The 129,253-nt window shown below is 45.9% G+C and overlaps 2 protein-coding genes and 3 non-coding genes across 6 annotated transcripts; 1 reads left to right on the top strand and 4 right to left on the bottom strand.

Annotated features, from left to right (window-relative positions):
• Window positions 1–26,536: 26,536 nt before the first annotated feature.
• On the bottom strand, window positions 26,537–38,279 carry LOC126531090 (uncharacterized). 2 transcript variants are annotated; one of them, XM_050178482.3, is made up of 3 exons: window positions 37,970–38,279; window positions 31,466–31,581; window positions 26,537–27,077 (listed from the first exon to the last, which is right to left on the bottom strand). In XM_050178482.3, the coding sequence occupies exons 1-3, from the start codon at window positions 37,998–38,000 to the stop codon at window positions 26,904–26,906; spliced, it is 321 nt and encodes a 106-aa protein (XP_050034439.1). In that variant the 5' UTR covers window positions 38,001–38,279; the 3' UTR covers window positions 26,537–26,903. The 2 variants fall into 2 exon arrangements, with proteins under 2 accessions (XP_050034439.1, XP_050034440.1); XM_050178483.3 differs by lacking the exon at window positions 37,970–38,279 and adding an exon at window positions 36,754–37,182.
• On the bottom strand, window positions 29,039–29,111 carry TRNAV-CAC (transfer RNA valine (anticodon CAC)). Its single transcript has one exon. It is a non-coding gene; the product is annotated as a tRNA-Val (tRNA).
• On the bottom strand, window positions 29,401–29,473 carry TRNAV-CAC (transfer RNA valine (anticodon CAC)). The gene has a single exon. It is a non-coding gene; the product is annotated as a tRNA-Val (tRNA).
• Window positions 30,227–30,299, bottom strand: TRNAV-CAC (transfer RNA valine (anticodon CAC)). The gene has a single exon. It is a non-coding gene; the product is annotated as a tRNA-Val (tRNA).
• Window positions 38,280–52,288: 14,009 nt separating the features above from the next.
• ics (ras suppressor protein 1) lies at window positions 52,289–106,069 on the top strand. The gene is made up of 9 exons (XM_050178479.3): window positions 52,289–52,482; window positions 53,613–53,663; window positions 62,470–62,537; window positions 65,218–65,270; window positions 74,643–74,761; window positions 79,889–79,971; window positions 93,056–93,170; window positions 98,595–98,727; window positions 100,295–106,069. The coding sequence occupies exons 1-9, from the start codon at window positions 52,326–52,328 to the stop codon at window positions 100,386–100,388; spliced, it is 873 nt and encodes a 290-aa protein (XP_050034436.1). The 5' UTR covers window positions 52,289–52,325; the 3' UTR covers window positions 100,389–106,069.
• The last annotated feature ends 23,184 nt before the right edge of the window (window positions 106,070–129,253 follow it).

Raw genomic sequence — 129,253 nt, 5'->3', positions numbered from 1 at the left:
GCTAAATTTTCATGATTTCGGCGTAATGAGAGGTCCTGGGCGGCTCCATAAAACAGTGGGAGGGCCCCGCGCGTCCATTTTGTGCACGCCCCTGGTCAGCGCGGCGATTTATTGCCCCGTCATTGTGGCGCTCCCCGAGCGCGTGCGTGCCGCGTGGATTTCGAGTCGTTGCCGCGCCGCCGTGGCTGTTGTTGTGGTTCGGACGCGGCGCACGCGCCAGGACTGCCCTCCGCACGAGGTTCGCATCTGCCACCGTTTTCTCTGGCCCTCCGAAGAGGCGAGAGTGCGCCGCAAGCTGTGCGGTCGGAGGGCACACCGTGTAAGCACGAGAAAAATGTCCTGGGTGTTGTCGTGAAACGGCACGCATGTATGCAGTGTCAGTTGCCGTGATTTTCGATGAACACGCGGCCAGCTGCACGAACCACGAACTCGTTCTATTTTTTCTTTTTCGTAACACCCACTTTTTGCCATGAAATTATATATTTTACTTTTGTGTTCAATTGCCAAAAGACGGTTGGAGCGGCAAAACCCGTGCTGCGCCAACGCTTCTTCGCGTACATTTGAAAACGAAGACCGTGGCGTGAACATCCAAAGCTCTCTTCATTCACGTGTTTCACGCAGTCCTCGAGAGTGTGAAAAGCAACATTTAGACCCTGAACTCATAGCACAGTGTGCAATAGCGCTGGGTAAGCTTAAAACGTGACGTGCGCATAAAGTTTGAGGCTGCAGAAACTTTATCTGGACTGGCAGTGCATGCCGCGTGCATGGTCACGCAAAGCTCCAAGGATCAAGAGGCACGTATCTTTGACATCAGAGAAGAGCGGGGACGATGCAGGAGAACGCAGGAAATGGAGGAGTCTACTGCATTTCTGTGACGTCCGTGTTCGTACATATCAGCCCAGGGTATATACCAAAACACGTGCACTGCACAGAGCAACTCAGAGTTGACGTGTACGCTTGACTGCAGCTCCATGCCGTTCCTCGATTTAGGCCCCAGAAGGGTTTCTAAACACTTAGGTTATGCTTGTGTCTGCTTCCTTCAGCGGGGAGACTAATCCTGCATATAAAAAGTATAGGAATAAGGGATACTAGACGAATACATTGTATAAGGTTGTTTATTTCCAGTATTCTGACAATAGACACTCAGAAAATTCTTCTTCAACGCTGTCCCAGCACTTTCATGAACAACTGGTTGACGGGCTTCCGAAGGCAGACTTTGGATGCAGTTCACAAGGGTCCGCGTGTGAGGTGAAAAAAGGTGCCTTCTTTGTTCGCGCGCAGTTCACAGCATTTGGTGAATTACACGTTCGTGAACTTTAAGATGCGGTAAGACTCTTGTAGCTTGCGGGGATTTGATGCAAAACAAAAATAACTTTTCAGCTTGACTCACACTTCTTCATTGAATAAATGTCTCTATCACTCCCCACACGTAGGATAAACAAATATATATATATATATATATATATATAAAGGAGCGCGAAAGGCTACAACAAAAGTCCCTCTGCGCACAATCATCACTTGCCGATGGCAGCGATTTAAGGCTTATATACACGTTCTCGGTATGAGCTGGTGACAAGTTCAGCCAGAAGAAATTTTCAAAAACACTCGGTCTGAAATTCATCACCTGCGCCTGCTGACGTCCCTTCGCGGGGATACGTTTACTGCCTTTTTATAAGCTACCCGCTCCACGAGCTCATCACAATGCAGAGGTTTTGCTCGCGGAAGCAGAGCGAGTCTCAGCTGCAAAGTTGCGCGCTGACTGCCGCTTCTCGAGCCGTGCGCGTTCCAAGCGCTGCCGAGTGTTCAATTCCCAATCAAAAAGGCATCCATCACGGCTGACCGGCTCAGCCGGGGGATTACACACTCGGGGTGCGAATGCAGGGGACGCGCACAGCAGCGCGGGGAGTGAGGCTTCTTTTTGGCAACTAAATCCCGCGATGCCGACCGGCTTGTTCCGCCCTCGCCTTGCCAGCCTCCCTCCCAGATTTCTGCGCATCTCGGAAGCTCCCGACGTCCCCCTGTGGGGAGCGAGCGTGTGTTTCAATGGCGAAAAGAAGTTGCAGGTGGCAAGAATTAGCGGGCGATGCCTTGCTGGCGGCCCCTCGGGTGTGATCAATTTGCTCGCTTTTCGCCGCAGATTCAAAGGAAGGGGAGTGGTGCAGGGAAGGCTGCCTGCCACGCTATACAGTGCGCATACGCGAGCAGCTGTCGACTGTGCTTCGCCGGTAGATTACTGAAGTTACGCGAGAGGCCCGCGCTTCAGGACGTATATTAAGCAAACTAATAAACAGTAGCTGAAGAGTGAGAAAAGTAAAAAAAGAAATGAAGCGCATTTTTATGTCGTGTACTCATTTCTCGAGCCTGAAAACGGAAATATGTACAAGAAAAGCTACGGGACCGCCATGCTCTCATCTCTCCCCGTGGCGCTAAATTGTAGGCTGCTCTGTCCGATATGGGCAGCAGCAATAAAAGTGACACAATTATATTATTTTAGAATAAACATAACACGTATATGCATCGCACTCATTTCGAATTGTAGCTGATGACATAACACGCTATTCGAAGAGCGTGTTTATGCTACCAACAGGTAGCATAAACAAGTCTTGGCTGTAGCAGAAGTACCGGCTGCAAAACCATCACGTGAAATTTTTTAGGTACAACTGGAGGTGCAATAGTCAACAGGAGCAATAGACAGTAGAAAATGTCTCGTGGGCAAGACCGTCAGGTGCAATGGTATCGTTACTGCTGAATGCGCAAAAAGTTTTGGTATTACTGAAAAGTGCGACTGTCTGGTGGGAAAGTCATAGGCTCAACACCGACAGGCGCGAATTGCTCGGCATCACTAAAGGCGCAATAGTCTCAAACGCAAGACCACTATGGCCAAAAGTCTCAGTACACCAATGAAGCGGAAGCTTACCCGCACTGGTGCAGCGTATTGTTGGGCGGTGCTTATATATTCATACAGAAATGCTTTTGGTTGTTCGTAGCGATGTCGAAGGCAAGTGCGCATCTCCGTTAACACAAGAGAGGATGGAAATTTGGGCCTGTTGGTGTTGCATCTTCACGTGTCGCCATTTTCGCGCCTTTTGCATGAAAGATACAAAACAATAACCGTGCATAAATACCTTGAATGCATATCATATTGACCGCAAATAAATACGCGGACAGTGGAAGAGAACACAAAAATGCACGGGCGGTGAAGACGTAGCAGCTTCAGTCATACTGAGCACTTTTTGTCCTAACTATGGGCATTATCGGTTAGTGTCGTTTAGACTGACGGTTCGTGGGCACGGAAGAATATGCGTAATTCCGGTGAAAAAAGTAAGCCCCTACGTTCCTCTTACATCATAATTTTAAAACAAGGAGGTCGGAAATCTCTTAACCATTACTATACCAATCGACACAAAGAAAAATATATGATCAGCACCTGCAAATTACGCAGCCATGCCTTTTCTTCAGCAACAAAAGCTTTTGAAAGCATCGTTAAATGAATTAAAAATTTGTACAAGCCAGACAAGTATTTGGAATCCCCATTTCCGTCATTTAAGGCAAAAGAACAGGAGGGAGCATTGGCCATGAAATTTGAAACGAGAAAAAAATATATGACGTACATTTTATAGGGTCTTTGAAGCAACAAAAACATAGACAGAATCTCATTGTGTCAGAGAAGAGTGTGTTGGAAAGTAATAACGTATGTCGAATATTACGCGCGTTATTTAATGAGGACGGCTAAGAAAAATATTGTTACAATTGAAGTCGGTTTACAAAGTTACCTGATAAGGTGGTCGCCAGACAAGTATTTGGAATCCCCATTTCCGTCATTTAAGGCGAAAGAACAGGAGGGAGCATTGGTCACGAAATTTGAAACGAGAAAAAAAGAAAATATGACGTACATTTTATAGGGTCTTTGAAGCAACAAAAACATAGAATCTCATTGTGTCAGAGAAGAGTGTGTTCGAAAGTAATAATGTATGTCGAATATTACGCGCGTTATTTAATAAGGACGGCTAAGAACAATATTGTTACAATTGAAGTCGGTTTACAAAGTTACCTGATAAGGTGGTCGTTTGATATATGCGCGATAAATGCGTAATTACGTGCAGATAAGGAAGTTTAATGACCACGTACTGGGTGTATAAAGATGCACGCGAGTGTGGCAGACCGCTATACGAAGACAAAACTTGGGGAAACATTTAGGTAACACGCTCGTAAGCACGATGTCGTGACCCATGATTCATATAAGCACTGCTTCCAATTAAATATCTACATGTTTTGCGCAGGCGTCCACATGTCGCTCAGGTGGAGTACATGCCGACGAGTGACGTCATTGCTCGCGCCTCACCGGTAGACTCACCAGCACCCCATGGGTACAGCATCAAGCGAGCGTCCTTATTAAACCATTATCTCACTTCATCGCGCCATGGTTGCTCGACGTTTCCACGAGAGCAGTGACGTCATTCACGGGCGTCCACTAAGGGCACGACAGTCGCGCACTTCGGCTGCTTAGTTTCGTTTTTTCTGCGGGAAATTGTCCGGAATCAGTTACGCGGTAAAAACTAGCAGCGTCAACACTTTTTGGAATTTTGTAAACGGTTATATGAGCTCCTCAGGCGGCGCTCTTCGAGTCTTCCATTGTAGCCCAGTTTCGTGGCTCTTTTGATTGAAAAGCTAACTATTCTAATTTGCATAATTAGTCCTCTACAAACAGTCATTTTCTAGTGTATGCCTCTGTGGTAAGAGCAATCCAAAGGAAATGATTTAAACATTTCATCTTTCCTATCTTTTAGATTTTATTTTCGAGAATCGGAATTCAAACGCACTTCAACACATGTACACCGGTAAGAGATTCGTATGAAAATTGTAGTTTATGTGCAGACCACCGTCGTACAGCTTAATTGGTAAAGCACTGCACATGTAAGGAGTAAGATTTGGACCTGCAGCTCCCATCTGCAACAATGTGTCTTCTCTTCCACTTCCCCTTTCATTTCCCTTTTCCCTCCTATTTCTACATTTCAATAAAACGTTACAATTAAAATTTCTTACGCCTTGTCTGGCTTCACTGTCTGTCAACTTCTTGCACCTATAACAAGAAGTCGAACCCCTCGAATCCCCATTATTCTTCTCGCTCATACGGAAATGAGTCCTTCGTCCCTTTAAGCGATATAAAAAATTTAAAACTAAATGAAAAGGAAGAGCTTGATCGCTGCTTCATTGGCATAAACTGGGTCCCTCTAATTCGGGCATTTTCACTTGTCATATGCGTTTCATTCAAAAGAGCCTCTGAATAACGCCCCTCGGGCTCAGGTGCACGAGGTGATGGATCACGGAGCCTGTCATAGAGGCAAAAAGAAAAGAAAAAAGAGGGAGGGGGAGAGAGAGTAGGAAACTAAGCATTATGAGGGATATATATACACGATGCACGCGCTAGTGAATAATTTCATCCCGGTCTCTTGGTCTCTTAACAGTGTATGTCAGCCCCGCAGATTTACGCGTACGTTCTCTCTCTCTCTCTCTCTCTCTCTCTCTCTCTCTCTATATATATATATATATATATATATATATATATATATATATATATATATATATATATAGTGGTGGCGCTGCCTAACACTCTAGTGATAAAACATAAATACCCAAGAAAGTGGATGGGAAAACGGCGCCTCCGTAGCTCAATTCGTAACGGCATCGCACGCGTAATGCGAAGACGTGGAATTGTTTCCCACCTGCGGCAAGTTTTTTCATCGGCTTTCGTTGCCATTAATTTACCATTCCTTTAATTTAATCAGTAAGTACAAGTAATTTCCCCTATGTAGCTCTTGGTGTCTTTGTTGGGTTCTTTTGATGCGAATCATAAAAATCAGGCCCCTCGGTTAACCCCCTTTGTTCTCGTTCACAAATATATATATATATATATATTAGCATCTGCTTAAGGTTCGAGAAAACGCGAAGGTTCGATTCTTAAGAAAAGGAACTTGCATTTCAATTAATGTTTTTCTTATTCATTTAAATCAGTGTAATATACCAGGAAAGGTGAAAATAAACATTATCTTCGAGCCATAATAGCATGTACAATAGGCAAATAAGAAAGCAAAGTTGATCACAACTAGATTTGTAACGTATATGTTTTATGCTTCGACACCGTGGCTTTTCGTTGCTTTAATTAGAAAAAAAAAAAAGAGGGGCACGCATGCTATGTCTTCTGAGTTCGCACTAAAGTACTCCGCAAAGCTCAAGAAAAAGAAATCATTGTTATCTTTTTTTTTAAAATCGTTTTCTTTTATCACTTTGTTCATCTCGATTTATTTATTTATTTATTTATTTATTTATTTATTTATTTATTTATTTATTTATTTATTGCATGCCCATAGCGCCACAAGGCATTGCAGTTGATAAAAATACACAGTGATAAGATCTCGCAGGTATACAGACTAGCGATAGTTAAGCACCATTGCATGCGTCCAATAGCGTCTTTCTTTCCTTCTTTCTTTCTTTCTTCCTTTCTTGTGTAAGTAATCTCTGTCCACTGCTGCGAAGTTCATTTTCTCTTATACACATAAAATTACTCCTCCATTCTTCCCTGCCCTCGTGGTGAAGTGGAATCTCAACAAGCTCCAGAACTTGTGGGCGCGAGCACTTCCGAGCCACTGAGCAGTCCGATAAAAGGCTTTGTGCATTTTCCAGCCCGCCAGCTAACTCCTGACACATCCGTGAAGTCTGCTATCTTCCCACCATGCTTCCGTCCTCTAAGGGCGCATGCTGGTGCGAACTGCGACTCGGAAGCACTCGCCCCGCTTCCTCACGTCTCGAGTGCTTAAAGCGAGTTTAAGCGAATATACTCGGGGTGAGTATCGCCTGAGATCTCGGAGATATTTTTATTGGCACTCAAAGACAACTCATAGCGTTCTATCAGTGAGCTTTCGGCGCTGGGCTCGGAGGACAGCTTCCGCCCCGCGGTCCACAAAATTTCCACGCAAAAAGGCATCCGCGAACGTATCAGCCGGGCAGAGAACGGCTCGGGAGAAATCATAAAGGCAAGCGGCGTTCCCACGGTGGCAGTGTGTAGGCTGCGCGCATCCTCTGTCAGGTATATATAGGATACATCCATAGAGAGGCGTCAGAACATCCACTACGCGTCCGATGGGGCCGCGCGACCCTCCTCCGGCGACACTTTGGTGCCAGCCGCAAGTGTGGGCGCGATGTGCACACCGGAGGGGCAGTGTCAGCGATTTCACTCGTGTGCAATGATCTGAAGGAACAAATTGTCTGAAATTCCTATGTCGGGTAATTAAATAATTAACGGGCACTATAAAGTAGATCTTGCTAACTTCGCATCTTTTTTCCTCAGGCTAAGACACAATACAACGCCACGATTTAACACCCTTTCGTATGCGCAAGAATTACCTTCGTTAGGTACTCGTTTCTTCTTATCTTTTTTATTTTCATGGACGGTCAGGGATTGGAACAAGTCGAGAAATGGCGCTGTTTTGCAAACGTCTCTCGAAATGTCTGACTTGCATCTCTAAGGCTCTAAAATATTTTGCACCCTTAAGGGTGTTTGCTTGTCCGATGGGTAACAGCCCTACCGTTTTATAGAGCACGTTAACGAGCTCTAACTAGACGTGCGATGATAAAAACCGTGGTTGAAAACTATCTACTGATGCTGGCAGCCTTCAGCACACAGAAATATCCAACATTAGACTTTGACCGCGATAGCTTTGAAAGTTCACCTATATTTAATTGTTTATCGGTGAAGGAAGACTAAACATGCATTGAAAAGGTACCAAAGGCTCAACATAGCATGTGTCACATTTTTTCTCTCTTTTTTTCTTGTTTTTGCTCCAGCGCTCTCCAAGTACGTAAACACTTTGATCTGTGACGTCACGCTGACACACCGGTGCTGAGGCTCGGGCGAGGAATAAAAGAAAAAGAAAGGAAAGCTTGGCTTTTTATTTCTTCTATTTATACCTGTTCTTTTTACGAATTAATGAATGGAACGAATGAAAATATAGTTTTGAAAGAATGTTTTACCAGTTTAAACTTGTTTTTTGTTGCTACTTAATCTCCCTTTAGGTGATGACTAATCACTCCTTTAACTTTAGTTCCTTTCAGCTAGTCTTCTCTGTTGTCCGGTGTGGTTTGTCGAAGTTTCATTCTTATCGACGGTAACGAAGACTCCCGGCAAGAATTTAAAACGCACAGGAAGAAAGAAAGCAAGAAACCTGGTTTTTTTAATGGTTTGTTTGTCAATGGCGTTCGCGAAGCAGTTGTTTTCTTGAAAAAAAAAGAACTTCAAAGCAGTTAAAATTTTAAATCACTCAAACTGACTTCTTCCTCCATGTTTCTCTGCTCTTCTTTTGATTAGAACGCTTGGAAATCTCAGACAAAAGCCGCAATGTCCCGACGTTTACTATAGCTGTTCCTGAAGAACTTCAAGGGCGCTTGGGAGTCAAGTGTCGCACTTCTCGCCTGAATTCAAAACAACGTTGTTTGATGGAAAAAATACAGCGACTGAAACACAATGGCACGGGCTAAAAAGCGATAAAAGCCCACCGCGATGCTGAACACTTAAAGAACGTCCATCTCACGCCCAAAACACAGCCCTCGAAGCTGTTGTTGACGTCGTAGATTCCCCAAAGGCCGAGTGACGGCCGCTCCATGCGCGCGTATAACACAGTAGTGTGCCCGAGATGTGACACCGCGGTGCGGCTTATCGGGCGCGTGGCGCGGAAACCAGAGTCCAGTGGCGCGACGCCAGGCGGCGCGGCGGTCCGGAAGTGGTGCGTGCTGTCGCGACACACTTTTTCCCCCCCGAGTCGACAGAGGCTTGCGCAGGGTCCCGCACCAGTGCGGTGGTATAAGCGTACACGCGGGCGGTAGCTGTAACTTCCAGTCGCAGTCCCGCTACCGGCGGCCGACCGCGGTTCCGGCCCCGGAAGCCATAAAGGGGGGCGCGCAAGCCACGCCGGCGGCGGCATAAAGATAGCCGCGCATCGGCGACCATGTGGCTAAGTAGTCACGGAGCAAGCGCTCACGAGATGGATGGCTGTCGACGGCGATCGTGCGTCAAGCAGCGGCGACCGGGACCAGCACCTTTTAGGCAGAGAGGAGCCTTTAAGAAGAGCGCTGCCTCCCCCCCTGCCGAGCCACCGCCGCTTCTGTAGCTGTTTTACACGAGGCGTCCCATCCTCCATCGCCCGTCGACGCCGTGTTTCCGGTCTGTTTACCTTCTGGTGCCAATGGGTGGCCCGCGCCACGCCTCCGTGGTATAGATGGACGAGAAGGCGGGGTGTAGTTAAGCCCGATGTTTCGAACACGCTTTGTCTAAGACTTAGCTGCGCTTACGTCTTTTTCTTTTCTTTTTTTTGAGTTCTTGATATAAATAACCCTACCCGTAGAATAGAACATTGGAAAGTGAGAAATATCAGATAATATATATATTATACCGACGATGTGTGTCTACGCATAATGCGCCTAATACCGCAGTTGAATGGTGTCAAAATGGCCAGCCACTTCCTCTATGTCATTAAGTATACGTATAGCGAGCTCACACAAGCACAAACAAGAGAAGAGCTTACCGGCCTCATTAACATTACGCTGCAGTATGTATTATATGGACGGGCAACAGCTAACAGGTCCCGGGGGGGCGGGGGGGGGGGGCGGTTAGGTGCTTCTTATACGCGTATACTATAACAACACGGACGCTGAGTACGTATGTATGCAATTAATGCTTATCTATTCAAGGAAGTAACGGGGCTCAGCGAGATCAATGAACTGCATACCTGCGTTTATTTTTGTGGCGTAGGACACAACGGAGCCATTCGTACTCAAATTCGAAAATTTCATAATTCACAGTAATACGCTGGAGGATTTGATCGCCACCTCCGTATATAGGCGCCTTCATCTTTGTCATTTACTGCTTCTTAAAATGCGTACTTATGCCCACAGGAACACTTGAAAAGGATGTTTCGGTTACTCTTGCATAGACGTCACATCGGTATAAAATAAAGATACGCGTCGCGGTGCTCACGTTTTGGCGTTATGCTGCAGCTCACGAGGTCGACAGTTCGATTCCCGCCCACGGCTGAAGCATTCCGGTGGGAGGAGGAATGCAAAAGACGGCCGTGCACCGTATTTGGGCTGCACGTTACAAAGAACCAAACGTGTCCAGAATGAATCCGGAGCCTCAGCACTACGGCGCCCTCCCACAAGGCACTGTGCATCTTTGTGGCGTTAGATACCGCAATTTAAGTAATTGTCAAGATGTGTGTTATTAAAAAAAAAAAACAATAAGTTCAGGGGTTTTACGTGCCAGAAACACGATCTGATTATTTATTAGACAAGCCCTGTAGTGGGGGACTCCGGATCAGTTTTGACCTCCTGGGGTTCTTTAACGTGAACCCAATGCGCGGTATACGCAGGGCGTTTTTTTTTTTTTTTTTTTTTTTTGCATTTCGCCCTCATCGAAATGCGGCCGCCTCCGGCCGGTATTTGGTCCCGCGAAGTGCTTAGCAGCGCCACGCCAGCCACCATGGCGGGTATGTTCGAAACAGTATAACAACTAAGAATGTATATGAAACGCTGATAGTTACTTTAGCTGCTGACGACTTCGGCAGTAACAGTACGTAACCGTATAATGAAATTGATTTTTCTATCGATGATCACGACAGCATGCAGTGAAAGTTCAACTCAATCTGTGAAGCCCGACACAGCAGCGATCATTCTATATATCTTCCTTGAATACGTTCGCCAAAGGGCACCACAAAGCACCTCCTAACGCCATATTCAGGTCTGCCTTTCTCCAACGAAGAAAGCAGGTCGCTCCGCAGAAAAGGAACGCCATGGACTACCCGAGGAGCTTGCCGGCGCATGCAGTGAAATGCACATACGGCATGCAGTGAAAGCGAAGGTGTGCTGCATGAGGTGTCAAAAGCGCGCACCGTAGGCAAAGAAGATGGACAGCGGGTGCCTTAGTTTGTCCTTTTGTAAGATTTCTTCGGTACAGTACTTCTTTTTTTTTTAGTTCGAGAAGCTTACGCAACCGGGCCAGCAATTCACGGACTCGCAAGAGGTCTCTTTCAGCAAAGCGAAAGGAAACGAAGGCGTCCGTGAAACGGTTGCGTCAACAGGGGGCGGCTGAACAATGGCCGAAGCCGTGTGCCGGAGTGTCCTGCAGTGCGCGCCAACAACCGGCTCCAATTACTTCGCGCACGCCCCGCCCCCCCCCTCCCTCCTCCCTCCTTCCCTCCCTCTTTCGGTGTATCAGCGAATTCTTCGAGCCCTCTTTGCCATCACGGTCGACTTCAAAGCGTTCGACGAAAGTCGTAAATGCAGCCGCGTTTGGGGGAAGGGCTTGCAAGGGCTACCCCGATATGCGACGGTTGTAGTAATGCCGGGAGAGACGGCCGAGGGAAAACGCCAGTCGGAAGCTGTGACGCGTCTTTCGTAGATCATATATACCGTTGTTGAGAAGGCTGTGTGAATTTTCTGGTTTCCATTTTTTCCCCTCTTCTTCGTCTTTCTCCTTTTATTCCCTTTACCCTTTTCTCAAGCACAGGGTAGCCAGCCGGTACTTACACTGGCTAACCCCCCTGTCTTTCCTCCCCTTTGTCTCCTCCTCCTGTTTTTTCTCGTGTGTGCCCGTTATTTTAGGAAGTGGAAAAACGATGTCGCTTTCCTCTTTTCTCGCGGATGGTAGTCGGCGTAATCAAGTCTAACGTGGTGATAGCTATAGGTCCCAAGTAGTTCGTAGGCCATCTTTATAATATGTGTCTTAGTGTCTGCTTTCCTCCTTTGTCGGCAGTGCTTCCTTGTTCCTGTTAAGTATTGGTCCCGCTTCTTTGTCCGTCAGCAAGAAAGCTTGTATAATACATTGCTACTTTATGCGCCTGACGTTAAATTATGCAGGTGTGCTCATTCAATATTCAAATTTCGATTGCAGCTAGGTTAGATTTTTATTTATTTATTGCAGCTCCCAAAGCGATCAACTTACTGATATTTGGCAGCATACGTCAAAAATCATCATCATCAGCCTGGTTATGCCCACTGCAGGGCAAAGGCCTCTCCCATACTGCTCCAACTACCCCGGTCAAAAATCGGTTACACACAACTTAAGAGACTGATGCAATGACTCGAACCAATCGAAAAATAACGAAATCGAAAAGTTAGGCAGCAAGGAAAACGAGAAAATTAGGGCTATTATATATGTACTGTAATAAGCCGCAGTCGACGGCTTTTCTTTGCAACTCACTGCTCAATTCGTGCACTGAAAGAACGAAAACGGTAAATAAAGTCTGGAAACGATAATAACAGCAGGACGGCGCTGCGGCCGCCCCAATGTTCAGCTTTTCCACTTCCCGCATTCTCTCCCTCTCGGGCAAGCTTTTGAAAACAAGATTGAGAAAAACAAAATCTGGGGCGCTGCTCACTTCTGTCGCCCACTGTCCCTATCGCTTTCCTTGTGGCGCTGATCATGCGCCGAAGTAGCTTTCTCCGGAGTCGCCCCGGTTCCACAGAAGCAGGCAGGTGGAAGGAGGTATAGCCACACGCGAGGCACACGACTGGCTTCTCCAGCTGCGGCTCCTGTTGCGCAAACCGTTCACACAACGCAAGATACCCGAAGAGAGGAGCCGATAAGAATGCAGTGTCTGGTGCGCGGTGAGGAGTAAGCAGGGGGTTGCGCTCCCGAAGACATGCAGGGAGAAGCCAGACGTATGTCGGAGGAAAGGAGAAGGTCTTTCACTAACGCGAGAAGCGAGCCGACCGGGAGCGCCGGAGAGCGCGCGCGGCAATGTAAAAGGCACCCGAACACTCGTGTGACGGAAAAACCTTCTCTCTGTCTGTAGTATAGAGGAAAGCAAACAAAACAAGCGTCTCGTTTTCAAACCAGCCTAAGGCGTTTTCAACCAGTAGCTAAGGCGTACTAATGTCGTTGTTTGCATTCAGCACACTCTCGATTTCTTCTTTAAGAATGCAAGAAGAAACGCAGATAGAAATGGAGAAAGAAAGAAAATCTAAAAACGAATCGCAGGGATTACGGCGTCGCGCGTCTGTGTACGGGGGCGCGAAAGCTGTTGAACTCCGAAGAATGCCGCGATGAATGCCTCTCCCTATACGGATATTAGCCGGCCCCGTTGAAGCAACGGTACACCAGTCTGCGGCGCCATCGGGTCTGTGTATAGTTACGTGCTCGTAAGCCGACCACGCGTCTCAATCGCGGCACCACTATAACTGTGGCAGCTGTCCGCGCGGCGTCGCTCACGCAAGCGTTACGACCAGGAGTGCGACCATTGTGCCTGCTGTAGGCACCATCGCGGTCAGCCCTTACGCCTTTATGCGGACAAAGGAAAGCCTGCTGGCGGTCGTATATGGGACCGTTCCCTGCACGTCGCGGGTGAAAAGGGTGCTCGGCCCCGCTTGCCGCAGTTATATCACCGTGCAGGCTTCTATGCCGCACGCTTCCTCGTCGGCTCGCGCCCGCCCCGTTCGCGGTTTGGGGCGTGCGCGCATGCTGCCCAGCCCACCGCAAGGAGAGGCCGCGCTGTTTTCTTCAATTGTGCCGGCGCGCGACTCGGCGCTTTTCGACGGTCAACAGCTGACGAAGGCCGAGTACGCGATTTCAACACCGTACAAGCGCGACCGGGGCATTCACAGCCTATAGGGGCTGTCGTCACTCCGTGCACCGACGCCTCACGCCTTGTGCTCCGAACCGCACGGGCCATTGATTCTGGCCCCGCGACGCAGCTGAGCACCTGCTGCGCCTTGGCTCTGCATCCTGGGCACCGTATCGGACAGCCAGTGACCGTGTTAAATGAGCCTTGAGCGACGCAAGCTTTCTCCACGCGACCTTGCTGTTGACGGCGTGCATTAAAGGTGTTTGTTCGGTAATTCCGTTCACACACAGGTTGCGTTTCTTGCACCACGGGATGCCGATGCTGAGCATGGCGTCATTGTTACAAGAACACACAAGCCCGCTCGCGCACGAGATAGATAGATAGATAGATAGATAGATAGATAGATAGATAGATAGATAGATAGATAGATAGATAGATAGATAGATAGATAGATAGATAGATAGATAGATAGATAGATAGATAGATAGATAGATAGATAGATAGAGAGTGCTGCCCCATGTGTGTGTGTGTTGTTCCACGTTGGCCCATCGTTATCACTAAATAAATTCCGCAGTTGTAGCTGCATGCCACACAGGTTAGCGTATACAGCGATCATACTCCGCAGTGCATTATGATAGGCAGACTGAATGAAGCGTTGCATCATCCTTAGCGAGCACTAGACATGCCGTCGAATCACGAAGTGCATTGAAATTATTTCTTTCATCCAAACAGAAGTAATATTTTTTTCGGATTTTTTAGAATCGATTTATTTGCGCTCGCTGCTGGACTGAGTTTTGTTTAAATGCACCAAGAAGAACCAGGGACGCTGTCTTGTACACGTTCGAAAAGCCGACGTTCGATTTCGCCTCGCGCGATTGTCCAGGCTGTGCCGATATCGCGGCCTAGGCCAATCTAGTCCAATCGCGTGAGGCGAAATCGAACGTCGGTTTTTCGAACGTGTACAAGATAGCGGCCCAGTTCTAATTACTGGGGAAGCCCGCACTTACAAAACGTTCTTGCGCTAGAAGCGTTGACAAGAGGAAATTTCAGCCAATCTTTATGTTGACATAATATTAACGAAGGCGGCTGGCCAACGGCAAAAAAAAAAAAAGTGCTTACGATAGAAAAGAGTTGTGGGATAAACCCCGTTGTTTCACTCTGGAACTGGATGGACTCAGATCCAGAGTGAAACAATATAACGAGCTTCACAGTAAAAGTTATTATATATACGCTAGAACTGTTCGTAAGAGCAGAGCCCAGTCAATCATGTGGACGGGTATAGTATTACCTAAGGTGGCCGGTCAACGGTAGGCAGATCATACGAACTAAAAGCTTTGTGAATTCGCCCCCTGAACCTCTCTCTCTTGAGCCGCAAGGGAAAAAATTATACGCGAGGTCTTATGCATTCGCTATTCACTTATGGCACAGAATTGGTGTTATAGTGCGAAAGTGTGCCTTACAGCATACCTGCCAACCTGTGCACTCTACAATTCGTAATGTCCCTCGGGAGCCGGATGTGGGGGAATGGTTTTCTTCTTTTTTTTTTTGAAGCTTGTCCTGAGCGCACGTCTTTTCAGGGATACATATACGCATTTGAGTAACAAGGATTTAACTTTAGACAGCACACCCAGCAGGAGCAAAATTGGAACGGCAAATATTGACAAGAAACAAACTTGTTTCTAGATCACAGTGACTTTTTCAGCGCCTTATTTGTTTCTAGTTTCGCCTGTTTTAAGTTTCCCTTTTGCATCCTTTTACCATGAAAACTTGCAATGGAAGGCACGGAGACCGACGTGCGATACATTTTTGCAAACTGATTGTTTTTTTTTCGGAAAGCTTGACGCAGGGGTATCCGTAAGATCGTAAAACGCGCCGAAAGTCGTAAATTTTACGAATAAATTGACTCGCCATCCGGGCCCTGCGAAAGTGGATGTCCTGTGAAGCTGTTGCAAAACCACCACTACAACTGCTGAAGGGGGCATGCAATGCTTTATTGATGCTTCGGATGCTTGTTTTGAGCTTGTTATTTATTGAAACGCACGCTGTTCTGTACGTTGTAAGCATGATTCCAATGAATGTATGCACTGTGCGCTTCACTTTGCTGAGTGCTTATAGCCTCTGCATTACGAGGGGTATGAGCCATTCCTGACTATGATAATTTTTGTTCATGGACGGACACGAAAAATGCCGACCACCGAGAGGATAACAGCTTTGCTGTTAAATTCGTGACTGTTGGCAGGTATGCCTACAGTGCATCACAAACCTGCACGCAACCACGCCGCACGGCGCCACGCCCGAAATATGTTGAAAGTATGCTCCAAGTGATGGACGCTTCCCAACTGCGATGGTATTATGATGGATTCGTACACGAATACAGGTTTCTTTTTTTATGCCTCATATTCCTTCTTGTAATTCACCACCACAGCGGCGAGCGAATGCGCCGTACTTTACATCGATGTAACGGGAAGCTGCATGGGACAGCACTTCACAAGTAATTCTACACAAAGGGTTCTCTTCGATCCATCATCGCGTGACCATGCATCGACTCAAAGAGAAAAAAAAACATATATATATGCATACATACAATAGCCGGGTGTATACCTAAAGCCAAGAAACAGTTCTCGCATTGCTGAAGAACGGTAACTTCCCCTCGAAAAAAAGAAAAAAAAAAGAAAACGCTTGGACACGGTGTGTACAATGATGCCCTCACCACGGGCATCTCAGCAGGAATGCAAGCAGGGCAACGCTCGCGACTACTTAGGAGCGAGATCTCTTTTCTTCGAGTCGGCCCCGGTCGACGTCCACCACAGCGTGAACGCACGTGCGGCGGCCCGCGCTTCTCCATAGACTTCGCTAACTGGAAACGGCCATTGCCGGTGGCACGCTCTTGGCGGCATCCCGCTAAGCTCTCGTACACCGGTGTGTGCGCCATGCATGCACAGCCACGGGAGTGAACGCGCACTCGCGTGGCGGAGCGTCTGGCAAGATGAGTGGGTGGTCGCGTGCTGGTACCTTTTTTTTTTCCTGTGACGCGAAAACAGTTAATTTCATTCTTTCTTTCTTGTTTCGTTACGAGCATGCGTCGGCAAAAAAAAGAAAACAGAAAGAAGCCGTGGCTGCCCACTTCTGACTCGTGACCGGAGAAAAGACGTCAACTCCGCGGGAGATCCGCGCCACGGCGACGAAGGGACACCCCTTGCGCGCGCATCGAAGGAAGAGCCATGTGCTGTCACGGAGCGGCCGGTTTACGCTTTTCTCACTTTCACGACGTTGGCGGTAAGAGGTGTCCTAAGACCTTAAAACGTCCTTGGGTGGAACATTCTCATGAAAGAGTAAACCGGCACCAAGGCTTAGGGAATGAGTGCAATGAGAAAAAAAAAAAAAAAGGTTTTGCAAACCTATAGTTGCGCGATACTCTTGGTCAATCTTTGGCTCCTGGTAACGAAGTCCTTGCTCGATTCTTGACATTCATTTAGCCCATCTTTATTTAATTTTTTTTGTCATACCTCGTTTTATATCAACAACGTCGTTCTGTCGTTCTACTTGAAGTAGAAGCCTCTACTGCCAGCCCCTTCGACTTTCATTAAAGTAACTCTGGCAGCCGCGAATGCAAGCATATTTGCTTGGGTTTCATTAGAAGAAATTTTGTGTCCTACGTTCAGACAGCGGGGGCTGGAACACGTCCAGATGGCGTTACGGCTGCTCTGTATCTGACTTAGTACAGTGCGGCTTTCTTTCTCCCGCTTAGCAAGACCATTGCACATTGACGTTATACAGTATCGATATGTCCGGACAGAAGACTCGTGGTGCGTTGGCGGCAATAATTTTTATGTACTCAAATTACCTTCCAGAGAACGGATTCCTTGAGAAATAGAAACATAATACGCCTGTTTAAGAGCTGAGAGTAATGCACCTTGATAATAATAGTGGCCGAAGGGTGGACTATCGAAGCAATATAAAAATTAATTAAATTAAATTAAATTACGGGGTTTTACTTGCGAAAACCGCGACCAGATTATGAGGCACGCCGTAGTGAGGGCTCCGGAGTAATTTGGACCACCTGGGGTTCTTCAGCGTGCCCCTAAATTAAAGTACCATGAGTGTTTTCGCATTTCACCGCCAACTAAGTGCGGCCGTCGAGGTCAGGATTCGATCTCGCGACCTCGTGCTTAGCAGCCTAATACCAGAGTCGCTAAGCAACCACGGCGGGTAACCATCGAAGCAAAAACAATACCTTGCATTTTATAGCATGCCAGGAATACTACCTCCCCCCCCCCCTCCCCCCGGCCAGCGAACTACTTAAGTTCCTATCTAACTTCAAATACGAAACCAATTGGCCAGGTACGTGTATTAAGACACCACCAAAAGAATGTTTGCTCAATAAAAGAAGCTGCTCAAAACAGACAAAGACAATAAGGGAGAGACAGCCTGTATCTCTCCCTTATAAACCAACTATACATGGACTTTATGAACCAACTTATGAACAGTATTGTGAACCAATAAGCCAAGCGACAAGATTTATTGAAAAGAGTGTTTATGACTGGTCTACATGACAAAAACTGCCGGTAAGAGAGAACACTCATGCTTCTCGCTACTGAAGCCTAATTTAGGAAGAAAAAGATCCCAGTAGTAAAGCCTTTCATCGTACTTACCATGCAGGTTATGATATCTCCCTTTACTAAGGGATAGCTTGGATCGAACGTACGTGTGTCTTATGCACGCTGTATGCAAATTATCCGCCTAGTACATTAATGCATATGAGACGGAAGCGGAAAAAGACGAGGCGCGGATACATAAATAATTCGCAGTTGACCAGTGGTCAGAGAAAAGAGTTCGCAGCAGGGAAAGTGTAGAACTTGAAGAGCAGAGCCTACCACAGTCAGAAACGTTTGGCTCTCATCTAACGCCGTTAATTGTTCACAAAGAGACAATTTGCATTAACATTACGTGACCGATGTATTTCTGGACTACGTTTAACCACGTCCAAAGTCTCCGCCAGCCGAGGCTTCGCCGAACACTGGACTTCGGGTGCCCCTTCGCACTGTGGCCACTCCGTTGTGGCCTCCTCTCAGTCCGCTGTGATGCACAGTAACGATGTTCCACGGCAAGCGGTCGTCTCGAACAGCTCCCCGTCGACAGGTATTCCGAGAGACGAGGAGCGTCACCTCTCTTGGGTGCCCGCCACCCTATACGTTCGGGGGCGGCGACATGGGTGGCGCTGAGGAAGTGCGTTCAGCCTCCCTTCGCTTGCCGAGCACGCTTTACCACGTGAAGCGTGGCCGAGTGTCTCTTTATTGCAAGTTCTTTCTCTGTATTTCTATTGTTCTTTCTTTCTTTCTTTCTTTCTTTCTTTCTTTCTTTCACCTCTTCGCACGCGTAATGGTTCGCGTTGTGTACTCACTGCTGGACAAGTTGGAAGAGCTCGCGGTGTAGTTAACAATGGATGCATGCAGGACTTAAAGCGTGCTCATCCCGCGCTACGAACGCACTTTCAACGTTCCTTCGTGACACTGCATGGTACCTATGAAATAGTCCGATTAGTTTTGCATGGGCCGAGGGTGCATGACGTGTAAATGTGGCGTGCACTGTGCATGTACGTTTCATTTGTTAATTGATTCATGTCGAGAGGCATGCCAGGCACGACGACAAGCAAGCGTATCCATTTTTTTATTAAAGAGGCTTTTCTCCGTCCTGCTGTAGCCAAACACCCACCCGGACATTTAAACACTTCTTGCTGTACGAGGGCCCGAGGTTCGCTAGGCTTCGGTAGTGGTACAAACACAAAAGGCGGGCTCCCTGTGACTAACAGCCATGGCCGGGATAACCCAAACTATTGCATCCTGTTTTCTTTTTTATTCCAAACCCTCCATTAGCCCTTCGTGATAAATCAAAATGGCTCCGATCATGCCCATATGCATCGGTGGGGGCAACCCATCATTTTTGACCTATCACGAAGGGCTAACGGCGGATTTGGGATAAAAACATATTGGAATAGACTTATGTTATCCCAGCCAGTACTGTTCTAGGCTTGTGAAACTTTGTTCCAGAGGTACGCCTGCATGGTTCTCAATAGAACGTATCAACTAACTTATATTCTTCCCATTGTTTCCTTCTCTCTAATCAAATGGCGAAATTACGAAGTTTTAAGCTCGTAAGTGCTCTTTGGCATTTGCCTTCGCTAATGGTACGTCCAGCGTCAAGATTGGCTGCAATTTTTATTTGACGAACAATATTAGCTTAGGAGATTTTCTCTGATTACAGGACCAGGTAATAATCCATAAAGTTTAGACATCATCGTAGTCATCATAACATTTACTCAACCATTACTTGTTCTCTATACGTGGTTCGGTCAAGCCAAACACAAGACGACACCGCAAAACCAGTGCATGCGCATATGTCTTAACGCAGTGATCCAAATGGTGTATCTCGTGTCTGGGTAGATACATTAGTAACGCATAAAAACCCACAGGTAAGCCTCTATTCGTGGAACGTGTCGCCACGCAGCTATGGCGGCATTTCAAAGATTGAAAGAAAAAATTCCGGCGGGTCGCATCTCATGCGATCAATGTTCACCTTAATGCGTTTACCATGGAAGCAATCTACCGATTATACTATCGCAAAGATCGACGCGTCATGTACGAAGTTAATACGGAGCCAGGTATCTCTCAATGCATTTGTTTCTGTACACGTTGCGCCACCTAGCGCCGCCGCCAAGAAGTCAGCGCATGACGTGTGTGTATATATTTTCAGACATAATTATCTGAACATATATCACGCGGGTGCGATTCAGCCCCGCACCGGATAAATTTTTAATGATCTTTTTAGTGGTTGAAGAGCGGCCCATACCCAGTGTCATACTCAAGTTGGCGTGAAAGAGATCGAAATATAGAGAAAGGGATATATATATATACATATATATATATGGTCCGGCGGTTGCTTTCCAGAGCTTACATGTACTCATGAACACATCATCCAATACAGTGACCCCGGCACCGCCCCTCTACCCGGGCTGACTGGGCGGAGGGCTTTGGTTCGGGCCAACGGTCCTTCCCGGACAAGGGAGCTGTTGTGGTGCAGCACAACTGAGCTACTGAACTCCACACACAAACAGCCATTTGTTCCCAGTATAGGCGCTTTGACACCGCTGCACGCTGACCACTCGATCGGCTCCAGAGACGCGGGACTAATTCAACTCTTTGGTTTTCAGCTCTCGAGCACTGCTTCGAGAGCTTATGCCTCCTGCGACTTGAAGAAATGCGTTCTATACGCTTACTTCACCCTGCACGGCTTGCCGGGCACATTCCCACGCCGCCTTGTAGCAAACACGCAGTGTCGGCGGTGACCTTTCAGTTGTTGCACGCGCCGTCTTTCGACATCTTCCCACAACTCGCGGATGCCATGAGAAAGCTCACTTATCTCCATACTTGACTCCACGGCGGGCAAAGACCTTGCCTTCTCCTCGTCGACGATTTGCAACGCCTGACATCTCGTTTATCCACGCCTCAGGGAAAGCCAGCAGACGTGTCGTGTGCCCGAGTTGAATCGGGGGCGCCACGACGCGGTGACTGCGCAAACCTTTCGTGAAATGCCTTTGGGTGATCATGATGAATTAGCCAGCTCCCGGTAAAGGGCTTGCAGAGAGACGAACGACGCGTGACCGGTCCTAAACGATTTGCGAGCGCACAATTGTGCGCGCCCGCAAAGCCCGGCTGGCTTAGCAGACCCAGGCATGCCAAGCATGAGGTGGGTGGTCGCCGCTGCACCAGCGAAGGCTGCTGCTTCCGCGGACTCGCGTGGCAGCTGGAAGCCGAGGAAGGCATTGTTGATAATCCGGCGCCTTCAACTTGTAAACTCGGGTCAAGGGGCTTATACAGTTTAGACAAATTTAGTTTCGCCGGCAACGCACAATTGGCTGAGCTATGATTGTAATGAGCGATGACGCCGGCTGCTCAGGCGCGGGTGGTGTGTGAAACATGCACAAGACAGCGTATGTCAACTAACGCCCATTAAAGTGTAAGTCGTACATAACAACATGAGCGTGCAGTGGGGGGTTGTCTATGCTGTGCGTGTAAGCTCGCATATAAAAAAAGAAGAAGAAAAGAAAGAATGAAATCAGCGGGAAAATTCACAAAATTTTTCGTTTGTATAAGTGTTCTTTGTCATTGGCTGGCCGCCTTCGCTAATAATATGGCCAGCATAAGGATTGGTTGACATTTGTTCTTACAAACAATTCTACCATGATAGCTTTTTGCGAACACAGGCGGCAGTTGTTGCAACTATACAAAGACGCCAGGGGTGCTATGCAGGATGCTCCGATCTTTTCGCTGACTTGATTTTGCGCGATGGCAGTCAGTGAACGAAGATTTGGGCCCTAATAAGCAAGCTGTATTGCAGGTAGATAAGCTAACGTTAGCTGAGACACAAGGTACATACTCGCGGTAGAGACCATATTACAAAAAAAGAAAGTGCACCCCGAGGGTGGCATTAGAAAATTTCCTCTTCCCGTTGGTGCGCCTGGCGCTCCGATATTGGCGTACGCGAATGATATTACTGTAGTCGTGCCAGATAACAACTGTGTCAGTTGAATTCTACTGCCAAGCAAGCGGAGTAAACCTCAACCGCGCTAATGAGCTTGCTTTCTGAACCAGGAGATGGAGGGGAGGGGGAAAGAAAAAGAGAGGGCAGGGATGTTAACCAGAAATGCGTCTCGTTGGCTACCCTACTCTGGGGGACGGAAAGGAGGGAATAGAAAGATGAGATAGAGAGAGGGAGGGGAAGGAAAGACCCGGTGGGCTCGCCCACACACGCGGAGGGCCTGAGCAAATCAAAGGCGTTCATATAGGCCAGTTGCCCTCATGTTCTGAGCCAGGAGCATCAGGATATTTCTGTGGCCTACCTTTCAAAAAAGAAATCGAAATGCTTGGCTATGTGTTTGATAGGCCAGCCCCATCCCCAACGAATCGGTCCCGGGCAGAAGAAACATTTCGGGGTAGAGTAAATGGCTATAGCGCGCTGAAATGTCCTATTACATTTCATGCTAATATTATTAGAGCTTTGTTAACATCGTTTCTTATGTGTATACCACGAGCATACTTCACATTCCTAAGGGAATAAAAGCGGAGCTACAGATCATATTTCGCTTCCTCTAGTAAGGAGGGCCAGATAAAGTTAAACGAATAATAGTCAAAACTCCTGCAATTTAGAGGAGCCCTAGGTGTTTCAGGCTTGAATGTAATGACACAATATTTGCATTTGCACACCAAATGAACCCAAATAGCTCTAGGTTCAGACATTCAGTTAACAAAGACTCCATGGTTTCGTTTTTTTCTCAGCACGAGAGTAGTTTCTTTTATAGGTCCCCCACTTCACCATTCCGCAAGCCGCTCAGAATTCCGTCTCCCGTTTTACAAAGAAGCCACAAACACGCGCTCTGCAAGTTAATACAGAACCCATCCCCGATTTAGATTTAAGAAACATTGCTCTCAAAGTTCCTGTTGAGCGCTTGTCCCTCAACCTGTCCAAAACCTTGTAGCACTACAGCAGACGGGCCGAAAAAAACGAGCTGCTATTTGATTTTGGCAGACTTTCTTGATGCTATGGAAGAGTATCATTCATGTGGCGTTTCGCAAGAGGGTGTCTGCCAATAAGAAAATGAGCCTTTGCATCTGCTCAGGCCTGTCTGAACCAATACTGCCAATTCTGCAAGGTAAAGAAACAACATAGCACATATTTTATGAGTGTCTGATCCCAGCAGCATAACTTGATTAAACATATCTTCAAGCTGCCAGGAGTGCGATACTATGACTGTTCGATTTTTGAACCCACTTCCAAAAGAAGGGGCGAACCAGTTTACTCTCTCGATGACTGGGTGTATAAGCTACCAAGAATGGCTTGCGAGATGCAAAGCAACGTACACGGGAAATCAGCCAGGCCTCCCCGAGGTACTGGCAAAAATAATGGAAAATAAGAAAGGAAGTTTGGTTCCACCTGCGAAGGGAGAGACGTCACTCGGGTACACTGTGATCCTCCCAAACATGTTGCCGATCGATGATTATTTCCTCCCCATGACAAGGAATGACCTGCAAAACGACTGAAAAAATCCTGTATTCTTTCTCGTGTTTCGTTTTTGGGGACGTTGTCTAAGAATGGACCGGGAAAGATCGCTGTGGAATTCTGAAGAACTTGATCGCCACTTACGAAGGCGCTGGGTGGCGGCTCACATGAGATGCTCTGGCGCCGCGCGAGCCGGAATAAGGTTGCTCGAACTCGTACGAAGAATGATCTCCGCCTCATATCATAAACCATATTCACCCTCGTTGTGTTGGAGGCCTTGCTTGGGGCGGTTGTGAGAATGATGATGGTCAGCTGAGATTTGAACCCTCATTAGGGGACAGCACTTTATGAGCTGTCCTCTCGATCTTCCAGCTGACAAAGAAAGCCCGGAATGCGCCATAGCAGCAAACAATAAAATTTCGAGATAAAGCAGCGCATCAAGCAGGCCCCCGCGCATGCCGATTCCTCGTTTGAAACACAAAAGGCTGGGGCAATGTTACGCGCCAACGCCGCTTATCGTTATCAACGCAATATCGCAGCACCGTGACTGCCCCGCTATATATCTGCACAATCGGCGCAAGCCGCTTGCGACGCCTTTCTGGGGCGCGTCACGGACGTGTCTCTTATATCTGTCTATCCACCTTTCGCGGTACAACTTAAACTGTAATAAATTGCAATTTATTTTAAAGCACATTCAGTGCACAACTTGCACATTTTGAAATGCTTATACATAAACTACCATGAAGTGCGCATTAAACCTACACCAGACAACAGTTTTTTTTCTATAACTTACTTGCGCATAGAGGAGGGAAGATAACCGATGGTCATTAAAGGTTACGGACTGGATTCCGAGGGAAGGGAAGCGTAGCAGGGGGCGACAGAAAGTTAGGTGGGCAGATGAGATTAGGAAGTTTGGAGGGTCAACATGGCCACAATTAGTACATGACCGGGGTGGTTGGGGAAGTATGGGAGAGGCCTTTGCCCTGCAGTGGGCGTAACCAGGCTGATGATGATGATGATGATTTGCGCAGATAATGAATGCACTGGGCGGAACGATAAACAAATGAAAGATGGCACCGACGGTTCGAGCACGTGACTAGCTTCTGAAGTAACGTGGGTGGTGATAACCCAAGAGCGAATATAGATAGATCGACAAAACTGGAGGCGTGCCGAAGGTTGCATTTTTATGTTTTGATACCATTAGTTCATTCATCTGAGGGCGTCGCCAGAGCTCGCGGAGATACCGAACTTTGCCGAACTCGGGCCTTCCGGCATAGCATCCTAGATGGTACAAATAAATAAGACTTCCGCACGCAATTTACGAATGCGGACACGGTAAATGACATTTTATGCTTATATGAGTGATCATGTTTGTTTTACGGAATTTTTAACGATCGCCTGTTGTAGATAACATAGTATTCAGACAGTATTTGTAGTATTTGAGCTAGATTATTCAAAGGCCAACGTTAATTGCACGAGAAGACGAAACACATATTCAACCAATTAACAAGAATTCACTAATTAACTTCTCATTAATAACTTTGCAGTTCATATGGAAATTGTAGCCGGTGAGGTTGCAAGGCGTATCCACTTGGAATGAATTTGCAGAAGGACACAAGTTCGGAGACATGCGCCAACAAAATCGTTGTAATAATGTGCTGTTGTTCATCTTACTTTTTAAAAAAACAAAATGCTCTTTTATGCATTGAAGCAAAAAGTAATTGGAACGTCTATGTATTTCGTCCCAAATTATGGGAAATATATTGAAACTAGTGCTACCCTGGAAATTAATTTCAAGTGAATACGTCTTGCAAGCTCACCGGTTCCTAAATTGCTATATGTGGCGTAAAGTAATTAAGAAACGATTAAGTCAATTTCCGTTAATTCGTTGAATATGTGTTTCAATTTCACGTGCTAGTAATGTCCGCCTCTTCCAATAATCCAGCTCAGGGACAAGAATTATGCTATCTGCGGCAGGTAATTTTTTAAAAATTCCGTAAAACTTATTAAAAATCACCCCGTATACGTGTTCGTTCCTGCATACAGTGCTACAAGTCTACAGCAACTATAACAATCGTATCTTGAGGTATTAACGCTGCAAGAATTTCCCTCTGTCGTAATCGCGCCCGTAAGTGCATCGTAAATGTTTTCTATTTGATAGCGTTCGGGGGTGCCCCCACACAAATTAGTTTCAAAGACAGTGCGACAACTATTTCTGTACATGCAAACCTTTCTCGTGTTTTGCTTGTTATTCTACTCCCGAACTGCCCTTGAGCTCGTGAATGTGGAGGAGGAGGAAAGAACTTTATTGTGTGCCCTGCGAGTTGGTGGGGAGGGCCAAAGGCCCCGCCTAGGTGACGGCCAGGAGTTCTTGGGTCCTGGCGGCATCCTCGGCCCGCTGGACGGCCCATAGTTGATCTTCGAGGGCGGGGCTGAGCAGCGCGGCTTCCCAGCGCGTGCGAAGGCTGCTGCTAGAGGCCGCGTTTTCTTTATTGTTATTTGTCCCTCGGCATTCCCATAATATATGCTCCAGAGTGGCTCTGGATTCACATGTTTTGCATTTGTCCGTAGGATATACATCCGGATATATGATGTGCGAGAGCGCAGGATTCGTGAATGTGGTAATATTTTTTCAGAGCTGCTATGGATTCGACATTTTTACTCTTTAATTGTCGTCTGAGAAGCTAATTAAGGGGCGTTCATAGGGAACGAGGAGCGAAAAAATTCAACAAGCAAACACAAAGCAAATCGATAGTGACACTGTTTTTCCATAGAAATATTTAATGTGGGAAAAAGAAGGAACGCGAAATAAAAGCGAAAGGGCATATAGGATCAGGATGATTCCAAACCTTCTTCTTCTGTTTCTTTTTCTATTTTAGCTCAAATATACGACGGTAGTTTCGTTCTCGATAAAGCACAGAATCAGAAGAGAGAGAAAAATAGCAGGAAGGGTTTCGATGCGAATTTGAGCTAATTAAATTGACACATGTATAGAAGTGCATGTCAACTCATTCGTGCGCCCGCACACGTACACGTAAGTTACTTCAAGGCAATCGCATATGCATCAAAAGATGTACCAGGCTACTTGGAAGAGCATTCAAACTCGGAAAACAGAGAAGCGATGATCCTGCATATGACGCATTGGAAGTGTGCATGGCTGGGAGGGCGGAGAAAATGGAGAGGGGGGGGGGGCGACCAACAGGTACATCGAGTCGGCACTGTGCTGGGCGTCGTACGAGTTCACGGCCTGAAGTTCACCGGGTAGATGGGCACGAACCGCTGGTAGTACCAGGGAGGCGGGAAATAGTTATCCTTCGGGTAGACGTAACCCTGACGGTCCTCCTTGCGGTTGATGCACCGCCCTTGCCAGCACACATAGCCTCCGCAGCAAGGGTAGCTGCGCTGGATGCCGCACTGCATAGCAAGAGAGAACGCCGAGGGCCCGGAACTTAAATTATCAACTTTACGTTGCCCAATCTCAACCTCTTCTAGCTAGTCGTCAGATTTTCGCACTATACAGTTGAAATCGAAAGCGAGAGAAAGCCGGATTGTGACGTCATATGTAGTTGTAAAAATTAGAACATATGCCGCCGTGCGTCACATTCGTCTTGCTTGGAAAACAACACTCACCAAATCAAAGCTAATCTATTCGTTGCTGTGAACGGAGTTTTTGACAAAGCTGAACACTGCAAGAAACTCGTGGGGCTGTATCCATTCATACATCATCCATTTATATATAGCTATAGTATCGCATTGGACAGGTCAAAGTGATAGAAGGAATGGACGAAGCGCTTGTCCACCCAGGCCGAATACGTCCTCGCTGCGACGCTGTTACAGTAAAAGCTCGTTCCTAAATTTGAACTTACAGTTAATTCGAACTGACGCCCTGGTAGCCCTGTGTATTTCAATGGGGGAAAGCTCCCGATAATTCGAACACGTCGGTACCCACAACGGTTAATTCGAACTGGGAGCACCTGGTTTACAGCGCCTGGTTTACATGGCTAGCGCCACCTCTGTGTCTGAGAGCGCAGCTTCATGGCCGCGGCGAACAGCTGTTTCCATGGCGCACGCCCGCTCTCTGTCTGGCACGTGACCGCGCCACTCGGGTAGCGCCGCTAGGGTGCTACCCTAGTGCACCCTAGCGAGGATTGTGACGTCATATGTAGTTGTAAAAATTAGAACATATGCCGCAGTGCGTCCCATTCGTCTTGCTTGGAAAACAACACTCAGCACATCAAAGCTTCTCTATTTTTTTTTCTTTTATGCCCGCTTTCCCTTTTTTTTTGTGCTGATGAGTGCCGTCGCAATTCCGGATGTTACTTAGACCTATTATTGTTAATAGACGGCCAAAATTTGATTAACTAATTAAATAATGCCTAACCTTGATTTACGTGCAGAATGCAGAGACAGAAAGAACCTTCGGTACGCCGGCACCAGTGTTCCGGCGCATCCTCGCGGAGTCGCCGCAAAAGAAACGCGAGCAAATGCATATTGCCGATTACTTTTAATTTTGATTGCTTTAACTCTGTAAATAAACGCGTTTTGGAGCATAAATAGCGTCACATATTTCGACATTAAGGCTCGCAGCTCACATAAGTGCATGTCAGTGCTTGTTTCTGGCGTATAACTGACTGATCAATTAATTTCGTTCGCTGTTCGAGCTCCATGAACTTAATCTACGAAATCACCTGTCGCAAACGTGTAGTAGGTCCTAATTCGCGATAACGAGTCCAGGGGTAGCTTCTTTGGGTTCTGCCCGCGCAGCGTGGCGCGATGGCCGTGCATTCTGGCACCCGCCCGCTAATTCGAATTCCGCTTAATTCGGACAATTTCATGGTCCCATTCGAGTCCGAATTAACGAGCTTTTACATTTACTTTATTCGGCTATATTATAACATGCACAAATTAACCAACCCGAGTTGTCATTCTTTTGCATTCCAATGCACGAATTGCGGTCATCTATATCCGCAATGCAAATTGCTCTCATCACTGATTTCTTGCGTCGCTCAAATAGTGCTACGTACATATACTGCGGCGGCCCTTCTATATTCTTCGCCGCGGTCATTCTTAATCAACTCGCGGAAGTAGAGGTGCCTCGGTACCGGAAACGTTTGGGAAACGTACCGAAGGTTCTTTCTAAGTTTGTGCATTCTGCACGTAAATGAAGGTTAGGCATTATTTAATTAGGTAAGCAAATTTTGGCCGTCTATTAACAATAATAGGTCTAAGTAACATCCGGAATTGCGACGGCACTCATCAGCACAAAAAAAGGAAAACGGGGATAAAAGAAAAAAAGGAAGACCTAGGTTAATCTACCCCCAAAAAAAGCAAGCATTGAAAAAAAAAAATACGAAAGCGAGAAAGAAAAAAAAGCGTGTTTCCGCCCGGGATCGAACCGGGGACCTTGCGCGTGTGAGGCGCACGTGATAACCACTACACCACGGAAACGGGGATGAAGGAAGTCTTCCATGGCTGGTTGCCAATCTTTCCAGCGAAAACGCTTCCTCTTCCGATGGACAAGTGTTTCGCTCGTTCCATGACTCACTACACACACTCCAAGCCTCCCTACCCCCCCCCCCCCCCCCCCGCTTTTTTTGTTTCTTGTCTCAGGTGAGCGACGGCCAGTTTGTTGTCACTAAAACACGGAATCAGAAGGAGAAAAATGATGTGCAATACGCATTTGCTTACATTGAAAAAAAAAAAGTTACGAAATAGAGAGCAATGAAAAAAAAAAGTGTGTTTCCGCCCGGGATCGAACCGGGGACCTTGCGCGTGTGAGGCGCACGTGATAACCACTACACCACGGAAACGGACATGAAGGAAGCCTTCCCTGGCTGGTTGCCAATCTTTCCAGCGAAAACGCTCGTTCCATGACACACAACACACACTTCTCTGGATTGTCCACAATTTTTTCATTGACACTTTTGCTCTGAATATAATGTCTAATGAAGCTAGTTGGTTAATGAACAATAACTAATTATGTAATTTGGCGATATACGAACGATAGTCTGACTTGCTCCAAGTGACCTTGGTTCTGTCCAGCTACGCGGCACTCGCATATATTTGAAATTTCGGAGCAAGTTACCTGGGACACCCTGTATATAATTCTATACTGCTACTACAGAGGAATCCTATGCGACGGCGGTTGCGTCGTGAAACTCCTTCCGAAATCGGTCTCTTAGCTTCAAGATTGGTAAAAATATAGTTGAACTGCATTTTTCTTTAAAACTTGCAAGATAGCAAAAGTCAAGAGTTCAGTTACTCCACGCCCTTGCCGCTCCTCGACATTGCCTGCGAGTACCGAGCCTGTTTTTTGTTTGTTTTTGTTTTGAATTCAAGAAACATGATGTCATTGCTTGGGCTGTAATCTTGTTTAATATTACCTCATTCACTGTGCTGATTACAGTATTCGAGCTTTTGAACAGGCTACATTTATTATTTTTATCTGTGATGAACCTTTACTTACTTATTTATTTTTTGTTCTGAAAAACAGGACGGGACGAAAAATGGACAGTTCAATAGCATGAAAAAAAATGAAAAAAAAAAGTGTTGAAAAAAAAAAATGTTTCTGCCCGGGATCGAACCGGGGACCTTGCGCGTGTGAGGCGCACGTGATAACCACTACACCACGGAAACGAGGATGGGTAGCGTTCTCCAGCGTTGGTTGCCATGCCATTGCACAACATCTCGTCACAAGGATTGCGTGTAGTGCTGCTGATTCTAGCGAAAATTTCCTATATCTATAAATCTTAAGCCTCGCTCAGGGAAAAAAGGCAAATTTGACCAAATCTAGAGAAATTTTTCGCTCAGACAGTGAAACAATGGAACGGCTGACGCGACTGCGTGTTTTCATTTCAGTCATCGCAAATAGCCTTTTGCGTAAACACGCGAAATATGAGTTCATTGCCCTGCAGCGCAGGAAACGAATCTTGCGAAGTAAACGACAGGGTGCGAAGCTCTTTAAGGAGGTGCCGCTACTGTGATTTTGCCGTTCAGACATGTAGCTGTGCTGTAGATGTCTGCGCACTCTGACTGCAACACTTATCTGTATTCGGTAAAAGAAACGTTTGCTGCAACACCAAACAAAGCAGCAACGGCGAATCTGGCCGCACCTGCCGACTATGCACCGGGAACCTACCATAGGCAGAGTGACCTTGGACAGAGTCTAGCGTGTATGGGCGAGGTTTGCTTTGGAAAAAAAAATGGCCGCGTATCTGCGTGCTTCATTCCATGCAAATGACGTGATGGCGCGTAAGTGGGGTGGTATATATATATATATATATATATATATATATATATATATATATATATATATATATATATATATATATATATATATATATATATATATATATAGGGCACTCCTGTTGGCATAGCAACTTGCACTGCGACATTACTGCAGCTTGAGCGCAGTGGCTTCATTATTTGAATATTTTGAAGCGAGCTCCGAAATAAATTCAATCCATGAAGTATGCAATAGATTTTCATAGTACGAACAAACATTTTTGCAGAAATCATTATGACAAACTCATGAACCACTACATTCTGCAACCATCTACGGAAATCTAGGAAACCTTCAAGATCCAAGTTGGGGCGAAAACTGCGCTTTGGAGGTTGGCAGCACCGATTTCGTGTGTCGATAATGTTCTAATTCACGATGCCTCACGCGTGGATCTTGAAACACAGAAACTCATTCTCAGATGGCGTCAGACCAACCAAGTAAATTTATTTATTTTCGCGCTGGAAAAGACCGCGTGTGAGCCCGGAAACCCGGGTGCTCTCTGACCTCCCTGTACGCGTACCTCTTGAAACCATGTCCTGCAGGCGGGTGGTCCGGGTGGGTACTGCCCTTCAGCGGTATCCCGCAGGATTACAAACAGGAAACAAACAGCTAGGAATGTCGTGCTCTTGGTCCGGTCTGCACACACAAAAAAGAAAGAGTTAAATAAGTAATTTTCAGCGCGAAATTTCATATTTCGTCTCGTGCACAAAGTGGCAGCAGTATTGAGCGACGTTGGGCTAGTTCGTATTGCATGCTTTTGAAGTGGGAAACAACGCCGCAAGACGAGGGCCGACAGGAAGTGGACAACACAGGCACTGACTAACAACGTTGTTTTCATTGCAACAGGGCAATATACAGAGTGTCTCACATAACTTGAGCCAAGAATTTAAAATGAAAGGCGCGTCGGAAGCGAATTGAACCGTATGCATAATGTTGGCACTGGCCTAGATTTACTCGCGCTATTTTTTATCTTCCCCTTAACTAAAGGCATAGCTATGTTTAATTAATCAACTTTTTAAGTATTGGCTGCAGACCCCAAGTGAGATTCGCAAAGTTGTAGAGCACATTCAGAAGCCACTGATCGAATTGTTTTCTTTACGATACGTCTCACGTAGTCCTTTTTTCCGGGTTGCAAAGAAAGCCCGCGAAATATGAAAAAAGACACGCGACGGAGCGTTTGCGAAGTGTTATCGTGCTGCTCTCAAGCGTGCGTTCGGTGAACAAGGTGGCTACCGTCGGATGACGGCGAAAATGCATGCTGCTGGCCCAGCGCTGCCGATGAGATAAAGAGCGCCCTGCCGCTTCCTAGTCGCCAGACACGATGCAGCCGGCCTTGTTCACTGAACGCACGCTTCAGAGCAGCACAATACCACTGCGCAAACGCTCCGTCACGTGGCTTTTTTCATATTTCGCGGACTTTCTTTGCAACCCGGAAAAAAGGACTACGTGAGACGTATCGTAAAGAAAACAATTCGATCGGTGGCTTCTCAAGGTCTGCGTATCATATTTGTGGTCCTCAGGCGATAATTAAAAAGTTGGATAATTGAACCTAATTAGTGAGTTATGGGGAAAACAAAAATTGTCTGAGTTACTATAGGTTATTGCGAATAGTATGCGTTTGGTTCAATTCGCTTCCGACGCGCCTTTCATTTTTAAATTCTTGACTCAAGTTATGTGGGACACCCTGTATGAAGCAAACCCAGCCTCTCCCCCAGCCCCCCCCCCCCCCCCCGCCCCATGCGCACACTCATCGTAAGTGAAAAAAAAAAAAATTAACGTGACGATTAAAGATCGCCAAAAAATGTGCCTAATAAAAAAAACATGAATCGCTTTATATATTGCTCGCTTTATATGTCGCCCTGTTGCAATAAAGACAACGTTGTTATAGTCTGCACCTGTGTTGTTTACCTCCTGTGAGTGCTCGTCTTGCCGCGTCATTTCTCACTTCAAAGGAAGCAGGAGCCATATAGCATATAGTGTAGAATTGAACCTCGATACAGCAAACTCCAAACCGGAACAGAGCTTCGCTGCTTCCGGTATTCGTTATGATGCAAAATCTCTCATACGGTGGCTCTTTCAATCAAAAGGTGGCGCGTAGAAGCGCTAGTTTCTCCGGCATTTAGTCTACATAGAACAAGGAGCTAAGCCTTTATTCCGAGGTAAGCTCTGTTTACTTTTCGCAGACGACGCAAGTACTCGACAACATGTTTTCTTTCTTTTTTGGACATCTCAAAGGAAACAGTGGATCCATGATTTACCTTTACAGATAATTCCGGTTGTTGCTTGGATATATCATGTTTTGGGCTGTGTTCGGAAAAAGGTTGCTTCTCTAAGACGGATGCCAAAAAGGGATTTGCATTTTCTGTTTCGTTGTGACAATAGAACACGCTCACTGTAATAGAAATGAACGTCATATTGTAAGCCGAATGTTATATTACGTGATTGTATGTAATAATTCCTTGTCAGAGTTCTTAGATTATGCGGTTTTACATGCCAAAACCACTTTCTGATTATGAGACACGCCGTAGCGGAGGACTCCGGAAATTTCGACCACCTGGGGTTCTTTAACGTGCACCTAAATCTAAATACACGGGTGTTTTCGCATTTCGCCCCCATCGCAATGCGGCCGCCGTGGCCGGGATTCGATCCCGCGACCTCGTGCTCAGCAGCCCAACACCATAGCCACTGAGCAACCACGGCGGGTTGTCAGAGTTCTTTACATTGAGGTCCTTCAACGTTAAGTTAGCGTTTTTACGATACATACTCCTGTCAACCGAATGGCTGAAAACGAATGAGAGTGCGCAGCATCTCATTAATAAAATCCTAATATCCATAATCCATATAATCCATAAAATATCCTAATCATCCGTGACGTTATAAGTTTTGGAAAACGTAGCGCCGAGGTTTATTAAATGCTTAATATTTCAAAAATAGTTACATGACACTATGAGGAAATAAATAAAAAAAAGAGTAGACCCCGTGAGCATTCGTCAGTTTTTCCTGCAGTACGAGAATTCAAATAGGAAATATTCCTTGGAAATCGTTGACAGCATCATGACGTCAGGGACATCTCTGTTTCGATGCGAAATGAAAAAAGATTTATGAATGTTGGCCTTCACTATTCCCTCTGCCGTAATAGGTAGCCCCTTCCGCAGAATGTGCCCGCTTTCTTGAAGCGTATATAATCTACCATCTTGATTTTTAGCTTAAGGTTTGCCTATATAGAGCTAGAAGTGGTATAAGTGGAAAGTAATGTCCCTTTAAATCACCACAGCGAACGGGCATGTGGCGCGTGCAGTGGGGAAACGTTACCAAGGATATAGCTGACGGAAAGACGAGCTAGAAGTCTGACTTATGTAAACTCCTTTGGCACAAAGCAGTCGAAGTACATAGGCCTTGATTACTTAGTGTGGGGCATCTTGTTATTAAGTTAGTATAGGGCCGTCCTCAAGCAGATCCGCTGGGCTGGAAGGCAACTAGTGATTGAAGATAGCGGCCCGTGGGGCGTGCGTAACCATGGCACAGAATGGTTTCGGGGCAGCCAGCGAGTCGGAAGTCTTTTCTTGGTTTGTCGATTCCTAAGAACTAAGGTGTTGGTCTGATGGGCGAGTTGCGAATAGTCTTCATTTTTTTTTTCGCTTGTCAATGCTTGATAAGGTGTTGACCTGTGCAGCGCTCTGTCCTATGTTCTGGTCATTTTGTGTTTCCGTGAGTACATATATGCTGCGCTGATATAACTGCCATGGACTGTCACTTACTCCTCGTCCATTTAACGTATCCAATTTAATAAGACAACCAGATCGAGCTGCAGTGCCTGACCCGCGCTCATTAGGCCTGCGAGTCTCGCGACACGACGACATCTTGAAAATTGCCGTATGTACGATCTCGTTGCTAACTTGCCATTTCGAAAAATTAACTATACTTGTAACGAAACAAATTCGATATAGAGTAAATTATACCGGGATCACACACACACACGACCTATTACGCAATCTACGTACACTCAACTTCAGTTTGTATCTATATACATACAGAACCGAAGTAATAAACGCTGGTTGTTAACGCGTAACATCTTTGTGTTCCTAAGCTCTGCAGCCCAATTTGGTGCTGTTGCTTTCCCGAGGCATACACTAAATAATCAACACGAATTACAGGTGAAAGCCAACGTTGTCACTCATAAACGTTCCCCTACAAACCTCGCGGAATTCAGCAAATTAAGATCTATGGAGGTGGAGGTTCAGCACCGTTGTTCGAGCATATTTACAAAGGCTTCATCTTAACACTATATAGAGATGGAAAGGAAGGATGCGGTATCAAGAACTTGAGCTGTGTCCTTCATCGACGGTAGCTGTGATTTAGTGCAAAACGCGAAACACAAGAGAAACCCGCAGACTAAAGACTATATAACGTTTTCTGTTCACTACTGTCCTGTGCTCATTTTATTATGTTGTCTATCGACCGCGTCACGCTGCATGAACACATGCATGAACGCCGGTTCTCGCCAGATCACAAAACCTAAGGAGTAAAGGGCTCAATGAGTCTTTACGGAGAGGGATTTATTGAACCATACTTCGGAAGGCCAACTGATGATGGCTCCTCTAGCCAAGCATAGTCAAGCGCCGAGCGTGTGCGTACCAAATGCCCGATGGCTTTTGTTGATATACCACCGGCCCTGCCCATCCCTTCACACTGCGGCGATCGCGCAGTGTCTGCCAACAGCAGGTTCTCATGAAAACATTTCTCTTTTCTCTTCCATGATCCTGCATCCCTCCGTTGATGTACTGCATTTGCCTCTGATTTTATCCATGGCCGCGGGAGAGTTCAGGTACTCGCAGTGATATACGAGGCATATAGTGCCTGTGGCCACCGCGTCTTTTATAAATTTCTCCCGCTATCATGACCCTATTTGTTGGTTTTTATATCAATCAATCAATCAATCAATCAATCAATCAATCAATCAATCAATCAATCAATCAATCAATCAATCAATCAATCAATCAATCAATCAATCAATCAATCAATCAATCAATCAATCCTTATTGAGATATAGTTACCTCCCATCTATATATGGCAGAAAGCGCCCCGGTATACCCATTCTCTCTTACCCACATATACAGGTGGCGTTCCAGTTACTTGTGTGCTTCAGTGCATGAAACGACGTTTTGTTAACAAATTAACTGGAACGCGCCAATGCATTTCTTCGCAAAGTTCGGGAATTCATAACTCGAAACTGGTGTCATCTTGAAAATTCGTTCCAAGTGGAATCGCCTTGCGAACTCCACGGCTATGTAATTTGTAAATTGCAATATGGGCCATATTGTAATTAGTTAGAAACTTAATTAGTGATTTTTCAATAATTAGTCGATTTTGCATCTCATTTTTTGTGCGAGTATTGTCCGCCGCTTCGAGTTAACCAGCTCATAACTAGAATTGTGATAGCTGCCACAGGCAACTCTTAAAGATTTTTGAAAGTGTTCGCTCAAACACCCTGCATAGTGACACAACTTAATTCTCTCTCTCTCTCTATCTCTCCCTTCTCTCCTAGTTGGCTAACATCGTGAGACATTCGTCGACTCCCTTTACTAAATACGCACGCAGCCCGTCACAGCTCGCATTCCACCTTCGCATGGACGGTGTACAAACAAAAGAGGCTCGTATTTCATGCCGCTGAACAAGAGCTCGCATGGGCCTCTACATGTATACCCGCGTCGGACGCGTTGGCGAAAGCCTCACTGCTTCGTGTCATATGAGCCGAAAACATGCATGCATGCACGTGCGCGGAGGCAACGCCAGGCAGGATCCACTTACGTCGCGGCATATTCAGCGCCCGCTCAACTTGGCAGGTGTATACACACCCCTGCGCTCGACCTCTTGCGTCGGGAACAGTTCGATCTCTGCTGTCGGGCTGTGGCTAATTGCGTCGCGGTGCGGAGACGACGACAACAGCACTCTCTCAAAGGCCCGAGGCGTCTTTCGTGTTCGAGGAGCGTCAGCCGGTGGAAACCGAGAAACAACTGTTCGCACTGCAACTACTATAGCAACTGGCCAGCAGTCGTCGCGTGCTGTTGTTCGATAACCACATGGGAAGATGCGTCGCCCACGACGCACGCGCTGTACACAGACGCAGGGAGTGATTGAAAAGCACGGTTGGCTACCACGTGCGTGAACACGGAGGAGTATGCATTTGCCGACGGAACAAAGTAAGCTTGTGGCAGAGGACGTGCGTCACCGAGAAACCCGCGTTTTCAATATAAGCTCCTTTCTCTCCCTCCACTCGCTCCCCCCCCCCCGCCCTCTGCTGTAACAGGTGAGCAGTTTCGCGTAACGCGTCCTTTCAAAGTCATGTGTCTGTGGAACTGTGATGGATGACTGGCAGTAGTTTGAGCAGCACACGCATGCTGCGTGCGCGAAAGCGAAAACCCCACCCCCATTAAAGGAGGAAAACAGCAATTATAGTTAGGTATATACACACAGGGAACGAGGACAAAAGCTGGCCGTATTATTTTCATGATGCCTTTCTTTTTCTTTCTTTTTCGTCCTTATAGTTTCTGTAGAGCACCTTTGGAGAACGGCGAAGGAAAACTGAAGAAAGTTTGCTATCAGAACGAAAATCTTACGGGACGAGATTAAAAAAAACTCGTGTGCATTTAGTCGATGCTGCGCACGATTTGGCGAAATGGCGCGTTCGAGAGAAACAATGTAGAATAATAAGAAAAGCTTGAAGAAGAAAATAAACTCTTCAAGGGTCATGAGGTCAGGAAATCTGACACACCCTTGTAATTATGTGGCGTAACCAACTCACGCTGAAGCAAAAAAAAGCAAGCGTCCACTGCAAACGTTCAAAGAAGGAAGTATATCGCGGCACTCTCGCATCTACGTGAATATCCAGCTAAAGCTAGACGAAAGAAAATATCGAGGAAATAAACAGACAACGAGAAAAAAGTACGAAGTTATGCAACCTAGGTATATTCAGCAAGCTCAGCGGAGTACTATATATAAGAGAAAGCCCACTTCTCTCACTCACCGTGGTCCGCTTCGCATTCCAGCGCCATCATAACATTCCGCCCTTACTGGCATGCCGATTTCTTCAAGGACGATGACATTCGCACGAACGCAGCATGACAAATCTAGACCGCAAATTTAGCTATATCCTTAAGCGCACGTACTCGAAATCAAGGGCTGTGGAATCGACGAGACGCATGCCGGGAGGCCGACATAATACGCTGCCCTCGCGTCGCGGCCTAATGGCTTCTGGCGGGCAGGAAAACGAACGCGACATAACGAGGGGACCCCATGCGGAAACACGGCCGTCGAAGCGCCGCGTCCTCGCTCGTCTTTCTTTGTGCGTGGGCTTACTGCGTCGAACGCGCGCTGCCAGGGAGGCGCATTGGCGGCGGTGCAGGCCGGCGAATGGCCTCTGTGACAGCTGACGGGACGCGCTTCTGCTTGGCGCGTGCGTGGCGGTCGCGCGGCGGATGCCGGCGCATTCCGGCACGCGTCTTGACGCACACGCAGTCTGAACCATGGGGATGTGAACCACCGAAAAGCACGTAGAAAAAAAATGGCTGTGGCTTAGCTAAGGTTAAGCCCAGGATGCGAAGCATACTAGCCTTTATTTTAGTTGTTGAACCACTGTTTAGCCTGGTGAACTGCTGTTGCTTGGCTATATTTGGTTCGGCTAGACGAAGAAACAACTCATGCGTTACTCTGCTTCGCCTTCAAGAGTGGAACGCGACAGCGTTCCCGTCGACCCGCCAAGGGGTGTAAGACAATGGGCTACGGCGCAGCGACTACGCGCCCCGCATTGGACGCGGTGAGCGTCGAGCAACGCAGCGTTCGGCGCGGCAACGAAATGTGCGCCTGAGCAAGCGACGCACGCCTGAGCCTTAGAAAGAGCTCGTTTCTAAGGCAACACCGCATTCACTAGAGGCGCTTTTGTACCGCTTTGAAGCATCGTACTCGTGGCTCAGTGGTAGCGTCTCCGTCTCGCACTCCGGAGACCCTGGTTCGATTCCCACCCAGCCCGTCTTGCAAGAGTTGAGCCAAAACCACCTGGAAACAAGCGCAGCTGCTTATATACCGCCGCGACGCCGCGAGCGACGGCGCGAGTTGGAGCCCCGTTTCTCCTCTGTCGTGACGTCACGGTGTCACGTGGTCAGCCTTGAAGGCGACGCCGCGAGCGACGGCGCGAGTTGGAGCCCCGTTTCTCCTCTGTCGTGACGTCACGGTGTCACGTGGTATTGAAGGCGACACCGCCGCGCCTGAGGAGCTGCGTTGAGCTCTAGTAATATGCTTCGCATAAAAGAAATTCCCAGTTCCACCCCGAAAGGCGAAGCACCGATTGCGATAACAAATTAGTTCACACATTCTATCATCTATTCAAACCAACTAGCCCGTCAACGTATTTTAACTAAATTAACCAGCACGGTGTCACGTGCGCACAGGTAAAAATGAACACATCTCGCTCGATGAGCGCAGAAACTCGCTGTGAAAATTCTGGAGTGAGGAATCGCGGCATCAGCAAGCGAATTGACTTTCATGCATCTCTCGTTTCAGCGCGAACGAAACGTCGAAAGCCCATCGCATACGAAGCTACCGGCACTACGCGCTCTCTGCAAACATCGCAGATCGCTTTGAAGATGAGGCCCGCGCGGGCGCGCACTTAGCCACGTCGCACACCACTCTCAAGACACTCGAATGCCGGCAACGCATCCATACGGCGTCCGCCAAAGGCGTCTACCACGGCGTCCGCGATTCGCGTGGCAACGCCGTAGTAGACGCCGCGGTTGTGTCCGCTCTGTACGGAGCGGCGGGTGAGGAGGACATCGAGGCACCGTAGCAGCCGCTGGAGAAGAACATCCCTCCTCCCTCGCCTCACCCCACTGCCTCGCCCGCCACTGGAGAGCACACGCATCCGGGCCACGTTCCTCGCTCGCGCACGCGAGATTGAACCACGTTCGCAGGCTCACCCTCACACGATTTCACTCATACGGAACCTCACTGCGACGGCGACGTCAGAAATTCGCCAGGAGTGTCGATATAATTGCTATCGCAATAAAACAAAGATGGAATTGATGTGATCTCCGCTCGTAATATATCGAAGCAACCTCACGAACCTTGCCGTGGACTACATTTGCCGATTCCCAGCTTCCAAGGCCTATTCGCGGATCGTATACCATGCTGTCTGCCGCGACAGACTGCGCCACTCCCATCTCCGGAACTTTCTAGCTCTCGTTCAGTGGCGCGCAACCAAAGAGGGGCTTACACACTCCCATGAAAACTGAGGCTATCAGCGGCATAGCGCCATGGTGCGCAGGAGACGGCGTGCTCCATCGCTGAGAGCGAATACGTTTAAATTGTTTACATCTTTGCAGCATACCGCATTTGTCTCGAAAAGAGCGCTTCATAATCGGGTCATTAGCAGGAGGAAGCAAGCGTAACATATGGACGGTGCACGCGGTATCCCATTAACAGACTGCATGTAAACTCCGCGTTTCAACAAGATGATGCGCGTGTCTAGTCGACAACAGTCACAGAAAAGTACACGTAAAGAGAAGGAGGTGCTGAATTTTTGGCTGAATATAAGCTAAATTGAGGCTAGCAGTCGTAAGACGTCAACATCTGCGGTATATTAGCGCACAGAAGCCATGTTGTATAATGAAATACGGACAGGTTAAAGCAATTCAGACGCCGGCTTGGGCAATCAACAAGAGCTAGCTGTCTTCTTCCCCACCCTATGAATAACAGTGCAGTGAAGTGGGAGATGCGGAGATTTCATTCGGCCTCATTCCAGCGGCCCCGCACAGAGAGGAAAACTACATTAGACGCCCTTGTGGAAAAGAGGGATTTCATTGCAGTATTGACTGTGCGAAGCAAATATACCGGTTGCTCCACGAAATGAGCCAAACATTAAAAATACGCAAATGCATCGTAGCCGGACAGAACCAAGTTAATGTTGTTGGCCACCGCTTGGAGATACTCAGATTATATTCCGCATTCCGCCTAATTACGCAAGTCGTCTTAATTAATTAATCAACTTGTCAAATATTATAATTAGATGAAAAGTGTCAATGAGAAAATTGTAGAGCAATATGAAAAACCGTCAATAGACCTGGTGAAGTATCGAGACTTCGAGAAGTATACCATGTATATAAGCACACGATAGGGAAAATTAAAATGATATGAAGTAAGAAGATAAAACAGAATACAGTTTTATATTTTGTGATACGGCAGTGTATAAGTGGCAGGAAGTGAAGTGCTGGAGCTGTGACACTGTCGTGCTTCTTTACCTCTAAGAGCACCTTTGCTGTAAAGTACAACGAAGCGACTTCGACGAGCTCTTCTACACTGTTTCGGAAGGCATTTCGCTTAACTGGAGGCAATATGATTGCTTTCTGAAGTTTTTGAGCCCACTATATGCGCGTTCGGCTCCGTGCGCCGAGCACTAAACGGACACTTGATTTACCAGTACAACTTTCAAACAACGTTTCGAGTGCACGCAGCTCTGAGACGGCGGTTCGTACCGCTTGTAGTAAAAACTGTCTTGTCCAATTTTTCATTAGGGCGTACTAGTTAATATGAAAAAAAAAAGAAAAGCGTAACCGAAATGCGGCAGTGATTCTGGTATTGGTGGAGCGTCGTTACGGTAGCGCACCTAGCCAATTGTTGTAGATTTCCGACCATTAATATGCTCTGTCTTTGCCTGATCGTTTCCAAAGACGATCGAGTTATAACAGAGAAATGCGGCAATATCATTTTATATAGTATTGCAGATGATAAAGCTATATACCAACAACACTGTATACTTTTAATGCGCTGACAAAGGCTATAGCTCCCGGCCACGCTATATATGTGGACACGTTGACCTGCTGTTGCTGCTGCTTGGACTCAAGTTTCTGATGCTGGACCACTCAGTGTGCCGCCGTGTCTTTGGCACGTCGAAATAAGGGGATTTGGCAGAATGAGGTGATTATACGTAGTAAGTATACGTCGACTGTGCATGGAGTCAGCCTTCATAAAGTACAGGCCTGGTTTTTCAAGGAGCAGGACGCGTACGTATGTATACGTTGCTTCACCAGCGCATGCACTATAGACAGCTTTCAAGCGAACAAGCACTTTGATCACGTAATAAAACGTTAACACCCTCTGAAAAAATTAATATGGAGAATGGTCAGCCACTGCGAGAAAATTGCGCCCGTCCACCACGCGTGCCAACGCTTATTATACAGTTATCCCTCAGTTTAGCACTACCGACTCAATCCTAAACCTTAGTATATAAGCTACCCACGCAGAATAAGTGAACCATGTCATATAGGATAAAATAAAATAGAGCATATGTTTCTTTTCCCTTCGTTGCTACGCGATCGAAACTAAAAATGTCGGTAGACTGGGCCCATGTATCACTTCCAGCCAGAGTTAAATGAAGGGACATTTAATGCTACCACTCACTACCTGCAATCAGCCATCAGTAAGTCGGTACAGGCCGAATTATCTTTTCTAAAGATGCCTTTCCGATTCCCACGGAACCAATAGACATTTCATGCTAAATTCAGTCAACCGATACTCCTATACACCTGTGTGACTCAGGAGAGATCATGAAAAGATGGTGCTCCGGCCACTTGCCTGCCATGTTCCTCCCGAAGAGTCGGTAACAGTGCCGGCGAATCACAGTGTCAGTATTTACAAGTGTAGATCAGGCAGCAGCAGCAGCACGAGAGACTCTCAGGCTCTCTGGCGTCCGCACGTTTGCTTGCTTATAGTGGCGATAAGCAGGTGTGTGCACGTGGATATCTGGCAGGCCTCGCGTTCCACTTTTCTTGGCATTGCATCCCGTGTCGATGGCCCGACTAGCCGATGTGGCACCGATATAAAACATTCAGCGGCCGCCTGCCGCGTGGGTCCACTTGCGACGGCGTCGTGTCATGCTTGCGCGACCGCGGCGGATGCACGCAGCAGGAAGCTGCGGGCTTTCCGCACCTTTGCCCGGCCGCTGTCCCGTTTGTCGCACGCAGGCTGAACGTAGTTTGTATCGACTCGACGCGGCTTAGTCATGCATAAAAACTATGGTGCCGATTAAAGTATTGCGCATTGTTATTACAGATCTGGCAGAACAGCGAGAGAGAGAGAGAGAGAGAGAGAGAGAGAGAGAGAGAGGAGGTGCGAGTAAAATGCTGCACGCGGAAGGCGTCGTTTGCAACGAGTTGTTCGGGCGTTCCCTGTCAAGAGCAGTGTAACGGTGATGATGTATACGGGGAATGTAAGATAATATATGAACGCTGCCACAGTGCCACAACTCTCACGTTCTGTTCACCCTCGTGTGGAAGCATACGTCCCATTCCGGGTGCAATACGCTTTCCACTACAAGAGATATATACGATGGATGCACTCGTGATATTGTTCGAGAGTTGCTTCCAGAAACTTGATAGACATTGAAGGAGGGGCAAGCAGGAAGAAAACAAAAAAAAAAAAAACAAGAAAGAAAGTGACAACAAGCGATGCGCGCGCACTCCACACATTAAAAGGCAGTCGCAGTCACGAAATGTTTAATATAGTATTATAGCCTCTAGAGTTTGTGAAGGAGTGCGTTTACCGAGGTCAATTACTCACAGGGGAACATGACCATGAGAAGGAAAATTACAGAATAAAAATGGGGTAGAAGGCATACGACATGCATTGCCAGATCCTGAGTGCGATCGAGTTTGCCACTATCATTGAAAAGGTAACGTGTACAATCACTGCATTCTACCAGTGCTAACATATGGGGCAGAAAATTGCAGGTTGACAAAAAAGCTCGAGAACAAGTTAAGGACCGCGTGCAAAGAGCGATGGAACGAAGAATATTTGGCGAAACGTTAAGAGACAGGAAGAGAGCGGTGTGGATAAGAGAAACGGGGATAGCCGATATTATAACTGACATTAAGGGAGCAAGAAATAGAACTGGGCAGTCCACGTAATGCGTAGGATAGTTAACCGGTGTACCATTACAGTTACAGACTGGGTGCCAAGGGAAGGGAAGCGCAGTCGAGGGCGGCCGGAAACTAGGTGGGCTGATGAAATTAGAAAATTCGCAGGCGCAAGTTGGAATCAATTGACGCAGGACAGGAGTAATTGGAGATCGCAGGGAGAGGCCTTCGCCATGTTGTGGACATAAAACAGGCTGCTGTTGCTGATGACGATCGAGGTTGGGGGGGGGGGGGGATAGGAAGTTCGGGGTCAGATGCATTCACTTGAGCGCACTGTTGTTTTATGCTTTTGTGGCGGTAAAGTTCGTGGGGTTATCTTTGTAAACCTTGACGCATGCAGACATCAATTAGCAGACAAAGCGAATTGGGGCGCTATATCGGGCGCTGTATATACGAGCTCGCCACGCGTCACTTAATACGTGGAACGGGCGTGCTGATTAAGTCGCTTGACGAGTGATCATGGACGTTTTGCTGCCTTGCAAGCTGGAGCATACACTGTATGGTTTCAGAAGCTTCGGATGCTTCCTGGGCCAGTCAAAAATATTGCGCCGCTCTTCCTTGACTGTTTACAACGTCCATGCTAATGTCATAAGATAGAAAAAAAAAGCTAACACCGCGCTGCAAAGGACTGGCCAGGAAAAGTTACAGAATAAGACAACCAGAACTGATAAATTTGGCCTAGTTACCTTAGATTCTTTCTTTACTTTATAAATCGCGTGAACTGGTTGTATACTTATATATACTCACACCTATACATCAAAGTGCTGAATGGAAACGGAGCAGGGCACTCCACACCAAGGAAGCACGCAGCCAGCTAGTAGACGTCTACCTTCTAGCTTGATGTAGCTAAGGCCACAGCTAGTAGCCGTCTTTTGTAAGCTGTACTGTAGAGCTGGACCCTACAAGTCAGCTGCTTGCTCAGCCAATCCTCCCTCCACTTACGGCTAGTAGTCATGCTGGGAAGCACTGCTGTAGCTGCGGTGTAGACATTCAATGTTGAGGCTTGTTTCAGCTTCGCATGTGCTGTAGTTCGCTCTACTTACTGTGTTTACGATCCTGCAAGGCCAAATTCTTATTTTAGATGTCACTACAAAAGCACAAGCGAGGCAACAACCACAGTAAAATTTTTACTTACCTGTGATCAGTGTATTTCTTGCGCCAAGTTAATTCCCAACCAGGTGAGCTGCTGTCAAGCCCTTGATTTCATGCTACTGTAATATCACGCAAGTACTAAACTGATAATCATTTAAAAAATAATAAATACAGTGCAACAAAATATATTTGTCAATACATAGCACCAGTACCGAAATAGTTAAGCCAACTTTCATAAAGAAACGTATTCGTACTGTATATATTGTTCTCCCACACCTTCATTTTAACCTGCAAGACAACAGTCTTTGCCTAAGCTCGTGCAAGCATAAGCATTTCTAGTGATCATATCGCATCAACACTCAATAACCTTAATGTGTACGATAAGTGGTAATGAAATATTATTGGGGGTTTTCATACTAAGTCTGATATTTGCCACTGCGCATGTATTGTATAAAAAGCAACTTTTCATTATGTCCCTTTGTGTTTAGAAATTTGAGATGCAGCTTAAACAAGTGTTGAAATTAAGTCTAAGCACACACTGAGTGCACATAAAACATTGCAGTCCACTCATATCGTTCAGCCATTCTCAATGTTCGAGCACTGTAAATTGTTCTAGATTTTCAGTCAGAGAGAACCATTGTTTTGTGACAGGAGTGGATCAGTATTAGCACGCTATATTGGGCATACTGGGCATGTAGCAGTGCACTTAATAAACATGTCTATCTGAAATATTGCAACAAATATACGATTCTCTTTCCTTCGTTCCTCAAGCCATGAGTATATTGCACGGCATTTGCACCTTATGTGCCAGTAGACTTTTACTGTTATGAAAATGCGCGGATCCATATGCAACAGCCCCACATGCCATTTCCACAAGCAAATACAGCCAATAAATAACACTATAACCCCAGTCAAATTGCATTGTAAACGGTTGCATGCAGAATTAATGGCAGCAGAACTTAGTGCAAGTGTGTAGAGTGTTCGCATAAAGCAAGATAAAGCAGCATGCAGAAAGGCTGGTTACTGTCTCTACATAGACACAACCTTCAGTAATGGCTCATAGATGCTTAAGGAGTAGGAAAAAAATTCAGTTTATTTCATAAATACAAATGGGCTCCTGTATGGTTGCTACAAATATGACTAATACAGTGGGTCCTTAGTAAATGCAACTTCTTTACAGAAAACTTGGAATTCTTGATTATCAATTGCAACAAAAATGAAATTGTCTTAGTTAAAATTGTAATTCAAATATTGCTTATTTTTCTTCTTCTTCTTCTTCTTCTTCTTCTTATTATTATTATTATTATTATCGTTGTTGTTGTTGTTGTTGTTGTTTTTAGGCGACATAATTCAGCCGGTATAGGCGGTTATCGGTATCTTTGCTCCAACGAAACTTCAACGCACTATCCTCCCTATTCTTCCGACATACTTAATGGATTCCTAGAGACAGCTACATTGCCGGCGGAATTGAAAATGGCCATTGTAATGCCATTACATAAAGGACAAAAGAAAGGTAATGTGGACAGTTACCGACCTATTACGATCTTGCCTATCATGTCACAAATAATAGAAAAATTTCTCTTAGAAATCATGACTTGGTTTATAGATAAGTTTTCAGTCATATCAAGCCGTCAGTTTGGTTTTGTCGGCACCATTGCTCTACTCGAGGAATTTTCAGACGAATTAAACACAGGTTTAGAGCAAAACATGTTTACATGTGCATTGTATTTTTATACTTCTAAAGCATTTGATGCTGCTAAACGCGAACTCCTGCTTAAAAAACTATACCTGCTTGGTTTGGGGGGGCCCTTTTACAGTTCCTGAAAAACTATTTGTAAGGCCGCTCGCACGTGATATCTTTAGACAACCAGTTATTATTCAATGACAAATTACCTCTGAAATCTGGAGTCGCCCAGAACTCTATTTCGTCTCCTCTTCTTTTTAACATGTTTATAAATGACTTTTAGTCAGCTACATCAAGGTGCATGATATTTCAGTATGCATACGACACTGTTCTTTTCATAAAACATGTCTGTTACTCAAAAGCAGTTGCATTACTTCAAGAGAGTCTGTACGATGCAATAACCTGGTTTACTAACAACTGTTTGACAATTAACAATAAAAAAAACGTTGTGTTTTAGAAATCCACTTAAACAACTGTTACAAGTTTAATACTGTTTCTGCGCTGTCCTAATTGCCAATCATGTCAGTGTGCTCGCGTAGAATATGTGAACTCTATTAAATACCTTGGGGTTTTCTTTGACAGTGACCTCTCATGGAATGATCGCATGACATATATTTGCGGCAGGCTCAGAAGTGTTTCATCGCTGCTTTTCAACATTAAATCTATTGTTCCATGCCTGTAAAAATCACTATCATGCACGCTTTAGCATACAGTGTCTTACGTTATGGCATTACATTGTTCGGTTTTTGTTCTTCTCGATGGCAGTGTCGCATTGACAGAATTCTAAAAAGTATGCTGAAGTCTATTACGTATAACTCTTCCTCGGCTGACAATGTGAACTTGTTTATACGTCTGGGTCTTCCGTCATTTAGAGCTTTGTTCACTTAAATGGTTGTGGTAAGACATTTCTGGAACCCCGATTTCAAACAAGAATATATTGCTCCCCGTGCCCTATAGAAAACATTGTCTTTTATAGTAGCCTACTGCAACACAAAACTTGGTAAAGCTAGTAGGTAGGCTTATGTCCCAAGAATATTCAATCACCTATCTGATCATATATATACTGCAACCACGAAACGAATTTTGAAACATTGTTCAAGGCAACCAAATACTGCTGTCTTTTTCTCGTTTCTTGTATTTCTGTTGTCACTGATTTTAGCAGAGTCTGTTTCATTTTGTTGTTGTGATGAGCTTCACCAGCTTTTCATTGCTGTACATGTTGCCATTTCGTTTTTGTTTGTCGACGTGCCGGGCCAAGTCACGCAAGCCACTTCCTTGGCTTTGACCAGCCTGACTTTTGATGTTCGAAGATTGTAAGATGGCAACAATTAATAATAATAATAATAATAATAATAATAATAATAATAATAATAATAATAATATTAACAATAATAATAATAATAATAATAATAATAATAATAATAATAATAAAGCCAACAGCACAGAGAAAGAACAGGCTAAGACTTGGACAAAATTGAAAGCCCAAAAGGCAGCAAAGGTGCATTCACAATGCTCTCTTGAAGAAATATTTCCAGTAACCAAAATACTTATTTTTCCTAAATCATGGCTGCAAGAACTATACAGTTCTCAAAACACACACACACACACACACACACACACACACACACACACACACACACACACACACACACACACACACACACACACACACACACACACACACACACACACACACACACACACACACAAACACACACACACACGCACACGCACACACACACGCATGCACGCACAAGGCTGGTTTGTGTAGCTTTCAAAAATCCCCAATTGTAATTACAACTACACTTTGACTGGCATACCCCAATGAGCTCGTGGGTCCTGGAGCAATGTTTTCATTAGGAGATCCACCCTTTCTGCTAACCGAAAAGGCTTGATTTTCACCCTGGAATGCTTCGTTGCAATCTTCTACGGACAACCAGGATTCCTAAGCAGAAAGTGGGTCGATGAGATCATAGCTAAGGTACTTCCTTCTTCATGACACTTCAGGGAAAGGTGTAGCTGCTTACACAAGGATCGGCAGGTTCAAGAGTTTCTAGTATTCTGCACGAGTTAACACAACACATCAACAGTGTAAAACAAAGTGTGCGTCAAAATAATTACTTGCTTTTAAAATCAGTAAAAAAAAAAGTTCGCGGTTTTGTCCTAAAGGCGAAGCACCGGTTGCGATAGCAAATTAGTATGCAGATGTACGAAGTAAGGATAGTAGTTTTATTGGCCGTATAAACTTGTAAACATTCGCTTGCTAACTAAATTAACAATGATAGTATGTGTAAGCATGACTCAACGAGCACATAGAAAGAAACAGACACACAGAGACGGCGCTGTTCTTGTGTATCTGCTTCTTTCTATGTCCTTGTTCAGTCACGCTTACATATTCTATCATGGATTTAAGCCAACTAGCCTGTCAACGTGTTTTAACTAAATTAAACAGCACGGTGTCACGCGCGCGCAGGTTAACATGAACACATCTCGCTCGATGAGCGCGGAAACTCGCTGTCAGAACTCTAGAGTGAGGAATCGCGGCAGCAGCAAGTGAATTGACCTTCATGCATCTCTCGCTTCGACGCAAACGAAATGTCGAAAGCACAGTGCCTACGAAGCTACCGGCACTACGCGCACTCTGCAAACATCGCAGGTCTCTTTAAAGGTAAGGCCCGCGCGAGCGCGCACTTTGGCTTCGTCGCAAATCGCTTTCAAGACACACGAGCGCCGGAAACGCGTCCCTACGGCGTCTGCCAAAGGCGTCTACTACGGCGTCCGCGATTCGCGTGTCGAACGTCGCAGTAGACGCCGTGGTTTCCTCCACTCTGTAAGGAGCGGCGGGCGAGGAAGACATCGAGGCACCCTAGCAGCCGTCGGAGAAGAACGCCTCTCCTCCCTCGCCTGACTCCCCTGCCTCGCCAACAGCCTCTAGAGAAACTCTTGTCTGGGTGGTGTTGGCTTTCACTCATACGGAACCTCACGGCGACGGTAAAATGAGCCTGGAGTGTCCGTATAATTGCTATCCCAAATAAGATAAATTCGATGTTTAGGGAGTACTATAAAAAATTTGTGTAGCGCATATAGTTATTATATCACATTTTATGCAACTAGCTCAAGATGTACTCCATGTGCAGCACTATTTTAGACGTGAAGCCGGAGTCTATTCACATCACCGAAACCATAGTTGGAACTCATGCGGTGTCACAAACAACCCAAGCACGAGCCAGTTGGCTCAGTGCAATAGTTGACGGTGATATAACGACCTTGTCACTAAAAGCCGTCGAATTGACCTTTCCAATTGAGCACTTCTTTTTAAATGCAGGAGGACTTTCTCCTCTGTTATCCTGTCGAGTGTGGAATGATCTCCATTTTCTTAGCATGGTCATAGTGTGTGTTTCCTCCCACAATAGCGCAAGAAAGTGCACATACAAACGAAGAAGACACGACCGACACAAAGATGACAAATATGCACAACTGGTTGCCCATATCACACCGTGTGGTTGCGAGGTACGATTTTACGAGACCATCATCTTAGGCAAGTCTGCAAACTACACGGCTCGATTGGCTTTAGAAGCTTTCCTTGCCCACAAGAATTCGTCTATATGTACAGGCGAAGCGCCTATCCTTTTGCACAGTGCCCAACTGGACTTCTTGAAATCTGTTGTCTGAATCATTCACTTTATTTATACTCGCTTTCTTTATCACTTTCACATAAAAAAAATCAAAGAGTGTGTTGATTGAAATAAACAGTTGGTAGTGGCGCTCATCCTCGTCTATCGTGTCTTCTTCGTGTGTAGGTTATTAATTCGGAGTCCGCCACTACGGCGTGCCTCATTATACAATTGTGGTTTTGTCACGTAAAGCCCCATAATTCAATTGAAGTTTAATGCAACTGCCACGATGCGATGTGCCATGTGAGGCAATGAATATGCTCAATCCTCTCAGAGGTTATGAAGTATGGCGCACAAAAACACCTCAAGCAAACACCTCCTCCTATGGGTTTTCTGTACTGTATATACGCAGACAAACAGGAGTGGTAGACGCAAGGTAACGTTTAACATCAACTCGCAGCTCTCGTGTTGCACTAAACATTGAAGAAATTAAACGTTCGCCGTCAACATCACCGCTAATTGTCATCAATCAGAGCAAACAACACAGAAAGCTTCGCTTACATCGATTCCCACAGTGCGTGGGATTCGCATATTTTTTTTTTACTTTATCTCTATGCAAATTTCAAATTGCGCCCCCTTTGTGGACTGCAAGTCGCAGCAAGCTATCAAAGCGGCGCCAGCTTTGAACCACGAACGTGCGCGCTTCAAAACGTGTGTAGGAAATCTATGAAGAATCGGCTTCCGCGCGCTCCATTTGTGGTGCCGATTACGCTGCAAGGGGTTTCATATGCCCTATCAACGCAACTACACTCACCTTTTCCGAAGCATGCCGGCAACTTCCCCACTTACAAAACTGGCCATCTCTCTATCTCTCTCTCTTTCTCTCTCTCCCATTTACACCTGTTTAGGTTATGCATTGGCGAGCCCCCCCCTCCCCCTCCTCCACTTCGTTGAGGCTGCCCTGGATCCTCCCTGGCAATGCCTTTTAAATTTTGACACCTTTTCATAGTACTTGTCTTCACAATGGCTAGAAGCGTATGGCTTGGAGACATCAAGTGCTAGCCATGGCGTTGAAATTTTTTTTTTCTAACTAAACGTCTTCACAATGGCTAGTGAGTATAGCTTAGAGAAATCAAGTGCTAGCCGTCTTTAATATATCTTAACTATAGCTTGACATAGCTCTGGCTTCTGCCTGCTCAAGCTCTATCAAGTTAGCTAGTAGCCAACTTGTGCGTCCTGGATAGATATGGAAATTGTGGGGTCATCGATCCATTAGTGATTAGGACAACCTCTTTGTCGTAGGCCATTTTTTAACCATTTCCTTACCACGCCGAAAGAAATTGGTCAGTTTGATTGGCGCGATCTGACCAGCTGCAAGCTGGGAGATTAGGCTCCACTAGGCGCCCTTTACGCAAGCTTATATGCCACAGGTAGGGTAGTCGGCCTGTAGTGCGTGCCCTCCCTTCCTTGAAGAAGTCATCTGGCTGCGCAACTATAATTACGTACGTGTGCAGCAATCACGAAGGACAGACAGACAAGAAACTTTAATTGGTCCTAAGGGACTACGTTGCCGAAGGAGAAAATATTTTATCTGGAGCTAGATTGATCCGCTTACTATAGAGCACTACGCAAGTAAATTATTCTTAGCTTGCAGTCTCCTGTTTCTTATTTACGTATGACAAAATAAAACAAAGAGCCAAACTGCATAGGACAACATGGTTATAGTTGTATAAGGAATATCGCTTACAGCGAAACTAGTCCTTTGTGGACAAAACACATGCTCTGACGAGGCAGTAGCGACACCTGAAAGTTGTGAAAGCAGATCAGAGGCCTTTTGTGAGCGTTTTTACATTTGTATATGCCGGTGCCTTCGTTCATTTTTGTTCGACCTTCGCGCTGTTCGCGTGGGCACGCGGCCAGGCCGGGGCGTCGTGCGTGGGACGCGCGCGCGCATAGCGACCGTGGCGGCACCCAGCGTCTCGCGGGCGAACCTGCAGTGAGTCGACGTCCGGAAGTCGAACAGGCAGGATGGAGCACGACACCAAGCACACTTCCTGTAATTGCCTGGATTTTAACAAAATGGCCAAGGTGAAGAAAGTGGTGGACGAAGCCCGGGAACAAAACAACCCCGAGCTCGACCTGGTCGACCGAGGAATCACGTCCATCGAAGAGATACCCGGACTGTGTGAGTTGCGGCTCTACGAAGGCGTACTCCTCTGTTTTTGACCCCTTTTCCAAATTTGGCGCGGCCGCCGTATTTTTAAACCGGTTGTGATGTCACATCTGCGGGGGTTGATTCACGTATATGGGGTTTACATGTTGCGGTGTATCGCGTCGTTGTGCTGATGCGTAGCGCAACATGAGCCGTAGAAGTGCTCTCGAGTGTTTATAAAGTCTGTCCACTTGTGGTTCAGCGCTGTTAGGGTGAAACACGGACGCTCTTGGAAACAGAAAGTAAACAAAGCAACGCATGGGCATGACCTGGGCGTAGCCGACTAAGTTCAGCCTCGCGTCTCCGCGACAGTGCAGCCATCAAGCTGTTCATTGATTCTAATAAGATTGCTGAAAGTTGCATAATTAGTCAAACAATTTGCGTCGCCTGTTAAGGCTACCGATCTGTGTTGTCTTGTTCACATTGTATCCACTACTACTTGCTCCATGACGAACATCACCAAATTTATTTTTATCCCACGTTGATTCTTGCGCATAGCTTAAGAAGCTTTCAGTTTTTCGTCGAGAAATGCAATTTTTGTAACGCTCAAGCCTGATTTGAGCAACGCGTGCATGTGTGTCAACGTCGCCAAGCGCTAGTTGCTTGCTGGTAATACGTCATTACACAGATGGTTTGTTTCGATCATAGCCCTTATGACACTGCGCATCGCTAATGTGGTTACTTTGTGAACATAATATTGCAAGACGCTCGCTTTCACTCATGGAAGAAAAGGTAGCGTTTTCCAAATGCAGCACCGCGTTCAGTGTTTTCACACGCCCTGTTTCGCAATCGCAAAACCGTTCGTTATGCGATATTCGCATGGCGCTTTGTGTGATACAAAGTTATGTGTCATGCAGACTCGTTGTAAAAAGTTCGCATGATATTCACTCTTGCAGTGTCATGTTTGACTTGAGATTGCAGTGATCACTGGGAACGTTATATATTCCCGTCATTCGCGTGTTTATGAGTTCTCATTGCATAACCTGTTCATGTTCTTAAGTAGTGAAGAGATGCGCTATTTTTTATTCCGATCTATTTTTTGAATCTGTATTGCTTTAGATTTGTTTTGCTAAGGACACACATTATATTAATCTGTTTTTCAGTCTCTTTGCCAAATTTGACAAGGTTGACATTGAGCCACAACAAAATCAGAGGTAAGTGGGCCTACAAAAAATAATATTGGCTATGTTGTGAACATGACTAAGCTTGGCTTCCCAAGATATGTGCAGTGATTAACTTCTGTGGCATTTGTGAGCATTGTATTGCATGCTGAAATTGTTTCAACTTATGCCGTGTGTTACACGCATTAATAAGTGGTAAGTAATTGCCTCATTGAAATGTCACAATACCATATATCTGTTTGCCTGCCACCATATATCTATTTAGTTAAAGCTCCCTGTGTGGTGCCATAATCTGTGCTGCACTGTTGTAAGCTTGTGTAACACCTGCTTGAAGGCGCTAAAAAAGTGGCAACACTTCTTGCAACAGCCTGAAAACATGTTCTGGCACTGTGATGTAAAGAGTAAAAATCCCACTGAACCCATCTCACGATGAATGTCAACGTTAATGCAATTAGCATTGAAGCAATGTGGCGACACACCTTATGGCCAATGCCGAAATGTGTACGCAGCTAGTCTCTTCTATTGTGCTTTTACTGCACATGCTGCGCCATCTAGCAATACCATCGTAAAGTCTGCGAAGGGCACGATTTCGATTCTGCTGAGCATTGGAGATATTTAAAGGCTAATTTTTGTCATTGTAGAGTGGCACATGGTGAGTAGCACATACCTAGTTACCCAAGTTAACATCAAAAATGTCGATTGAAGAGTGGCACACGCCTACGAGCACATATCCAGTGGGCCATATCCAGTGACCCCAATTGGTATTGTAGTACGAGCCTGCTAGTCTGGGGCCTTAGACGGAGTGGAGCACAGAGAAGGGACATCAGGCCCAGACGAAATCTAAATTATAACTGCATGAGCACTTGGCTGGAGCGCCAGTGAGCGCAAGTGCGAGCCTGCAGTCTCTGCTGCAGCGATCATGGCGCTGCCTTGACCGAGGTGCAGCCGCTATGGTATCAAAGAGGTTTATCGACGAGCAGCACAAATTGAGTGGCACATAGTCACTGCTCCAAGTAAGTGTCAAAGAAGTTCATTGAGGAGTGGTACATATTTGGTTGGTATCACATGCCTTGGGACACATCCCTAGTGGCCCATATCAACGTCAAAATGGTTCACTTGAAGAGTGGCACATAGGTGTGGTGTTCTTCCAGGCAGGCAGGAACCAGGCGGTTGCAGGGACAGTACGCAAAGGGAATTGCTTTATTCCATTGACAAGGTGACTGGCGAGCACCAGCACAGCTGGGCCGCCGACTGTGATAAGCTGGGAAGAAGTGCGTCGGCTACGCTCGGCGCCGCGGTATATAAGCTCTTATCAAAGGGGCGTGTCGCAGTAGCGCACGTGTAGGTTATCGGTAGACGTGCGGCCACTACACTCCCCCGTTCTTATTGTAGTTCGGGCGCATGCACTGAAACAAAAGTAGTTCATGGCACATAGCGGTCTGGAGGGCGCCGCTGCCTTGCAGGATAACGCCGCTCTGCCGTGGCTGGAAGAGAAGACGAAGCTGGCTGCACCGGGTCGGGGCTGTCAGGTCGCGGCTGCTCGGGGTAGTCTCGCTGTTCAGGGATGTACGGAAAGTCCATATCCCTGGCTTGAATTATGTGGTTCTGGTGGCGCTTCCAGGCAAACACACCTCGACCGGTTTCCACACGAACTCTGTATGAAACAGGTCCAGTCTGCCCTAACACAATCCCAGGCAACCACTTTGCACCGCGTCTGAAATTTCGCACAAGAACACTTTCACCCACAGCGAATTCACGCGCGCGCTGCTTGCGACGCACTGTCTGGACGAACTGCCGCGTCGAAACCTTCTGCTGCAGCGAGGGCTTGACGGCATCTAGACGGGTGCGGAGTCTACGCTGTAGCAGGAGAGTGGCCGGCGCCTCGCCCGTGGTGGCATGTGGAGTGTTCCTGTAAGACAATAAAAACTCTCCCAACGCGGTGCTTAAGCTCGCGGCAGTACTTTTCCGCAGTGCCGCTTTCAAAGTTTGGACAAATCGTTCAGCTTGTCCATTACTGCTCGGATGGTAGGCTGACGTCCTTACATGGCGCGTGCCAATGCTCTTAAGGTAGTTCGAAAACACAGCCGAGATGAACTGCGGTCCATTGTCAGATACCACAACTTCAGGGTAACCAAACCTGCAGAAGATTTCGTGGAGACGGTTTACTGTGTTTTCCGCGGACGTGTCTCGCATTTGGCACACCTCCGGCCACTTGGAGTGAGCGTCGACCACAACCAGGAACATGGCGCCCTTGAAAGGTCCTGCAAAATCGATATGCAGACGTTCCCATGGTCTGGTTGGCCATGCCCACGGGTGCAAAGGAGCCGGGCAAGGCATCGCACGTTGAGTTAAACAGGGGTTGCAAGAACGCACTTGGGTCTCAATGTCGCGATCGATGCCTGGCCACCACACGTAACTACGTGCTAGTTCTTTCATCCGAACAATTCCAGGATGTCCCTGGTGCAATTCTTCGAGCATCTGCGACTGGTGTTTCCGAGGAATAACGACACACATTCCAAGAAGAAGACACCCTAGCTGTGCAGAAAGTTCACAGCGTCTGTGAAAAAACGGCTTCATTTCTTCACTCACGATGGTCTCAGGCCAACTGTTCATTACGTGCTGCATGACTATCTTTAGAATCGGATCTCGGGCAGTTTCGCGTGCCACATCACGACAGTTAATTGGCAAGGACTGCATGCGTAGGAGATAAAACTGGTCATCCGAGCATTCTTCACTTTCATTTGGCAGAGGCAATCGAGATAAGCAATCTGCTTCGGCGTTTTGACTCGATGGCTTATACTTCAAAGTAAAATTGTAAGCAGACAGAACTAAAGCCCAGCGTTGCAGTCTAGCTGCGGCAACAGTTGGTATTCCCGTCTTGGGACCGAAAATTGTCTGCAAGGGTTTGTGGTCAGTAACGAGAACAAATGAACGCCCGAAAAGATAGTAGTGGAAACGTTTGACGCCGAAAACTAGAGCGAGCGCCTCTTTTTCCAGTTGACTATAGTTGACCTCCGCTGAGGATAAGGTACGTGATGCGTACGCAACCGGATGGCACTGACCATTTGACTCCACATGAGAGATGACAGCTCCTATACCGTATGCTGATGCATCACACGACAGTTGCAGGGGCGCACTGGGGTCGTAGTGAGCGAGAACCGGTGGCTGCGAGAGCAGCTGCTTGATATGCGAGAAGGCTGCTTCGCACTCGTCACTCCAGGCCCAGGGAACATCGAGTCGCAGCAATCTGTTTAGGGGTAAAACGACGTTTGACAGGTTAGGAACAAACTTGCCATAGTAGTTTATCAAGCCCAACAGTGAATGCAATTGCTGCTTGTCCGTGGGACGCGGAGCCTTTGCGATGGCTTCTAGCTTGTCAGTTGCCGGTTCAATTCCGTGCGCGCTAATGACACGTCCCAAGTACTGCAACTTGTCTTTGAAAAACTCGCATTTTTCTTTCTTTACCCGGATGCCTCTGTCTGATAACCGTCTCAATACCGCCTCCAAATTCTTTAGGTGCTCCTGTTCAGTCTTTCCGGTGACCATGATGTCATCGATGTAACAAGTAACTCCGTCAAGGCCCTTCAGAATATTATCCATGATCTTCTGAAAGATCGCCGGCGCTGAGGCAATGCCAAAAGGCAAGCGGTTAACAACATATAAGCCCTTGGACGTGTTCAAGGTCAGGTAGGCTTTGGATTCCTCGTCCATCTCGACTTGCTGATAAGCCCGACTTAAATCAATTTTGGAGAATTTCTGACCGCCAGCTAATGCTGCCAAAAGCTCATCGAGCTTTGGAAGCGGGTACGTTTCTACATCTAGGATTGGGTTTAGCGTGAGTTTGTAATCTCCACAGATTCTAATCGACCCATCGCTCTTTACTACGGGAACAATTGGCGTAGCATACTTGCTACTGGCGACACGAGAAATGATTCTCAACTTCTCGAGCTTTTCCAATTCAGCCTCTACCCTTTTCACAAGAGCGAAAGGCACACTCCGTGCTTTTAGAAAACGAGGCACTTGGTCATCCTTAAACTTGAGGCTTGCCTGCTCTCCTTGTATGGTCCCTAACTCATCCTTAAACAGGTCTTCGTTTTTCCGTAGCAGAGTTTCTAGTGCTGCAGGTGGACTGCCTGACGCAGTGGACACCTTGCAAAGACCTCGAATGACACCCCAGTCTAGCCTGATATGCTGTAGCCAGTTGCGACCTAAGAGCGGTATGCCGCCTTGCGGAACAATGTAAAGTGGCAATCGTGCCTCTTGGTTATTGTGGCGGACCAGCACATCCATTACTCCTATAGGCTTTACGGTTTCCCCTGTGTACGACTTCAGTTGCATCTTTGTTGGTTGCAAACGAACACCAGGAAAGTACACTTTAGCCTGATGGTGCGACATGACCGATACTGCTGCTCCAGTGTCGAGCTCCATGTTTACGGTAGTTCCTTCTACATTTACGCCTACCATTATGGGTGCCGTTTGTGACACGTCGACACTGTTGAGCTTAGTGAAGTCGTGCTGGGTCTTGCACTCAAGCGTGCGCATACACTGCTTCTGGTTTTTTGGTTCCGCTCTTGCTCTGCACATTCTGCGTATGTGCCCCTGCCGGTTACATTCGAAGCAAGTAGCTCGTACGTGCGGACACGCTTGCGCATCGTGCTTAAAAGAACCACAGCGATAACACTGCTGGGATTTGGCACGTTTACTTGCGTACTTATTCTTCTGCTTTCCGCTCTGCATTCGGTGAACTAGGCCACCGCTATCTGATAAATCATGGGCTGTCACTGCATTGTTCATTGCGGCCTCGGACGCCAGAGCACGGTCAACTGCCTTCTGGAAAGTTAAGTGCTTGTCCTCGACGAACAGCTGTCTCTGGATATCTATTCGCCGCATGCCACACACAAACTTGTCGCGAAGCGCATCGTCGAGAAAAGAACCGAAATCGCAGGTTTGAGCTAGCCTGCGTATCTCTTCTACAAACTGGGCTATCGTCTGCGTTTCGCCCTGCACGGCACGATAAAACTTGGCTCTCTCGGCAATAACGGATGGCTTTGGCGACAGGTGTTTGCTCAAAACTTCCCTCAACTCGCTTAACGACTTCGATGTAGGCGTACTGGGAGCAGTCAAAGACTTTAACAGTTGGTAGGTTTTCGGACCGATGAGACTCACGAAAACGTCGACTTGAAGGTCGGCTGGAACCTTGTTTGCCCTCAGATACGACGGGAGTCGCTCGTCGTACGACGTCCAGTCACTGGTCGAGTCGTCAAAAGGTTCCATCTGTCCCAGCTGCGAGGCCATTTCGCAGTATTGTCGGTTCCGAAGAAGAGACTGTCAACTTAGCTGCAGGGTCCCGCTGTCGATGTGTTGATCCTCGTCGCCATTATGTGGTGTTCTTCCAGGCAGGCAGGAACCAGGCGGTTGCAGGGACAGTACGCAAAGGGAATTGCTTTATTCCATTGACAAGGTGACTGGCGAGCACCAGCACAGCTGGGCCGCCGACTGTGATAAGCTGGGAAGAAGTGCGTCGGCTACGCTCGGCGCCGCGGTATATAAGCTCTTATCAAAGGGGCGTGTCGCAGTAGCGCACGTGTAGGTTATCGGTAGACGTGCGGCCACTACAATAGGTACACACTGCGACGTACTCGTGACCCATGTTGGTCCAACAGTTGGTTTTGAACCCTGTTTGTTCCCTGTGCACAGCAGCCTGACGCGTTATCCAATTGACAAAGACTACCCAGTAAACCAGGTTGGTGGGAAAATGGTTAGAGGCATAGGTAGATACACAGACAGTCAGCCCCTGGAAAGTGCATGAAGTACCCTAAGAATGCTAATCACTGTAAAACTTTATTGTACCTTTAAGCTGAGGTTTGATGCTGCTTAGAAGTTGTGGTGGGGTGGTGGGTGGACTGGTGGCAGGAACTGCTTGCCACTTTGTTTCTCTGCTCATTGTGCTTTCACAGGCAGTCATCATGAATACCGGGATGACAGCTGCCCCAGCTCCTTGCTTTTAAAGTCAATACCATACAGGGGATGATTTCGTCATTCCTGGAGTTTTTAATTCCAGGACACCTTTAGTCTATGTTAAGTCTTATTTACAGAGGCAATGGATTTGACATTGTAGGTGCCAGGTTGTTAGTGTTTGCTTTTGTGACCTCTGTTCATAGCAGGTTCAGTGTCTTCTGTTTTTGTTCCGTGATACCCTCCTACATTTTCGATGGGGGTGAAATGCGAAAACACCCGTGTACTTAGATTTAAGTGCACGTTAAAGAACCCCAGGTGGTCGAAATTTTAGGAGTCCCCCAGTATAGCGTGCCTCATAATCAGAAAGTTGTTTTGGCACGTAAAACCCCATAACTAGTACCCTCCTACATATAAATTGGCTTCATGTTGTGCTTAGTGTGTTGTGTACTGTGTTCAATGCTGCCTTATAGACCGTTTCATCGGGCGAGGAGGAAAGGGCGTGCGGAGAGCCTTTCCTCCTCTCTGGCTTGGGCGACCGGCGCGGCGCTGCTTGAAAGTATTGCTGTCGCGTGCTGCGGAACGATTTCGAGATGTTTTAGATCTTACTTTGTGAAATTTACGCCATGTTCGTTGATACAAGGTCGTCAGGGAAGCCTTTCGGTGCATCGGTAACTACTGTAGGCAGAAATATGTCTTGGGGGCGCAAAAATGTGACACGCATAATCAGCCGCGGTGTACGAGCATTATCAGTCGCGGTGCGTGTATGTGTTGTTTACTATTTTGCTTATATCGATTTTAATTCAACAAAGAAAACCGGCGTCTCTGTATTACCAACATTAAATGGTAAATCAGCTCACTGTCTGATGGATTGGCGTAGGCAGTAAAACATAAAACATAAGAGCGCATGCTCGTGCACGGCCAACCTAAGGCAACCACGAAACATCTGAGCGGCAGGCGCTATCAAATATTTTTGATACACTGGCATCGTTCTCACGCATTTCAAGTCTAGTATGCTTGAAATTACCATATGTCTACGCTAGCCTTGCTGCATGAGGCCCATGGCGCTGCTCAACACAGCGACCACTGCGGTTGGTGAGCCAGCACGATACACATATAAGCTGTGTGCTTCGGCATTGCCTTTTTCGCCTGTATACAGCCATAATATATGAGAGGGCTCGCATAAAAAGAATGCGATGGCTATTTTTGAGCGCAAAATTTCCGTAATACGTGTGAGTGCGTCGTAGAGAACTGAACGAACACAACCGAAAAAAAAAATTCGGTTATCATCCTCTTTCTCTAAAAAGCAAGAGAAAACGGGCTAACGCCGCACAACGTTTGTAAATATATAACCGCTGATGCCGTATGCTTGGACCATGCGCTATACAGAACAAAGATATCTGTAATCCAGCACCTATGTTGCTTAGGACGCTCGCGCAGTTCGTAAACGGTCGCTTTGCTGGACAAGCTTAATTCAGACTGTAAGGTATGCTGCTATTACTAGCCAAAACTATTTTATTAATGGGTGGAAACCTCATCCATCCAACCAAGTAGTCACGCAATGTAACTGCAGTGAACAGTTAGAACGCTTGTCAAACAGCACAGCTCCTATCGTAGCAGAATAGTACCCATGCTGTTACGATCGTCGCGTATGTTTTATGGCTCCTAAACTGCAGCTTAGAAATAGAGGATAATACTGCAATAAGGTCGCATTAGTGATTGGAACATTTAGAAATACACAATTTATCTCCGAGGCTGATTGTAGGCTCAAATATGCGAGCACCCCCCCCCCCCCCCCCCCCCATCGCGCTGCGTGTTCCGTACACCTCAACGCCAGCAGAAATTCCGGCCATGACGCCTTAAACCACTCCAGCACGCCTCACAGAACCGTTTACCACGTAGAAGACGCACGTCATACTAAATAGACCGCACGACCGCGAAAACAAACGCCAGAACCTACCGCCGAGCGTATACCTGCCATGCAAAAGACCGCTTTCACCCAAGCCAGTATGGCGCTGCTCATAGGCGGCGCCACTGCGTTCACAATATGGCGGCGCCTACGAAAAAACGGTCTATATGAATAGGAAGGTAAAAAACAAGCAAGCATAAGCTCACTGATTAGGGAATGTAGTGCTATGTATTAGCACCAGACCTACTTGCATATAGTAGGCTGCTACACCCGCTAGCAGCACTGCATGTGCAAAGAAGTTCAGCAAAAGCAAACATTTTGTAGTTCATATCTTCTTTTCGTGGCAGTTGCTGAGGTGGCCTTCTATGAAAATACTGGAAAACGCAGCTTGATGGTGCACTACTAATGAAATAAAAATATGATAATGAGGAGTTGTATGACATGGTATATGGGCATTTCAAACTGTAAAACTGTTTGTAAATTTCTAAAACAGTGTTTTAAAGCTGTAAACCTTCATGCTAGCATTATTTCTCGAGAGAAAAAAAGATATCAGTTTCTTTAGACATTGCTGAACTTTCTCAACTGAAAAACACGATGTACATTCAGTGTTTTGTGGTGGTGCGGCATCCTATCGACACCATCATTGTGTGTTGCGTAATCAATACCACAGTGTTACTTGTAATGCTGCTGACTGTGTGTAGATGAGCTAGGTGCATTTCCTTGCTTTTCTGAGACTGGGATATGTGTTTAAATTGGACATGAAGCTTTAAGTGAAGCAAGGATTAGATCATTAACATGCATTTGCATTTGGTTTGCATTTGCTAGAGATTATTTTATCAATGACACTTGTAATCTTGACATATGCATGTTACGCACCAGTGTAAAAACATAGGTTCACAATTTGCACCATTATATTGACCATTTTGAATGTTAATAGCTTTATGTGTTGGTGAAAGCTTCAAATTTTGTTTGCAGTTGTTCCTGCTAGCATAGCAAATTTGTACAACTTGGAAATTCTGACACTATGCAACAACCAAATTGTGGTAAGTTGATTTGCAAGCTCCACATCTGCCATGCTAAGGATAGAGAAATCTAGCATGTCTTACGTTGGTGAACAAACATTAATAGCTACACCATTCTCGTCGGTACTTTCTGTGCCATTAAAATAATGTATTTATTGCTAGTTATTCATATTTATCTATTATAATGACATGTGAAGGAGGCTGCCATTAGTGCCAGTGCACTAGATATTCTTGTGGAAACAATTCTATTTTCTCTGTATTGTGCCAATGCCAGTAGCAGTTTATCCGTGCTGGTAAATTGATGAAGTTTAACAGCATTAGGGCCACATGTCAATTTTTTATATACTTGATATGGGCCATATTAGTGTAATTTATAAGTGAAGATTGCAGGAAGTTTTAGTCTGTGCATAAAGAAACATTGTTGCAAAATGTTAGTAACATTGTAAATATATCTGCACGCAGTCTCCGGAAAAAATTTTCTTTCTCTCATATCACCTTTCCGAATTGCCTTAGTTTACACTATTCATCAGATGTCCACCATGTACAATCCTTGCTTTCCTCATCGTGTCGATCTAGGTGGCTGAACATTTAAGATACTTTTTCCAGCATGTGGCAGTTGACTATCTAGATCAGCAAATGTGGTGACAGAACTTTTTGGACAAGCATTCGTCTTGTCAGCCTTTCAACTTCTAATCATTCCTAGGTGCATTTTCTTGATAGTTGGCAGGAAAATGGCACGAATAATGCACAATGAGTTGTCATTCTCGATGCTTTCCAAAGGGAAAGGGGTATGGAATTGAACGTACGGGTACTGCAGCACCTATACTGAGGCATGAGAACTGCCTTTTGTGGCTGAAAGCACCTGAGTTTTCATGTAGCTGGAAGGAAAGTTGAAAGCATGGAAAGAAGTGGGAGGCAAGCAGTGGTGTTTTTAGTTCTTGAACAAACATGTAAATATTGCACATTGCGTGTTTGTTTGTGGTAGCACACTTGACATCAGTAAGCCGTAGTAGGCATGAGCACCCCTAGGCATGAAACTTTCTCCACTTTTCATAAATGTGCAGAAAACTTTTCAGGGGATTTCTCAAAACTTCCTCCAGCTTGCGTATTTGTGCAAAACTGATTTGCTTATTGTTACACACTCTGCAGCTCTTCCTAGCTTTAGGAGAGATAAATTTTTAAGCTGTTAAAAACATTTTAACACATCCAGTGTTTTTATACTAAGTCTAAACTATCTGGCTGCACTTCAGTTAGGTTATGAAAGAAGTGTAGAAGACCAACAGAAAAATGGGAAGCTTTTGTAGTGTCTTGTATTACCTGAGGAGCTATCCATTTCCTCATCTGGGGATACTGGGTATAGTTGATGTACATGCCTCAGCTTCTTTTGTTCACCTCCGTTGCCTGTAATGTATGCTGAAACTTATTTAAAGACACACTAACTAGTGACACTAGATCGGCTTAAGACTGGTAGTGTAGTCTTTTGAAACCCTTCTAATTCACCTTGCTGGAAAAGGTTGACTATTACTGAAGAAAACGAAGACCGATCTTCCCCATATTGGATTTTGTGCTGAAACCACAGCACTAGTGTGTCGATGTGATGTCACAGATTTGACGGTACAAAGTATCATCATCATCATCATTGTACATGGGCTTTTGGTGCATGAAAAATTCCAAAAGCTTGCTAGGTTGATTCATTGATTTCCTTAATGCGATGCAGTCCTTCTTTACCGGTAACTATACCTGAGTAGATGCTGTAATACTTCGTGACGTCACTGTGAGCTGGTGTGGGAATATCATATGTCATCACTACTCATCTTTTGTTCTTGTATCTTTCCTGCATGCAACAGGCCTCCTTCCATGATAGGAGTGGCCGCATTGCTATTGCAGAACTGCAATTTACTAATATTGCTTAACTTAATAGTCCTCTTTAGTGTCGCCATAGATAGATTGCATACCCATTTTCGTAGATTGTGGACGGTGCTTCTGTGTGAACTGAAAGGCACATTGTTTTTCTTCTTTTGGTTGGTGTTGCTGTTATGTTGCCACTTTTTGATATGTTGTTACCACATATTCTCCTCCTTGGACCTGCTGCAGCATTCTAAACAAACTGAAATAGCCGGCGGAATCAAAAGCAGTAAAACTTACTGAAAAGCCAGCGTTGTGCTTTATATGACGTAAGAAAATGGTACGTTCTTTATCAACAAAAGCAACTAGTTACACAACTGAACCTCGTTCTTAGAAAATCACATCTGACAAGAAAATATCTTTGGTTTATCTGATATTTGTTATAAGCACATATTCTTCACATGCTAACATCAGAAAAAGTATTTTCTGATTTACTTTGAGATATTCAAGAATTTTTCATATCCATATTCATTACTATAATGAGATTTCGGTTGAATTATGAAGTTGAGTGAAAACTGTTTCAGAGATGTTATCGCACTGGTGAGCATGATTTATCATTGCAGTACTGCATCAGCTCCAGAGAAAGTGACCTTCAGAATTTTCTTCCAGGAGGGAGATAATTTTATTTTGCCTTTCTACAGCATGAATTTTTATTGTGCACCTAGGTGAGTCATTGAAAATAGAAACGTTACATTTTAGCAAATGGCGACAGGTGGGATTGTGATAATGAAGTTTTAATGTGCACTGCCTCATGGAGCACTTGCTGTGATTTGACATTTCCATTCATTGCATGCAGGAGTTGCCCTCATCAATCTCTACAATGCCAAAACTCAAGATCCTGAACTTGGCGTGAGTAGCTGTAATAAGTATGCATGCTTCCAATATTGAGTTTTCCCCTGTCGCACTTTCCCAGTACCTATTACACGAACATTAAAAAAAAATATGTTTAAATGTTTCGCAAGATTGTGCAAACTTTATAGATTCTAAGACAGCTAACTTACCTTCTCGCAGTGGTTATGGTGACAACATTCCAATAGTTGAAAGCTAAGGTACTTGTGCATTTATATTTAGGTCACATAAAGAACCTCAGCCAGTTAAGATTTGTATGGTTCCCTCCACTCTGCATCATAAGGTGCAGTACAGCTTCGGGGCATTAACATACTACTTATTAAAAAGTTTTAAAATCTACACATGATCGGTTTTCACAAATGCTACCATATATACTCGTGCATTGGCCGCATCCGTGTGAAAGCTGCACCCAGAACATTGTAAAAAAAAATTTTGATAAATATGTTTAGAAATTGCCCATGTATAAGCCGCACCCTTGATTTTCGAGAAGGTTGGCAGAGTTACGTGTTGTGCGGTACGAGGATTCCGAAGCATTTTTCTTTTAATCGGTGGCAAACCAAGGCAAGCCGTGCTGAGTTTTTGGCACCTCCAGGTAGCACAAGCACAGCCTCCGAGATATAGTGGTTGCCTCTGAGATACTTGTCGTTGGTCTGTGGGGCGTCACCATTTATTCCAACTGGCAGGTGACACGCTACGGGAATAGACAAGAATGGCCAGAGCTAGTACAACTGAGTACTGTAGTTCAATAAAAGCAAGTACTACCGAAAATATTTATGAAAAAGAAAAATATATATATATTTCTCTGTGTGATGGCTGCACTCCCGATTTTCACCACAAGATCTCGGAAAAAATACCTGCAGCCATTACACGAGTATGTACAGTATATGCTTGCATTATTGTCATACTCTTCGGGTCTCCCAGCTTACTGGAAGGCTGTATGCATCTTCAAGATATTGCATGGCTTACAAGTGTCTAGGAAAGCTTGAGAGACCTGTCAGGATCGATGTTTTGTCCTTCACAGTCATTTCCCCCTGCAGGGGCGCCTGCGTCAGCAGGCGTTTGGTGTGCTGCGACACCACGTACCTGAGCACACGAGGGTGGGCCCCTCCCGCGTGTAGCCGTGTCTGGGGAAAAGGGGATCCTGGGGTTGAGCCGATGCCGGGTGTTCGGACCTTTTAGCTTCTCCGGTGGAGGCAACACACCTCTTTGACCTCTGCTTCACATAGACGGCACCCTCAGACTGGCCTACCCGGGGCAAATCGGTAGTTGCCGTTTCCTGTCTCTCTTTCTCTCTAACCTTCGTCTTTCTCTCACTTTCCACCTTTCCTGTCTTCTCCTGGCTTCCCTGTACTTCCAATTTTTCCAGGTAGCAAGGGTTAACCTTGTGTGAATAGCCAACCTATGTTATTTCATATTTGGTTATTGTGATAACGTACAGCTGGTGTTTGCAGGACCTGTTTTTACAGTCCCTGCAGCGTCCCCTTGTTGGGCTCCATGGTGGGTGGCTGGCGTCATTACCGAAAACTACACATTCCTCTATGGATATCTCCTTCCAACCACTCCCTGATAGCCCTCAGAAAAGAGGGCGCACCAATGAAGTTTTCCAGTTTTTTGGTCGCCAAGTCCACAACTTCCCACGTTTCCATGTCATCCATTCTGAAAGACCAGCTAAGCCAGTTCGAACAATTTCACCCTTCCTTGTTTCCAAGTCATTGACTGAAGTGTTTGGTTCAGGTTATAAGGTGTCGGGGATGGCCAGCGGTGATCTCCTCTTGGAGCTCTGTGATGAGAAGCAGTATGAGAAATTGCCAAAGCTGTTGTCATTGGGGGAAACCCATGTAACTGTAACCCCGCACCGTACGATGAACACAACCCGGGGCGTTGTCTCGCACGATGACTTGCTGGAGCTCACTGAGGTTGAACTCTTGGAGGGCTTTAGTGACAAAAATGTTATAAATGTCAAAAGAATTAAGATGAGGCGTGACAGCAATGAAATCAAAACCAAGCACCTGATACTGACATTCGGCTCAAGTGTTCTGCCCGAGTCTGTAGAGGCCGGGTACATCAAGCTTCGTGTTAGGCCATATGTGCCAAATCCCCTCAGATGTTTCAGATGCCAACGTTTCGGCCACAGTTCACAGAGCTGCCATGGCCACCTAACCTGTACGAAATGCAGTGCCCATGAACATACCTCTGAATCTTGTGAGAACGCTCTCCACTGTGTTAACTGTGATGGGGAGCATGCCGCATACTCAATGTCGTGCCCATCCTGGAAAAAAGAAAAAGAAATCGTCACAATCGAAATCAAAGAAAAGATATCTTTCAAGGAGGCACGTAGGCGGGTGTCATATCTGCCTAAGAGCAGCTTTGCTGGTGTGGCGCGTCAGGGGGTAGTGCCACAATGGCCTCCGGCAGCTGTCCGGTCCACACACAGTGAGCCGGCGGTGACACCATCTGGCCCCCCGGTGGCTACAGTTTGTACTCTTCCACCACCCCAGAAGAAGGGGCCAACCACCTCCGGGCAGGTGGCCTCTAAGGTGTCATCTAACATGCTGAGGCCTTCACGTCAAACAAAGTGCTCGAAAGAGCGAGTGTCCATTGCCTCGCAAGAGGCGATGGACACAACAACCAGCCAGACAGCGCCTAAGGAGCGGCGAGCATCTCTCGACCGCTCCAAGAAAGACGAAACTCCCGCCACGGCACCTGCAAAGGGCTCCTGAGCTAATCCTTGTCTCTTAAACACAGCACTAAACACAAGTAGCATAATGGATACACAGATACTACAATGGAATGTTAGAGGACTTCTCCATAACCTTGACGATATTAGAGAACTCCTACACAAACATAATCCGAAGTTGCTGTGTGTTCAGGAGACGCATCTAAAACGTACACAAACAAACTTTCTTCGCCAGTACACCATCTTCTGCAAGGACCGTAATGAGGCTAACACCTTGGGTGGCAGTGTAGCAATCCTTGCAGACAAGTCTGTAGCTTGTCGCCATGTAGCCTTACAGACACCCCTCGAGGCAGTGTAACTTAGAGGGGTTCTTTTCAATAAGTTGGTAACTGTCTGTACCATATATATATCCCCAAGCTATTACCTCCAAAAAGCCAATTTCTATAACCTCATAATTCAGCTCCCAGAACCCTACATACTTGCGGGCGATTTTAACGCTCACAACACATTGTGGGGAGACGCGCATTGCGACGCAAAAGAGCGACTCATTGAAAATTTCGTCCTTACGTCTGGTGCCTGCCTGTTTAATAAGAAGGAGCCAACATATTACAGCATTCAACACAATTCATATTCATCCATAGACCTAGCAATAGGCTCTGCTTCCTTTCTGCCTCATCTGGAATGGAATGTGATGAATAATCCTTTTGGAAGTGACCACTTCCCTATAACTTTAAACTCAATAACACAGCTTGACAACCCTCCCCGTGTTCCCATTTGGAAATTAGCATTGGCTGACTGGGAGCATTTTAAAAAATCAATTCATTTACCACCCGATTTTATAAACAATGTTAGTATAGATGAAGCTGTCGCATATTTTACCACTTTTATTATTGATGCTGCTGAAGAGTTTATCCCGCAAGCAAGTGGTGGTTCACTTAACAGACGTGTTTCCTGGTCGAATGAAAACATTAGAGATGCACGAAAGAGGGAGAATAAGGCATGGGGAATATTGCACAAATCGCCGAATGCAGAAAATCTAATTGAATTTAAACACATAAAAAAGTTGCAGGGAAGGCGGATACGACATCAGGCGAAGAGAGAAAGCTGGGTGAGGTTCCCTTCAGGTATAAGTTCTTACACACAGGAGGCGAAAGTTTGGAATGGCGTAAGGAGGCTAAAAGGGCAGCAAATAAATCTGTTGCCTCTGGTGAATGGTCAAGTGAATACCTTAGAAGAGCAGGCAAACTTTCTTGGGGAGTACTTTAAGCGTGTGTCGAGCTCAATCCGCTATTCTCAATCCTTCCTTAAACATAAAGAAATAGAAGAATGGAAGCCAATCATACGTAAGTGCAGACAGAATGAACCGTATAACTGGCCTTTCAGTATTGCCGAGTTGAAAGCTGCCTTGAACACATGCAAGCGCTCTGCACCGGGACCTGACAGAGTCATGTATGACATGATCAAAAAACTTACATACTGACACACAAGTTACACTACTCGTACTTTTCAACACTATTTGGGCTGCGGGATACCTCCCATCCACATGGAAAGAAGTGATTGTGGTTCCTGTTCTGAAGCGGGGAAAAGACCCTTCCTTGGCGGCAAGTTATCGTCTAATAGCTCTTACAAATTGTCTGTGTGAGCTTCTTGAAAAAATGATTAATCGCAGACTCATACATTTCTTTGAACTCAACAATATGCTCGATCCCTATCAGAGTGGCTTCAGAGAAGGGCGGTCGACAACCGATCATCTTGTGTGCATTCAAGGATATATCCGCCATGCATTTGTACACAAACAGTTTTCCTATCGATATTCCTCGATATGGAGAAGGCATATGACACAACATGACGCTACGGGATCTTGCGAGACTTGTCGGGAATGGCCATCTATGGAAATATACTGAAAATAATTGAAAACTATTTATAGAATCGTATCTTCCGCGTGAAAATCGGCAACATATTATGTCGACCTTTTATACAAGAAACTGGTATACCCCAGGGAGGTGTACTCAGTTGCACACTCTTTATCATTAAGATGAACACACTTTGTGCTTCTCTACCACTGGCCATCTTTTATTCCGTCTACGTAGACGATATACAAATAGGTTTCAAATTGTGCAACCTTACAGTGTGTGAGAGACAGGTACAGCAGGGCTTAAACAAGGTGTCTAAGTGGGCAGATCAAAATGGATTAAAATCAGCCCCTAGAAAAGCTCTTGTGTTCTCTTTATAAGAAAGAAAGGCCTAGTTCCTGAACCTTTTGTAGAACTGGGCAGACAACAAATTCCTTTCACAAAGAGCACAAATTTCTAGGTGTTATACTTGACTCCAGGCTTACTTTAATTTCACACATAAAATGTCTTAAAACAATGAATTTACTTAAAATCCTATCCCACACAACATAGGGTAGCGACAGGAAGTGTTTACTGAATCTTTACAGGAGCTTAGTTCGATCACGATTAGATTATGGTGCCGTAGTATATCACTCTGCCTTACCGAGCGCGCTAAAGATGTTAGACCCTGTTCATCATCTCGGTATCCGCCTGGTCACTGGCGCATTTAGAACAAGCCCTGTCGAAAGTCTGTATGTAGAGTCAGATGAGTCGTCACTTCATTTTCAGAAAACATAAATCAGCTTCACCTATTTTCTCAAAGTGCGCTCTAATAAAGAACATCCACGTTTCACAACCGTTAACGACTTGACGTGTGAAACACTTTTTCGTAATAGACCCTCTTTGAGACTCCCTTGGTCACTGCGTGCAAGAGAACTTAGCGACAAAATGAATGTCCCAGTTCTCGAACATCGCCTAATGCCTCCAGCTAAGCTATTACCACCCTGGGAGTGGCAGGTGATAGATTGTGATGTATCCTTTCTAGAGGTCACAAAGCACGCACCTGACCTCGAAATCGCTATGCATTTCCATGAACTTCAATCAAAGTGCTCCTGCTCCGAATTCTACGCAGACGCGTCAAAATCACATGCTGATGTATCTTATGCTGCTGTTGGTCCCTCTTTTTCTAAATCTGATGTATTGAACCTGCTAACAAGTATCTTCACTGCAGAAGCCTATGCAGTACTATCTGCAGTAAAACATAAAGAAACTAAAACTTGACCGAGCAATCATATTCACATACTCATTAAGTCTTGTAAAAGCACTCATTTCTTCACAAAAGCATACAAATCCTGTCTTCAATGAACTCTACTCTCTCTTATGCAGTATTTATCTATCGCATAAACATGTAGTAATATGCTGGGTGCCTGGCCATATAGGCATCGAGGGTAATGTACTAGCTGATAAAATGGCCACATCACTCACATCACTAACCATTATTCCTATGGCTGCGGTGCCTGTCACAGATCTGAAGCCTTTCTTACGAAAGAAACTGCGAAAACACTGGCAACGCATGTGGAACGCAGAAATAAATAATAAACTGCAAGCTATAAAGCCACAGTTAGGTTTTTGGCCCTCCCCAATGAAATCACGGTGAACAGATGTCCTATTCTGTTGTCTCGGAACAGGGCACACATTTGGTACCCACAATTTTCTGCTTACAGGAAATGAATCTCCAACCTGTGGTCGATGTGGTCAGAGGCCGATCGTCCTCCACGTTCTCTTGGAGTGTCAGAAAGCCAAATCTGAGAGAAAGAAACATTTTCCTCTTGTATATCATTATTGTGTCCCTTTTCACTCAGCTATGTTTCTTGGCAAAGAACCGTTTTTTAACACCAAAGCAGTCCTCAATGATTTAAATGATGTTGTCCTACATGTTATCGGCCCATTAAATTAGTAGCGCATCCTCTTTCCAGAGGATGCCGCTGTGATAGTTTATTTGTATAGCACATGCCTCCAGGCCCTTGGGTCTCAAGGGCTCTAACGAGGCAGTGGTGCTCTAGTGAATTTCAGCATCTTACATATTTTTTATATCGTATCATTATTTGCAAAGCACCATAATGCTCATAGTACCCGTCATTTGTCATCGTCATAATCTTATTACATGTACACTTTATGCACCTTATGGTGACTATTTTTTAGGCCCCTTTACAGCCACGTCCCATCAACTTCATAGAATCCATCACTCCACCGCGAAATCACTAACAATTGTGTGGCGCCCTTTGGCCATACCTGGCTCTTGTGCCAATAAAAAGCACACATTCATTCATTCATTCATTCATTCATTCATTCATTCATTCATTCACAGTCATTTCCTGTTCTCACTGGCTTTGTGGCATCAATGTGGCATAAGCCAGTGCTAACGCACAAGGACAGGCACACAACTAATAAAGGCAGTGAACAATGAATCACCACACAATGTATATATTGCGAAATTGACCTGGTAGTGCTGATGGGATGCATGCTACCTAAACATTAATGTGAACTTCCCTAGTTCCACTGCCAAGTGACTGGTACTTTGCACCATCGTGCATTGCCATGCCCTCCATAGGTGCTGTGTGGTCTCTATATTTCTAGTGTGTCATCAGCTGCTGCTGCTGACTCACTGATGACATCACCTTAAATATTGTCTTTCGACGAGGGTGGGTGCATATGTGATTCAGCCAGTAGCTGTACACTGGTCTCCTAGGGGGTGCGTGTTTCCCTAATTAAATTTTTCTGTTTGGTCTTCCTTGTTGTAGAGTGCATGTTAGTTGCTTTTTTTCTTATGTTGTTTTGTTCTTGACAGTTTCATTTCGGGTTGGCTGTTCTTTGAGAGCAGTGTTAATTTTGTTTGCTTTCAGTGACTGTTACTGGTCAACAGCAGACTAGCACATGTACTAACAAGTTCTTGTAAAGTGGTATGCAGGGCAATTTCCATGTGTCATGGATTTGAAAAAGGGTACTAACCTTGTGCTTTGCACTATTTCAATGTTAATATTGTAGTTCCCACCGACGCCGCTACGTGCGGACGCCAAAGGTCAGTTCTCTTGGTCGAAACTTCAAAAAAGATCATGAAAATAAAGTTTGGCGGTGCATGCGAACGTCAAGGTCGAGGTCATCACATCCGGGTCACCAATGTCGTGAACCAAGAGGTTGCCGCAGAGTTCCAGGACCAGAGGACCAGCGTAGCAGGCTCTTAGAATGGACTAGTGCATGCCGTGCTTGCCACATGAGCACGTGCTGCCCAACTTTATTTTTGTCATCTTTTGCAGTGCCAGCTGAGAGCTGACCTTTAGTGTCTGCACCTAGGGGCATCAGTGGGCGCTACAGTATCAAGAAGAATGAAAGTTGCCTCCACTGCCAAGTGAAGTAGCAGCAGCTGGGGCAGTTTATCTCCAGCCTCAAAAACAAATGGCAACATTAATATGTTCAGTGTGATGTGTGTTTTTTACTGGATTTTTATATGACCTTTACATTCTACCGATTGCCCCCGAATGCGAGTGCCCATTGGTGAGACGTGTGCTGCTTTGGATGTCAAAAACTAGGTGGTTCTCAATAAAATGGTAAAGTGTTTGTAGGAATGCATAGTGAATTCTCTGAAACAGCTTTTTCGCTTGCTATTAATGACAGTAACAATTTGCAGTTATTACTTCTAGCCCTACCAACTTCAAAACTACCTCTGGTATTTCCATAAATTGAAAACCGATGAAAGGGCCATACTTATTTTCGTTAAATGTAGGGGCAAATGTATGCGGTGCAGTCCATGCAAGAATAAAGGGCAGAAATGTATTCGCATTGAGAAATGGATATGTTATTTGAGGGTGTAAGAAGCAATTGGAAAAAATATATATATATATATATATATATATTTTTGGCTCTGATTGGCTGCCTCATTCATTGCTGGCCATGTCCTTGGTGCAGGAGCAACTAGAGTCTTTATCACAAGAATAGTATGGCTTCGAAGATGTCCTCACTATTTCGCCTGGACTTCATGCACAGTGTGCACAAAGTCTGGGCCTGCATTTAGAAGTGAAAACAAACATTTAAAAATATGCTCACTCATTTGCATAAAACTAGCGCAATAAAAAAAATGTGAGTGTTTGTGGTAAGGGGGCTGCTAGGCAGCAATGGTGCTTCAGAAATCGGGGTTGGGTGCATTAACTGGTGTTTTCGGGAATATGCTTTTGTCATCATAATCATGATCCAATTACGAATGTCTTTCATCACCCGAATTCATCTTGTGTCATCCGCTGCGACAGCCCAGTGCTATGGCGTTACGCTGCTTAGCTCGAGGCCGTGGGTTTGATACCGGCTGTGGCCACATTCTGATGGGCACAGAATGCACAAATGCTCGTGTACCATGCATTGGGTACACATTAAAGAAGCCTAGCGGGTCAAAATTAACCTAAAGCTCCCCACTACAGTGTACCTCATAATTAGATCATGGTTTCGGTACCGTAAAGCCCCATAATTTAATTTATTTCTTTCTATGCCTGCTAAATTCCTAATTTCATAATGCCACCTAGTTCTCTGCTTTTCTTGACGGCATTTCCCTGCCCTTAACGCCTGTTTTATTGCTCTGATAGACCACTGCCTTTCTGTTCCAAGCATTACATGGCCTTTATTTATGAAATATATGGGTGCAGCGCCTTCCTTTTTTGTGGCTACTTTTTTCAGAGGCTCATGTTTGTACTTAGAGCACAGCCGCAACAGCGATAAGTGTCCACTGTGAGCCTTTGGAGGGGACAAGTCATGAGCATGCCGGAAAATCCATTTTGCTTTGTATAGTGTGCATACATCAGTATCCTACTCTATTCCCAGAATAAACCGGCTCAGCAGCCTGCCTCGAGGGTTCGGTGCCTTCCCCATGCTCGAGGTGCTCGACCTCACGTACAACAACCTGAATGAGCAGTCCCTGTCCAACAACTTCTTCATAATGGGTAAGGAAACATTACAAGTGTCTCCTGGCAACTGTTCTTCACTTTGTACCAGCACGCTTATTCTGGACATTGCTGGCGCTGTGCAAACAAGAAACTGAAGTAATCCAACGCCTGCTGATAGGTGCCTCAGCCATATCAACAACAGACATGCTGCTGGGCTTGGAGTTGTCAAGAACAGATAGTGCTGTCGTTAGCGTCAGTAAAGGCAAAGGAGATAGCCATGCATGTAGTATAGACCTTTTTATTAGGCAAGGAGGAAAGGTCTGGCAACCAGGACGTGGTGAGCCTTTCCTCCTTTCTAGATTTTTTTTGCCAGTGCAGTGCTATTTGAAGTTGTCACCGTCACATGGTCTGGAGTGACTTGGAGATGTTTTACAGTAAAATCCAGAGCAAGTGTCCCTACCGTGCAAGCCCCCCCCCCCCCCACCATTTTCGACGGACTTGAAATTGGCGCCAACTACTTGCTTTCTTCGCCCAACCGTCTCATGCATTTTCACTGGATTGCCTGGCTACAGTTTTCTTCTTCATCAACTTTTTACGAAATTTCATATTAAATTACAAAAAATGATGCAATTTAGTGTGAAGTGTGACACACATAGTGTGTGAAATGAAGTGTGACACACATAGTGTAATTTTGTGTGTGATCCATCGTACGATGCATTGAAGCTTGGCTTGCCACATACGTTATTCATGACACATGGTACAAAGGAGCGAACGGCACGTAACTCCACCCAGAGCTGGCACCTCAGCATGGACGCTCGAAATACTGCGTAACTTGGGAAATAACGTGAAAACAAATGTGTTTACACCACTCTTTCGTTTTAAACAAACGATACCATTATAAATACGACTATGTGAGCAGCGCAGACTTGTTTCCGCAGGGCCATGTCCACAGTGCCGGCTCCGTTGACAGCTGTCAATGGCTAGGAGCCGGCAGGCCAGGCTTGCTGGGCCGTCGAATCGGAGACCAGTGGTGCTTGCCATATGATTGCATGCAGCTCGTAATAAAGCACCTATGCTGGTCAGCACAACATGTGCACAGTTATGTTGTGTAACGAGCAAGCCAGGGGAGCTTGCAATTGCTGGGAGACGGTAAAGGCCTAGCTCGCTGGCGGCCAGATTCGGGGCCGACAGCCCTTGAATTTCGGTCCGTGACCGAGCAAAGCCCGCCCCCGCAAAAACTTTCTTGGATTATCTTTCACCATAGGGAGGGCGCTTAATCTAGCTTTTATGGTAGTTCACCTTGTGAAATGGTTAATTGAAATAATTAATTACTTGGTGTCAGCTAATATGAGTCCATGGCGAACCACAATGTAGTGTGGGGCAGCAGTAATAACTACAGAAAGTGGAAGCTCTTGGCAGCGCAAGTATGGGATGCACATCATTAGCTGCGGTCTGTGTGTGGTTGTTAACTATCCAGCTGCATTGTTTCCCACTCTACGAAAAGCAGTGGCATCTATGTATTTATTCTATACTCTTTACAGCATGGATAGGAAAGAGTTCTTACCATCTGACTGCTTGGCGGAGAAGTTGGGATAACTGTACTCACGTATGGCGAGCTCGATGCTAACCTGAAACATCTAAGCTCCTGTCATGAGCATATTTGTGTCAGCCACCAGTATACTTCTCACACACTTGAAATATATGGTGAAATACGTTGGGCTTTTCCGTATGAGGTCGATGGCATGACTCAACACAGTGGTCACTGCGGTTGGAAAGTTAACATGATGTGGTAGGGGTGCGCGAATACCAAATAGTAGATTTAGAATCAAATATGAAATCGAATCATGAAAAAAAAAGCTGTATATTGAATAGAATATTGAATATTAGAAAATTTTTCACGAAATTTAATGCTCTCAAATTTTGCACAAGGAAACACAGTGCTGCACATGCTCAGGAGTCTCCTAGCAATTCATAGCAAGAATGTAGTAAGGTTCCAGTACCTTATGTACATCGAAATCAAAATGTGCAGTACGGTCTACCTTTATTAAAGGTAACATCAAATTAGTATATCAGCACTGATTACAGCTCAATTCTAGTATATGAAAGTCTGGAAAATATGTTTTAGCAGTGTTAAGTTGAGCCTTCGCCATCCATTGTCCAGTGTCACGCAAGGGGCGGGGGGCAAGTTGCAGAGTGCATGTCGGCGGGAGGGTGGAGGAGAGAGGTTAGGAGCAGGTGTTTTGCCAGCGCACGCCCTTTTGCCCCATGGATTCCACTCGGTGCGAGTGGCAGCACCGACGTCGCGCAAATCCCGAGCTTCGAAAGCGAGAAATGCAAGCAAAGCACCAGCGGGGGGAAGCCGCTACTGCTGAGGATGAAGAACAGGAAGCGCGAACCAAGCACCAGTTGAGGCAAGCCAACCCCCAACATTGAAAGTAGGGGGATGAGCAGAGACTTCGATGCCGAGAGGTTTCACCCACAAAGGATGCCGATGGATGGTTCAAGAGAGAATTGCTCGACCATGAGTGTGGCCACAGCTGCAAAGTGTGTGCTAGGCTGTGGTTTGATCACAACCTCATGCAACTGAAGAGTGTGTGCAATCTAGAAACGAAGCTCAAATCTAGCGGATCGACGACGAGACAAAAGACTTTCATGAAAATGGCCCCAAACACGAGTTGAGACGTGAGAAAACGACCACCAGCTTTACTGTTTTGACAGCTTTCACTGTGTTGAACTGGCTTTACTTTTTTTTTTATATAGGTAGTATTTTTGTTGAACGGGATCAAGTGCTTTCTTTTTCCTCTGAAACTAATGAATTAGTGACGTTCCACTGTACTGAATAGCCATTTGTGCCAATCTGTGCGACAGACGAAAGGCTCATGCATCACGTGGCTCAATCACCGTTCTGCGCATAGCCGGCACCAACAGTAAAGAGCAGGCACCGTCCGCACCATTTCATTGTCAGGTTTGGCGTTATTTGCTATCTGTAGAAAATTCTGTTATCTGGAGGGTCACAGCAAGTTCACATGATGCTCACTACCCCCTTTCCCCCGCCATGTTGGGGAGCACTCGCAATGACAAAGTCTGCTACTGTGTCAGCCAGGGGCACTCCTTTTGCACCAAAAATGAACTGAAACACTTGCTTGGGCCGCATAGAGTACAAGGGCTTTGTGGTGCATGTGACCTGTGGCTCTGTGCTGGTCTCCACATTGAACATGTTGAATATTTGAAAAATCGAATAGTACATATTTGATTCGCAAATCAAAGTATTTGAACGTTGACTGTCCGATTTGGTGATATCTGAGTACTCGCACACCCCTAACAATATGTAATCTTCATGCTTCAGTGTTGGTTCCTTGTGCTGTAAAACATTAATACCCAATGGGCACTGCATAGAAAGAATTTGACTCTTGAGGACGTGATTCCTGCAAACCGGGTGGGTGTCTCAAGGAAAATGTATGGAACAAAAAAATTGCTATTATGACCTTGCAGCTTGTGTGCCGTGCTGTTATTACTAACTAAACCTATTTTATTAAAGGGCAAAAACTATGTATGAGTAACGAAATAGTTGCACAGTGTATCTACAAATAATAGAATGCTCGTCAAACAGCAGAACAGCACCTATGCAGTTATGGTCACTTCGTATGTCTCTTGAATGATACAGGCTAAATTGCTGTCTAGACAAACTACAGGGCGAATGTTCCAATAAAGGCATATTCCTGAAACGAATGTTTATAAATGGACATTTGATCTCTGGGGCAGATAGTAGGCTGAGACGTGTGCATGTGTCATACTGGGGGTTCCGTCCACCTCATCGGTAGCAGAAACTCCTGCCCGGTTGAGTTAAAGCACTTCTGTGCATTTCACAGAATCCTTTTCAATGTCACGTCATATGTACCAAGTAGACCGTGCAAGCCCAAAATCAGCCACCACCAACTAACTACCACTGGGCGTATAGCTGTTACACACAACACTGAGCATTCAACCGAGCAAGCATGGCAGGGAAATGAAACGTTAAACCCCATAAGTTGATTTGACTGTATGCAAATGAGTTTTCTAGCATTTTTGGAGCAGTTACAACAAGCCCCACTTCATGGGTTATGCTTAAAGAGAAGCTTGATATCTGAGTACACGTTTTCTCAAGTTTGCAGCCAATTAATATCGCTCACTATCTGTGAACATATTTTACTGCTGAGACCACTAATGGCCTTGGAGATAATCTTTGAACAAAGCTAGACTCTGCATTTCTTGAACTAGCACTGTGCTGCAGTGTAAAATCTGTTTAATGTCATCCTTAAATAAGAAAAAGAAAAACGAGCAGCAGTATTATTTGTTTGTGAGCTCTTGCCTGTAAACAAAGTAATTGTGCACATGCCTATGAGAGAATTGTGTAGGCAAGCATCTCTCAGTGACATAACGATCGATTATAGTGATCCCTGCATCCTGAAATGGCATGCACAACAATGCCAAATTAAAGTGCAAGCACAGCTGTGAGCGGGTGGCAGTAATTAAGGCGAAGTGTGAATACTCAAGGCCACCACAGAGTTAGCTACCATAGAACAAAGTGAAAAAATCTGTTCTGGTTGGAGTTAAGAAGCAGCGGCACTGTAAATAAAATATTTGAATGTGTACAGGAGGTAGTAGCATCTCCAGAGTGACGCTAGGCAGGGCTTCATCCCAAAGAGGTGCATTCTTTGAAACATGCACATCCCTTCGCACATGTACAGCGATTACTCTCAAAGATTAATTTAATTGCTCATACACAGGGACTCTACCATGCACAATAGATTCCCATTAATGTGTGTGACGTGCCATTGGGGCTGTCAGCGACTATGGACTGTGGAGACCAGTAGGAAACTACCCCATGTCTTTCATTCCGTGTGCCTACACTTGTGTGTGTGAGACCAGTGCCAAGAAACAAAAAGAGCATAGTTTGCTCTCGCTCATAACAATGTGCATAAAGGAAGCTGGGGATTACGTGCACTTTATCAGAAGCTTAACAGTGTAAAACTAAACAAAGGTTCATGATACTTTAGGACTTAACAGTGTTTGCCTTTAAAGGGAGTCTTTACTGTACCATCCATTTTGCTATAGCCGCAGTACTGTGCATTTGTCTCACTTTATTTCTTTCCTTCCTGAGCTCATTTCTTGTTTTGATGTGTTAATTTTGTCATTTGCCTGCAGATACACTGCGGGCCTTGTACTTAGGTGACAACGAGTTCGAGAAGCTTCCTCCAGCCATTGGACAACTCAAGAATTTGCAAATTGTAAGTATGTTTTGAGCACAAGCAACTATCTGTAGGTGCTCACCAGTGACCATTGGGAGGATAATGACCATTTGTAATCTATCATTTCAGCAATATGCCATTGTTGAGTTTCCTGTGAAAAGGAAAATTCCATCATAGAAGTTCACCAGGCTTGGGTATGTTCATGATGATGTAAACATAGGTGCGAGAAGCCTAATAAAATGGGTAATACACTTAGAAGAAGTCAGACAGATATGTAAGACAAACCTTGTGGCAGTTGCCCTTGAACACATGAAACACATAAGATTGGTGGTGAATCCACCTAAAATAGAAAGGGTGTGGCTGTAGCTGAATGGGCAAAACTGCCCAAAATAGGGTACAGTGCTGTTCAGTAGATGATCCAAAGACTTGGTTAGTGGGAATTTTGCCTGTGTTGGATTCCGTGCTTTTATATATGGACCACAAAGTCCAGCGGGTAAGGGATACTTGAGAAGAGCTTGAACATACAGTAAACCCTCTTTATAGTGGAGTGAACGGGACAGTGAGCAGTATATTGGATTGGATTGAATAACTTTAATGAAAGGTCCTGCGAGCTACGGGACGCAAGGTCCCATAGAGCGGGCTACTCCCACGTTGGGACCGGGAGTTGTAACTCCCTGGCCGCATCGCGGGCTCGCTGGACGGCCCAGAGCTGCACCGCCAGGTCCGTGCTGCGTAATGCTTCTTGTAACCTGGCGGAGTCTTGATCCTTGTTTGCGTGGGTCCGACCACACGGCCAGAGCAAGTGATGCACGTCTAGTGTGCTATGGTAATTTTCGCAATATGATGTTTTGTATAGGTCAATCATGTAGTGATGTAGTCTGTTCTGCGTGGGGTACGTGTTTGTTTGAAGCATTCTGAACGTGAGGGCTTGAGGCCTGGTGAGCTTATTGTGAGGTGTGCTGTATATTCTGCGGTCTAGATAAAAGTGCTTTGTTATTTCGTTATATGTGGAGGGAGGGTCCCGATTCTCGCTGGGATGGTCACGACCAGAATAGGTGGCGTCGCGGAGGGTTAGGTCTCGCGCGCTCCTGTGAGCCATCTCATTGAGATTGCGAGGGGCGTCCTCGATATCTCCGAGGTGTGCCGGGAACCAGCAGATGGTGTGATGCTGCAGCGGTGAGGATGTACTGATTATTTGTAGAGCTTGGCTTGCAATTGCTCCTTTCTGAAAGGCTTTGACGGCCGAGCGTGAATCGCTGTAGAAGTGGGTGGTGGTTGGGTCTGTGAGCGCGAGTGCAATGGCGACCTGTTCTGCTATTTCGGACTTGTGGGTCTTGACTGTGAGAGCGTTTGTGACTTGACCTTGCTTATTGATCGTGGTGGCAACGAAAGCCTTCCTCGTCGGGTACTGTGCCGCGTCTACGAAACAGGCTAAGATCTTCTTATCACGTATTTCGCGCAGGATGAACGATCCGCGTGCCAGCCTTCTGGGTTGATGGTGCGCGAGGTTCATGTTCCGCGGGAGTGGGCGAACCGTGTAGGAGTTGCGTGTGTCCGTCGGAACGCTTTGATATAGATTCTCCATTACTGTGGTGTCATGACCTAGTTTGGCTAGGATTTCTCTACCTGGTTTGGTTCCAGAGAGTCTTGTCCATTGAGCCCGTTCTTGAGCTTCGGCGATTTCTTCAAGTGGTATTGTGCACCCCCAGTTGCAGCAGGAGCTCCGTCTCGGTGTTCTTGGGGATTCCCAGCGCTAGTTTGACTAGCTTCCTCAGTTGTACATTGAGTTTGTCCTTCACTGCTGCTTTCCATCTGTGCATGGCCGCCTCGTAGGTGAAGTGGCATAGCGCAAAGGCGTGTGTTAGCTTCAGGAGATTTTCTTCCTTAAGGCCGTGTTGTCTGTTTGCTACGCGTCGTATGAGATTCAAGGCATTATTCTACTTTGTCACGATCTTCTCCACTGTCGCGGCGTTAGAGCCGTTGCTCTCAATGAGCATCCCAAGGACTCTGATTTTGCTGACTTGTGGAATGGTTCCTCCGTCTTTTGTTCTAAGAGTAATGGAGTGTGGAGTGAGTAATTTCGTTCTTTGGCTTGGGACCGCTTCTCGATGGTTTGTAGACGAGGAGCTCCGACTTCGCAGGCGAACATTGCAGGCCGGTGGGAGCGAGGTATTCCTCGATCGCGTCGATCGCTTGCTGCAGAGCGCTTTCAATTGATCCCAGGCTACCTCCGGGGACCCAAAGCGTTATGTCGTCTGCGTATATCGTGTATTTGACGTTCTCGATTTGATACAGTTTCTTGCCTAGGCCGGCTAGTGCAAGGTTAAAAAACGTCGGAGAGATGACAGAACCTTGCGGTGTGCCCTTGCCGCCGAGTTTGTATTTCTGGGACTTGATTTCCCCCTAGACGGAGGGTGGCCGTTCTGTCGCTCAAGAACGATTTTGTATAAGCGTAGAGTCTCGTGCCGAGGTCGAGGTTGGAGATCGTGTTGAGTATGTAGTCATGTGATAGGTTATCGAATGCCTTTTCGAGGTCTAGCCCTAGGATTACTCGCGTCTCTCGTGTGTCTGCGTCAATGATCTCATGCTTGAGGAGCTTCATGGCGTCTTGTGTGGATAGTCCGGGTCTAAAGCCGATCATTGCTGCGGGGTAGACATCTTTTTCTTCGAGATGCCTCGAGAGCCTGTTTAGGACCGCGTGCTCGGCTACCTTGCCGACGCAAGACGTCAGCGAGATAGGTCTGAGGTTATTGATGTTGGGCGCCTTGCCAGGCTTTGGGATGAGCACGATGAGGGCCGTTTTCCAGTCTTCGGGTAGTGCTCCGTTCCTCCAGATTTTGTTGATTTCCTCTGTGAGGGTTTCGATTTAGGTTTCGTTGAGGTTTCTAAGTGCCTTGTTAGTTACGCCGTCCGGCCCCTACGCTGACTTGCTGTTTAGGTTCTGAAGCGCCGTGTGTATCTCTTCGGTTGAGAAGTCCCGATCTAGGTCTCGGTTGGCTTTGCTGCGATATGCTTCGGCGGTCGTGCCTCTAGCGTTTTTGGCCAGCGGGAGGTACTTGTCGGCGAGACGGTCAATGAGCTCATTTTCCGTGGTAATTTTGAGTTCCTCGTGCATGATCCTGTTCAGCGTACGATCCCAGTCGGCTGTCCATGCTTTGAACGGGGAGATCTGTCTCTATTTCCTTCGTGGCCTCCTTAATGTTGGCCTTTAATTGCGACGTCCATTGTTCAATTGATTTGTTGCCTGTTCGGCGTTCGTGTCTGAACTCGCGGAACTTGTCCCAGTCGACGTACGTCATTTTTCTGGGTTCTCTGGATGGGGTGTCAATCGCTGTCTCAACAATGTGATGATCGCTGCCCAGATCCTCGAAGGGGTTGTTCCACTGATAGTTTGGAATGTTGCGGACGAAAGTGAGATCTGGCGTTGTGTCGCGGTTGACCGAGTTACCCGTTCTTGTAGGGTATTCGGCGTTCGTGATGAGCGTTAGGTCAAGTTCATCGGCGTCGTTTAGTAAGTACTTGCCCTTGGCTCTGCTGGCGACGTATCCCCAGGCCGTGTTAGGAGCGTTGAAGTCCCCGGCCACGATCATGGGGTTGTCGCCGGCACGGTTGCGGGCGAGCTGGAGTATTTGCCTAAATTTTCGTGCTCTGTGCTTGGGGCTGCTGTAAACGTTTAGGATGAATATGCTCTTGGCGTCCTTGGCTCTAGGGAAGACTTCCGTGAGAATGAATTCGCAATTGCTGCGGTCGTGATTAATTTTGTGTGTCGTGTGGGCTAGCTTGTTGCTGACCAACGTGGCGATACCTCTACATTTGTGTTGCGGTGTCATTGCGGTCACGTCATAGCCGGATAGCGAGGGTGTAGCGGTATTTGTCTCTTGTAGGAGAATGACTTGAGGTTTGTCTTTTTTGGCTCGAATGTATTGTTGCAGGGGGGCCTTTTTGCAGACGTAGCCCCTACAATTCCATTGCCAAAGGCTAAACGTTTCAGTTTGCACAGCCATCTTTGTTGTTGGCGTGGGGTGGCCTTTGTGAGGCCACGTTGTTGCTTTGTCTATCGAGCGACAATGCCCGAGTAGACTGTGACGTCACAGACGGGTGGTCTGCCATTTCTAGCGCGTTGAGCCTTGCCCCATGGATGTTGATCGTCTCCATCATGTGATTGATTTGTAACGTTATCCTGTCGTAACCTTCCTTGAGGGTCCCTACAGTCGTCGCAAGTTTGTCTTGCCCTTCCTTCAGTGATGCGATGGTACTTGCAAGCCCGCCGAGCAGTTCCTTGATTTCCTTAATGTCACTGTCCGTGCTCGATGGATGTGTGTTTGTCACGGCTTTTGTCTTATGCGGATTGCGCGTAGATTCCGCGACCGGTACTTCTACTACCATGGGTTCTGATGCGGCTTCCGTTTGATTAGAGTCGGAGGGTGGTGGCGTGTTGAGTTGGCTGATTTCCTCGACGAGTTGTGATTGTTTGCCTTAACTCTTTGTTTTCGTGTTCTAGTCTTTTAATTGTATTTGCTATTTTTACTTACTCTGGCCGTGCCATCGGACTCACCTGGCTGGCAGCCTGCTGTTGGTGCTGCTGTTCTTGTCGCTCCTGTTGTTGGTGCTGCTGAACTCGTTGGGCCCACGTCAACCGATCATCACCGCCAACTCGTGGGCTGGGGGCGAATCGTATCCTTGACGAGGATCTCTGGCTCGGGTTCCTGGAGCGTTCTCGCGATCGGGACGACAGGCGACCGCGGTTCCTCGATCTCGAGCGGCCCCGCTCGCTGGACAAGCGAGCATCTGCGTTGGCGGCCACGTTGTCGTTGATGGTGCTACACTCGGCGTTCTTGAGCAGCGGGAAGTCGTGCTGACTCAGGGCGATTGGTCCTGATCTCGTGGTGCTTTTGCTTGCGTTTGCTGCGATTCTCCTTTCAACTCATCTTCTTCGGACGACGTAGGGGAGTTAGAAGCGGTTCGTGCATTCCTTGCTTGCCGTGACGTGATTTCCCTCGCAGAGCGCACACTTGATCGAGGTGCACACATGATCTGCGTTAGGGTTAGCTAGTCCACAGCCTTTGCAAATTGCGTCGTCGGGCGAGGGGCATACGTCCGCACGATAGCAGAGTCTGCCGCACACATGGCACATGGCGATCTGCTTGCAGTAAAGAGAACACTTGCTCAGGGCATTGTCGTATCTGACATAGTTCGGGACTCGAAAGCCGTCGAAGGCGATGATGACCGTGCCAGTTTCCTTGATTCTCTTTGCCGCCAGAGTGAGCGGGTTGCGTGGGTTGACGATTTTGTGGTTTATGGAGTCCTGCGTCTCATCTAGGTGAACCCCTCCTATAACACCTTTGCACGTTTTGTGCGGCGCCGTCCTATATGCAGTGGTTTCAAACGTTTGCTCTCCTATGGAAATGCTGCGGATCCTGAGGTATTCTGCTGCGTTCGCTTCGGACGGTGTGCTGACCACCATGATGTTCTGCTTCAAATTGGGGCATATCGTGTCCTCGCTTCGCTCGTTAGGTTCGATGCAAGCAGCCATGCAAATTGCTTTGGTGACCGTAAGTTGGCCTACCTTGGCTATGTTGATACCGCCACGTATGCGAATCACGATCTTGATTTCATCTTGGGGCAGCGCAGGCATTCTGCTTGCTTTGATCAAGGAGTTTCTCGCTGTTGAGACGGTTGCGTTCGTATTTCTTCCCTTTCGCTGGTGGTTAACGAGGTTGGGCTGGCTTAACGCAGTCTTGATTACTGACGGGCGCGGCGCCACGATAGTCCACCCAGCGTTTGCGGTGAAGTCTTCCGGGCTCATGTCCTGGCCATTGATTTCGTATGCCATCGCTGTAGGGTCGTTCTTGGGTGGAAGGCTGATTTGTTGTGATCGCTGGAGGCCCCCACCGCCGGGGTGGGCGCAGGGAGGTCTGGGGTCGACGGCGGCTTGGTCGGAGTCGAGACGGGCGTTAATGGCGGCGGCCGTGCTCGCCGTTAGGCTTAGAGCCCGAGGCGGGGCGGTGAGAGATGAAATCATTCGTAAAAAAGTACAGAGGTCACGCACTTGCCGAAATGTGGTCTCCTTAGGTAGAAAAGTACTTCAAGAATCCGATTCCGGGCAGAAAAGCACAAAACTGGGCAAAAGGCACATTTAAATTGGCGAGAAAGTGGGAGCTGGCGCGGACGCGTCCGCAGCAAGCACATGCTTCTTCTTCTTCTCTGAGCAGTATATAAGATATATTCGATAAAAGTGGATGCACCATAAAAGCTGTAATGAAATGTCCCAGCTGTTGTGCGACAGTGCAGAAGTAAAGAAAAAGATGCCCAAGCTATCCCACTTCACTGATGGCCGTCCTTTATTTCTGGCTGAGAAAAATGGGAGGACGCTTAAGCTTCACCTTCAAGAGTGGAACGCGATAGCGTTATCGCACCCCGTTCGCACTGCCCACTCATTCGCTCGGCATGCTCTTGACGAGACGAAGGGCAGAAGCAGGCGAGTGGTGCGCCACCTGTCGGGGCAGCGCCGTACATTGTGAGGAGGGGGTCTTCTGTGTTTGCCGCAAGATGGCTCTGCGTGTGTGCCAAGCACAGAAATGTAGTGGAAACGTACTTTGATACTCATTTAACTGTGACTTCTGTAATTTACATGCTCATAATTACCGATGTACACCGCAGTATAACTTTCTACGGCACGTTTCTAAGGCGACATCGCATTCACTAGATGCGCTGTTGTCCCGCTTTGAACCATCGAACTCATGGCTGAGTGGTAGTGTCTCTGTCTCACACTCTGGAGACCCTGGTTCGATTCCCACCCAGCCCATCTTGCAAGTTGTTTTTATTTATGAATTGCCTTCCGGGATTTTTCGCTCATGGCCAACGCCGCCGACGCCAACAGCACCACCTTTTCTGTGACACGAGCTCCTTAACGCTGTCACGTTAAAAAGGAGGTCAGCTTAGTCTGCTGCAAGTTTCTACCAGGGACAAGCAACGCCACTTCAAGCTTATTCAAACATTGTCTGAATCCACAGCCACTACCACTGCATTCAATTCTGTTGCGAAGCAGACACAGGCACTCCTGCATCTATGCCGAGGTTCTTCAGCTGTTGCCAGTTATTCATCATAACCTATTACTGCATCTGTGATCACCATTTGGGGGAGAAAGTGTGGCAGCAAATGTAACCTATTACTGCATCTGTGATCACCATTTGGGGGAGAAAGTGTGGCAGCAAATGTGAACAAACGAAAGTCATCTTCGGGGTTCTCCTCAACAGCACACACACATGCTGCATACCAGAGACTCGCCAAAGCTGCCGAAGCTGAACAGGCCTCAAGTCTAAAGTCAATACTGCGCACCGTGCACCTGTACCATAGAATAACCCACATTGGTGCAATGATTACCCTGGAACATGGGCAACAATAAAAGCAAGACACTTGCCAAAGCTGCCAAGGTTGGGCAGGCCTAAAGTCCCTATATTGCGCGCCGTGCACCAAAGCCGTGAGCCAGTGCTCTAGTGCCATTGGAATGTTGGTTCTCCATGTCAGGTTTGAAGAAAAGGCACCAGAAAGGCTCTGGCTAGTGAGCGACCACCACTGCCACCATTTTAATTATCTCGCAATGTCAAATCAGCTGCTCTCGTATATCGATTCGCTGGCAGCCGTAGCCACTGTGCCAATGCTAGCGCTAGCTGCTTTGACGTTCGCTGCCAAACTTCCTGCTGTTCTGTGCCGTATTTTTTATTGAAAGAGTTTGCCGCTATCAGCAATGGCACCAAATTTGTCATCCTTGTGAATGGCTTCGAAGCGTGAAGGCTACGGTAAGGGTCAAGCTGGCTCCCAAAGCAGCTTTGCGGCAATACAGCAGTGTTGCATGGTGAAGCATACCAAAAATGAAAGGGGTCACTGTCATGGGACACCGTATGTGTTCTTTAACCCTTTCAGGGTCAATGACACAAATATATGGAGCCGTGAACAAGTCCAAAATGGTCGATGCCATATATTTACAGAGCCATCTGTACATCTAAAAAATGCACCATTTCCTCATTTTTTTATTTTCTGGCATGTGCTGCCACTATGCGGGTATAAGGCAATTTTTTTCTCGCACCTCCCTCTCTCTCAGTTTTCGTTGCATGGTTTGTTTTAGAGCTAGTATGTTTGCTCCAAACATTTCCAAAGTAGTGCTTTAGATTTTCATTTCCGGAACTTTGTGGGTTTTATGTTGTTATAAACATTTGATGCCAAAGGTGCATTGACTTTAGAAAAGTCGTGCTTAGATTTTCATTTCCGGAACTTTGTCGGTTTAATGTTATAAACATTTGATGCCAAAGGTGCATTGACTTTTCTAAAGTTGTATTGTATACAGACAGGTATGCAGAAATGACGACGTATCAAGGCGATTCTAGTACATAAGGTGTCTACACCCTTTGCTGGGACCAGGTTTCAGCTACGTTATACTTGGGAAACAGGGGCGTAGCAGGGGGCGGGGGCTTATGGGGCTTCAAACGCCCCCGAAATTTTTTCGGGCCGTCCATCCACCGCCGACCGAAGTTGACTGAAATATTGTCTGTATACTACCGCTTGTGCATTGGCACGTGCGTGGGTGGGCGGCGGTTAGGTTGAGCTTTGTTTCGCAGGCGGTTTCGGCCTCTTGCGCTCGCAAAACTGATCGCTCTGTTTTTACTAATCGCTCAAAGGGAGACAGCCTGTGACTCGCTCATTTGTTGCTCACAGGAGTGCACATACAAAGGATGCCGTCGTGCATGCACTTCCTTCTTTTTTTTTTTTTTTTTTTGAGACTTGCGAGCGCTAATCGCCTCTGGTTGGCGATAAGATGAAGATTAGTGGAAGTTTGTCACACGTTTTGGTTTTTTGACAGGCACATAACCAGTGACCAGTGATATACAGTGACTTTTCTTAGGTACGTAGATTTATTGGACACTTATACATATATTTAAATATCTTGTTACGAGGTTTTGTGTGTACGTACGGCGAACTTTGTTTCCGGTGACACTTTTCTACCCTTTATCAAGCTGTATCTTTGCATTTGTATATTCCATTGTATCTTAGCATTTCTAATGTACTAGGGTGAGTCAAATGAAAGTGAGCCAACCCACCCCGTGCAATAATGGTTCAGTTCATTATCTGTGAGCCATGCGTGCAGCACACAGGCATCTCTTATTTACACAAGTTACATGCCAGTATGAGGATAAATGTTCTTTAATGCTCTTATACACTGGATTGAACATGGTTGCTTGACATAATGGACGCTCCAAAAGTTGAACAGTCTGGTGTCGTGAGGCTGTTGACAGCTGAAGGTGTTCCCCAAAACAAAATTATTCGCCGTGTGGCTGCCGTATAGATGAACATTGCATTTCATTGGCCACTGCGAAGTGTTCGAGTAAATGGTTCAAAGAAGGACGTGAAAGTTGCAAACATGATCCAAGACTGGGCCAAAGCCACCGTGCAATCACCCCCAACACAATTGAAAAGGTTTATGAGCTGATTAGACAATGGAGGATAAGCATCGATGAACTGGCAGAGCGAGTGAACATCAGTCACGATTCAGTTCACACCATAATTCATGAACATCTTGGTTATCGGCTCTTGTGTGTGCAATAGATGCCCAAGATTTTGAACCACCGCTAGACGATGGAAATGTTCGGTGCTGCCTTGACTCATCTGATCCGGTATGTGGTGCCACTGCTGCGAGCCTGAAACACGACGACAAAGCTTAGAGTGGAAACATTTGAATTCAGCACCCCTAAAGAATGCAAAGGCCGTCATTTCCACTGGAAAGGTGGTGTTGACTTTTTTTGATCGTCAGGGGCCATTACTGATAGAATTTGCTAAACCTGGAGAGACTATACTTTGTTTTTGATATTGTGAAATGGCGGATCGACCACGTGTCGCAATCAAGAACAAACAATGTGGAAAACTGACGAATGGGGTCATCTTGCTCCATGACAATGCCCATCCCCATGTCGCTGATGTGGTTAATACAAAACTGGCAAAGTTTATGTGGGAAACGCTGCAAGACCTGTCGCCTTGCGACTTCCACAATTAGGGGCAATTGAAAAAATGCTCAAGGGAACCAGATTCGTGTGAGGCGATGACGTGAAAGAGTCAGTTGCAGACTTTTTGAAGCAGCAATCCAAGGAGTTTTTTGAGACGAATCGCGTGACTCGTTAGTCAGTGGAACAAATGTCTAAATGCTCGTGGAGACTACTTTTAAATAAAGTACCCCGTTTGTCATACATTCGCATTGGCTCACTTTCATTTGACTCGCCCTCGTATACTTTGCAGAACTCCTGCTTTTTATATGTGCTCTCTGTAGCGACTATAATTTCGGTGCAATTACTCGCAATACACGACCGGTGAGAGCTGCTCCTGCGCAATACATTGGAACAAATGACTGCATCATTGAGATCTTTTCCTTGCCATTGCACATGTATAAAAATGTAAACAAGGTTCTTGAACCACAAAGTTTCATTAACAAGTCTGTCCTCAACTTGTTCATTTCATGGTCCTTACATTTTTCATGTCAGCAGCATGCACTGTTTTGCTGATTTCGAACTGATATAGTTCTGAAGTTTGTATGATATTTTGTTTACTTATTAAATAGACAAAAAACATGGAAACATTGATATCAGTTCTATCAGGCTCAATTTTTGGGACATATGAGTACATTCTGTTATGAAAAAATACATATTTTACTTGTCTCAACAGTGCGTAGCGTTCAAGAATTCGTTGCAGCATCTTTGGCTATGGCAATGCAGTTATTATTCATGTATTTGATCCCTTGACATGTTCTGTAAGGAGGAGGCCGAGCTGCAACGTGAGCTTCGCCGCCCCCTCAAATGAAATTTCTGGCTACACCACTGCTGGGAAAACATATGACTGAGCAATATATGAGCAGGGTTCTACTGTAATGAAACAAGTGAACGTCGCATTTACGCATGCACGTAGTGTTGTGTTAGGTGAAGAAAATAAGTGCAGCACTACAGCACCACACGTTGTTCTAAAGTGATGCAAACATAATCAGACTGGCCAAATAATAAACTGAGAGAACAAGTTCACGTGTTGGCTGCCTAAGGTAAGCTGTTCTTATTAGTGACTGGTAGTGATTAAGCAGAAGTTATGTGCTTTGTGGTTGCTCATGAACTGGTGTTCCTGTACAGCAACTGCAGCTTTTCTGCAGCAGAATCGTTAGGAACGTTCCTCCTTTCCAACATTTTCTCTCCCTTGTGACTCCAGTAAGTGTTGTCATCACTTCTACAGTAGGAACACATTGATAAGATCCCATTTCCTATGATTTCCAGTGCCAACATTTGCACTTGAGAACACAAAAAATGACCCAATACAGCTAGCTTATTTTTTTACCTGTTGATACGTTCCCGGAACACACAATCTTTCAGCATCAATGTTCAGCGCATTGCCAAATTTTATTGTGCGGTACTTTTTCCTGCTACTTGATCCCACGTAAACACGAAAAGGCACGACGCACACGTGATCAAAAGCAGTAGGTGCGTGCCACGACAGCTTGCCCACAATACTCACCTGCCTGTGTCGTGTGAAAATGCCAGCATGCACGCATTCCCATTCCTGTACCAGCAAATCTTCTGAATCTTCGCACGTTGCCATTACAGCAATAACCGCCAGCCCTGTGGCGATAAACATCTTCACCTGTCTGTGAAGATGGAGTAGTGTTTTTGGGGAAGTTGTAAGTGTAGTTTGCGCTTTTAATAGGCAATAACCCAAACACGTTGCCGTTCCTTGATGGAGGCGGTGCAAAGTAAGCACTGTATTTTGCTCTGACAGCGTTGTATTCCTGCATCGCCATCCAATTCGATTTCTTTTCGGTTTCTCGATCAACAAGTCTCTTGGCTCATTGCATATGGAAATTCACTGGAACGTGATGCCGCCAGAAGATGCACTTTGTCGTTTTCCTATTGTGTAGTGTTTAAAAATGCGCATTCCTCACACCTTTTCTTGTTCACATAGGTTCCAGCAGCCAGAAACATATCATGTGATCACAGTTTAGCAATGTACTGAACGTTGCTGAACGTTGCTGGGCTCACTCACCGCTGATGCAAAGGTTGTGTGCTCTTGTGAAACTGAGTTGTGGGGCTTTGGGTAAATACATAAAAGAAAAAAACCTTCAATGCGAACATAGCTCTCATAAACTTGTGAATTCTAGATGTGACATATGTACAGTAAAATAAATATTTAGTCAAATCTTATTAAACATTCCGGGTTAATATGGAGATTGTGAAAATAGTCAACAGGCAACGATGCAACTAGACTCCGTTGTAGACATGGCATTCATAACATTGTCAACAGAGTTGTGCATGTTAGCGAATAGCTGGGCCTGCCCGCACATGCTGTCGCGCAATAGCTTTGGGGTGCCTGAAGGTTTAGATGCTATGGTGGAGCAATCGGGGACATATCAGCTCTTCTCCTGTCGTCTTTGCTCCCTGTGGCGGCTGCAGGAGAGGGCTCCCGCATCATTACAGAGGTACTGGTTAACTGCATTGTTCTCTACAGAATTGTGCAGTGAAACAATAAATGCTGGCTCTATGCCCTCATTGCGACAAATATATGCCTTCAGGTGCATCGTTCATTGAATAAAGCAAAAAGCTTTATAGAAGCATGTTGTTATGCGCTTACATTGAATGTCGTTGCTGATGGTCTGGCAAAAATCTTTTTATGTGTAAGAAGCATGGAGAAACTACACAAAGTCATTGCAGCTTGCTACTACAGTGTTGCTGCATAAGAGGTGGGGCACAAGACAGGAGGTTCACGTCACCTCTTCGCTGACATCACTTCCACTGGCTTCCCTTGTTTTCTTCCACTTCACTCGATGCGCAAGCGATGCAGAACAGCAGCTCGCAAAGTTATTGAGTAGTTGCATTGCTGCAACATGTGCAGTTGATAAAATAATTTTATCAATAAAATATTGCAGCATGACAGCTTTCCAATATACTAGGACACCTCCTCAGCTTCTTTCTAGCAGGTGTGGGAAGAGGAATTGTACATAATTTACTCATTTATGGGTCTCAAAGTTTATCTTGTAGGACCAACAAGTTTCGTGGAATATTGCTGGAGAACCATTGAGCAGTACTGATGCTTCCTCTCCTTGCAGCTCTCTGTGCGGGAGAATGAGCTCGTGGAGCTTCCAAAGGAACTGGGCCAGCTGACTAGGTTGAGGGAGCTGCACATTCAAGGCAACAGGCTCGCGCTGCTTCCTCCTGAGCTAGGTAAGTGCTAAGGTGCTTGTTGTACAGTGCTGAGACATGGTTGGAGATTGGCAAAATAACTTTGATGCTGTCTGTTGTACAGGGTGTCTACCAACCGGGAAAACCGGGAAAACCGGGAATTTTCAGGGATTTTGGGTAGTCTGGAAAAACTCAGGGAAAACTCAGGGAACTTGTGCCTCGATCAGGGAAAATTAGCTGTGATTGTATTGAAGGGGTCGAAAGTCGCGGTAATGCTGGCTCGAGCAACAGACAGGAATCGTATTGAATTGTCTTTGACGCCCTGTCGTTGGCTGGAGGAGTTGCCAGTGTATAGTCAACGACTTACTTTCCGGATGCCCGATAATTTGGACGGCTTCACGGCATGATTGCGTACCCCGTAGAGTCAATATATCAGAACGTCTCAAATTTCGGACGCAAGAAACGTTCCCCGTCCGATTTTCTGGACTTTTCGCCGTGACCGCAGGTCCGAAACGGCCTTAATCAAAGCCACCACCGCTGCCGTTTTTGATTACCTCGCCGCCTCGAATCGGCGCTCTTGCACGCAGATCCGCTGGCAGCCAGCCACCACTGCGGCAACGCTAGACCTAGCTGCTTCTATATTCGCTATTTACCCTCTTGCCGTTGGGTGCCATGTTTTTCTTTGAAAGAATTCGCTGCTGCCAGTAATGGCACCGACTCTGCCTTTGTGGTCCTCACGATTGGCTTAGAAGCTTGGAAAGCATGGCGCGTTGCATAATGCCGGTTCCCGAAAGTCAGCTTCGCCTGTGTACAGGAATGTTACTTAGTGAAGCATGCTCAAAAGTATTGCAGTGAAGCATAACAAGCGTTGGAAGGGGCTACTGCCACGGGACACAGTATGTATTCCTTAATTATACATGCGCGTGCCCGGTATCTCTTGTGACAGAACGACCACCGATATGCCTAATACATGTACCTACATGCCTTCAGAGCATTTTCGAATGTGCCTGTGGCGGTTTGAGCCCTTAAGGTCAGTAAGTGACATGCATTTATTTTTTCCAACTGGCCGATTTTTCGGACGTTTTCGTGGCCCCTAGGGAGTTAGAAAAATTGCACGTGGATTGTGCAACTGACCAAGAAGATGCTTCAAATGATCCGTGTGGCGAACGAGTGGCGGGAGGAGGACAAGAACAGAAACGACCTACGCATTGAGGAATGAACGGGAAAGGAAGCGTGCTGCCGCCATTTCGAAGGTGCTTGAGCTCAAGAAACAGTGTTGGCTGATGCGGAGGTGCAGGTGTCCCTCATCAAAACTAAAATAAACTCTTTAAAGCAGTGAAACACAACACTCAGGCGTCATGCGCAGGCTGAGAGTATGTCAGGACAGTTGAGGTTGACTTACGAGCTGTAGAGAGAGCATCTCAATTGTGAAAAAGTTTGGGCCTTATACAACTGTGCTCGCTATCAGTTGATAGAAATGGCTCATATTCGAAAATATTAGCTTCTGTATACATCCCCTTTTCATTCGTATTTGAGAACGTCCGACTCGATTTGCAATTTTTTTCGAAGACATATTATTTGCTGCGCATATTACTAACCTCTCCCTTCTAATCTCTTTTTGAATGACATAAACACTTCTCCTTAGTATTCAAATTGGATTAAATAGTGTTTTCTTTAATTTTTTGTATGTTTACTAGAGAGTGACAGCATCGGGCGATATGGTTTCAGCCTGTCTTGACATAAAAAATAGTTCTGCATCACTCAGGGAATTTTGCGAAAGCACTCAGGGAAAACCTGGAAAACTCAGGGAATTTCGAAATATCAACTTGGTAGACACCCTGGTTGTAACTGCTGTGCGTGTTTAAGGAGTTGTGTTAAAGTTGCAAGCTGCATATATCTTGTCATCGGCCTGCCTCACTTACGGTGCATACGTAGAGCACGCACCGCATACACCAAACCCTGGTTTGTTCATCAAGGAGGATCAAGCTGTCCGTCACCCGCCTTGGTGACTCTGTGGCTATGGCATTTCAGTGCTTAGCATGAGGTTGCGCATTTTTACGTAGTGGTTGCACATTCTTGATTGTGCTGGCCACATGTCGATGGAGGTGATGTACAGAAACAATCATGTAGTGTGCCTTGGGTTCACATTAAGCAACTGCAGGGGGTGGAAATTAATCCAGTGCCCTCCACTACCGCATCTATCGTAGCCCACTGTGCAGCTTTGGGGTTTAAAAGCTACAATTTCAAACCATTGGTCATGGCCCTGTGTACAGTTGAACAGGATCGCATGTGCCCACAAGTGACTGTTTGTACAGAATTTCATGGACATTGCTCACACTTTGTGTGGAAAAGAGGGAATGGTGTGTTGCCAAAGCATCGGGAAATCTGATGTTACATTCTGTTTCATGGTTCTGTCATGCAATGTTGTGTTCTAGGAAGAGCTTGCAGCTGGGAGACTTAGAAATGCTGAAGCAGGTCACATTTGGTGAGCTTGACATATGTTGCCACACAGAAGCACATGGACATTCGGTTGAAGAGACATTGCAGGTTAACAAATGCTTACCGTGCCAGTTCTGCAGATGCCAAAGGATTGCGCAAGATTGTCATAGTTAATTTTTCTTTTTATTCCCATCATGGTCCTGCCTCTCTCTTTAAAAATGCTTTGTAAATGTGAGTTTAAGCTAATTTGAGTTTAAGCTCATTTCAGAAGATAAATTTTGTAATTTCATAAGCAATAACAGTTGGAAAATCAAAAGTTGTAAACCGACAAATTCATAAAATTAGGTTTGGTAGGATATGGGTTGACCATACTCTATCCTAAATCTGTGTGTAGTCTTGCATCTGTTGTGTGGCAATCATGGTGTAGCACCCTACCATGTCAACCTTGCTAGCCATGTTTGATTCCCATTGCCAACACACCTTCTTCCTGCACCAGTGAACTTTGCCAGCAGTGACATCATTTCTGTACCATCCATTGTACAGGGACTTGCTTGTGTACAGAAGCATGAAATGTTTCTGCAGCGAGTAAGGTTGCTGCCTATAGACTTCATGCTTTGTGAATGAGAGTTACTGCCACATCTCATTCGGCCACAGTAGCATAAATGAAATGATTTATTTTAAGGTAGACACACCCATCATACTAGACAGCTTCAGAACCACATTCACATGCAAACGTAATGGATTATGTGCATAAAGAAATAGCTCCAAAGCCTCCAAACTCTATTGTGTGCTTTTGGCTTATGTATAGAGCGGTCCACTGTTAAAGGGAATGATTTAGTGCAGAGCATGTCCGGACTTTCCTCTGCTCCTAGAGTACAATTTGCCTTGATTTGCACCAGATAACTTGTTGGTAGCTCTGAGTCTTTTGCACACACTTATAGAGTGCAGTGACATTGCTTCTGCAGCCACTTGCAGCTGGGGTTCCAGCAAAGTGAGAGGCACACATTTGAGTGTTCCCTTCAACTGTAGACCGCACTGTACATTCTTGCATTGTCTGACATGCCTAAATATGTAGTGTTAAGAAATAGTGTTGCCAAGCCTGGCAGCACCAGTAACTCCTGCTTCAGTGCAAATTGTCTCTATGGCTCTCTTCTCATTATTGTTGGTCACCAATAAATAGTGAATTATGATTTTGCTTCCGGCCAACCAAGCTATACCACAGGTTGGGAGCAGCTAGCATGCCCAATTTCGGCGATTGTATATATTCCGGTTAACCTCCCTGCCTTTTGCATCTCAGTATATATCTCTCTCAACATATAAATGTCAGGATATGTGCTAGGGGATTGCCTTGTCTTCGACAGGTTCGTCACCAAATGGTGCCCTGTTAAAAATTTCTTTTACAACTGCATTCCCATACTAAAAATCTTCAAGGGGTGTGCACCATAGCATCCCGCACTGTGCTTGTGTTTAACGTGTGTAAGGCTGTGAACGCTATCCTAAAGCTGACCATCCATAAATGCCTTGCACGTTTCTTAGCTTCGGTGCTGTAATGAATATGTAGTGATGGCTTCATGCATGGCTGGTGGCAGCAAAGGATAGAAGCTACTTTGTTGTATGTGGCACAAGCCTGTCACTGACATTTTGTGCCTCTTGAGCATGGTGGCTCATGTTGTCAGGTTCAAAAGGGTTGCATAAAAAGACACAATGCTCTGTCGCTTTTTCCTTGCTTTCACAAGATACAGTAGAAACATGTTCATATTATCCTGTTAAGATTTCCTGGCGCCAATATTCGCGATTGAGAACATGAAAAATTACCCAATACAGTTCCACTTCTTTTTTACCGGTTTATACGTTCCCGAAAAAGACGAATCTTTCGGCACCAATGTTCAGTACATTGCCAAACTCGATTGTACGATAAGTTTTCCAGTCACTAGATCCCATGTAAAGGAAAGGCAGGAAGCGTTCACGATTGAGAACAGTAGTTGCCCACCATAGTGACTTCCCTGCAGTACTCGCCCACCTATGTCACGCAAAAATGCAGGCACACACCGTTTTCTCTTCTGGTACCAGCAAAGCTCTACCCCATTGCAATAAGCATCTTCACCTATCTGTTTCACAGCTCATGTGGTGTAATGCCATTGAAAACGTACTGCAAGGATTTAATTGACGATTACCTAGTGTGCCTCCGTTTCCTGCTGCAGGCTGTGCGAAGTGAGCCTCATGTTTCGCTCTGGCAGCATTGTATTCTGGTGTCACCAACCAGCTCAATTTCATTTTGTCTTCCCATTGCCAATTGAAAAGCACTTTGCAGTAATAATACAACAAAGCGCGTCTTGGACAGCTTAGGCCCCACTAGTTCTACACGCATCGGTGTTTCATGCCGCTACAAGGAGTGGGCATATCAAAACTTTCCGCCGAAACGCCATGTCCAAAGAAGCTGCTGACCTAGGCTCAATTCAAGGAGTGCAGTTGTAAGCTTGCCGAAGCTGCAAAAACGATAAAGCACATACCGGGCCACTCAAGCCTTACCAGCTCAACACGTGCCGGCATCTCGTGCTACAACGATTTGCACAATGAATGCTTATCGTTATGTTGTCAAATATAGTTGGGTCTGCCGAATTTTTAGTGGATTTGGATTGTACATTTTCCCAGTTTGTTGTTGCGTTTTCTTCTCCAAAACTTATGAATGAAGTTCTACTGTATTTCCTTGTTTGCTACAATGCCACAAGCTATTTAATGAAAAGCACGTCCTGTTTCATTTGTGTTTCCGAGGGGCTCAGGTGGACTGAGTCCATAAAATGAAATCTTCACCTCAGTGTGTACTCATGAGGGCATATAATATCCATGCTGTCGAATTTACCTCTGACAGGCTTGCATACTCACGTGCAGCTTATACAAAACATCAAGTATAAATGTTTCGAAGTTTCGAACAACAATATGTGTTGCAGTATGAAACTGAAGGGAACCGATGATGAAGGCAGGACACAAGACAACCCCCTATATACCTGTTTCTGCTTATCTCTGCAGGCAATCTTGACCTTGCAAGCCATCGTTGCGTCGTTCGCATGGATGACAACCCCTGGGTCGCCCCCATAGCTGATCAGCTGCAGATTGGTGTTTCCCATGTTGTTGAGTACATCCGCAGTGAGACCTATAAATAGTGAGTTTACTATTTTTGATTTCTTAATGCATTTTCATGCTAAATGCAGTCCTAACGTCAATTTTTTTTAGAGTTCCTTTGCTAATGGTTGCTTAGTGGCTGCCTAATAGACCAGTTGCAGCGGAGAGGTCTTAAAGGTCATGTAGTTCTCATAAAGTGTAATTGGTTATATCTGAGCAGGCTCATTCATATCATAATAGCTAACAGAACTGTTATGAAAATTAACTATATTATTTTTATGATGTGACACCCACAACAACCAATGTACAAATTATTATACTCGGAGTTTCATATCTCAAGAATGCTTATTTATGTGCAGGAAACTTAGTGCAAAATCAGTTGTAGCATTTTTGGCACTAAGCTTTTTTTGAAGCAGAGTTTCAGTGGTAGATAGGTCAGCGAATTGATGACAAATGAATTATGTGCTGATTGTGAATTATAACTCAAATAACATTTCATTGTTTTTATTTTTGTATGAATATACTTTCCATGGCCAGCTTAAAGGTGATCAAGTTGTTTTAATTAGCCTTCGTGTTGAATGATGTTAGGGCTTTCTGAGGTGAGCTGATTTTTTTATTTGACGAAGTTTTCAGCTGCAGATACAGACTTTGTTAAATAGAAGATTGCAGGGCAACTCTTTGTTGCTGTGCTAGTGAGTAATAGTGACAATGTGTAATAGTGGCAGAAAAGTAGAATTGCCTTGGAGCTTTGTAGATTAGGGCTCTTGTGTGGTTGTACTACTCTCTGTGTGCTGTAATGCAAATCAACACAAACTTCAGGCATGAACTTTAAAGCTAAATAAAAGGAACTTTAGACTGAACAGGGATTAGCAACAGTCTTTGACTGTGCCTCAGTTTTGCATTATCTCCACATAAACTAAAAGCTTTATTAGCCAGCTGTGGCAACCGATAAATGTAATCTAGTTAGAACCCTTATTCAGTAATTTCAAGAATGAACTTGTGTGACATATCCCTCCTTAACAAGTGCTCGGTTAGTGATTAGAGAAGGACTGGCTGAGCTCTCTGCATAGCATTGCGCATTCCGAGGAACGCATGTTCTACATTTAAACATGCCAGTGCCCAGCCAGTTCAGGCACTTGACATATGTGCCTCAGGAGTGCAGAGTGCAGCCTTAGCTCATAAAGCTAAGGTTTTGCTTATAACTCAGATTTAAGCTTTGAATACCTGTGGTAAAATCCTAATTAATTGTTCCTGTTTTACCAGTGTGGGTATTCACTTTTGACCTACATCATTGGCTGAGCCTCCTGCCTAACATTATGGTGTTTTCTGTTTCATCGAACAGTGTTCCGAGGAACGCATTTTCTACATTTAAACATGCCAGTGCCCAGCCAGTTCAGGCACTTGACATATGTGCCTCAGGAGTGCAGAGTGCAGCCTTAGCTCATAAAGCTAAGGTTTTGCTTATAACTCAGATTTAAGCTTTGAATACTTGTGTTAAAATCCTAATTAATTGTTCCTGTTTTACCAGTGTGGGTATTCACTTTTGACCTACATCATTGGCTGAGCCTCCTGCCTAACATTATGGTGTTTTCTGTTTCATCGAACAGTGTTTATGGCCGCAACACACACAGCAGCCTATCTCCTCCTCCCAAGAAGACCGACAAGAACAAGAAAGTGAGCAAAAAAAGAGACCACAACTGAGTGCACACTGGAAGGTTAACTCGACTAGTTCAGACAATGCTCCCTGTTAGTGGGCTTTTTGATGCTTCACTGTCCTTTGCTACCTTCATGACAGAACAAATACTATGAAGTATACGTCTAGCTTGCAGTGAATGTTTTGCTAAGGCATGGCCTTACTCCCCTAACGAACACTGAGAGTGATCATAGGGTGGCACCATGACGAGGATTCCGGAGCACTAGAGTAAGATGGTCAATATAAAGTGGACAGACTAGTGCGTGGAGGCCATATGCTTGATTGATCACCTTTTGGAACTTCACTTGTGCTGCTTGGCTCATTTTGGTGGCCCAGCACCTACGGCATTGCACTGCTGAGCCAATCACCGAAACTGATTGCTGAAGCTATCACCAAAAGTGAATAATCGAGACTCCTTGTTTTTGTTGCTCTCACCAATGTTAAATGCTTTCTAGAGGATTTTGCAGTTTACTGCACAATTGTTGAAAATGGAGCATCCTGTTATGCCTGTTTACTTGAGTAATGGTTAAATGGCCCGTATGAAGTTTGTCGGGGTTCGTTAAAGCATGGGGCTGTTTGACCACTACAGCATAGTTTTGTTAATTCAACCTTCATGGACTTCAAATATTTGTTCCAGTAATGAAGAAGGCTGAGTTAAAGGAAGCTTCTTAAGAATGTGGTATGACATGAGTTCTTCCCTGACCTGGATGTGGAAACCACATTGAATGACTGCCATTTTTTTTTTTGAAACTTAACTACCGGTGGTGCCTGGCTTGTTTGTATGGTTTGTAGCTGTGCTACAGCCTGTAGCACTGGAAAGGACAGCTTCTGTTTATACCTTTATGCTCGCTTCTCATTTCCTGTGCAAGCTTTGTGGCTATTAATATTGCACCAGGCATACAGTGTGCTTACCGTGTGTTCATGTCCTTATAGGAGTCATTAGTTATTGCTGTCCTCCTTTGCTCCCATTACAATGAAACACTAACTTTGTCGTAATCTGCCAGTTCTTGCAGTTCCTATCAGGCTTTTCTAGAGCATGGAAATAGTGTTGCCTCATAGTGTGTTCACAGTGTTTACCAGAGCCTGTGGGCCTAGTGACAACTTTTCTGCAGCTAGAATGGTCAGCTGCCATTCACACAGCGACACATTTTTAGTGAAGACCTATTTTCACTGAAAAGTCCGGCAATTTGGGCGGATTGGTAAAGTTGCGGTGCTACCTTTTCTTTGTCCGCATCTTTTTTGAGCGCTGTTTTACAGTCGCCATGCACCTGATTTCAGCCTGGTGCTGTGGGTGAATGTTGCCATTGCATTACGGAACATGCTGTTTATAATAGTAGGGACTATAATAATAGGGACGATCATGATGGTGAGTGTATGCGTATCGAAAACAAACACATAGTTTCTGTCAACGTTCGCTACATGCCTTGTCTCGTTTTTCTGTGCATTCTCATGTCCTAGTTAATGTTTACTGTAACAGCTTTGTTTTTGTGAGTAGCAGTTGTTAGTGGAAAATGAATGCAGGCCGTCATCATTTGTAACATTGGTTAACAGGGTTAAAGCAAGCAGCACTTAATCAGAACTTAATCAGCACCACATGCGTGCGTTAGTGTCTGCATGGAAAATGCAGAAATATTGAGTTGTCAGCAAGCTCTACTTGACTTTGTTTGCTTAGTCTTCATTTTTGGAACAAGCCATTGGATTTGTTCAGCTGTCCAAACAGTTGAATCCTCACCTAGTACATACCTAAAGTAATTTAAAACTTTTCACTGAATCATCTTTTGCTCATAAAATACAAAAAATATGCCATCAGCGTGAATGTCAGGTGACCCCAGTAGTAGGGTTTGCACAATTAAATCCTCTTGAAATATAGTTGCTATAAATACATGCATAAGAATGTCGCCATGTTTGCAAACTGATTAGTGTCACCAAATGTGTCCCTTGCTAAAGGCAAAGCTCTGGAAAGCTGCTCACTTCCAGAACTTTTGAAGCAACGCACATTTTTCAGCCGAGATTGGTGACTTTGTTGCATGTACGGGGCATTGCAGGTGTGTGGAAACCTTTCACTGCTCCTAGTACAGTTTGAAAGTGCTGTGAATATGAATGTGCCTTAGCATTGTTCATTTGTGCTATTACAGTGGCACTTAATGCAAGCTTTCCATTTCATTTGTGAAGGTGCTGCATCTATATTGTTGCCTTTGGTGAAATTGCCTTCGCAGTATTTTGGTGCTGTGCCTTATGCTTTATAAGCAGTGCTTTCAATAATCCTTGCAGTATTTGCCTTACAACTTTGCTTGCTTTATTAGAATCAATTTCACTAGGAGACTGGAAGAATATTATCATACAATATCTTTTAGTTCACTTATAATGCCTCTGTTTTATGAAGAGTGGTCACAATGATTATAATGCAGCCATGAATAATCTTACTCATCTCATATTTTTCATTGCTGTGGCATTGGACATCAGTGGTAGGTTAGACACAGGCTGTAGTGCTGAGCAAAAGCGATGTTCTGAAGGCTTTTCACAGTGAGGTGTGTGTATTGACGGGAAACAAGGAATCGCTAATCTAACCTGGGACAAACCAGGTGCATCTGGGCAATGATAAACATTTAAGCTTGATTGTGTAATGGTTGTTTCTGTCTGCTGTTTAATCTTATGTGTTATAACTTTCGCGATTCCTTGTGACAGTGAGCATTATGACTCTTAAACGTGAACTAAGTCATAAGTCTTTACTCCTTTACGACACATTGCACCTCTTGTGCACAATGTATGAGCCAAGTGTCTTCATATTCCTTGTGTATGCAGGACATTCTTATATAATTCTCCCCATGTTACGCTGAGATTTCCTGGCTGTAGGCTTTTCTTGGTGCCACACATTGTGTCACTGTTTGCACATGCCATTGTGGAAGTTGATAATGCATTTAGGGGCACGCACTACTATGTATAATGGGATATATATTTTATGGGCTGACAAATTTATTGTGGTTACTGACAATGTCAAAAACCTGTGACCTGTAATACGGAGTGAGTTGGACAGGAGACAGTAGTAGTACTCTTCTGATAAAGCACTGACACTGACTTCTTGGCAAACCCAGCTTCATGGCTGAGTTCACCGTGCTACAAAGATGGTGCTGAAGTTTTACACTCTCATCCAGCAGCATTGGTGATGAGCAGTGCTTGTATATGACTGCAGAACTAAGAATGTTCTTTGAACTGAACTGAACTGCACTAAACTTGGCCTTTTGTATCTTCTTCCACCTCCAAATGAGAAGGGAAGAACATTTTAGCTGCTTTTAGCTTTGCTGGCATGATTCAGTGGGCACCTCTTCTTGCGTCCTTGTCAGGATGTTTCACATGTCCACACTATTAAATGTAGATTGGGCACACAGTGATGGCGAAGTGAGGTGGTATGACATATGCGTGAGGAAGGGAGGATATTGGCAAAGGGAGAGGGTTTGAGTGAAAGCTAGAACTGCCGTGTCGTTGAAGTGTTTGGGTTCCACGCCAAATGCCTTGCAAAGTAGGCATGTCAGCACACCCCTGTCTATACCATACTCAATTACGTGGATTCAGGTAATGTATGCTTAATTTAAAGGGCCCCTCACCACGCCCCATAACAAATTTTGGTCATACGCTGTAAGTTGTTACATGTCGTCTAGGGAGCGTTCTGCCGCAAAATTCTTTGAGTCTGCTCATTAATAGCCAAGATAAAAATACTTCAGTGCTGCGAACCCATGATTTCGGCAGGCGGGCTCCACTGCCAAGCAAGACGCTCTCTCCACTTGCCTCGTCTAGCCTCCTCAAGCGAAATTCCTCCCCTGCGTTCTCCCATACCGGACCTCAAGGATCGCGTGACGCATACATCACAGGCCCCCCCCCCCCCCTTCATTTTTATCTCCTCGATTTTTGTTTTCAGCGCTACGCCCCTCCGCTGACGACGTCGCGCGCGAGCTGTTGTATCGTTCGCGCAGCATACAATTTTGCGCGCTGTGCACAAGGGCACATCACAAGTGGAATTCAGTGCTGTACGAATACTGAGGCAGAACAAGCAGTTCGCAGAGCATGAACGCGCGCTGGAACACGATAGAAAATGGCGTAGTTTCGGTACCTGCACACTTGACTGCACACGTGAGTGCAGGACCGTGCGAACAAGCAGACGGAGCAGAAGTACACCTTTCTTGCTTCTGTGCGAAGTAAAACATTCTGTATTGTGTGTTTTATTATTTCTCTAAACTTCAATTCGTCAATTCGAGCAACAGATCACACAAATAACAGATGGTGCCTTGAACAATTCTCGAAGTCACGTGTCACCACGAGCGACGTCACACTGCGGACCCAATAACGTAGGCGCAGGGATGCGAGTGCGTCACCGTCTGGCTTGGAGCGCAGCGGCTGCAAGAAGAAAGAAAAAAATGGCATTCGGATTGAAATTTCAGACCTCTCCGCGGCACGTAGCGATGTAATTCTTTGCAAACACGATCATTAGTGCGCATTGTATGCTCTGCGCTTGTCAGCTCAATATGGCTAGACCTGGTGAAGGGCCCTTTAAGTTGTCAACCTGTGAACATCTTTCTCCTCAGCGGTGTGAGTGCACCTGCTGTGCATCTGCTGCAAGTGTGAATGTTGGGTTGTGCAGTCTGTCTTAATTCTCTTTTTGTCTAAGCCAAATTATTACACTAACGAGAGAACAATGAAGCTGGTGCTTATGCTGTGGCTTTTCGCAAAAGAAGTGCCAAAAATGAATCGCACTGCTTAATGCTGCAGTTGAATGTGTTCTTGTCCTAATTGGATAAGCTTGATGGCACTGTATGAATGCAGTGCCTTAGTGTTATAAGGGGAGCACAGCACTGAGAGCTTCTTTGTGAGAACTGCTCTCTTGGTGGCTCTGCAGTTAAATCAGATGTCGTATGGATCTACTTGATATGCCATGGTTACGACCATTCATATATAGCAAGAAAGTTTAATTGGCTTGTTTGGAGTTGGTGAGCGCCAAAATGTTGCCACTGAGTGCAGCAGTGAGATTTTTCGCATTTAAAGCCAGCAAAATACAGTGCTTGTTAGGCTAGAGGATAATCAAAGTGGTAAATGACACAGTTTACAGTATGTGATTATGATAATCAGTACTATTTAGTTTTAGTTTGCTTCTGATGTTGCTCCTCCCACTACATATATACATGCATTCGGTTTTTTTTATTATATTTAATCCATTTTTGTGTACTTATTCATCACTTTGTCTGCCTCTAAGTTTCTTGGCCAGTGCACTGTGGTTCATCTTGTCCCAGAGAAAAACTGGTGCCAATCATTTCTTAATCGTTTCCGTATCTTATGTTTCATCTTTGTTAGTGCATTTTCCTATCAGCTGCTTTTCTTACTCTGCGTTTGCAGTTTAGTCTGAAAACAATGTCTTGAAGTGAATACATTGTCAGACAGTCCTTGTCTTTAGTTTTGTGTGGAACATGAAGATGCTTTGTTAGTGCAATCTGTCCACTCAGTTCACAAATTATTGTCACTGTTGCTGCGCGCGCATAAAATATTGTTAAGCAAGTGCCTGCAAGCTTCAGTTACTTGTTGAGCTGTTTTTGCTAAAATGTGGTCTTCTTTTAACAAGGTGTTTAAGCGCGCTCTTGGTTTAGACCTAATGATTTTCACTAGTCGCACAAGTTGAATAAAGTTTTTAATCTGTTTACCTGTATGTATCCCTTCTGCTTGTCTGTCTTTTATCTCTTACACATAACACACTAGCATGCTTGCTGTGCTGTAGTGGTAGGTATGGCTGCCAGTGTGAGCTATTCCAGTTTATCTGTGTAAGTTAGTACATAGGAAGTTGTAGCTGTTACTTTCTCTATGCAAATACATTTCAAATATGCAAATCATTTCAAATTCAGTAATGCTCTCAATAGGTGGCTACTGCTGCTGATTTTAATGACACTTTCTGCATTTTGAAGAAAAAGTTAACTTCTAGTGAGCGTGAAGAACAAATTTAGTATTTTAGGTATTCCAGTTACTTAAAAAATTGTATAGTTTTACCAAAAGGACTCGTAAGTGGAATGGTCTTTGTATAGAAGTAATGAAATAAATGTTATTTAGCGACCCAAAGCAAACTATGGCCTATGAGAAAGATCTGGATCGAAATTTTGTCATGGTTCATTTACAAATTTATTTTCTGCTGCTTTCATCACTGGCTCATATACACTGTTGTGTGTACTATTCCAAAAGATTGGCCATTCAGCTCATGGGCCGCAAATGCATTGAATTTGAGATGAAAGAACATAATTACCACGGGATGCATACACTGAGATTCTTTAATGTGCACAGAAATCTTGCTTAGATGAGTTAAAATACAGCTTTCTTTGCATACCCCCTACAGACCCCACAGGAAACTGGCTTATACAACGAAGGCACCTCTGTACTGCACAATAAAACATTGTCATGAGATAAAAACCTTCCCCCTCTCTGTGCTGTTATTAAACAATGTCCGCATAATGTTGGCTCATAGGGATCTAGAGCATACAGATCTCTTGATGGAGGAGTGTATCACATTCAACAGGTTCCTTAATTTTCAAAAATTTCGTATATATTAATTTCACCTGCTTTATTGCTGAGCAGCTGGGCATGTGCCAGCAGTGATGTGGCTTGCAGAGCACGGAATTTGAACCAACAATGTAGTGCCACTGAGCACACTTCTGCTTCATAAAAGAATGTGGTGATATAGAACCTGTACATACATTGCTGGCTAATAAGTATTTCTAAAGCACACAGTCCTCTTAAAGGAATAGTGCATGATATTCAGTGGCTTATCTTATTTTATTACGTTTCTCATACTTTGGGATGCCCATTCTTTGCCCAGTTGGCACACGCCACTGGGACACAAGAGGTGTAGAATTCTTTAATGTAGTAACCTTTTTGTCGTACTTCTGTGCGTATGCACCTGTCATCATGGGCATGTGCAGGGATTTTCATTAAGAGGACGATACTACATTGCATCGCCCCTTTCCCCATCTCTTCTTGCATGCTGTCCGCACTCCGACATTTTGCTATCATTCAATAAAGAACAAAGAGCCACCACAGAATGATAAGAGTATACCGTATTTACATGTAGATAACGCGACCTCAAATGCAATGCTAGGGATTGGCTTTTGGTCTCCCCGAAAAAGAAAAGCTTTATATTACGGTAACATGTGTCGCAAAACCCAAATTTAATGCGAGGTGCTTTCTGAGACTAGAAGTTTCTAAAAAAAGCGCATTATATTCGTGAAAATATGGTAATATTTATTACTTATGCTGCAATGGCTTATGAAGCTTGAATTTGCTAGGCTATTGTCTGGTACAAAAAACAATTATTAATGGCTTTCTCTAGTTTTACAAGAAAATCTACAAAGCATGATTGTAGTAAAACCATAAATGTGATGGTTTCTTCTTTGAACCCTCATTATTTAACGAAGACCCTTTGAAAGTTGCATCTACATCTTCCCAGAAATGGGAAACGACCTTCACAAAAATATTGCGTTGGGCTTTTCAGGGCAGTAGATATTAACAACTCTGGATGCTAACCGACATGGATAATAGGAGTAACGGTTCTAGCTTTTACTCATACTTTTCTCACCTGTTTAAAAAAAAAGCCTGCAATCTTTTCACCCATGCTGGATGATCGAAGCATAGCTCGTAGGCGGCTCAACGCCCTGCTCATCAAAAGGCAAAAGCAACAATTGTTGGTGCTCACGGGACATGGAACGAACAACTGTGCATTAACAGCTGCAATAACATGCCGCACGGTGTTTCACTGCCAATAAATTTGCATTCGAGACCGTATCACCAATCGATCGCGAGATTAGACACACGGCCGAGACTGAAGGCCGTATTAGCGGAGTGCGGATCCACATGCTGTCTCCCCTACGTGTCTGAAAAGTCCCAGCCGCGTGCGTGTGTTAATGTGATTAGCATTATGCCTGTTCGCGACTAACCTATTAACCGCCAGCATGGGTTACTGGGTATTCCATGGTCTAATGCAGCGTTTCTCAAATCGCGGGTCATGACCCCCATCATGAGCCTTTTTCTGTGGGTCGCGGGGGTAATGCGGGAGCAGAAATGCATTCTCAGTCCCAGTGCCCATACCCTTTCAATGCCGTTTTCTTTTATTATGCAGTGCGTAATAGTAGCTCTGACCTGGACTGGGAGAGAGGGAAAGGTAGGGAGGTTAACCAAGGACGTCCCCGGTGGGCTATCCTACACTTAGGGAGGGGGGAAAGGGAAGAACCTGGACCGCTAAACGGCAAGAAAAATGACGATACGAACCCTCAGTCACCACAAAGAAAACTTCACTGTACATGGCGTTCCAACCGCAGCCAGTTTTGTCTCGCCGTAACTCAAATTGGGCTTCTGCATATATGGTTGTATCAAGAAAGCAGATGCATCCTTCTCATTCAAATACATGATTAAAACAATCCTTGTTGAACAACACTAACAATTTGGGAGCTTTCTCTTCTGTAGTTAATGTATTTTAAATAAACTAAAATATAAATATATCTGGTGTGCACTGAAGAAAATAAATTTTCAGAAGGGGTATCAAGGTGGGTCATAGTAGGTTTGGTACTAGTAAAGGGGTCACATAATGGAAAAGCTTGAGAAACATTGACCTAATGTGTAGGACATTGGGCCGCTGTGCTGAAGGAACCAGCTTCGAAACCAACCATCGGACCAACTTGGGTCACTGGGTATGTGACTCTCTTCAATGAACCTTTTGCACGGCAACTTGAGTCAATGGGTGCGTATGAATATATTGGGTAGTGCCACGCGCAGACTTTGCAGTGGTGGCGCATGATGTCTGGAGGAAAGTGAGCGAGGAAGAAAATGAAGAGACGGGCGTCGTTCACTGAGCATCTTGTTCTTGCCATCTTCTGTCCCTCGCCCAAAAAGAAGCATGCAAGTGCCGCCGTGCCTAATCCGCTCGCTGCCGCCATTTGGCGGAGGCCTGCGCCACCCGTTCGAAACAAGACTGGGAGGGCAAGAGCCAGTGCCTGTCACTGATTACTTGCGTCATCATAATCGTAATAACCTTAGAGAGAACATATCCCCAATTACACACCCATCATAGAAAATATTCAATCATCATCTCAGAGGATGGATGTGCCGCCAATTTTTATGTTTATACTCGTTGACCTCTTCAGCGATTGAGGGTGAGGTGAGACCTGCTAGGCTGACGGCCCTACGGAGTGCGGTTACACGTGCGCTCCATTCCGTGCCCAAAAGGAATGTCGGCGACATGCGCGTTTTTAAGCGTGAAATGCTTTTAGCTCCCATTATCGGTGACCTCCAAGTGGCCTTGAGCCAAAAGCCAGAGCCGTTATCTGAGCACTCAAGCGGGATCATGCGGGCAACCTGTCAAAACATAAAATAATGCAGTCTCTGGCCCCCAGCCCTTTGTACAGGACCGCATGAGATAGGGTAGTTACTGCCCAAACCAGTTACAAAAAATAATTCTTTCGAGTTCATCATAATCTTTGTTCACAATACGACTCAAGCTGTAACTTCTGCGCTGAAGTTTGTCATTTCCAATAGCGACGTTCAAAAATGCAGATACTGGGCACTTGTACAATTAATTGTCATCTTTCGGGCGCTGAGCGCTGAACGTCAACGGCCCACGAGTTCCGCGGTGCGGGTTTTGCGTCATCTCGGGAGATGGCGCCACGCTGCGTGGCGCCTCCTCCGGGAGCGTCTACCCGCCGCGGTGTTTCAGCGGCTATGGTGTCACGCTGCTGAGCACGATGTGGCGGGATCAAATCCCGGCCGTGCCGGCTGCATTTCGATGGCGGCGAAATGCAATGAATTGCTGGCTCTCCCGTAATTGAGAGTAGATGTAAGCATGAAATGACAACCGGCAAAGGATATTGGTTGGAGATGATACTAGCCACAATGTTAAGATGGGTGTAGTGCGTGTTCGCAGCGGCACAATGCCACCACACCACACCGCGTGGCTCCACACTGCACTGGTCCATATGGACACTGCCCAGCTAGAAGAAAACCGGTTGAAGGCCGCACGACAGGCAGCGAAAGACGCCAGGGAGACAGCGCGTACTGCCTGGCTAGAAGAATGAATTGAATTCTGTGGTTTTACGTGCCAAAACCACGGTTTGATTTTGATGCATGTCGAAGTGGGGGACTCCGGATTAATTTTAGCCACCAGGGGATCTTTAACGTTCCCCCAATGCAGGTGACAGGAGCGTTTTTGCATTTGGCCTCCATTGAAATGCAGCCGGCGCGGCGCATCTCGGTGCAAAGCGCAACACCATAACTACAATGTACCATAAGCGCTGTCACCGCGGCGGGTAGAAGCGCCTGAAGGAGGCGCCATACAGCTTGGCGCCATCTCTCGAGATGACGCAAAACCCGCGCCGCGGAACTCGCGGGCCGCTGGCGTTCAGCGCTCAGCGCCAAAAGATAACTGTGTGTGGCTTTTCAACGTTCGCTATTGGAAATTACAAATAAAACTTCAGCGTACTAGAAATTACAGCTTGAGTGATATTGTGAACAAAGATTATGAAGAACTCGGAAGCAATATTTTTGTAACTTGTTTCGGCAGTGACTAGCCTATATTGTGCGGCCCTGTACAAAGGGTTGGGGGCCAAAGACCGCATTATTTTATGTTTTGACTGGTTGCCCAGGTGATCTAGTTTTGCTTTCACAAACTTGCCCGGATAACGGCTCTGGCTTCTGGCTCAAGGTCACTTGAAGGTCGCCGACAACGGGAGCCCGAAAAATCAAATCGTGGTTTTGGCATGTAAAAACATACAATTGATTCTTCTTCTAGCTGGGCAGTGCGCTCAGTCTCCCTGCGCGTCTTTCGCTTCCTGTCGTGCAGCCGGTTTCCTTCTAGCTGGTCAGCGTCTATATGGACCAGTGCATTGTATGGTATGGTGTGGTGGGGTGTGCCGTTGCGAACATGCACTACACTCATTTTAAGATAGTGGCTAGTATAATCTCCAACCAATCTCCTTTGCCGTTTGCCATTTTATGCTTACATCTACTTTCGATTACGCGAGTGCCAGCAATTTTTTATGTTCGTACTCGTAGACCTCTTCCACGATAGAGCGCGAGATCAGACACACGGGCGCCCGATCGGAGTACGGATCTACGTGCGATCTCCCCCATTTCCGAAAAGATCTGTCGGTGACGTGCACGTTTTGGCCAGCAGCTTCACTGTTTTGGACCGCTGTCGCCAAGACAACGTGCCGATCCCGCGTGATAACAGCGGTTGCACGGTTGCGTATTTGGGGTGGTGCAGAGCGCGTGTAATTTATTGTTCCCGCGCCTCGTATCGGCACGACAAGATGTCAACGGGTCATCAAAATCCACATAAAACCCACTCCTGCCCGTCGGAGGCACTCAGTTTGTGTTTCTTTCGCATAGATCTGATCGTGACCTTTTTCTCGACGATATTACGTGTATGCTTATAGCGAATATCGAATATAACGAAGGTATTTTTGTATCCCATGCGAGTTCTTTATAACGACGCGCGACTGTATTTAGTGACGCGTTCTAAAAGCGTATTTGTGGTGGTGTAGAGCGCGTGCAATTTATTCTTCCCGCGCCACGTATTGGCGCGACAAGATGTTGACGGATCAGCAAAATCCACAAAAAAAAAACCGTTGCTGGCCCTTCGGAGGCACCCAATTTGTTTTTCTTTCGCATAGATATGATCGTGACTTTTTTTCCTCGGCGATATTGCGTGTTTGTTTACAACGAATATTGGATATAACAAACGTATTTTCGTATCCGATGCGAGTTCTCTATAACAACGTACGACTGTATTTAGTTACTTGTGTTCTAATATATTTGCCTTCCTTCCCGGGATTTCGCGTGACTGATAGGTTTTTCGCCGATTCCGGAGATGGTGGGATCAAAACTGCATGGGCCGATTTCGTAGACTATAATCTGCGGTTGCGTGGTGGGGGCGCATACGCGTTCGCCATGAATGAGAGCCTATGGCGAGAGTGTGTGGAAATCGTGCGTGTGTAATGGGACCGAAGTGCATAGGAAGCGTCTTGCCGAGCGCATTGACTATGTTGCAAAACGCGGTGGAGAGCACGTCACTTGCGCGGTAACGACACAAAGCCTCTGCGATGGGCGTAGAGCTCATTTAGAAGAGTTCATCTAAGTAGGTGGGAATAGAGTTCGTTGCGGCATAGTTATAAACAAAATACATCGTGTGTCTCTTGGTGTATCGTCTAATTGGAATGATTCAATAAAATTTCGCTTTAATGTAGAGAACATGAGGGAGAGAGAACAATAAAGACTGGGATGTTGTCTATATCAAGGATAGCTCCGGTTGGCTACCCTATACTGTGGAAGGGGAAGAGGTGTACATGAAAGATGAGAAAATATAATAAATAATTACTTCGTGCGTACCTTTTTAAATAAGGTGAGGATGAACAATAGAAGACTGGGCGCTGTCACAACAGGGCGCCACATCGTCACACAGTGGGATACCAGCAAATACGTTGGACATGGCATAATTTTTTTCTCATGTGCATGGCGTGTGCTTATCACCGAGTAGAAAGCGCGGGAGAGAGCGGAGCACGCACACACAGAAAACACCTTCTCAAAGAAAGTCGAAGCTCTCAGTCCAGAGATTCGTTGGCGTTATTCCTCAGGGCTATTCTGTTAAACTCCGCCCAAGTAGAGGAAAAGAAATGAAATGGGAAACTGGTCTACTACCCTACACCGGGGGAAGGATAAGGGAAATGAATAGGGGAGAAAAAGCAAGCAATACGCACGAAAAAGAAAGAGGAGGTGGGGAACTCTTGGGAGTTTCAAAGGAGGAGGAGACAAACGAGAGGAAAGACAGGGAGGTTAGCCAGTGTAAGTACCGGCTGGCTACCCTGTGCTGGGGAAAGGGGTAAAGGGAATAAAAGGCTCTCCAACATACTCGAATGTAGAAAACGTATAGACGGGCCAACGCTGTCGCGATGCGACTTCCTGCGTGCGCTGCAATGAGAACAGCGGCAAAGAAGTCATGATGTTGTTCAAGCACATAAAGCATTATTACCAAGATTTGAATTATGCAAAGTGGATGTTAGTTACTCTCCTTGGATGTTAACAAGTCCTAAAATATAATTATCGGTCGATGGGATTACATCTGAGAGAGACATGTTCATGGTAGCCGCACATCAACTGCACTCTTCTAAATTTGCTCATTTACTCTGTGTCATAAAAGTTCCTCGACCTCAGCATTCGTCGTTCCGCATTTGGCGCTAGAGCTAACATTTAAATTATACCGAGAGACATCTTCCACCGTGGCAGAACTGTTTGCAATCCTGTGTGCTCTGTTTCATAACATCAGAAAAGAATGCGCAAAAATGGCTTATAGTTAGATATTCGCAAGCCGTTCTCACATTACTACAATGCATTAAGAAAAATTCTTTGAACACTTTGCTATTGTAGGAAACGCTCAAAGAACATACAAAAGCAAGCGCAATGAATCACGTAATTGCACGGATACCCGGGCACTGCAATATTCTAGGTAATACTGCAGCGGACGCAGCTGCGAATCGGGCGCACAATAACGCAGATACGATCAATCTTCCCCTTTTGTGTAGTGAAGTTCGTCTGCCCCTGAGACAGATATCCTGTCGTCTCAGCAAAACTAGCTGGTTTGATCAGCAATCTAAGAACTCAGAGTTACACTTTATAGATCCATATATAAACCTATCATTTCCGGAAAATCGAAGAGAAAATAGAAAATTTGAAACATTGATGCACCGCCTGCGGCTTGGTACTGCATTTACGAGACACTTCTTATACAGGATAAAATGTGCCTTTAGTCCGCAGTGTGCTTAATTGTGGCCGTCCAGACGAAGATGTGCATCATCTCCTCCTCGAGTGCACGAAATACGATCCACAAAGAAGGGTACTGTGAGGAAATTTGTTGATATTAGACAGAAGACCATTCACCTTAAAAAAGATACTTGGCCCATGGCCAACTGCGGGCCTTCAGAAAAGAGCACTTTTGCTCTGGAAAAAAAAAAGTACCTTGTACTTTATGCCTTACACCAACATTTTGGGGAAATATTAAGTTTCAGTTGATCCTAATAAGCTGAATGAGTGATATAAATGTTGTTCTGGGTTCAAAATTGATTTCTGTGGTGATCGTAAGTTTTACGCAATGTGTAATTGTGTTCTGTGCTTGCAGTCTAACTACACATGTTGTGTGTTTTGGCTATTCAAAATATTTGACTTCGTATATGCGTATGTGTACTGAACTCATTCACAAAACTTTGCAATTCATGTAGAGTTGGACTGTACAGTTATTCACCTGGTGTTCTACTGAGTGCCATATGTTGTGACATTATTCTCCCTTTTTGCGCATATTTGTTTCCTTTGCTAAGTGACATAGAGTAGCCGGTGCAGCCATAAAGGCGCCAACCTCTCCTATTATTTATTTCAATAATAATAAAAAAAAAACATGTTTGATAATTTCCTTGCTGCCGCAGTCATTAAAAGCAGCTGTTTCGTGCTTTCTGATGCAGTGAAAATTCGGCGGAACCCATCTCACGGTCACTGTCGATGGCAATGCGTCTGGCATTGAATTAATATAGCGACACAACGTATTGTCACCGTGGAACGAGTTATGTATGATGCGTGTACTGTAGCGAGCTTCCGATTTCGCGATGTGATGGTGATAATTATTTATTGGCATCCCCTTTGAAACGGGGCAGTGACAAATAGTCCCCTAGCATGCCTAATTTAATCAGGTATGCTATACATGTTCTGAATTCTAGCATTTTTGTATAGGTGTCCTTAATCATTGTTCTCTTCCTCAAAAGCTTTTTCTATCTACCGTGTACCGCTACCGATGCCTCTATCGGATCCTGTCGTATCAATAGCTTCCGTGCTTTTTTCCACCTATGCTCTAAACGTAGCTTGCTTATCTCGACTGCTGTCCGGTTGATGCTTCCGTCCTCTTTAAATCCAAAGATCACTTTCCCAAGAGCACTCGGCGCCATCTAGCATCGCCGCGGCGAAGCCTGCGCATGGTCTCCGAAATACAGGGCACGCCGGTGCTTGCGAATGCTGAGAAACGCGTCATGCGGCAACTGGGCTCCTGTCTCGTTATTCTTTACGGACACGCTGCGCCATGTAGTGGCACTACCGAGAAGTCCGCGCGTGCCTCCGAGACTAGAATCGTAAAGCGTCGGTTTTTGTGAACGCTGAGAATTGTTACATTTGCTTGGCCGCGCACTCAGTGGCACATAGTGACCCAAGTTGGCAAAAGGTTGGCTGAGGAGCGGCACATACCCATTGCATTCATGGCGCTGTTGGTGTGAAGGAAGGAAAGAGAAAAGCAGAAGGCAGGGAGGTTAACCAGAGTAACGTCCGGTTCGCTACCCTATACCGGGGGAATGGGAAAGGAAAAAAAAGATGACAGGGAGAGAGAGGAGGGAAGGAAAGAAGAAAACTAGCGGTGAGTTCGCTGACGCGTCTGGTCTAATAGAAATTGCACTAATAGTCACAGACGTTCACACAAGCCCATCGTCTTCAAGAAGCACAAAAGTGCCTTCACCGCTTTTTGGGCCGACGGGCGATGGGGGCGGTGTTCCAGCAGCACCTGCACAGAAAGCGGCCGATTGTCCAGTTTTTGGAGAGCGTTAGCAAGTTCTTGTCTTTCTGGGGCATATCGTGGGCATTGGTGTGAAAGGTGTTCATTGAAAAGCGGCACATACCCAATGCCTTCTTGTGGCGCAGCCTACTAATGTGTCGGGTTGCAGTTCTTGAGGAACCCTCCTTGTGACGCGAGTTTGATTACGTTCGGCAACGGAGAAATTTAAGGGATCTTTTTCTTCATTGTAGAGCGGCACATTCTCGGTGGCACATACCTAGTAATCCAAGTTGCCATCGAATAATCGCATTGTAGACCAGCACCGACCGGGTGGCACATACCTATAGTGCTCCAAGTTGGCGTCAAAGAGTTTCTTCGAACAGCGGTGCCTACCTAGTCCTGCATCTACAGTGACCTATGTCGGCGTCCAAGAGTTGTGTTGAAGAGCAACACGCATGTATACCGAATGACACATACTCAGTGACCCGTATTGGTCCGATGATCGTTTTCGAACCCTGTTCCCTCAGCACAGCAGCCCGATGCAATAACCATTTGACCACGGGCAACCCGGTGACCCAGGTAGACGGGAAAACGGTTAGATACAAGCATATAGATACATAGTTGCCCCCCAGAAAGTGCGTGAAGCACCCTAAGAATGCTCGAGCATTAAAATCCAAGGATTTCGTGAAAGCGGCGCCAAGCCAGCCAGGTAGGCCTGAGTCAGCCACTATGGAGGGTGTGAATTGAGTAGGAAGTGGATGCTTTAGAGTGGTAATGTGTGGTCATTCTCGTATCGTGCGTAATGTATGATATGTAGTGCAGTGTATGCGTAGGTATGAGTTCCTCAGTGAACTGAAACGAGGCACCTTGCTTATACTTGTTGAAAATAAGGGGTAGGCTATGCATAATGTGTAAGCGATCTTCAGAGTGTGAGGGTCATTTGAGGTGTTAGCACTAAGTTATACGTATACTACAAGCGCTGCGTGGTAGGTTTTATATAACTGTGCTGTACGGACTGTGCATAATTCAGCCCGCTTTATTTGGAGAACGATACCCGCCACTGAGATAGCATTTAGTGAAAATCGACCCAACACTTATGGGCAATATGCATGCGAAGATAAAATTTTGTGAATAAATTGCACGAGAAGAAAGAGGGTCAACCGAGGAGCCCGTTTTATATTTATCATATCATGAGAAGCCAACAAACAAAGACACCAAGGACAACATAGGGAAAATTACTTGTACTGACTAACTGAACTAAATATATGATAAATATCATTTCTAATCTAGTTCAGTTAGTCAGTACAGGTAATTTTCCCTATGTTGTCCTTGATGTCTTTGTTTGTTGGCTTTTCATGATGTGAATAAATTGCAGGCATTCGTAAAAAAAAAAAAAAAAACAAGAAAAGCTTTTGACGAGAGCTTTAAAGAGTTACGAAACAGTTATCCGCAATGATTCTCAGTGTTTCAAGATAACCCTATTCGTCACACCGGGTTCACATTTGGTAAAGTTGGTGGCTTTGAAGTGTAACGTTGCGCAAAACTATAACGTTTTGTGGTTTAAGAGCTTTGCAGATTACTACCGAACATTCGTTTTCGCTCTGTCTTCATGGGTTGTACGATGTGCCCACAGTATGCTTAGCGAATTAAATGAGTCGCCTTGCTTTACGTGTATTTCATGAAATAGAGGGCAAGATCGATAAGGATGCTGTGCAGGCAAAATTAAAAGTGTGTGCCCTAATTACGGCTTTTGAAGTAAATTAGTTATGCAAGTGCTCCAGAACATTGAGTGTTTTAAGGATGGTGTAGAACGTAGCTAGCTGTACTGAAGCTGCAGCTTCAGTACATGCAAATTAAAAGTGTGGGTGAAGTACGCCCTCGACTAAAAATACCTTAAATGTTCGAAAGTGTTATATACGGGCAAAATTCTAAAGTGTGTGGTTTACTTACAGGCAGTTGAATTTCTTCATGCAACTTGCTCAAAAGTAACAGCTTCGCTGGATATTGGGCTGTGATTCTGCAAGGTTGCACAAGTTTACTGTCTTTTTTGTCCCTCTCCTTTGCTTCGCGGCCCATTCTGAGAAGTGGTTTTGTGCGCTCTGCGTTTCACAAATTCCCTGTAGTCATTCGCGCTGCTGCTGGGTTTTTATTCGAGAATTTGGAATTTGGAATTTGGACTCCAGCCGAATTTACGCCGTCATTGCTGCCACCGCCGCCGTGAGGCTCTATATGAAGTCCAAGTTCGATAAGATGTTCTCGCGCCCAATGTTGGAAGTCACGTGATAAAGGGCGAGCAAAAGGGGCGGGGGTAGAACGCAGTACCGTGATCAGTGATCAAGCGCGTGCTAGGGAAGTGGGGGAGGGGGCAGGTGAGCGGGTGTCTCCTCCCCTATCATGGTCGTGGCTGCGCATGATTGCCCGCGCGTCTGAGCGCGTACATCGCCCGAGTCCTATCTAGGAGGTAATCTTCGGCGGGTGCAAAGATTTGGTGAGCCGAGATGGCTGATATGGCTGCATTTTGCGCTGTCTTCACGCGCGCCTAGTGCTGGAGGTCGCGTAATCTCAATTTTCGGAGACGCCTTGAAGCGAGAGGCAGCACAAGCGTTCGCCGCAGCCTGTTTGCGCTTTACATAACGCCAGCGTTGTGAAAGCGAGTGTTCGTGGTCATCGAACGAGATCGGCTCATGTTTTCCTGTGTGCCCGTGACATCGTGCTTGTTAACTTTATTACTAAGCGAATGTTAACCTCAGTTTATCCGGCCGATAAGTCTACGAGCCTTACTTCGTGCAATTGTCTATAATACTTCGCTATCGCTGTCAATGATTCGCCTTTCCTGCGAAACTCACTTTTTGCGCGCTGCAGGGATGCAACATCTCCGACGTGTAAGTGCCGCGCGTGTGACGTCAATTTGTCGGCGGGGAGAGTGGCTGCTCCTGCGATATCAAGGGTGCGCGGGCTTTCGTTTGAATTTTCAGCTGTTTTCGCAGCGCAAATCGGTGCAACACGCAGTAGACAGAATCCTCACCTCGGTATCTAAGTACGGCGCTTGTCTGTTTTGCAATTCCCTAACCTTGTGAGGAGCGTTCTAAATAATTTAATTTGATTTAAGCGTTATACTAATATAACGAGTGCTTTTTTTTATTATGCAAACCTTTTAAAAATATATCTGTGACAGAATGCAGAATTCTAATCCTTGAACTCTATTGCTCGAAGGCGGGAACATTACTTGCACAATAAATCGAAAAGTATAATTGACGAATTCACAAAATTGCTGTGATTTACGGCTATGTTCATTGCGGCCCATATTGCAAATTACAAGTTATAGCTCGTGAGCATGATGTGCAGGGCGTGCCCTAATAGACGAGGATCGGGTGAGGCACACGCACACATACGGGATCGAGCGCCCAAGAACATCTAGCTGCATAGCCGATGAGTTTGCAAGTAGTTACCATTTTGAACGAATTCTGAGGACGCACCGGTTTCGATATAAGCACGGTAAGTCTTTCGGTTAAAATGTGCTGTCACTTTACTTACTTCTTTAACAAAACGCCGTTTCATGCATTGAAGAACAAAAGTAACTGGAACGCCAGTCTATTTCGTCGTACACTTTGTGAATGAATATCTCGAAACTGATGACCAAGGCGATGCGCCTTGCGAATGGCTACAGTTAGTAAATGGCAACAAGTGCCGTGAAGAAATTAGTTGCAAGCCTAATCAGCGAAATTTTTGTTAATGAGTCGATTATGCATTTCAGTTTCTCGTGCAAGTACTGTCCCCCTCTTGGACTAATCTAGCGCAAGCCACGGTCTGGCACAGGCGTTATCTAAAATTCTGGACACACACGCGCACACGCACGTACACCTGCTATATGGTGTTCCTAGCGCCTTGTACACACGGCTTGTTGAACGCTCATTTGCAGACATCATGAAATGTTTAAAAGCCCAGCTGTTCCCGTACATACACGGCGACATCGGCGCTGCACGCATTAGAAGCACGCGGTGCATCATTTATCGTCGACTGCGCGCGGGCTTCAGGTACGACCAGGTGTACCGGCGCGATGTAACTGCAACTACACTTGCGTATGTGCTATTTGGGAATGTGGGTTGTTCTGCAAGCCGCGATATACGCTTGCGCAACGCCAAGCACATATGCGTCGATATTGAGTTGGGCAACAACGTATACGTGGCGTGCGCGTACTTTTTTGGAAGGAGCACGGTTCTGCCGAGCAAGACTGATACATCAGTGAGAGTAAAGACGGCCGGAGGGTATATTATCTCGATTCCACCCATCCTGTATAGGCACCCACAGACACACACTCATACGAATTCAAGGTGGCTTTAAGCGCACCAGAAGTGCATTAGGAAGTAGAAAACGATTGCAAAAGGAAAATGTAGGGGCACAGTGCTTCTGGTGTACGATCGGTTCGGCATGCATAGAAGTTCCCTGAGCAAAGACTTTTATTAAAGGGCTTAGCATCAAATATTTCCGATCGTGGAATACCGGATGACAGCACTGGTAGTAGCGGCATCTAGCGACGCTTCTTTCAAGTACATCTTGTAAAGAATGTTTTCATGTCGCGTACTCAACACTCGTCGAATGGGGAAACAAATATGTATAGTTTGGCTCGAAAGGCGAAGAATTGATAGCGATAGCAAATTATTAAAGAATTGCACGAAGTAAGGTTCGTAGTTTTATCGGCCTTATAAACTGCAGTTAACATTAGCTTACCAACTAAACAAGCAAGGCACATGCGCGCACAGACAAACATGAACAGATCTGACCGTGAGCACTCGCTTTCCCAACGCTGACGTGTTGAGGAGCGCCGGCAACGGGGAGCGCGCGTACTTGTCCCAAAGCGAACGTTTCCTGGTGACGCTCGCTTTCCGCGTCTCCAAAACTCAGATTACGCGGCCTCCCATACTTTGACACGCTAGAAGAGAGCGCGCATGTAGCCACCAGCCATCTCGGCTCGCCCCTGCGTGATCGCTCTTCGCCCTGGCACCCGTAGAAGATGGCCTCCAAAATGCGGCGCAGGCAGCGGCTATGTATGTACCGGGCCCCGCGGACGACCACGGTTGTGCTGGAGGAGGTGGGTGCCTTTCTCATGTAGCTCAGCTAGATCACGTAGCGTGAGCTACATCAGTTGAACCCCGACTTCGTGCGCACTTAAAGACGGCGCTCGTCAAGCCACCATCCTTGTCTGCTCTCCTTCGCATGCTTGCCCTCGCACCATTATGCTCGCACTTTATTCGGGACAGCAGGACGACGGCGAAAATTCGCATGGAGGGCCCGTGCAGTTGCTGTCGCAATGAAAAAAAAATCAGTGTAAATCAGTGATTATGGCTGCCGACGCCTTCACACCAGCAGCTAGCAGAACATGATCATTGCAAGTTTAGCTCTGAAGGCTCTAGCTGAACTCAGCGTCACAAGATGGCGCCACCAGGCGTACCAGAGGCGCCAAGCGAACAACTGAGAAGCCTCAGATGTTCTGTAAACGGCAATGGTTCTCAGACAGACTAAAAAGTTAATGAGTAGCATTAGCGAACTGGGTGCACAGCAAGAAAGAGGCCTTTCATTTACCTGTGCTGCGACAGGCTCGTCACTCCATTTAATTCATTGCCGCAGTCGGTCACGTTTTCGTTGCCTTTGCATCCATATCTCATTAGAGTTATCTGCCTAAGCTCTCTTTATCTTGCGTGTGTGCTCTCGTCGAAGGAAAAGGAAGAAACGAGCTGCATGTTAACGATTATGTCGCTACAGATGCTTTACAACTGCAGTTAAGCATAGGATATGGCAAACCACTGCAATGCAGTCGAAACCCGCGATAACGAAATCCCGGAACAACGAAATTCTCGCGACAACGAAACATTTTCGTATCCCCGGCGAACGCCCATAGGATTCAGTTCATTTCGTACCTCTCGGCAACGAAATGTATACGGCAACAACGAAATTTGCCGGAACGTAACTCCGCACATTACTTACTCGCGTAAGGCTATCATGCTCCAAAATGTGCTCAAATGCGATTGTTCTGCACTAAAATTGCGTAAAATACCACCACATTACACTTGTGTGGGCGCCGCCATTTTTGATCACAAGAACAACCAAGTGCCAGAAGCGATCAGTGCGCTGGAAACACGTCATGGCCGCCATCTTGTTTGTTGATCGCCCGTTTGAAGTGGCACGCATGTTGCTACCGATATGTGACGACGGTTTTTGCATGCATACTAGGCGAGATCGTGGATCGTTGTTCGAAACGCACGTTCAGTTTGCGTTCCCTGCGGCTGACGACTCGGCGAGGCCTAGACCAATCGTGTGAGGCGAAACTGAACGCAAACTGAGCGCGCATTTCCAACAACAATCGCCGATCGCGGCAATGCACTAGGTAATGTGCGCCTCGGTGAGAAAAATGCAGCGATAACAAGGAAATCCACGTCCCACCGACATGGAATTGTTCATGGCGCCTGAGATGGCGCTCGCAACATATATGGAGTGTCACGTATCGGGCCATGATTGAGCGATTGTCCGGGAATGCGCATCCCTTGCTTCAAGAACGCTGGTTTTGCTGCCACCCGACAGGCATGGCGTGCGGATTCGGCGCCAGACGTAGATTTGCGCGAAAGGGTCGTTATCTCCATCGTTTGCCTTCAGGTACACGTGGTACGATTACTTTTGCTCTCGGCACCGGACGTGTAGGCGCCTACGGGAGCGTGCGCTGGAGAAATGGTGCTGCATGCGCTGTTGCTCTGCGTCCGGTGCCGAGTTACGCAAAATCTCGCAAAAGTGATCGTACCTCCGAAAGAAATTGACCGATAATATTGCGCTTTGGCAGTATACGGACACTGCTGGTCTACGCATGCGGCACACTTTGTACTGTCGGCAGTGCGGTTGTATATCCTCGAGCAAAGCTTGCAAAGTAAGCTAACGGAATTTTGACAGTAAAGTTTTGTTCTGCGGTGCATTACCTATCTGTGCTGTCTCTTTTTGCAACAACAAAATTCTCGCGAAAGCGAATCATTTCGCGTTCTTCGCCGATTTTGTTATTGCGAGGTTCAACTGTAATAGCTTTAGGTCTTCTCTGATTAAACATGGTGCCATAGCATGGCCCTATCAGCGTTGTTGCTGCCGTGTTTCATAATGGGTAATGCGTTTACGGCCACACCCGCCGCGGTAGCCTGACGGCTATGGTGTTGCGCTGCTAAGCACGCGGTCTCGGAAGCAAATACTGACCGCGGCGGCGGAAATTCGATGGAGGCGAAATGTAAAAGCGACCGTGTCCTGTGCATTGTGGGCAGTTAAAGATCCCCTGGTGGTCAAAATTAATCCGGACTCCCTCACTACGGCTTGCCTCACAATCAGATCGGGCTTTGGACACGTAAAACGCCAGCATTTATTAATTAGTTTACGGCCAAGCTAAAGCTATACTCTTGATTGATGCGCAAGCGACAGTCAATTGACGGGCGATTTTAGTCTTCCTCCATATATATGCGATAGACGGAGGAGGACTAAAATCAGCGGGTAAACCTAATGGAGCGCGGCAGGCGGATGTCGTTCGATGGGAATGCCGAGTCATTGGCTGGCGCTCTTCCAGTTGCGCCCTGGGACGCTTATTCGAAGACGATGCAGCGAGCGAGTGCATGCAGGGGAGGCTCGCGCCGCATTCGCGGGGTGCCCCAGTCGGTGGGCGGCAGCGACAGGTGACTTGTCGGAGCCAGGTGCATTGGACGCCGCTGGCAGCCGGATTATTACCACTGCGGCATCGGCTCGCAGACGCCGTCGGTTCCTGCCGGCTGCTCGTCTCAGTGCTGGCTGGCTCGTCGGGACCGTCCCGTGGTATCGGCAGCACTCTGCATGCACGGCTTCACGTAACTCAGGATAGATCGCAAGAAAAAAAAAAAAAAAAGCAGCACTGGAGCGTTGCACGAGGCACGGCACCGGCTGGTTGTTAACAATAACGCGGAGAAAAAGCAGGAAAAGAGAGACAAGAAGGTTAACCAGGCGCACGTCCTGTTAGTTATACGTACCCTATGTACATGCATAAGGAATGAGGCAAAAAGGCGAACAAAAGACAGGGACCAGAGTAATGGGCGATTCTTTAGGTATACTGGTCTTGCAAGTCTTGCTTGCAGTTGTTGAACCATTTCAGCAGGTGTTGCACTTCAATAGTTTCGCATATAGGGTGGTGTGGTGGCAACGTGGTTCGTTTTAAAATGTGTAAACTTCAGGAAAAGCGAGCCTTAGCGCAGGATACATGCCTGGCTCATTCTGTATAAGCATGGTACCGGCAGTGAACCGCCGTGAACTAACTGTTGACCCGTTAACGGTGACCCGTTCAACAGGCCATTCTACATAGCATTATGAAACATAGTTCCAGCGCACATTTGGACAAGGACGAGGAGAGAAAGACAACACGAACGCCGGTGTTGTCTTTCTCTCCTCGTCCTTGTCCAAATGTGCGCTGGAACTATGTTTCATAATGCTAATCATAACCAACTAGCCCAGCTGTCCATACTTAGCATTCTACATAGCCAAAGTAGCGCTTAGGAGTGCCAAGGTCATAATTAATACTATAGCCCTCAATGCGGCGATAGCTGATGATAAAAATTTCGTCAAGCGTCTCAGCTCGAACACGCAAAATGCAGCGGCTCCAGTCATTTTAATGTTACCAGAGCGTGTCTCAACTTTCTCCCTGCAACTCGTCGTGTTGTTACGCCTATTCGAAAGCGCTGGGTACACAACAGTGGAAAGCCGAGCATCCGATCTCCGGCTTTGGTTTTCATTCTCGGGGTTCACGCTGTGTGCGCGAATGCATGCAAAAGGGCGCACCGGGTGGGCAGCGAGAAAAAAACGTGTCCATTCTCGCGGGAAATCCGGAAATCCGTTGTTCGCAAGAGCGGCGCGCGCTGGACGACGACGCGCCGGATATCCGGGTTTGGCTTCCGTCCGCCTTTTGTAAAAGCGGCCGCTGTCCTTCTGGGCTGGGTTCCTTGGCGGCAACGGGAGGAGAAACTGCAAAGTTTACACGCAGTTTGTGTATGTGGCCGTAAAAAAGAAAGTAAAGAAGTCCACAGCGGTGCACCCCGTTTTACAGCGAAGCTGTTAGCCTCTCCTTGGTCGGCACTTTTCGGGTTCATGCATGCCCGTGGGCGAAAATGTGGGCCGATTGCGGTGGTAGTAAAATACCGAGCCGACCCGTGGTGGAGGTGAAGCAGGCTTCAAGCGCTCAGCGAAGTGACGCGAACAGTGCAATACATTCTTTGGAATCATGCGCACAACATACAGAAAAACATTCGTTTCAATAAAGAACAAGCACAAAACAAGCGCCCGAACCACATAACTGATGATAAGGCGCTCCTGATAACAATGCGAAGCACTTAATTAGCCTTCACCGCATATGTTTTCCGGACAAGATTACTATTGCACAAGTTGCCGCGGCGACGGCAGCTTGTGACGTGGGTAGTGACGTCAATAGTCTTTCGTATATACATGAACCAGCCTAGCAACTGATTCCATTGTTGTTGCAGCCCTTTATGGGTAGGCAACGCATGGTTAGGACTTCCAAGGAGCAGCATGAATATGAGGAGCGGCAAATTGATAAGAAACGGAAATACGACAAGCGGCGACTTGCTACCAAGATTACCATTTCTTCCATTCCTACAATTACTTTAAATTACCATTATTGCCATTGCTCTAAAGCAATAAAGCCTTGCGTACGCCCCCTGGCAATTGTAGCGCTGGTTTTCGACAGCTTCACTGGGCATCCACTTTCGCAGGGCTGGGATGGCGAGTAAATCCTTTTTTATAGTGAAGCTGTACATGGCTAGCCGATTTGCCCGTCCTTCCGTCTGTCGCCTGTACACAGAAAACTAACCCGGTGCAACCCTGTGCGCATGCGCGAAAAAGGAAGGGAGAGGCGCAGGATTGGATGTACCAGTAGTGACGTCATTGCTCTCCGTCGCAGCCGAACCAGCACCCTCTAGAGAACTTAAGGCCCTGACCTACGTCACGCAAAAGAAGCTCACATAGAAGTTCTGTGCAGCGTGCTCTGAAGCTACGAGCAGCGCAGCTGTGTTGAAAATGAGGTGTGGAAGACCTAGTGGACGACGACGGCGATAAAAATTCGATTAGTTCCGGGAACCCTGCCGCTCCTTGGATAGCTTCTGGGTTAGAAAAATCCTGGCATGCTGCGTAACATGCTTCCTAGCGCACTTTTTTCTAGACGTGAATCGTGCATGTAGTCTATGCGCTTGCGTGTCCCGCAAGCCTTCATTGCTGCGGAATGTGGATTACGTTCATGTCAGGATATGCCTAATAAGTGCTGCGTGCTCAATTGCTGGAGCAATTACACATCGGGGCCGAAAAATCATGTGTTCATGTTTCCGCAAGATGAATGGCAGAATATTAGGTGCCAGTGATAAGGCAAAGAAGAAAAAACTGGAACTCTGCGGAATAAAGCAGCTGTTTCTTTGTAAATAGTTTCTCGAGTATGTTTTGTATCTCCATTGCTAAACTCATGTGAGGTGTCGTAAACATGTGAACTGTTTGTAATAATGCCTCGAAAGCGAAATTGTTCGTTTAAAGCCTAATCTAGACAGGAATAAATACACGTGTTCCGAACATGAAGAAACACACACCAATGAAGTTGTCATGAGATATGTGTTATTGTGCAGTGCTAATATTTCGTTGAAGAACTTTTGTGGTCACATGAACAGCAAACTCTTTGATGCCGACGGTACATCAAGGCAAAGAAGCTACTCTGCAGAAGATGGCAGCACCGTGACTTCTCAACATAAGCCATGCTCTCTGTCATCATGTACCCGGAATTCATTCTCATTCCTGAGCTTGAGCCATTTCATTTTTTTTATGGATGGGCTTTTTAATGAAGCCGCGCGAAAATAGTTTTGCATAAATAAAATAATCTTGGAATGCCCTGTGGGCCATCTGTTCAACTATGCCTTAAAAAAAAACAATAACTGCGCTCCGGTTAACGTTATCACGTAGGTGTGCGATCCCTTCATTCAACCCGTATCCCCAAGCGCGCCACCGGCCTCTTCTCCGTGACGTCACTCGCCGAGCGCTCAGGCCTTCTCTTGTCTAGGGGGTGTTGGCCGAGCGTCCGTGCAGCAGTTTGTCTCCAGCTGCGAAATGGGTAGGCCATGCATCATACATAGTCCTGAAGAGCAGGCAGCTTTTGATCAGCAACGCCGCGAGCAGAACTGGGAACATGCTCATCTACTCTGTGCCGATGCTGCAGCCCGGGCACAAGAACAGGCTTGTACAGCCCAGCGCAAGCAGCAACTGCGTATCGAGGACCCAACAGCCTAACAAGCCGTGGTTAATCGTTGGGAGGAACCCAATGATAAACACCGGGGCCGCACGTTTGGGCTTCGCTGGTTAACCATTTGTACAGAGTGCTTCGGTTATGACCTTCTTTTATTTTGTCGTTAAAAATTTATAAATATCCACTGTGGCATGTAATGCAATGCTATCTCCTAAGCTACAGATTACTCTGAAGCGGACATTATTTGCATGAGAAATAAAAATGAACATTTTAAGAAGTAACGAAGTTTCGCTGATAAAATTGTAAGCTAAAAACTTTAAAAGATAATGTAATTTACAAATTGTAGCCCGTGATTTCGAAAGTCATATATAGTTAGAAGTAATTTTCAGGATGATACCAATTTCGAGGTGAGTGTCCCCAGAGTGTGCGATGAGATGCATTGGTGCTCCAGTAAATTTCCAGCTTCTCTGCATAAAAAGACGTTTTGGAAGAGAAAAGAAGAAGTGATGAACAATAGTTCATATTTACCGCAAGTTTGACAGCAATTTTCTCAAAAGCGATGTTAGTTTCAAAATTCATTCCAAGTGCATGTGCCTTGTGAAATCACTGACTGCTTCAGCTCGTATTTGCGCTAGAGCAACCAGTTAAGTTCATTAGTGAAATTATGTTAATTGCTTCTGAATCTTGATTTCTAGTGCAAGTAATATCCCCCCCTTCGAGTAGTCCAGCTCAACTATTATGTTTGTGCTATATGCCACAGGCGATTTTAAAAAATCCTGTTAACATTAAAGAAAAAAAAAACACCCAGTATACGCGGAACTTTGTTGATCCTTTAAGTGTATCCTTACGTGTTTTGTTGTAGGTATGTGATGACCTTGTGGTCACACCCTGGCGAATCTGCGGTTAATTTGTTAATCTGTTGAGGAATGTACGGGTGACAGGGCCTAGGTAAGGCAGAATGCCCTCTGGGCCTTTAGCCTTGCAATCCTAAAGCTTTACCGTGCCTAAAATAGCGCTAAATAAATAAATAAATAAATAAATAAATAAATAAATAAATAAATAAATAAATAAATAAATAAATAAATAAATTGTAGCTTCGCTTACACGAACCCGACGCGAGCGGGTCAATTCAGGACTGAGAAATTCGGCTGACCTAAACTAACCCGAACATATCTGTATGCATTTGGTCAAACGATATAAAACTCACTCCTCACTGTCGGGTCACTGAGCCCGTCCCAACGCGCTCTATTGGGGCGGCCCGCAAGTGTTTGCGGTAGCTAGATTTTGGCCGGATTCCAAACTAGATTTCTTCATATATAAGACGAGAGACCAATCTAGACCGGGAGGCTATAGTACTTGTTCTTTTTACGGCGAAGACTGCATATGGCTGGCCGATTCGTCCGTCTGTCTGTCTCCTGTAAACGGAAAACTCCTCTGGCGCAACCCCATGCGCATGCGCGAAAAAAAGAGAGAAGGAAAGGCGCGCGATTGGCTGCGCCTGTATCGTCGTTGCTCTCCGTCGCAGCCTAGCGCGCGCGCAGCAGTTTCTCTCCGGCTCCGAAATGGGTATGCCACAGGTCATACGTACTCCTGAGGAGCAGGCAGCTTTTGATGAGCAACGCCGCGAGCAGAACCGGGAACGAGCTCGTCTACGCCGTGCCTGTGCTGCAGCCCGGGCACAAGAACAGGCTCGCGCAGCCGAGCGCAAGCAGCAACTGAGTACCGAGGATCCGGCAGCCTTCCAAGCCGTCGTGTAATGAACCATCGGGATTAACGCAGTGATGAACACCGGGCCCGCACGTTTCAGCTTCGCTGGTTAACCATCTGTACGGAGTGCTTGGGCGCTGACTTAAAAAATAATAATAAATGCGTTTTTGCCAACACGATAAATGTCCCATGTGTGACCCTTGCGACACCGCCGCGCCTATTACTAGTTTATTTAGCCATATTGCCAATACCGAGGCAACTGCCAACAATGTCATTTCGTCTGGCGGGAAGTAGCCGTC

Source organism: Dermacentor andersoni, chromosome 5 (genome assembly GCF_023375885.2).
Source record: "Dermacentor andersoni chromosome 5, qqDerAnde1_hic_scaffold, whole genome shotgun sequence".
Lineage (NCBI taxonomy): Eukaryota > Metazoa > Arthropoda > Arachnida > Ixodida > Ixodidae > Dermacentor > Dermacentor andersoni.
This window is presented reverse-complemented; position numbering and strand designations above follow the sequence as displayed.

Excerpts from the sequence above, each read along its gene's own strand:
- ics (XM_050178479.3), top strand. The coding sequence starts at position 52,326 with ATGGAGCACGACACCAAGCACACTTCCTGTAATTGCCTGGATTTTAAC. Across the intron at positions 52,483-53,612 it reads CGAAGAGATACCCGGACTGT|TCTCTTTGCCAAATTTGACA; the intron begins GTGAGTTGCGGC and ends TCTGTTTTTCAG. Across the intron at positions 74,762-79,888 it reads CAACAACTTCTTCATAATGG|ATACACTGCGGGCCTTGTAC; the intron begins GTAAGGAAACAT and ends ATTTGCCTGCAG.
- LOC126531090 (XM_050178482.3), bottom strand. The coding sequence starts at position 38,000 with ATGATGGCGCTGGAATGCGAAGCGGACCACG. Across the intron at positions 31,582-37,969 it reads GGAATGCGAAGCGGACCACG|ACCGGACCAAGAGCACGACA; the intron begins GTGAGTGAGAGA and ends TTGTGTGTGCAG. Across the intron at positions 27,078-31,465 it reads GCAGGACATGGTTTCAAGAG|TGCGGCATCCAGCGCAGCTA; the intron begins GTACGCGTACAG and ends CTTGCTATGCAG.